Below are 144,179 nucleotides of genomic sequence, written 5' to 3' on the forward strand. Positions count from 1 at the left end.
CATCAGTATGCTCAATAGTACTTTCATAACTCTGACTGAGCCCATTATTGCTTACTGTAAAGTCTAGCTAAGTGAAAGTTTTTAAAAAAAAATTTTTTATTATTATTATTATTTTTATTTTATTTTTTTTAACTCAGTTTTTTATTATTTAATGTCTACAACCATAAAGCTTTTAAAACACGGAGCTACTGTTGTTGGCATTTCTTTTGGCAAAAATAAATATTATGATGCTTATTGAGCACTGATGTGATATTTTTGCCATTTTGGTGTCCCCTAATAACACATTAACACACAAGTAAAAGTGATGTTCAAAAAGCCTTTGCAGTGAGTTATATATCAGTGTACATATTTACCCTGTGTGGTTCATCATTTGTAATGATGCTTCATTAAATATAATTATTAAATTGAATAATTATATCTGCCATAATCTTTCTTTTAAATGGCTAATGATAGCTAATTGCCTGAATGTGCTATTCGGGGTATTTTAGAGGTCAACATTCATTTGCAGTGTCTACAGAGTTGCATTATTAGAATAACAGTTCAGGATTTATTAATACCACCATATTTCAGTTGAGCCATCTCCTATTCTATTTATTACACATTTGTCTCTAACTGCTAATCTCACTAGTATCCCAATCATAGAGTTGTCCTGGGTCACTGCCCAGACTTGTGTCTGTGCTTCTACTAGCCATTTCACTAATGTGTGGTATAATATAGCCCTGTAATAGACTGGCATCCCACACAGGGTGACTTGTGCCCAGTATTCCCAGGAATAGCTCTGGACCCACTGCAACAAAGCAGTTACTGAAGAGGAATGAATGAATGAATATACATTCTAATGCTTGATGAGACAAATGACAAGCAGGATCTTTCCTGTCTTGAAATACAGTAGGTCCTTGAAATACAATAGGGTTTGACATGAGCCCTGATCTCTAGCTATATTTAAAAGAGCAAGACAACAGAACATGTCAGTTTATCTTTAACATGAATCCCATGTCAAAATCTATCTTACATCTACAATCGATTGTACTTTTCTAAATTACTCTCTACAACAGAACTACAGTCATGCACAGTTGCAATCAAAATTATTCAACCCCCAACAAATCAAACATAAGCTATTGAAATAGTTCAACACAACGAATGCTTCAAGTTGTTTCCCCAAATTCAACTGAAAATGCAACTTATAATGATTTCTCCAGTCATATATATTGTCCAGTCGTTACACTGAGAACATTTTCTCATAATGGTGCTTTAAAAATGAAATAGAGACACTACTGAGAGTCACTCCCCTGTGCTCTCTTGCATACCCATGAAAATTTTCTATTGAACAGTGTGAATGGCAGTGATGTGAGAAGGAATTGGCCTTTTCCCCTTTCCCCCCACAGGCTAGAGAAAGCAGTAAAAGAGAGTGACACAAAGCGAAAAGCATTTTATTTCCCAACAGACCTTTCACTGGCCACACACTCTGGCCCAGAAAGCCCCTCTTTCAGCCAATGGTCTTCCAGGCCATTTCCTTCATTCAGAGACCTGATGCAGTTTTGCATTTGTGTCAGGCTTCTGTGAGTTGCTGGCCTGAGGTTAGACTGAAATGCCAGCATGACGTGAGAATGAAAGCTCTACAAAGAGAATAGGGCTTCACAGCAACACAGCAACAGCATTTAATAAAAAAGAGAGAGGGGCTTAAACATGTGTTACACAATGCATCCGTCACACAGTTCACCAAATTGCCTTTAAGCATACCGAGCATCTCTTAATGCACCAATAATAATGCATCAATGGCTAGAACGACATAAGCCTGGTTTATTCTTCATCAAAAGTATTTCTGAAATTAACTTTTGAAAGCCTGGATCATTCCAGTGGGAGGGGTTTTGCTCTTTGCAGGATGTCTATCAAACAAGAAGACCTGGGTAGTATAGAAAGAGTAGGAATAGGTGAACGTACACATTTTGTTATTGTATACTCAAATTTAATGGCAGCCTTTGACCGAGAAGTTGACACTTAGAAAGATGACCTAGAATCACAAAACCACAGCAATTTTGGGAAAGATTATAGTTCTGACCTTACAATATTTGATTTATTAAGTAGTAATCAGAGGATTTATTCGGTATAGACTAAGCTGCTACACTCAATAATATTATTTGATAATCCAAGAAGACCTCCTTTCCAGATTTATACCGTTCTTGTTTCTCTATAAGAACAAAATCCTTTTTTAAATTGCTGACAGGCTGTGCCAGTCTCCTTTTAGAAAGACTTAACAAAGACAAAAGATTAGCCTTATCTCTCAAGGAAGTTTGCAGCCGTGCATAAAGTCTGCTCCATGGACCTACACTTTTTTCCCCATCATATTTTGACAAACAGGCCTATATTCCACATGATGGCAGGCCCCAGGTGTTCCCACATGATGGCGGGGTCACTAAACACTGACTCCTCAAGCAACAGCTACACTACTTTTAGACTGATGGGAAATATTTAACAGGTTGGATTCAAATATATTTTGCATTTGCAGAAAACAAAACGTTGTAGAGACGTTGTGAACAACATCGTGTCTTCCCAACATCGTGTCTCGGACACTCCCTTTAAATTTGTTCTCATCACAGCAGCATTGTCAAAGTTCCTGACAATTCCCTTTCTTCCTTCATACACCACTACAGTCCAGTGGCTCGTGGGTCATTGACATTTCTGCTTCAGAAAGTGACTTTTCCACACTTCCCCAAATCAACGTATTTCTGACCTTTTGAACATTTCAAAAGTCTGTTAAGAAGGAAGCCAAACCCAGCGTTCAGACCTATAAGACTAGTTTATTAAGCATTAATCAGAGGAATAATGCTTCTTAGACTTACAGCGTAGTCTGCTGCACTTTTTTTATTATTTGATATGGCGGTCAAACCAGAAAGACCTCTTTTCCAGCTTTATCCCATTCTTCTTTTGTTGCTGACAGGCAGTGCCAGTCTCGTTTAAGAATGACTTAACAAACACAACAGATATTAGCCCTATCTCTCAATGAATTGTGACTCACTGGTGTAAGTTGATTCAGGTTGGAAAATGATTCATCGTTTTAGCACCATCACTTTGGAGTTAGCTCAATGCCCCAAACATACCTTCTGTCTTCATTTTTCATGCTTCTATGAGGTCATTCAAGCTACATGTCCTGACATGCCTCTCATGCCTGTATATATGTGTGCTGATAGTGTGTGTGTGTGTGTGTGTGTGTGTGTGTGTGTGTGTGTGTGTGTGAAGTTCAGAATTAGACTCCACTTAACCCTAATCTGTCTCCTGCGTTAACAAGTGAGTCCAAGGCCAACTGCTTGGCTCCTCTGCAGTCTAAACAATATCAGCTCTAAGGTGTAACACCCTTGTACATTATGGGTTCGGTTTCTATGCCAGAGTAGGAGGCCTCGGTGAAAGCACCCCTCTTTTCCATTATTCATAGTTTAGACAACCTTAAGAAAACATCCGTGCCCTCACACGAAGCTTCCTCCTCCTTTTAATCTCAGAGACAAAAAAGAGCTTTTAAAAATAACTAAAGAGGTTTGAGGAGGGGGGTCTGTCTCAGGAGAACAAAGATAGGGAGGAAACCACAGAGATAGTGGTAAAGGGCTCTGTAATTTATCACCTGTTGCCCCGGGCAATCCTGCATGACAGGAGCTCTGAAGCTCTGAAGTGTGTGTGTGTGTGTGTGTGTGTGTGTGTGTGTGTGTGTGTGTGTGTGTGTGTGTGTGTGTGTGTGTGTGTGTGTGCAAATGAATGAGGCAAGGATAAGAAATAACAGCATATCAGTTTCTTGTAATCCTCAGCCAACACTATTGACAAGTTGTATAAAGAAAGGAAAAAGTGCAGAATAAAAGGCAACTAATTCTTTGTTTTTAATTTCTCTAATTCAAAGACAAAACATGGCTAAGCAATTTTTAAGCAATCCAACATAAATACATTTTTTGTTCAATTGTCTTGTAGGACTCATTGTAATCATAGGCTGTTTTTCAGAATCATTATTGCATTTGATGAAATAATCATTGTAATATTGCAGAGTTCATTGATCTACAAATGACTCCATGCCTTCTTCTCAAACTCTTCATAGAACCAATCGGGTATATCTGAACTGGAGAACACACTAACTGGATTGCTGGGGGCGTTTCAGGACTCAAAGAGATGGGGATAATAATGCAGATCTTTGGTTGAGTGTGGTAAAGGGAAAGATTCTCAATGCTTCAACTGCCACCATGTGGTGAACTAATGAAAGCATATTGCTCACCTGATATAATTTACAGTAGAATAAGTGTATTCATGCTTGCGTTGTAGTTCAAGAAAACAAAGTTTGATTCCCATCTTCCAGTGTTCTTAGTGCTGGTTCAAGCCAGGTTATCTCTGTGTGATGCAAGCCGCACGCCTTGGAATTTCATATTATACTGCATTTACACTGCAGGACAGAACAGCAAACACCTTGTCCAGGTAACTAAGCAATCTTTCTCTTTGATGACATGCTGATAAGTGTGTGTGTGTGTGTGTGTGTGTGTGTGTGTGTGTGAATGAGACAAGGATAGGAAATAACAGCAGATCAGTTTCTTGTCATCCTCAGCCAGCACTATTGACAAGTAGTATAAAGAAAAGAAAAAGTGTAGAATAAAAAGCGACTAATTCTTTTTAAAAATTTGCTCTAATTCAAAGACAAAACATGGCTAAGCAATTTTTAAGCTTGCATGGACAATATGGACAATGCAAACAAACAATACAAATGGTAATATGTTCAATACTATGCTCAATCTTTGGTCAGTTTTAAGCAACTTGTTTTTTTTTTAATGTCCATTATCCTTATCTGCTTAAATGGTTTACAGTGTGAGTCTTTGTTATAGTCTTCTATTCTAGGTTTAACTTTGGCTTCATGAGGGACAGGGTGGCTTAGTGATTGTACCCCAGTTGTTGTGGGTTTGAATCCTGTTGTGTGCGGAGTTTGCATGTTCTCCCCGTGCCTTGGGGGTTTCCTCTGGGTACTCTGGTTTCCTCTCCCAGTCCAAAGACATGTGTTGTAGGCTGATTAGCATTTCCAAATTGTGTGTGTGAGTGTGTGCTCTGCAATGGGTTGGCACCCCAATCAAGGTGTCCCCCGCCTTGTTCCCGGTGATAGGCTCCATGCTCCCTATGTAGGATAAGCGGTACAGAAAACAGATGGATGGATAACCTATGTGTTGTTTTACTGCTAATAAAATCAGCCTGTATTCAAATGGTTACGATCATAACAATAAAAAACGTGACCTAATCGGTGAGTAAAAGATTCGAATCTTTTCCATGTACTGTACCAAATGATTCGAATCACTAAAATAATCATTTTACTCATCACTATTTTAAACCGTATGTATAAAACTAGGTTGTATACATCAAACCCTGCGACCATGATAACACGCCTAAAGATCTCAGGTGGGGTTTCACAGGACAGAGAGCTACGACATTGACAAGAAGCGCTCTGAGTCAGATTGAGCTGATTCCGAGTCAGCTGGAAGTTAACTTGCGTAATGACGCAACACACTGTGTGGACGCAGCGTGCTGACGCACTCGGCTTGTTGTAAAACAGGAAGCGGTGTGGCGGTAGAGGAAAGTAGCTAGCCTGGTGGCTAACGTGATTGGAGTCTGAGTGCCGTGAAACGAAGTGGCAACAGAGTAGTTTGGGAGGAAAAGCTGTTACAACGCCATTGAGTACACCTCGGTTTAAACGTGTGGTCGCCATGTCCGAGACATACGGTAACGTTGCACAATTTAGGCAGATAGCGAACACGCAGACTAGCAAACAGTTATGTAGCTCTCTATAGCAACATATCCAGCTAGCTTATTGATGCATCAACAGGAACCTCTTGGGGTTTTGACAGCTAGTTAAATCAGATTAGACAACATCCTGTCTTCAGGTGCATCAGCGGGTTTAGAAAGTCTGCATTACTCACTCGTGTTTAATTTGACACTGCAGTATGCAGATTTATTTCCAAACTGAAACCGGTTATAATATAATATAATAGTTATAATATAAATGAGCTGGATTGTAGATTATTGGAGAGGATGTTATTTATCTCATGTTTTTGTTTGTCAGCTGGCTAATTATCTTGGTTACTTTCTAGCTAGCAGGTGTAACAGCTATTAACGCCTAGCTGCACTATTTACCTTAGTTTATACTAATTCGATACCATGAAGGTTACATCAGGAGCCAGGCCAATATTATTCAGAATAAAACCGGATATATAATCATTCTCAACTGGCTTCATCTCCTACAGCTTAACAAACACTTGGCTTGCTTGCATAGCTGATGAAAGTGCTGTTTGTTTTTGTCTGAAACCTATTTCTCTTCAAAATTTGTGTATTGAGCTGCTGAATATATTAGTACAAAGGTATGAGTGTGAGCTTGCCCTTATTTATGATCTAAAAATATGTTTCTTCCAGACTTCAGATTCAACACACATACTCCAAATATTCAGTCTACTTCCTTATCTGGATCAGCTCAGTAAGATTAGGACTGGGGCTGAATTCAGTAGGAAAGTAGATTAACATGAGCAAGATTGGTGGTCACTGGTCCAGAGCAGTTGTGAGTTTATATACAGCGGTCAGTTTTGATATTGTCTGCTTACATTCTCTTCAGGTTATCTTGGGTGCCTGATTTGTTAGAATTGCTAATGACGACAACAACATGAAATATATCCCAGTCACCTTATTTATAAAAAAAAACAACAACTAGTCGGTTAATACATGAACGGGTTGAGGAAAACACAATGGATTAGTGGTTAGCATGTTTGTCTCGTATCTTCAGGGTCGGCGGTCCAAATCCCAGCTCGGTACCGTGTGCGAGTTTGTTTTGGGGCTTTCCTCCGGGTACTCCGGTTTCCTCCCCCAGTCCAACGATGTACATTGTAGGCTGATTCGGTGTTTCCAGATTGTCTGGAGTGTGTAAATGTGTGTATGATTGTACCCTGGATAATGGCTTGGCACTTGTGTGTCTCCCGCCTCGTAACCCGAGTTTCACAATACGGAAGATGGATATTCAGGTTGAATTTGATTTAATAGTGTACTTCGTATTACCTGCCTATTATATATTGTCCTATTAATGCTCTTAAATTTATGCACAGTCACACATGTGGTTGCTTTTTCATCTGTACAGCTCTTGTGTTTTATTGCTTCATGTATTTGCCCTGTATTATAATGAAATATTCATGTAGGTATCCATTTCAGCTTGCATAAAGCCCCATCTCCTCTCCCCTGCTGAACTTGAGCATCTACAGGGAACGATGTACATCTTACCAAGGCACTGTAATTGTGTTATTGATCTGTTTAGCTAGTTCTCCTCTCCAGATGAGGCATGCATCGCTTTCATGGCTTGAGCTTGTCTTGCGATTTATGATGATGATGTTGTTGTTGATGTTTTTGGTGCACTGTGACTGTCCTGAACAAGTTAAATCTGCTGGATGTAAGGGTTGGGATTTCACCCTCACTTGTAGAAAATGCTGTTGCAAGCTGCTTTCAGAAGAAAATGTCATAACGTGGGTTGTGCTGCACTGTTCTTGAGGACTAATTAGGACCTTGAGGATTAATTTCACAGCTGCAAGTGCACACATTTACAGATAATTCACGGCTGCACAATGTGCATTAAGTAGTGTGCCTAAATAGTAATGACACCAATGGTGTTATGGCAAGCTGTTATGCAGTAGTTTGTGGTTTTGGTTTTGAATGCAGCCCAAGGGTTAAGGACTCTGTGGGTATCATTCAATGCTGCAATTTCCTCAGTATTATGGGATAATTATGAGAACAAATACTTTATTGTGGGCATCGGTGTGACTGTGACAACCTTTTGCTTGCGCCACTGTAATCTCATGCACGGTAGTCTATGATGCAGATAGATGTGAACCTACACTACTCACTAGCTCCCTAACTCTAATCAGTTAACCAAAATATAGTATAGAGGACAAAATAATCACATCTGGTCACATTTTTACCAACCAGTGTTCAACATGTATCATGTTGTCTAATCTGGTTTTGTTCTCCAGCCTGTAAAAACACATTCAAGATGAGGACAGTGCTAACATCCAAACTAAGACAAGGAGGCGTAAAGATGTTTCCCATCGAGGGTGATCAGACGCCTCCGATGACTCACTCTCGCCTAATATAAACGAGTTTGAAGTTCAAAAATGCACAAACACCTCCCGTTAGTCAATTGTTGGCGATCGGGAGTTCACTAGCTAAACAACTACGCAACTGGTACGACACACATTCCACTAAGGATAAACTGGCTGTTAAGTGAAGGGTGGAAAAAGCCAAACTCCATCATTCCTTAATCCTTTTTTTTGTGTGCCAAACGTCTTTTCTACTTGGTTAATCGCTGGGACCATAACAACATCTACACTCGTTGCCGAATAGGCCATTCCAGACTCACTCACATGCTTTCTGTTAACGGGTAAAGATCCTCCTTTTATAGCTCTTTTGCAAAAGTCCAACATCTCTGAGGCATATTTTAATGGACTGTGATGGTTTCAACTCCTCTAGGACTAAACCCTGCCCCCAAAGTTGCATACTATCTGTACTAAACAGTATTCAAGAAGAGAATTAGTGTGTCCCAAATCATAGGATGTTGAAATGAGTTTCTCAGAGGTACCCTGATGGTTTTCTATTTCCAGTAGCTTTTCGAAGTGTGGATCCATGGACACTTTTTCAGCTAATGTTGCCCACAACTCCTTGCGCGAGGAGGGAGGAGTTTTGTGACGGTTTGCTTCACCGAATTCAAGCATGCATTTTAGAGAGGTGTAAATGAAATGTGGAAAAAGAAATGATAAATTATATCGTATAAATTGTATAAGAAATAATGAATGAAAAGAAGCTGAAATGAGGAGTTTGTTTATGGTGACAGTTTTGTGTTCCGTGCAACAACGTTCTCTTCCTTTACAGTACTTGCATACTCTTTTACTACACACTCAAAAGTATGTACATGTTCTTCACAAAAAGAATACATACTTTTAGTACATAGTGTAAGTATGCCAATTTGAACATAGGGTAAATTCTTTAGTAAATTCTTCATATTTCGCTACATTTTAACCTGTTTTCCACCATGAAAATAACCATGGTTGCAGGCATGGTGTTAAAAATAAACAAACATCTTTATTGCGCTCTTTCTCCTGATTGGCTGCCTGCTCCAGCCTGTCATTATGTAGTGGGACATTTTTCATGCCTAATGTTGGTGACATATGTAGTGATGTTTGACTTCTCTGAGCTGGTGTAGGATAAATACATACTCTATAATCATGTTTTTTCTAACAAATAATGGTATGTTATTAATTTAGGTTCAGGCTCTGTTATTATTCTCATTCTGTGTTTGCTTACTAAAGTAGCTCTGTTTAGTTCTGGGAAAGAAGATGGATTCATTAAAGGATTAACGGAGAGTTGCTTGTGGTGAACAGTCATAGGCTGGTTACATATGCCTGATGGACTCCCTGTCACCTTGGTGCTTTTATCGAGTTAAAGAACTGAAATCCTTTGTTTGCACAGCAGCTGTGTAAATACTCTCCTTCTTGCTTGAGTTGACATTAAAATCTTTTAAGCAGTCACAGCTTAGATTAGGGAAGAACACTGGCTGAAGATGCATTAGTTTTGTCAAGGTAAAGTGTAGGATCCATGTTTGTAGTACACGGTGGTTCTTCTTCAGGCTTTTGTTAGAAATGTGTAGCCAGTCGTACCACATTAGATCTGATAACACCAGCTGTGTTTATTTAAAGCAAGTAATAAGTAAAGGAAAGTAGCGCACACACGGCTAATTTTCCTGTTTACCGAGTTGTAGGGTTTTTTTTTTTTTTTTAAAGCATTGAGTTTCCACAGTATAAATGCAGATATGCTCTTGACTCTTGTTTTAAAGTGTGTTGTGAGAAGTAGTGTCAAACAACGGAAGCTATGATTGACACCATGCAATTTTCCATGAGCACTTAAGGTTATGTTTTTGGAGTATACATGCATACAGTAAACCTAACACTCGTACAGTAGCTTGCTTATATTACAGAAATGATCACTTGTTTCTGAACTTTAAAGTTAAAGTAAACGTTTTCTCCAAGCTTGTTCTCACAAACAAATTAATAATGGCTTTCTCATACAGTAAAATAAGATATGAAATACTGAAACAAGTTATTTAGAAGCTATTTACTTACTGGGTTTGATTTTCTGCAATGCTGAAGAAAGGAATTTGAGATTAAAAGAATTTGCCTTTAAGCAAAAATTAGATATTAATACTAATATGTATGTTAATACATAATAATACCAAAAACCATGGATGTAAAAATGCCCCCCCCCCCCCCCCCCCCCCAGATTAATTGATTGGTACATTTTAGATGTACAGTTCTGTAGCATCTGTGTAATAATGTAGTAATAAAGCAGTAGAAAGGAACCAGGGAGTACGTACCATAATAAAAAAACAAATTCATCAGTCATTCAGGTTAACAAGCTTAGAAAAGGGTGTAACAAGATACAGTTTGTTAATCATTATCACACTCTTGGCCTTGAATATTGCAGAAGGCTGTAACATTCAGATAAGTGCTCTAACATGCCACAGGCTTTCTTTTGAGTTTTGAGGTTTCAGTTACCTTTTTATTTTATTTTTTTCTAGGTGATTTGGTAGGTCAAGGCATTGCTGTGGTACAAATATCCGTTTAATTTTTGTATACTACTACTACTACTACTACTAATAATAATAATAATAATAATAATTATTATTATTATTATTATTATTATTATTATTATTATTATAATTAAAGCTGCAAGCAACATTTAAAGGGGTCAAGTACCAAAGGCACAAGAAGTGCAATGTGGAGCCTAAAGAACACGAAGAGGAGAAAGAGAATGTAAATGAATGAATAAAAGGTTCAGAAGCATAGTTAAGTATAAGACTGAACAGGAAATGAACAGAACAGAGGCATTTATTTTCATGCCAGGAGTTTGAAAGCTTAGTACAGTTCTGAGCCACAAAAGAAAGGAACACGAAAGACAAAACATTACACAAACTTTTAAGAAATTGCACCACACAAGAATCGAACCCAGAAACTTTATAAAATTGATGCGTGTCGTTTATCACAGCGCGCCACACATGTAACGACACTGAAAAAACTCATTTTGGATAATGTTTTCAAAAGTTATGTTTTTAGAAAACAACTCTAGAACACTAGGTGCCACTGCGTTCAGCTTTCTCAGGTACCTAGAGGGTACCTAGAGGACATGCTATGAATGATCCCAATGAAAATTTGTCCCGATATGTAAAATAGTTTAAGATATTAGAATATGTGTCAAATTTCAAAACGGTGGACAGGCTGTTTGTCGGCTCATGGAAAAATTGGTATCCATGGATTCGGCATTATCCATTGAATTAGCGGACGCCAAGATCAAAATTCTGACAGTGTTAAAAAGTTATAAGCACAAATATTCATTTTTCAGATCTCATGACCTGTGAGTACACTGTTCTCGAATTCGGCATGGACCATCAGATCATGCTGCTGATTAAGTTTCGTTACGATTGATCAAAGCATGGCCGAGATACAGCCTCTGATCCAATTTTAGGTCAACATTGTTAAATTTGTGAGATCATAACTTTTGAACTTAAATGAATATCAAAATCCTGTTCGGGGATTTTTGTACGGCTCTGATCCACTGATCATCTGCACCATTTTAGGTAAGAATTGGACAAAATTTGAACGAGGAGTGGCAAAAAAAACTGAATACTGTACATTTCAAAATGGTGACTACTGTAATGGGTGGCGTCTAGATGTAAGATATGGATTGTAATCAGCATGGGGAACCATATATAATATGATTATTTAAATTTATTTTCTCTATTTTCTCACAAAGTGTTCAATAATTATACCCATTTGAATAGTGAATTTTTGAACTAGTGGTGGTGCTACAGAGTTGGTCATAGAGGGCCCATAATTGGTACAGATACTATTCATGGAGATATCTATGAGTGTACCAAATTTAATAATTTTCCTGCTTACGATTCATAGGGCTGCCATAGACTCTCAGTGGGGGAGAAGAAGAAGAAAACTAATGGATACAATAGGTTTCTACACACCTTTGGTGCTTGGCCCCTAATAATTCAGGCCAATATCTGAATGTGAGCCATTGTATAGGCCTACATAATTGGTATATATATATATATATATATATATATATATATATATATATATATATATATATATATATATATATATATATATATATTATATTACATTACATTACAAAGCAAATCACAATTGCAGTGTGTAACAATATTATCACATTTTTGCTCATATCATGCAGCCCAAAAATACGGCCACACTGAAATACAAATAATCAGCAATGTTTCAGATTCCCATGATAAATTATCTCAAATTTCCCAGGCTTCATAACTTTTTAAAGAGGACAAAAATAACAAAGTTTTGTTACAGAGCCCTATTTGCATGGTTTTAGTTTTCAAAGTCATTTCTGTAATAAAAATGTTTACACGTTCCCTCTTTGATAAAACTCCATCAGATGGATATGAATTAACTCCTGATGAGTACCTTATTATGAACATGGAAATACATCCATCAATTAGGGTCATCTCCCTTCCCCAATGCAAGAAGTGTATCCAAACAGGACTAAAATTATCAGAGCACTGCTCAATTTATCAAAAGGTCACCTTCTGGGAAGCATCCTGTATTGCCCAAGAGAATGGTGAGCTCCCAGAAATGTTAAGTAGAATCATAGGCTGCGTCCGAAATGGAGTACTACCCTACTACACAGTAGGCGAAAAGCAGTACAGCAGAAGGGGTAGATGTCCGAATTCTCAGTAGGCGAGAAATACCTGGATGGTGTACTGCTTCCGGTAAGATTTTGCAATATGCAACACGATGGACACTACTCGAGTCAAAAGTCCTACAATGCAACAAGATTGGTGAGGACATTGCATTGGCTCTTTTTTTATTTAAGTATTAAACCTTGGTTAAACAGGACTTGTTTAACAATACCCAAATAAGTTGTTAACTTCTTGAAGGTTTAAACAAGAAAACAGTTGTCACAGCGGTTGAAACCTTTTTTATTTATTTATTTATTTATTTTTTTTGTGATCTCCTTCATGCCGATAACAGTAACGAATTTACCTCAGCCTGTTAACCCCGCCCACATTACATTACTTATACAGTTAACTTTCCTTTCATCCCTTTAAGATTTTTGTGCTTATGATGACGTCGGAGATCACATGACAATGCCACCATGGCGGATGTAGTATGTCCGGGATTGTATTCATACTACACACACACACTGATTAGTACGTACAGCATCGAATGCAGTACGCACTGTCACAGTACAGGATTTCGGACACCGCCACAGAATAGGCGATATTACCCCCAGTACGGTTATATCAAACTAATGTTGTCCAAATAAAGCTTAGGGCACTCTTTCAAGAACCACTTATTGTCTACTCTTGGGATGTCTCATCACAATAAACACTGTCGTCTGTTTGAACTGGGTCTGGTCACATCCGCTGGCAGACTGAATCCTCCCTGTGTTCAGAACGGATCTGTAGACCCCCTACTCCATCAGCACAAAGAGCTTTTGGGACATTCTGTGCTCACGCAGGTTGACCGCGACCCTGTGCTCATCTGCGTAGGCAGGGTCAAGCTCTGATTCAGTCCAGCTGCACATCTGCAAACCACTGGATCATATTACAAAAATGACATCATCTGCCGCTGTGTATGTGTGTTTTCTTCTGTTGGAAGATGTAGCGGAGTTGGATCTGGGGTTGAAATCTGCTTGATGAAACTTCCACACCCACAACACTGCCAGCATGTTACTTTATTCTGTGCTCTTTTCATTAGTCATCTGTGACTGTTTCAGGATGAATCGCTTAGTTGTTTACTGTGTTTGTTTGGGGTTTTTTTTCCTTTTAACTTGCACGGACATGTTGTCATGTTTTGGAACAGTGCAGGGATTGCATGCTTGTTTTTAGAAACCCAGAATCATGTGAATTAATTGTGTAAAGTAGGAAACCTACCACAGAAGACATGAGTATGAAAGTGAAAAATCGACACACAATGAAGATATAAAGGTGATACTTGGATGGACAGAGAATACAGAGTGACTGCTAGCATTGGGTTTTTTTTTTTTTTTTTTCCCCATATTGAGTTGTTTATTGATTTTTCCCTTCTCTCTCTTATCCTCCCCTGTCTCGTGGTTTCAGATTTCCTGTTTAAGTTCCTTGTGATTGGCAGCGCGGGGACTGGGAAATCCTGCCTCCTTCATCAGTTTATTGAGAATAAGTGTAAGTGAATAATAATGCTTTCTTACATATTCACATTCTCACACTCAGAAGTTTAAATTTCATAATGACCTTTTCAAAAGAGTGACAAGAAATAATGGGCCCCATTTGTTTGTTTGCACAAGAAATTTGGTATTCATGAAAATCCTGTAAATTCGGAAGAACGGTTGTATATAATTTGCATGGATTACTGCGTGTTTTTATTACGTTTACAGCATTTAGAAAATGCCCTTATCCAGAGCGACTTATAGAAGTGCTTTATAGTTTCTATCAAAAACACCTCATCATGCTAGTTCACTAAGTCAGGGACTAAGAAGTCGTTTTATATTATTGACATTATTTAAATAAAAAGAAAGAAAGAAAGCCAACATATACCTATAAATTAAGACAAATAAAGCTCATTATTTAAAAGTCATTGTCTGTGCATAGCTGTAAACCGAACGCCTTAGCCGATGGAAGATTTAGCGCTTGCAAATGCAAAGAAAATTAGTGTCTCCAAAAGTGTAAATCCTGTTTTTAAAAAAAAAAAAAAAAATGTAAAGTTGTTTAGTTCAGTTTGGTTTTTGCCAACATTTACACACAGCTTTCCTAAAAGTTTGCTAAATGAGGCCCATTGTGTGTCAAATGTATTGCTCAAAAATGAATCTCTGCTGGTTTCTGATTAAATAAGAAGGTTTTATTAGCTCAGCATCTACAGCATCAAATGTAATTTATTCAAACTGGATGTATGTTGTTCCAGTCAAGCAAGACTCCAATCACACCATCGGTGTGGAATTCGGTTCGAGAGTTGTCAATGTTGGTGGAAAAACAGTCAAACTGCAGATCTGGGATACGGCAGGACAGGAGCGTTTCAGGTAAAAGGTTATGATTGGTAGCACTGTAATAACTCTGGGTTCTGTTGATGATTGAATGACATCACTTGTTCATGGCGTCTTATAGGTCAGTGACTCGTAGCTATTATCGGGGCGCAGCTGGGGCTCTCCTTGTCTACGACATCACGAGGTAAGATGACCACTTAATATGAAGACCTTGGTTTGTAAGCCAACGTCCAATTTAAGATATTATTATTATTATTATTATTATTATTATTATTATTGTAAGCATTATAAGTGAAAAATATAATTACTGGGTAATGTGGCTTCACTCAGCTGTTTGCTTCCACACTGGTAATTCAGAGAGAGCAGAGAGACTGTAGCGTTCTATTCTGGGGGGCCATAGTGCTGAACAGTGTTATGTAGAGTGACAGGCCTGTAATAAAATGTAGGAGACACCAGCTCGGAAAGATCTAGTTGTTGGCTGGGATTTGGACTGATACCAAATTAAAGGGTGGTGGTGATGAAAGTAGCACTAGAAGGATTGTCTTTTTGGGTTAGTGTAATAAATTTGTAGGGGAGGACTTCTATGTGTATCGATTTATGGCAGCCATCTTTCCCACATTCTCTTATTACCGAATCCACTCTATGAGCATGAGTTTATTCTTAAATAGTAAATAGTGAGTCAAGCAAAAATACCTTTCCTGATGCACTGTGCAAGATGAGTCATACTTAGTTGTTGCTTAAACCATAACAAGTAATAAGAATTATCCCATGATGCTGAAGCAACAACACAGAAGCAGAGGCGCATTGTGCCAGTTGTCCAGTATTGTGGTTTTTGATCATCTAAACAAGTGTCTAGTTGCCTCATTTTCCCACAAGTGTCAGAATGCAGTTCTTGTGATATGACTCATATTTTGTGTGGTCTGTGCACCCCTCCAGTCGAGAGACCTACAATGCTCTGACTAACTGGCTGACGGATGCTCGGACACTGGCCAGCCCCAACATTGTCATCATCCTTTGCGGCAACAAGAAAGATTTGGATGCAGACCGTGAGGTCACCTTTCTGGAAGCATCTCGTTTTGCCCAGGAGAATGGTGTGTCCCCAGAACTGCTACATCAAATATTTTCACTTTTATCTAAGATCTAGGTGCTCTTGACGAATTTGGTTAGTTGGAGTAGATGTGATCAATAAGGCAGCTTTGCCAATTTTAAATTTAAATAAATCTGATTATGACTAATAGGGACTTATTACAGTATTAAAATTATGCTGAGTACATCACCCTGAGAACACCATCTCTATAGTTCATGATGGTTCATGTTGAATGTTACTGTTGACCTTTGATGACAACCTTCTGATATGCCTCTTGTCATGTATCCTGTGTTTGTGCATTTAAAAAAAAAAATTTAAACCTACTTTTCCTGTCTTAGAGTTGATGTTTTTGGAGACGAGCGCATTAACTGGGGAGAATGTCGAAGAGGGTTTTCTCAAATGTGCCCGCACGATTCTTAATAAGATAGAGTCTGGTAAGCAAACGCTCTTCTGGAAAAATATCTGAATAGAAATTCTGTACTGAGGTTATTCCTTGTCTATCCTTTAAGTTTGGTGAATGAATTTGTATCTCTGTTCATGTCTTGTGTTTAGGTGAGCTGGACCCTGAAAGGATGGGCTCTGGTATCCAGTATGGCGATGCGTCCCTGAGGCAGTTGAGGCAGCCACGGGGCTCTGCTGCACAAAACAAGCAGCAGTGTAACTGCTAGGGCTGGGACACACTCCCTGTCCCTGCACACAACCTCTCCTGCTTCAGGTCAGGTGACAGTCCTTGACACCCAGTGTCTCACTCATGTGTTCAGAACATTAGCATGGAGTTAAGAATAATAATAAGGAGGTAAAGAAGAAGATGATACGGTAAACAAAAACTGCAAAATAAGAAACAGCTATTTCACACCTTTTAAAATTAAAAATACAATTTTCAGTTTCCCAACATAGCATAAATAATTCCAGTATCAGTGTATATATTTTTTACTTTTTAATATGCCATAAAAGCTATTATTCTTAACCTAAGAGTGCTGAGTTGGATTTGAATGATTTTTTTTTTTTCCCCAAATTAAAAATAAGACCTACACAAAATCATACAAAGACCATCAGTAAATCCGGTAACTATTGTAAAGCAGAGTGGATATGATGCAAAAATAAGAAGGCCAGAGAATAAGCCAGGTTATTATCTTATTTATGGATCGTAATCTGGACACACACACAACAAATTTAGGCGGTCATCACTTCTTACTCCTGAGACCTGAATGTTTAGGCTCTGCTACATAGCACACGGAGTCCCAAAGGTCTGATTTGCACAGTTATCGCTTATTGATGAAGGTTTTCAGTTACCCATGTCAGGACTTGTCTCTTTCTCTCCAGCTCCAGGTGTGTCTGGGTGTCATCCTTTCCCCCTTAAACCTGCTGAAACACCTAGAAACATCTGGATCACTTTTTATGAAGTCAATCTGCAACCTGCATCTGCAACCACTGAGTTTGTGGAGTGACCCAGTGGTCATGGAAAGGCACCTCTGATCAAGTAAAGGGATGGTAAAAGTGGTGTGGAGGAATCTTGCAGATTTAACCTTATCCTGTGATGTGTGTGTGTGTGTGTGTGTGTGTGTGTGTGTCTGTGTGTGTGTGTACACAAACACACTCGCATTGTTCGTGTAGAGTAAACAGTCATCAGCCTAATCTCTGTGCACTGGGCTGAAGTGTAGATAAAAACATTCTCTATATTTCATACAACGTCACTGACATCAGCACATTAGTTGACTTGCGTATTCCCTGTTTAAATGAAGGCTTATCCAATTCCTAGTAAATATTCTTTAAAATGTCGACAGGGTGGCTGCTTGAAAGCAGTCGAAACTAGTTATTCGAGTTTATACTGCACAGACCAGTTTTGGGGAAAGTTGACCATTTCCATGAATTCCGCAGCATTGCCCTGGCTCTGAGATGATCTTGCTTGTACGGTACAATCTGTGTTTTTAGTGAAGGTGCAGTAAATGTAGGCTAAACCTTCTATTTCCTATAGATCGTTGTGTCTGCTATGCACCTAGATATAAATATTTGCAGCTGAGAACTGTAAGCACAAAGGGGAGATGGTTGATCTTCCTCTCCAGAATTGTTGGTGATCAAGATTTAGTGCATATCAATTGTTCACTGCAGAATGGCTTGTGTAGGTTATCACACTGATCTCTTAACCTGCAGAAACCACTTTGCACTGGCTGTGTTATTATCCAATGTATCTGGCTGTGTTATTTATTGATATGAAACAAGCCACTAACCTTCTGCATATCGAAAATTTTTATTTTTATTTTATTGATTTATCCTTAAACAGAAAGACAACTTGATGTCCTATAGTTTAATGTCGCCAAGCTCCATGGCCCCAAAATATAGCACTCTATTATGTTGAAGTGAAAATGCTAGGAAATAGTTTTTTTGTTTGTTTGTTTCTGTGCACAGAAATCTAGAATAATACTATCCCAAAAGATTTAGGAGGCTTTTTTGCACTGTGTGATAAGTTGAGAACCATTACACACCACAGAGACCAGAAGTCTTCACAAGGCCACTCCACTAGGGGAATAGCAGTATGAATGGTTAGATATGTTTGTTCGCCTGCTCTTGCACACCAAACCTTTTTCAGCTTCGGTGTTTTAAAAATCGTCTCTGTGATTATGTGAAGGTTCTCTTTCTGTTCTTTGTTCTTTTTTTTTTTTTTCTTTTTTTTTTTTAACCCTCTCTGCAAGTGCACTTTTTGACTGTTAATGTACTGTACCTATAGAACTGTAAAATTTGCAGTAATCAAAATACTATATAGTGACAATTATTATAAGGAGTAAGCATTCTTTACTAAAAAAAAATAATAATAAATAAATAATTAGTCCAGTACTATTTCAGTGGTCCAAAATGATGTTACTATGGTTACGCCTAGGTAGTTGGTGAAGACAGTGTATTGCAAAATACTGAGCAATTTAGTTTAATTCTCACACTGCCTGCATGCCCTCGGTTCACTGACTTTGTCTGTGCAACTTGAGGGGTAGAAATCATTTAGGGGTTATATTTAATAAGGATTTAACTTCTATCTTACCTGTTCTGAAATGTTTTAGTACTATAACTGGGCATTTACAGATGATAAATCACTTGACAAACAGCATTTCTTGACAGTAAATTGGCACACATGTTTTGGCAGATTGATTTGTTCCTGTAAATTACAATCATGTATATGATTCAAACAACATGACCTATATGCTTAAGCATATTACTGCTAACCAAAAAATGAAACCTGGTCTTTTTGTGTTGATTTGGACAGCAGTGTCTCTGATTACATCTGTCTTTACTCTGAATGTTTAAAGACTTGCCCATGTACTGCAGAAACTCATTTGTTGCTTAGCAACCAGTGTGGTTTTTGTTCACCCATGAATACTGTATATCTGAATCATCCATGATGTAAATAATATTGAACTTGTCTATTGGATTGTTCGGGGGGAGGGTGCTTGTTACATTTTAAGGTTTAACAACTATAAGTAAAGATTGCTTGTTTTTTTATGTTACACAGTAAGTTTCTTGTCAATTCTTTTTGGTCATGACCTTGTGACAATGTGCTAGGGGTTGCACGACTTATCAGTCGATCAGGAATTCAGAAAATTCAATCTAACTGTCGTTTCTATAATTCATGACATTTTGGCGCTTTTGGCGCTTAGCAGTTCAATGCTGTTTATACCGCAGGACTTTTGAATTCTTAGATCTGATTGGTCAGATGTTATTGATTTTAGTTTTCTAGAACAGCAGCACTGACAGTAGTGCTGTCTGAAAGGCAAATTATAGGGTTGTAAAATTCTAGGTTTATAAAACATTTTCACAAGAACAGCTAAATCATAGGAACTTGTCAGACGGTCCATATAATTTAGGCCTAATAATAAACAGATTATAAAACCTGCTGTTTTTTAACAAAGAAAAACATTTCAGGAGACATTTTTAACAAGTGATTTAAAAAAAAAAAAAAAAAAGTATGTAGCTATAAATTGACTACGAATTGAAACGTCTTTATCTACTTTTTTTTAATGCAGCTGATTGGCATATTATAAATAGGGATTTATTCACCTTTAGCTCCTTTATCTTAGTTGTGGTCACTTTGGGCAAATTATTTATTAATATTTGTATTTTTGGAAAGTTTGTTAGAAAATATTGTGGGCAGTAGGATTAAAATCAAACAGTCTTGTACACAACTATACTTAACCATAAAAGTGATCTGACATCCCACGTATAACTTTCCTTTAAAGTAAAATACTTTTCTCAGTGTAGTCTTACAGTGTGCAGCTGACTGTAAAATTCATATATATAAACTTAAGAAAGTACGTTTAACATGCTTTACTTACCGACTGCCTCACTACTGGTTTTTCCATCGCCTGCGTATTCAACATCTCCACAGTGACTACTCGTGCATTCATTAATCGATTAATCTATACAAAGCCTACCACACACACATACCTTCTCACTACATTTGGAAAAATATTCATTTTCCAAAAGATGTGACCTTTCCCTTACTATTAATAAAAATTTTAAAAAGATAGAAGTTCTCTGAGGATTTAACATGCAGGGGAAAAACAAGCTTTTGCTACTTCAGGAAATGTTTGCTATAAAGTTGACCACCTTTCTGTTTTTGCTATTCTAACATTTTAGCCTTTTTAATATATGTTCAGAAACTGAACTAAAATGTCCCACTTCCCATTAAAGCATCCCATGAGATATTACATTAAGACAAAATATCTTGTTAGGTTTTTAAGCCCCTAACTCTAAATTTACTATGAGCCATAAGTACTTCTGTGTAACATGTTTGTTTAAAGTTTTAAGTAATTATTTGCTTCACATCATGTATTTTAACCTACTTACCCCACTTTAAACTTGACCTTAGATGATGTATCTATTAAAGAGGTTATAGATCTCCTGAATAACCTCCATCCTTCACCAGTAGATGGTGTTACAGCACAACAAAAGTGTAAACCTCCTTTCTCTAGATTCCATACTCTGGGCAAATCACTAGTCATTGGCAACTTAATCAAAATGGATTAAAATTATACTTCAAATTCAACATTAAAAAAAAGCAATTATCAATAACACCTGATTTTGATACTTTTATTTCTCTTTCCTTTTACGAGTACATATTGATCTGGACAAAGGGAATAAAAACACATTACCTTCACTCTGCAATCTCACAAGGACAAGTGCATAATATATTTCAGAGGAAAACCAAAAGAAAATGACATTGAAAAGATAAAAAATAAGACTGATTAAAAACTTTTAACATTTAATGGAGCAGAATGAGAGATTCTGATTAAGCTTAGGCCAGAGCTAGAGCTAAAAGTACTAAGGAATGATCATTTCTTGCAGGTAATGGTCCAGGCCTAAGCTTAATCAGATTCCAGAAAACCGGTCCAAAGAGGCTCGAGGCTCACCAGAGCTGTTGCTATGGAAGCGCTAGTTGGGAGCAGAGCCACAGAAATTGGAGATAAAAAGTAGATGCAGTCTTTTGTTGTGTATTTTTCCCTGTGAGTGCTGTAAGATCTGTTCGGCCTTGCTGGCTAAACAAGCTCCCCGTCACTGACTGCCTTTGTTCATTCACCCAACACGCCACAATTACTGCTAACAGCTCGACTTCTTCAAGGTGTCTTAAATGCTCGTATAGCCAGTGGGCTAACGCTGAACAGTTTGGGTTTGACTGTGTGCATGTTGGTACTGGTAACTAAGCAAAAACCGAGAAGCATTTGCCTACTGGAATGAATCTCATTTCAGACCATATGAGTGAACTAAAACAGATGAATATGTAGATAATGTATATACACACACACTACAAAAATTCCCAGAACTAATGGTATTACTCTGAAATTGTGTTTGCTCCTTTTTATACAAGATTGCATACAGGTCTCAAATAGTTCCTCAGAAATTCCAGTTTTATATATCACGCTGGTTATTCAGCAGTTTAGTGTTAATGGGCAGGGACGAATCAGTCAGACCCTTGCATGGCAAAATTCTAACCTTGCAACATAAAAATACAGCCAGGGGGAAAAAAACCTGAGACAATACGGACTACTGAGGCCTCACAAATATGCATGTCCAATCTTGAAATTCATTGAATTATAAACTGAATGTGCTGAGAAAGAGCAAGGGAACATCATAATCAGGGCCATTTTACAAACGGTAAAGTTATACTATGTAAGGTGTTATGAGGCATTAAAAACATTTATACACCTGTATTCAATTGACCGGGATCACTGAATTAGGTCTTAAATGGGAAAAAAAAAAGCTGCTATTTAAACACCTGGACATCTGAAAAGGCAGTTGAAGAAATCAGGTGCAAGCTTTCATATCGAGCTTTTCATTTTTCAACAGCATTCAGTCATCTTTCTCAGCATTATGAAGCTTTTATACACTCACGCTCTTAAAATTCTTACATAGCACAGCTTTAAGACGCTGAAATGTTGGGTTATATTTATATGTATAATCATTGACAACATCTATACACAGAAACAATATAGACTGGCTTTCAGCAGATTCGAGAGGATCCTGATCCTGATGCTGCTGTGGTGGTGGTGGTGGTGTATGGCTGTGATGCAGTCACATCTCTACTCAAGTGACTGCAGCATGAGCAGCTGCTTCAGGACCTTCGTCTGGCTCGTTTCTCGAATCTCTCCAGCCAGGAACATCTCGTCTACTACCGTGTACACCTGAGAGCGTGAGATTGAGAAGGATATAAACGAGCCACATGTTTGCACAACTGTCTGGAGGATACTTCACTTACATGCTAACATTACGAATAATGAAATCATTATTTGTACACAGAGTGAAATCATCATCAACTGCCTTTATCCATCCAGAGCTGGGCGGTATGATATGATGGATCTCAAAAACGATTCACTTTATGCAGCTAGCACCTTAATAACCTTTACCAAATTCATAATTTAACTATTTATATAAACACAGTTGTGCTCATTAATTTACATACCCCTTGCAGAATGTTAAAACCGATCATCATGTTCAAAAGTTTACATCCGCCGTAAACCCCGCTTAATGTATCGTGATGCCTTCTTGAGCATCAGTGAGTGAATGTACCTTCTGTAATGCAGTAGTTGTGTACAAGTCCCTCAATTGGATATTTAAAAACAGGGTGGCTTAGTGGTTTGCCTCGCACCTTCAGGGTTGGGGGGTTCGAATCCCGCCTCCGCCCTGTGTGCACGAAGTTTGCATGTTCTCGACGTGCTTCGGGGGTTTCCTCCAGGTACTCTGGATTCCTCCCCCAGTCCAAAGACATACACTGTAAACTGACTGGCATTTCCAAAATTGTCCACGAACAGGTGTGTGAATGTGCGTGTGATGGGTTGGCACCCTGCCTGGGGGGTCCCCCACCTTATGCTTCTCTGCGACCTTGTTTAGGATAAGCAGTATTGAAAATGGATGGATATGTTGACGTTAGTACGGAATAAAGTATGACCGGGTGCACTGTCCTAGGAAAGTAATCCACGACTGCGTGGTTTGATGTTGGTCCCACCCTGAAGTTGATTGTTTTCTGCCACAGCAATTTACCAACTGTAACATTTTTTGTTTATTTCTTAATGAATGAATCATCGTCCTTTTCTATGTTTATAGTTATGAATTAATGTTGTGGAACGTTCATGAAGCAAGTTAGTTCCTGTTATCACTCACATTGCTATATAACAGCTATAAACAGCCTCTTTTTTCTTCTCTCGGAGTTAATAAGACTTAAAAGGCACAGCGGGTTATGCGACTGAAAAACAGAAAACTTCATTATATCAAAGACATTTTCCGCTGTTTAATAATACCACTTAAACGCTTAGTGTCATTAGTGTTAGATTCTGAACAGCGTGCCCCATACAAGTCCCTGTGTATGAGCTGTTACTATAGAAACAACAACATATTCGAACAAGTGCATAAAATAAAGCCGTGGACATGAACTACAGCCAGCACCACCGTCAGAGCTGCTGTTACACCCAATTAAAGGTCAGGTGTTGATGATTACCATGATATAATATTTTTTGCTGTATGACCAGCTCAGTCTCAGACGAGTGCTGCCAATCCGACACAACAGACAGAGATATGATGAAGTCCTTCAGTGTCTGATTAAATGCGAGGATTGTAATCATGAGCAGATGGGCTCATTTTCTGCGCTATGTTTTCTTTATTGCTCTTTCCGTTGCTGCTGTTGGCGTGGGCACAGCTTTGTTAAGTCTCGTCCATTAGGCAGTTTTTAAAAATACAATCAGGCAATTAGCGATGGAGAAGCTGAACGCAATTATCACAGGCTCTTCTTAATTACGTACAGTTTTCCCTTTATATGAAGCCTCCTCCATGCTGAAATGGTGTGCATGTGCTTAATTGTGTGATTGTTGTAATTATGCATCGAATATCTGTTGCCATGGTAATCCTATGCTACAGGCGCAATGCATTATTGCAGTGCCTTATTTTCTAGAGTACACAACCTCAGCATCATGCTAAAAATGTGAATAGTGGTCATTGTTTTAGTGCGTGTTAGACCGTGGGGAGTTTTGTACTCACCTTGTAGAAATTGAAGACCAAATCTAATTCACACACATTGTGGAAATATTCGTTTAAGACCTGTCGAAAGGTGAGAATCATAAGAAGAAACCATGTGAAACAATGAACAAATGACACAAATTAAAATGCAACACCAAAAACATTTCACACATACTCAAGAAAAATCGAAATATCTAAACTTTTGATTTGTTCAAGGTTTTAAATCATGGGCTTTGTCCTTGTAGCATGCAGAGCACTGGCAGGGTTTTTTCGTGACGTGTCTACTTTAAAGGTGTAGTCAGTGATTTTGGTAGAAGTCTCTTCAGCGTTCCATCCAAAGCCGCATGTCAAACCTTAAATCATGTCAAGGCTGTAATGCACAAATGTTAGTGATGGTGCGAGATGGCGACCTTTTTGAATCGACACAATATGGCTGACAGGACAAAAGAGAGACGGCATCTTGTCCTGACCGGTTGGATGTTTTTGTTGTTCTTTTTTTTTTTTTTTTGGGGGGGGGGGGGGGGGGGGGTATTCTAGTTTTCGGAGGCTGGGGGCAGAGTTTTTCTTCTGAGTAGATATTTTGCTAACAGCCATTACTGAAATCACTTTACATCCCTATACTGCGCAAATAATAAAGGCACTTTGGCCTGCGTCATTTGTTTATTTAAAAATGCAATCTGAAGGTCGTACAAAGTGACTTTAATCTTTAAAGTGCACCTATTATGGTTTTGAAATGTGATAGATACAATAGATTTACATGCATCCAAGATCAAAAAACACTTTAACGTGCTCATAATTTAAACTGCAGCATCCCCCCCCTCAGTTTCACAAACGACTCATTAAATGAGTCTAAATGATTCATTCTAAACTCCTCCTTTCAGAGAGCATACTCTGCTCTGATTGGTCAGATGACCCAGTCTGTTGTGATCGGTCTACCGCTGTCAGCGTGTGTCGAAAAGGAAACGGCCACTACCATAACGAGTTTCAGCGCGGTCTGTTCGCAAGCAGCTGATGAAGACCAGAGGCGGGGTTTTTGTTACAAACCTACGTAGGTTAGTACAGGAAGTAAGTCTGGAATTACTAACGACTCGTTTAGAACAGCTGTTCAGAATCGCTTCCTTCTTTCAGGAGTCAATAACTACGTTTGTCCTGCGCTTTGATTTTTGAAACTTTACATTCACAAACAGCTACATAACACACTCCATGAAATGTAATATTTGACAAACCATAATAGGTGCACTTTAACAACGCTATCATAGCAGGCAACTACTTCAACGACTACAGTACAACGTCATCCACCATCTTTTTTGTTTTGAGTTGAATGGGTCACATGACGAAAAATATGACGGTTTTTGAATATCTCCGTTTTCTCAATCCACGCTAAAACACGAAAAACAGCGTTCTCAGATTGATCCACTTGGGAGAGCGTTTTCGAAAAGCTCCGTTTTTGCTTGACACAAACGCAGTCTCAGTGTGGACAGAAGGCCAAAACGTAGAGAAAGATTTTCAAACTGACCCGGATTAATGTGGATGACACCTTAAGGAACTTACCACTTTGGACCTCACATTTAAGGACCTTTTCTAAGTCACACACCACACCAACTATAGTGTTTTATAATTAACTGTAATACAGAGAAGTACGTCCAGGCAAATCTTTTTATCCCCTACACATGGACTAAAGCACCATCCTTCCCTCTTCCACATACACAAGCTCACAGACGCCCATGATTGGCTAGCGTCGCTGTGATTGACAGGCGAGAGAGTATTCCATTCATCCCACCCAGAGTGCAGAATCAATTTTGCTCCATTGTTTCTCGGCCGTGGATGGCTGTGGCATCGTCGGGATTCGAACTTGTGATCTCCTGACCGTAGGGTAATGCTTTTGTGTTGTGCAAACATTGCATTTGTTTGTGCAGTGAGTAAGACCAAACAGTACAAAGGAGACTTTGGGCAGTCAGGAACCCTTTTAACTTTAAAATAATTTCCATGGACTGAATTTCCCTCACCTCGATTCATTTTAGGAACGTATTACAGCAATTCCGACATTCAGTTAATTATTTAAATATGCACTACAATATTATAGATATTTATTAGAGCCATAGACCTTTATTTATTTCTGAACTTTCCACCAATAGAACGCATTCGGTCCAAGCTGATTATTTACAGGCTACTTGTTTTTGAGCTTTTGAGATTTAGATTAAATCCATGAAATTAGAAGAATTCAATAGGACATATAACTGATAATAGCTTGTGAATTCTACCTCTGTAGTTTATAAAAAAAAAATAATAATAATAAATAAATAAAAGCATGGACTCTGAAAATGTCTGTGTTACAACAGTGTTTCTCAAACTGGACGTTACATTAAATCTCCAAAACTTTAACAAAGTTGTTTTTTTTATTATTATTCTGTCCATTAATTAAATCTGCTCCAAATCTAGTGATGTGTGTTTTAAAAAAATAGTACACGTTAAACATTTTTTAATTAAAATGTGTGCCACCCAATCACAGTTCAAGGCCAACCTGCATCATTTTAATGAGTTATCTGTAATATTAAATTAGGTCTCTTGTACATGCTGGGAAGTGGAGCTGGTGAAGCAGTAACACTTCATATCTACAAAGAGCAGCCTTCAACTAATAAAATATTGAAGAACGGCTGCTCTGCACAGCGATATTTATCCTCCACTGGGAGTAAAGGTTATTCTAGGCGAGTGTAACGGGGAAGAGATTTGGGAGTCGTGTACAGAGGAAGTCCCAGCATTCCAGGTCACTGTGCTCTGAAACTGCCGGACAGTGGAAGCACTCACAGAGCATTACAAATGTGGCAACACACTGAAAACACATTAGTGCAACACGATGTATTATTTAAGTCATTTTTGTAATATTAGATAAAAATGAACACTCGGAGTGGTTCTAGATGATAATTTGATCAATTGTGGCATTGCTGCAATCCAAATATACAATTCGTTTTAATCTCTTATGACATCGCAGATTCACTTAGAAATGTAAAATGAATCGGAATTTTTTTTTTAAATATAATTTACTGCAAAATTGAGAAGTTTGTACTTCTCAAGTTAGAGCTTGTTTTTATAACTGACTCTGAAGGATAAAATCAACTCACTCATTCATACGTTTAACCGTTTTGTTTGGTTGCATAGTCGTACAGTGGCGGCGTACTGAATGATCTGGTTTGCTTAAAATGTAATTAGATTTTTTTTAATTACTTTGACTAAAGGGCAATCTTATTCTGTTAAAGAATTATAAAGTGGAAGGAATGTAGGCTTATTAAGTGAAATGTGAAAGAAAAGGATGTAAAATGCTGAAATTGGCCAAATGATTGTGAGGATTATGATTTCAATATTTCACCGTTTTATCTATTCTTGTGTAGATTTTGTTAAATACATTTTGAGGCATGCCATGACCGTCTTTTTCTGGCAATATATTCACTTTCTGTCCACACCGTGCAGCTCTATGAGATACTACAGAAGTATCAAATATTTTTCAACATTTAAGCATCAACATTTCTGTAATCAAATACTGTAGTGAGATGCTACCACTAATCCTCTTCACTGAGGTACATATTCTGTATCATATTTGATTTTGTGCACTACTCTTCAGCCTTCTTTTTCTATTGAGGGTGTAATTCATGGAACCCAATCTGTAGCAATAAGTTAAGATGAAGCTTATCTTAGCTGTGATGCTGTAATGTTATTATGTGCTTGTGTTGTACGTTTTGTTTTGTTTTTTAAACCTCGGAGACAAAGCGGACTGTTTCTAAAGACAAGCAAAGAGAAAGAGCTGAGAACTGGTTTAAGACTTACCTCCACAAAGTTATGAATGCCCTCCAGGTAGGCCAGGTTATTGTCAGTAACGTCCACACAGATACAGAAATACAGACCAGCGTAGCGTCTGTAGATAATCTTGAAGTTCCTGAACTGCAGTGCAGAGAAACATGAGCAGGAGATGTTCTTATTCACCACATAGTACAGTACTGCTGTTTGTGGTTGGTTTATGTAGATTGGTGTTTAGGGTCAATTTGTTAACACACCATTAAACTCACATAATAATATATAAGAGACTTTCTCTTATAAAGTGTGTGTGGGGGGGGATAATCCTCTAGGCTCCGTGGGTTTGAGCTCTTCATATCTCGCATACAAATTATTATTACAGGATCATGACATTTTTAGCTACATAACCTGCATGTAAAGCTAACGTGTTCATTATAGAGAAATGTGTAAATGTGGTGTTAAAATATTTTAAATACGTGAGCTACGTTACAAGCTGTTAGGAGGCCGGTGAACTCTCTGGAGTGGCAGGAGGACATGGACATGTATCCCCACAACTTTGAGTAGTTTACGCCTTTAAAAATCTTTTATACACTACTACTTCATAGCACAAACGGGTCTGAAGCCTTTTCTAAAAACATTACTTAAGCCGTTTCGTGGTGATGCATTCACATTATTGTATCAGGAATTTATTTACAGAAAACATCAATCCTCATATTGTTGCATGTAAGAATAAATAGGGAGGCTTTATACAGGCTGTAGCTGTCATTATAAATGGGACAAAACAACGGAAACTACATTTTAATAACCACAAAGCCTCCAACACTTCCTTGGTTGTGTTTAAAAAGATAGTGTGGATTTAAATAGAGTGGAAGTTAAAGTGGAAGTGAGATGTGCTTTCTGTGAGATACAGTACATACAGATGAGTAAAACCACTTCAGAAACACTTTCGGTGCAAACCGTAATCCCCATCGTCGTTCTTTTTTCCAGGCTTTCCAAAGTTACCCCATGGGTGTTTCTAAACTGTTCATTATAGAGATTTCATTATATATTTCTGTAAAGTTGTTTGGGACAATGCCCACTGTTAAAAGCATTATACAAATAAAACTGAATAAAAAGAACAATAGAGCGTGATGTAGAGGGTACGTTAACAAATCCACAATCTCGTTCTTTTCGTTGTCTGTCGAATACATGCTTCAGAGAATCCTCCAAAGTCTTTGGACAATAATATTTTTTCTAGCAAACAGTACAGATCTAAGCTCTATAATAATAGTATATTATTATAATGTTCCTTTTTCTCCTGGCAGCTTCACGATCTTACACTAACTGATTCACGTCAAATCCGCCATCTTCAATCAGTGGCTTCCAGCTCACTGCGTTTACTCACTACATAGGGTGCAGCATAATGACACTGTAGTATGCATTGCACCATACGCCTTGTCGAATGAGATCTGAGATTCAGTCACAGACAAGAATTTAAATATTTGTTTTTCCCCCCCTTATATTTTAATGTCATCTGACAACACCTGCACTAGCATTAAAGTACACAAACATAAGCATTCGCTACGATCAACACATTCGGGTTGATCAGCACGATTCCTGCAGATTTACAAATGTCTCATACTGAGTAGGAACCTTATGAGGTGAACAAGCCATGTTTCCTTCCACATATTTTTGTGCGAGTTTTGGGATGTCGCATTAAAAATAATACTTGATACACCAGGTGCCAATAAAATCAACTGAAGCGGATCATTTGTTTTATTCGATAAGACATGGGCATAAACTACGATGGAAACATTTACTGAATAAATCCCTCAATGTGCTTTTTTTTTTAAATTTAATGTCATGTGACTTTACCTCAACAAATCGTGGGATTGGATAATTGGCTCAGAAAAAATAAAAATGGGGCGAGCGAAAGGTATGTTTGGATAGACGACTTTGCGCCAGTTTCCCCCGGAAGTGACCGTTTTGTTTGCTTGAACAAATGGGATGGAAACGGTGCTTTATTCGCAAATGTTTTATACGATATTCCAATTTTTCGCGCAAATTAAATTTGCATTTGCAATTTACTTGAATGGAAACATGGCTATAGACACTTTAACATAAAATAAGCTATAGATTTGTTTCTTTTTCTTTGCATCAAATTTTTCAAGTGTAAAATACATGTACATCTCTAGTCAACACCATACTTACTCTGGAGAACTCCTACTTTCACAAGTATTCTTAAAACCAAAGAGAAGCACATGGCAAGGGGACGGATAGTTCTGGTTTTGTGAAAAACATGAAAGCGCACCCATTATGGTTTTGAAACGTACCTAATTTTGTTTCAAAGGTCTCATACAATAGATTTACATGCATCCAAGATCAAAAAACACTTTAATGTGCTCATAATTTAAACTGCAGCATTACCTTTTTTTCCCCCAGCATCATAAACGACTCGTTAAATGGTCCGTTCTAAATGATTCATTCTATACTCCTTCTTTCAGAGAGCATACTCTACTGTCCAAGTCTGTTGTGATTGGTCTACCGCTGTCAGTGTCTGTTGAAAAGGAAACGCCCACTACCATAATGAGCAGCCGTTGAAGACCGGAGGCGGGGTTTTTGTTACAAACCTACGTAGCTTAGTACAGGAGGTAAATCTGGCATTACTGATGACTCGTTTCAGCTGTTCACAATCAGTTCCTTCTTCTGGTAGTCAATAACTCCGTTTGTCGTGCGCTTTGATTTTTTACATTCACAAACAGCTTTATAACACACTCCATGAAAGGTAATATCTGAAAAACCATAACGGATGCACTTTAAATGTGGCCAAACTGTTACATTCCCTCATCAGTCAACTACCACAGGTCACAAAATCCCGGAGAACATTTGGATATCCCTCTGCTCTTTAGAGGAGGGATTAAATCTAAGGAGGGAGGCAGAAAACGAGAACATTACCTCTACAAAGTTGGTGTGTTTGGCATCTCGGACAGTCACTACAGCATGAACCTCCTCAATGAGCTTTTGCTTCTCATCATCATCAAACTGCATATACCATTTAGCCAGTCTGGTTTTTCCCGCTCGATTTTGGATCAGAATGAAGCGAATCTACAAAAGTAAAAGAAAGACAAACACACAATGTGGATGAATAAAAAAAGGTCAGGGTGTGTTATTCAGTAACTCAGTGGCTCACCACAGAAGACCTGATCATGGATGTATACTAATGTACACTGAGCTGGGAGAGTTCCTCCTGCACAGATCTGGATCTGTTAGTCTTCAAATGTCCATCAGGATCCTTCATCTTTTCAATAAATAACTACTACAGAACAGTATAAGATAAGAGGGGTACATCAGGCAGGAAGTTGGTTATCGACTGGAGAGCTAATTTATGTAGCTTCGTCTATTCTCAAGTGAGCTGGTCGTTGGCTCTCATCATTTTAGACACCAATTTTACCATTAAAAACGAAACTGTTTAAAATCAATACTTCCTTCATTACTCTGTTCATATTCATTATTAATCCATATTCCATTTATCTTTACATTAGTTAGCAAGGATGCTAACGTCACCTAGCCTAGACTAGCTCCTCTGGACGCTAGTTACTAATGACATAGAATCAAACTTACCATTTTTCAGATTTCCGGTATTCAAATCTAGCTAAATAAAGCTAATTAATCGACCTTTCTGTAGCTCTGCATATAAAACATATATTTTGAAGAAAGAGACCTCCAATGGGCTGGCCTTTCGTGCCGCTAACCTGTTATTACCCCGACATAGGACGCTAGAGGCCTGAAGAACGTGTGGAATTATGGGAAATGGAGTTTTATAACGTCAGTCTTTTAACGGCAGCTAAAGAAAACTATGCAGATAGAAAACTACAAGTACCATCTCCTATTACACTCTATGAAGTGACGTTGGCGGTTGTAGGATCATGTGAGAGCTTTCGACGTTCTGTATGGGAAATGTTTTGACGTTTATTTCTGTTTAAAGTTGGTGTGGTAACTATTTCAGAGTGGACATCTTTGTTGCTTTATTATTATTATTATTATTATTATTATTATTATTATTTGCTGCTATTATTTCGAAGAGATAAATATCGATATAAAATCTAAGCGTTTTAAAAGAACTTTAGATACGTATGGGCGTGTATTGGTCACTGTGAACATGTGGGAGTCTAGAGAGAAAGGGGAAAAAATGTAGCCTATATTTATTTTACATTTTAAAATAAAACTCTTTTGTCTTTTTACACGTTGCGTGATGAGTGTAACATTAAACTATTGTATAGTTAATGCTGATCTTGGGTGGCATTCTGTCAGGAATAGAAAAAAAAGATAAAATAATGAAAGGACAGCTTCAGAGAAAAATAATGGTGTTAAGCTTTTGTTTTCATCCGCAGCTTGTTTGGCTACAGGCTGAGAGATTGTCCTGTTCACCATGACACAATAATGTCCAGGCTGGAGTTTCTGATTGCAAAACTGAGAGAGAGAAGAATGCAGCAGCCCTCAGGACTGAAATATGTTAAGTGGAGGAGCAGGAGCAATGAACTCTCTTAATTTGTTGTTTTTACTGCTGAAGAAGGTTTTTTTTTCCGTTTTGTTTTCTGTAGAATTTGGCTGCCGTTGAAGACAATTACAGCTGTGATCTTTTTGGTGCACAACTCACATTATTCACATCTGAGTGTCTAGTGGCACAGTGTTTTAATGGACTTTAATCATGTTGCAGTTGTATCTGTGTGCTACCTATTTAATAACATTTTTGATGAAGGTCATTTTGTGGTCAGATTACTTTGCATAATCGTGGCACCATTGTTTCGTGGATTTTATTTATCTCTAACCCAATGTTTAACACAAAGCAATCTGTTACAGATCTTACTGGGAGTGGAAGTATTGTAAAATGCATTTAGGAATTAGTAGTCCGATGTTTTGTCAGACATTAAAATGTAGATTTTTCCCCCTAACAAATGTAGTGTGAACAAATAAATCTATCAAACCGATCGCCTCTACACTTCTGCACACACACAAGCAAGTTGAAGGAGGTTTTTAAAAATGGGCAGCACAATAACTGATTTTGTGATTAGAAATTTAGCTGTGGCTAAACTAGAATAACATTTTTGTTAGGGGCTTTGAAGTCATTGTTATTTATTTATTCGTCTATTATTATTATTATTATTATTATTATTATTATTATTATTATTATTATATTATATAATGTGGGTTTATGTTGTGAAATATATATATATATATATATATATATATATATATATATATATATATATATATATATATATATATATATATATATATATATATACACACACACACACACACACACACACACACACACACATATATATATAGTTGCAATCAAAATTATTTGACCCCCCATTGAAATCAGGTTTATTGTCAAAATTTACAGACTTTCTGCTGTTTGCCATGATCAAATCAAACAAAAGCAATTGGAATACTTCAACACAACGAATGCTTCAAGTCATTTCCCCAAATTCAACTGAAAATCAACTTGTAATGACTTCTCCAGTTTCAAAATTATTCAACCCCTTCATGGCAAGCATCTTTAGTACTTAGTAGAGCACCCCTTTTGCTGTTATGACCTGCTGCAAATGAGATGCATAGCTTCTGGCAGCGTTCCTGAGGAATCTTAGCCCATTCCTCATGAGCAATGGCCTCCAGTTCAGTAATATTTTTGGCTTTGCATGCTGCAACCGCCTTCTTCAAATCCCACCAGAGATTTCCTATGGGGTTCAATTCAGGTGACTGTGATCTTAAAGGACTTCTTCTGCAACCAGGCCTTGGTGGAATTTGAGGTATGCTTGGGATCATTGTCCTATTGGAAGGCCTAATGATGCCAAAGCTTCAGCTTCCTCACAGACGGCATGATGTTTTCTCGTAGGATTTCCTGATACCAGAGATTTTCCAGTGCCAGAGGATGCTAAGCAGCCCCAGAGCATCACCAAACCACAACCATGCTTGACTGTGGACAGAGTGTTCTTTCTTCATTCTTCTTCCTCCAGACATACCGCTGATCCATCGTGCCAAAAAGTTCCAACTTCTCTTGCTTATTTATATGATTTCGAGCTGACTTTTCTTGTGCTTTTGGGTCAGTAGTGGTGTACGTCTTGGAGTTCTTGCACGGAAATCTTCTGCATTTAGTACACAACATACTGTGCTCACTGAAACCTCAGTGCCTGTTGCCACCAAGCCTTGCTGCAGGTCTTTTGCAGTCACTCGAGGATTTTTCACAACCTGCCTTCTCAGAAATCTGGTAGCAGCCATTAATGGCTTCCTTTTTCTGCTCTGTCCAGGTATTTCATGAATTTTCTACCCCAAGCCAGTTCAGGTATCTCATGTGTTCCAGCTCACGCACAGCTGGTGCAACTAATGAAGCCCTTGATTAGTTTCATCAGGTGTACTTGAAACAATACCTGTTTTGCATATTTGTGCTGTTGTGAGAGATTTTATTCAGGAGGGTTGAATAACTTTTGAAACTGGAGAAATCATTATAAATTGCATTTTCAGTTGAATTTGGGGAAACCACTTGAAGCATTCGTTGTGTTGAACTATTTCAGTCACTTTTGCTTGATTTGTTCATTGCAACCAACTGAAAGTCTGTAAATTTTGACAATAAACCCAATTCGCGATGGGGGTCGAATAATTTTGACTGCAACTGTATATATGATCACTTGTATGATTGAAATGAATTACTACTCAGCAAGAATCATATGGCAGCTCGATGACTCACTGCACCGCTCTCTCCAGTGCTCTCCAGAATGATTAATGTCCTTGGCTGTAAAACACATTTGAATCCTGAAACTTCATTTTCATAACCAGCAGAGCCTTTGGGGACAATAATCTGGACCCTTGTTTTGTGCCATTGATTAAAGCAGGATTTAAGTGCTGTAATAAAGGGAGATCGGGGCTAAAGAGGTCTCCTGAGGTATAGCTCAAATATGTAAAACAAAAGAATAAAGTAAAATCCATAGTACAATTGCAGTCATGTCATAATGTATTAAAATGCAAATGTACGTAAATAAAAATAGCAAATAATACAAAATTTAAAAAGTAGACATATCAATACTATAAATGATGTCTTTATTATTATTATTATTATTATTATTATTATTATTATTATGATTATTATTATTATTATTACTAATAATGATATCCTAATCACTTTAGTAATAGACTCATTTGACTCATTTTACCAGGAAAAGTGCATATAACGTACATTTAAAGCTTTATTCTGTAATGTATTTACAGCCCATAAAGATACAATATATCCACAGTTCTAAGTGCAAAATATTCAAAAACTATACACTCATTAATGTTACATAAGATAAAGGCACCACGCCAGCAAAAATGACATTTAACACTAGGCCTACTGCAAATAATTAAAAAGAAAATGTATTTAGAAGCGTATTATTATTATTATTATTATTATTATTATTATTATTATTATTATTATTGTTATTATTATTATTATTGCTGCTGCTGTTGTTGTTAAAATATATTCTGTAGGTGGTCCATTTCTTAAGCTTTTTGAAAATATGCAGTGTTTAATTGGCTTTGTGTATTTGTGTGTTTGTGCCACACATCGAGGCTGCGCCGTCGTTGCCTATTCTCTGTGTGTGTGTGTGTGTCGGAGTGGTTGAAGGGAGGAGAGGCTGGGAACGGGAGAGGATCCGCCATTATTGGGAAGCTGAAAAACCCCGCACTTACGCACGCACACACACACACACACACACACACACTCCGCCACAAATGAGTGTATTTTGCGTCGCGTCAGCTCGGATCTGTTTTCTGCGGATAAAAATCTGCGCTTTTGTCGCTGTAGAGTTTTAGCGCAGTGTCCGACTGAAACGTTTAACAACAACAACAAAAAAGAGGAGACTGAGAAGTCGGGATGTTTTTGGGGCACAACAAAGGAAATAAGAAGAAGTGGTGAAAAGAGCGTGCTGGACGCAGGGAACTCTCTCTCTCTCTCTCTCTCTCTCTCTCTCTCTCTCTTTCTCTACGCCCCCCTCCTTTCCCAGCAGTAACACAGGGAGAGATCCGGACATTCCGGCTTGTTTTTCTTCACTGTTTGATTCGTCTGTTTCACTAACAATAACAGCAACACAGGCACTAAAACGCTCTGAAAACTTTGTTTCATGGATTCATCATTGTGAGAAGAGTATTGTTAGACGGACAGCTACAGGAAAAAAGGGAGATAATGAAATTAATGTGACTAGGGGAGAAGAGTTATTTCTGCTGTTACTGAATCTAAAGGGAGAGAAAAACGAGTGAAAGAGTCGAGGAGTGGAGAAGACAGACAGGAATGCTGTGGTATGTACCAGTCTTTTTCCTTTTCTTCATTTTCTTTCTTAAAAAAAAAATATATATACATATATATTTCAACAAACAAAAGTATAAACTCCCATTGAGCAGTTCACCACTACAATGAATTTGTACACCAGGTCCTATAAAAAGAAGTGGACTAGTAAAGTGAATGTGTGTGTAGTGCACATGAGAGAAGTGTGTTATGGGATTGGGATCAGTAATTCCTTTTTCCTGCAGGCTTTGCAAGGCCCTTTAACGCATTTTATGGCTGTTTTACTTCCTTTCTGTGTGCCTATTAAAGTGTAGGGCGATTCTTTGTTAGATCTGGTTCGTTTGAGTGTTTTAAAGAACAGCACTAGTGTTACTTTCAGTCATGGCTGTCATGTGTACTAATGGGAGAAGGCAAGAGCCCATTGCACTGCCATTGTTATTTCTAATACAGTCCACTCACTTAGTACCATGCTGATATACTGTAGTTATAAGATTATTCAGGATTTGTCAACTCAGTATAGACATGTATACACATACATAGATAAACCAGTATGTATGTATGTATGTATGTATGTATATATATATATATATATATATATATATATATATATATATATATATATATATATATATATCTCTTTCTTTCTTTCTTTCTTTCTTTCTTTCTTTTTTGGCCATGTACGATTATCAGTGTGTCAAAGTCGGAAAGACAGAATTACATTGGATTGTCTGTCAGCGATCTGAACTGTCTTGTCAATTGCAAAGACAAACTCTTTTTCTCTGTCAGAGTACCACATCCTTCTGTATACGTATTGAAAAGGTTTCACACAGTTTCTGTGTGAAAGAAATCAATCTTAAGGGAGTAGAAAGGTCGAGGAATTTTCTTTTCTGGATGAAGTGTTAAGGGTGCCTTCCTTTCGCCAAGGTACTCACGAGCGAGTCTCATTTCTACAGAGGCCACAAAATTATAATATCCCACTTTCACTTAGCAAGGTCACAGTCTGATCAGTCTAATCATGTTTTACGCAATGTTACATACAGGTGTTTGTTCAAGTTAGTGTTAAATAGCATGGCCTTAGACTTTGGATGTTGGTTAATAACTTGTATTTGGTTCAAAAGTTGGCACAGGATGAATGAGTGTCATGTTGTTGTAAGCATTCGTGTCATTTTAAAGACTCTTTGGCCTGCACAGTATCTAAATATGGTTTACTGGCAGCCCTGCAACTCTGAGGGAACACGGAGAGGAGTTTTGCACGTCAAAGTCTGAGGAATTTGTTGACCAGAATTAATGGAGCAGAAACGAGTCCATGTTCCTCGGCTAAGGTCATGCTGTCAAAAGTTTATCAAATCGGGAATGACGGATAAGGGAGAGTGGAATGTCTGCCCAGTCAAACTTTTTCACAAGTAGTATGCTCAGTGCATATATACCAGAAGGAGAGCGCGATCTTTGCTTCAATGGTGCAATTGTAAATTATGTTAAATGTTCATTGGTGGGAAATATCCTCAAAGAGCAGTTACTATTTAGTTCCTTTTTATGCAGATACTGTTAATTAGTTTTGTTCCTCTGTTGTTTTTCATAAGATAAATGTGTGCGAGTGTGCAGTGAGACTGCTTAACCATATTCTTCCATCTGGCGAAGCATTCATTAAACAAAAAACTGTTGTGGCACTTATGTAATTTTATGAAGATACAACATAAGGTGTTGGAATAGGTGTAATATCAGTGTGGAAAGAGAGAAAATATTCGCTTGTACATTCTACATACACCAAATTCATAATTGGGTAATATTCAGCATGTTTTACTTGAGTATTGATATGAAGATGGATACAGCAAGTTTGTCATCTTTTTTTTTTTTTCCTTCATTCTATCAGTTTTCCCACATGCACATACAAAACCCAAAGATTTGCTCCCTACAATACAGGGGGTATCCCCCCCCCCATCATGATTAATATGATGAACAACCTTAAATTAGATCGGCCATTTGCAAATATGCTATTATTTGACCCTGGAATATTACTGAAGTTCTTTGCCTCTTCAATATTCTGTGCTTAGTTGGTTTTACAAGGTGTAGATCTGTGTTACTTGACCACACCCATGCTTTTGGCATGTTCTGTAGAGTAGGAACCAAACAACATATGGCTGAAATGGTTCATCTAAATTTCAAAGCAAAATTTAAGCTTGTTTACCACTGGAATATTTCTGCCATATCTTTTATTTGTCTGGTTGGATCTCCGTGATACAGCAAACAACTTTGAGCCATGAAAGTGGAATATTAACAGCATGTTCCTGTTTTATTGTGAATGACCTTCCAGGTCTGCACATAGTTTGTACGCCGTGTTCATTTAAAAAAAAAAAGAAGAAGAGATTTTCCAAGCAGCTGTAGTTGTAAAAAGATTTCAGCAGGGAATGTAAGTGGTTTTTTTTTGTTGTGTTTTTTTTTTAAAGCATTACTTGATCCACAATTACAATCAGTGTTCTAAGAACAGTTTTTCTCTTTGAGTGGCCTGATGAAAATGCGTGATAAAAGGAATCAGGGGCTTATGTGAGGTTTAATCTCTCATTCCTCAGCTTTATCTGTACCTTGCTTACAGTTATTCCTGCTTGTGTGCACTTCAGTTACCCAGGCAACTCAGATTTGAGTGTTTACAACCAAGTTGCTCAGTTTGTGGAGTAGTGTTAGTGCTGTAAAAGACTTTGTCATAATGAGTCAAATATTAAGGATTTAGGGATTGACTTAAGCATTCATTAAATCATTTGTTGGCTTGCATATGGATCTTTTCCATATTCGTCAAAAAAAAAAAGAAGCCATTTGCAGAGGCAAAAGCTGCCTTGGTGCATCCAACAACCTAATGATCTGTGAATAATCCTGAAAAGCATTATTACTATGATATTTACCTCATCTAATGTCTGCCTGTTTATCTGAGTTATCTTATTACCACTTAACTCATTACTTGGTCACTTTAGAATTATATTGTTCTTTTGGCTATCCATAACCTCTTAATGTCTTATAATTACTGGAGCGGTTCAAACATATTTAATACTGTTTTAGGTGTTGTCATTCCGCCTCCACGTGAGCCAAAGCCGCCTCATTCAGGTCAGGGAGTCATTCGGTTTTCATTCTGAGAAAGCAGGTGGTGGCCTGTGAATCTAGTTCATACAAGTCTTGACCGCACCCTCACACAGTCTTTGCCTAGTCTCAATTTCATCCAGAGTTTAACACTTCTGCTAATAGACTTCCATCAACATCAGACGTTCTTAAGTGTGTATATATATAATATATATTTATACTATTATGCACAGGAATGTTTATGGGTTTACATAATGTAAAATTTAACAGATATGATTTTAATTGGGCACTTGTGTTTTGATAAAGCGAGGACCTAATTTTAGCCGCTTTAGAATATCTACCCCAGATTACACTGGTCATGTTCTGAATGGCTGCCTTGTTCATGAGTGGATTACACTAGAAAGAAGCTTGCATTTTGTAATGAGGAGCTGAATTTCCATTAAGAAATCTACTGGAGTTGAATGGATTCTCCTGACACCTCCCCATGCCTCAAATCTTTTGAGAACACATTACTACCAGGGAGTGCCGTGCAACAAGGGGATTCAGTATGAACTAACATTAACAGCTGATATAGCTCTGAAAAGGCTACTAGAAAGCTCCGAGGACTCTAGAATCGATATGACGATGGTCATACGGTTTTAATGGGTATCACAGTCCCAGAAGACCAGATTAGAGCTGGTGTACAAATTCACCACAAATGATCACATCTGCACTGCACTGGTCTTTTGGGGGAGGGGTAGAGGGCACTCTGTGTTCTAAAGAAAAGTGGCTATCCATTGTCGGAGTGTTTCAAATCACCCGCCATCGGTCTTCGCAACAATGGAGGGCCACGTTGTTTTAAAGAATGGTGTCCATGGTGATGTGCTTGCAGGACATGTGGACGTTGTGTAGTTATGGCCTTCTTTGCAGTGCTGCTTTCCTTGTAACTGGTGTTAGCCAAGACGTAGAGACATGTACATGCCAAAAACTAAACGCAGTGATTGTGCTTTTGAGGGCAGTAAAGACGGACACTTTCTGTGTTCCCATTTCCTGAAGCTGTGCTGGTACACTGGATTGGATGATGAGTTTTGTCAATAATCTCTCCCGTCTGCATTCACTTGATGGCACTGTGTGTGTGTCATAGTGACTCAGCATTTTACCTGTGGACAAGAGGGGCTTTAATGGGTAGAAAGTGCGAGAGTGGAAGAAACGTAGAGCAGAGATAGAGTGAAGGAGAAAAGGATATGTTCAGGCACAGGCCGAGCCCTGGTTCCACCCCGTGCAATAGATCTCTGTTGCAGGTGTGTTGGGAATTTGGCTCACGCCAAAAATGTGATGAGGTATGAATGCGCTGTTGTCATGGCCACCTCCCATTTCCACCCTGTTCTTAGGGTATAACAGCTGTGATTTGCTTAGGCTTTGTATTATTCTGTTTAACATTTAAGTTCTTTAGAAAGCTGTTCAATGGTGTTCTTGCAATGGTTTCTTTCTCTTCCTGCAATATTTCTTTCTTCTCCCCTTGACCTCCTTTTCCTCTTGAGTTGCTCCTGTAATTTTGCTCCTGGTGGGATTCCCCCCTTCAGCGCCACCATTTCCTGCAGGATGTCCACCAATGATGCCCCTGGTAAGGGGAGGTGGGAGAGAGAGACAGTGTGTGAGCCAGTGTTCAGACTGTAGTATGAGAGAGACTTAGCTGGATCTAGCACTCTCTGTGGGAGATGTAACTAACATTATTGTTCATCTCTGTGCTTTATACTTCAACATGATACCAGTCAGTGTAGACTCTGAAAATAAATTGTTCAGTTTTCCTCAAAATGGTGATCTTTATTTAAAAAGAAATGTTGTGAAGCCGAGGGTTGTTTGGATTCTCCATCTTGCCTGGTAAACAATTCATTTCTAATCAGTGATGAATTTTTGATTTGATGGAGATGAACAGTGGCTGTGCAGAATTGACATATTTACCTCTAGAGTTTGATGACTTAATTGTGACTGTCACTCCCACCTGCCTGTGTGAGTGAACATGGTGGGACTGAAGTAGTGGAGTGTAATTAAAGATGGCAAGTTTCATTACTGGTAGATAGAAGGTAGTTGCATGATGATGAGTTCGGGGGGGATATAGACAAGAAAATATTCTATACATGAGACTAAAGGCTTTGGAAATGTTTGTGAAGCTTCTCACATCTCTCAACCTATGTTCACCATAGCACGTGATAGTTGGAGATGAATTGGTTTCTGTACATGCACGATCCAGAGCCATGATCTCAGTGACAGTGGCGAGCAACATTTGAACTGAGATTTTCTTAATTCTATGCAAACTAGATACAGTGTGGTACAGCAGCAAATCCAAATGATTGGACTGAACGATCGAATGAACTCGGACCAGTTATTTTGTTTGTAGTCCGACGTTTCTTCAGCTTACTCAAAACCTTAGTTTCTAACTGCAGTTAATTCCCATTTACTGTTTGATGTGCAAAAATGAAGAAAAAAAAAGTCATGTATGTCATGTAAATGTGTAGAGTGATTATGAAGAAAAATAAAGCTTGTTAGGAAGTTGCAGAGATTGTTAGTGTATTTGGTGGGTGTACTTAACTTGTTTTGCTAATCTTCCAATGAAGCTAGTATGAAGCCCAGCACTGATTAGTGCATTGTTTCATTTGTGTTTAGGTATATTTAATAAGTATACCAGGTATATTTAATAAGTATACCAAGTATATTTAATTTGTGTTTAAGAAACTAGTCATCTTAAGAAAGTATAGAGAGCGTTGGGAGCCATTTTCAATGAAACAAACAAACAAAAAAAGTTGGACATTGCACAAATGACAACCGTAGTAGTCGCTACACGCCCACAAAAGAAAAATGACAAGAGGCGTGAGCTACTCACTTCCCTTTATAAATGATGCAGGGTCAGCCTATGCATCCCATTCCAAACCCTAAAAGTAAAATCTCCACTTTTCTGATTTTTAGCGTGTACCCAGACTGAGGAGTGATAACTTGTCAGAAGCAATTGGGCTGGTCTCAGAATTTCAGGCGTCCTTTGACCACTGTGGTGTCCTTTAACACTGCCAGTGCCTTCTGCGCAAATTTAGTGACCACATGGGTGGAGTAGTTGAATCAGCATGGTATAAAAACAACCTCTCAAGAGACCACAATTTAATCCAATAAGTAGGACTAGGAAGGATCTATATATGCAATTTTGTGTGTGTGTGTGTGTGTGTAATATATATATATATATATATATATATATATATATATATATATATATATATATATATATATATATATATATATATATATATATATATATATATATATATATACACACACACACACACACACACACACACACACACACACACACACACACACACACGTTTCTGTCACCTTTGAATGAAAGTTTCCAGAAGACACTGCTATCTGCGTACATTTGTCACTTCTCTCTTATCACATATGAGAGACATTTTTCACACATCTCTTATCTCATGCCCGTCTAGGACACTGGTCAATGACTAAGCATGGCCGTGTGTAAGGGTGCCGGGCACGGCAGCATCGATCGACTCAGCAATGGCTTGTCAGCCTGGCACCATATAGCTAATGATGTACTCGCTGGCGTGGGCAATCTGGGAAAGCAGCCATAAAACGGAGAGGCACAGTGGCAAGCGAAGATGCATTGGCTTCATATAGGGCAAGGAGTCAAGTACTGTCCGGACTGGCAAAATGCTTCTCTCTTGCTCGCTCTCTCTTTATATTTATATGTATGTATGTGTGTGTATATATATATATATATATATATATATATATATATATATATATATATATATATATATATATATATATATATATATATATATATGTATATATATATATAAAAAATGTTTCAGTTTCTTCCAACAGGGCAAGAGGAAATAGATTCCTGTTTATTTAGTTCCACCTCCATTAGCTGCTAAAATGTTATCTCTGCAATCGGCTTGAAGTTGCCACTCTTGCATGGCTGTATCCTGCCCCCAGTGACTTGGTCCAGATACAGTATGTCCTTTTTGTTTTTTGTTATTTTTATTATTATTTTTTAAACGGCTGTTTGGGTGACCTGTCTGGCTTTGTAGAAAAGCACAGCAAAAAGCTATTACAAAAGTGAAAACAATCAGGAAACACCTAGTATGTTATATTGAAGTTGTATCGATACTGGCGCCTGTGGGCAACTGACTGATTTTGAAAAGAAATATCAATCTGTTACTTTGCATGATTTTAGAATTGAACATAAAACCTAATTACTGTCACTTAAAGGTTTACCAATTAAACATTTACTCATTAATTTAATCGAAAAGGTTCAAAAGTGTATCTTATTTCAATTAGAGGAAAACATTTACTGTAAAAACGAAGAGATGGGCTATTCTTTGTGCAAGAAACAATCACTACCCAATCTTCACCATGCATGTTGGAGACGAAATAAGTGAAGGAAAAGTTCAGCATATAGATTATTTTGCTAGACACAACAATTATGTTGAACAATTAGAAAAAAACATGACTATGTACTGATATGGTGTACTGTGCTGCTTCTTTTAAAGTACTGTAGCTTTCACATATGCCTTACTGCAGTCATAACAATCACAAGAGGGACACTTCCACAAAAGAAATCGACTTTAAAACAAATAAATTGCAGTTTCTTTTCAGAATCGTTTGTTTTTCATCTAGAAATTGAATTGAATAATTTATTGCTTATAACTACAGCGAGGAACGTCATGTTTATTAAAAAAAAACAACTAAAAGACCAGTTTTCTTTCTTTCTTTTTAAGGCTGTTGCACACCAGAACCTTTTCTTTTCATTTTTGTGTGCAAGACTGTCAGGGGGAAAACATCATTTATGTCGCATACCTTTAGTTTTGAAGTTAATTTTATAGTTTGTTAATGTTAAAGTCGGTGGAAGAGAGCTTGTATCTGCTCTATCAAGAGTTTAAAATCTAAAACAAGCAGTTGCAGACATGGATCTGAAAAAAAAGGCATGAATTATGTGCGATGCATGAAAAATCATTTAAGTTTTCGGTTTAACAAATCGGTTGTTAATATTTAGCACCTGGTGACCTGATATTTCCTGTATATATATATTTTTTTAATTGTTGTTGTTTGTTTACTTGTCTTACTTAGCTTACTGTTGGGTCTCTTACTATAATCTACTTTTACTTAGATATTAAAAAGATTTTAAAAAGTGAGTCAAAGATCAAACTTATGACTAAACCCAGTCTCAAGATGTATGTATGTCTCATGAGTCAAGATTAAGTCAAGTAGAGGAATTAAAGTAAAGTTTGCCACATAGCACACTTACTAAATTATAGTTGTGTGTCTTGGGGAGGAACAGAGGCGTTTTATCAAGTAGGAAAAAAAAATCCCACAAGAAACATGTCAGCGCTGGAATGCTGATGGTCCAGAGTGTTCATGCTTCTGACTGGTTTTGTCTTCCTTGCTGTCAGTTTGATGCTGCAACTTGCCTGCTGTGTGTGTTGACGAAACAGGGCTAGGTCAGAGGAGTTGCAGTACACGAGTTTGGGAGCCATGTTGTCTTCATGTAGTTTTCTTCTCACAGTGATTGTGACTAGCCTTTCTGTGACCCAAAGATTTGCTGACGTTTAGTAATATGAACGCTCTCTCTCTCTCTCTCTCTCTTTCTCTCTCTCTCACACACACTCTCTAATCTCTCACACTTCCTGTAGTCTCCCATAGTGTAGACCTTGTTGCACAGCAGATCCTGGATCGGGGCTTCAGAGGTCAAAGGTGATAGTTGTGTCCGCAGTGGGCCTGTAGTTATTCCGAAGGCGGCTAGCTGTCCTGGGATTAGGGCTGAACAGGAGGAAATAAACATGGTGTTCTGAATTTGTTGCGGCTTTTTCCACATCAATGTAAAAATCCAGGCATAAATCTCTGGTTTTGGGTTTGGATCTTGATGGGACTTTTGTTTACCGGAAAGCTCGTTTCCCAATGGTACTTGCTCGGATTTAAAAAAAAATGGTTCCCCCGTTTGTGTCCTCTCCTGGCTCCTTTTGACTGTGCAGCTGTAGCTATTTTCACCACGATTTGCCACTTCTGCTCTGCTTTTTTTGTTCATATTTGTTTAACATTTCTGTCAGATTCTGGGACCTTTTATTAGGTGTATTTGAATGTTTATATTTATATATACACACACCCCCACACACACCCTCACTAGTAAATAAAGCAGAGTAATACCTGGCAGATTGGCATGACGGGTCTTTTTAACTGTGTCGTGGAGGAATGTAGAGACAGAGGAGGGGAATGATACTGTGACAGACTACAAGGTTCTCTGCTGGTGCCAGTAGTCTGCTGCCTAAAGCAATGAAAGCACGTATCTTTCCACCACTGGACTTCACAACACTATGAAAAACATCACGCTTGCCTCAAAACAGAAGGTCTACAACTTCCCTACTAGAATCAAATTGTTAAATTTATGACACATGCCGTGTGTATGGTGTTATTGTTCCCCATGTACAGAAGTTCCCTTTCATCTGTGGGTCAATACTGTTCCGAGCATAGCAATATTGCACAGATTGATATTGTGCCGTGTGAGAACGAAGACGAAGCTTTAACCCTGTTTGCTCGATGATTTCTATGACCTACACTGATGATGTAAGCTGGACATTTTGGCAGAGAGAAGTTCAACACAAGTCTTGCGAATGCTCACAGGCAACTGTGACTGTGATATATTTGCAGTCTAGTCATTGAGCTGACAAATTGAAAAAGCCCTGATTCATAAAAGTGCCAATTATTAGAGTCTCTATTCTTTTAGATGAATTTGCTTTTAACCATGTTTGTTTTCTTGCACTTTAAGGCTTTTCTGACAGCAGGATTGAAAGCACTAATCAGAAAGAAAAACCTCCTAGATGTCTACATTTTCATGTTGGATTGTGTGTTTCTGGCAGTTACTGTCAGCCAACAAGACTAACCGGTTTCAAAACAGCCAACCTGCTCTCTGTTCACCATGATGTCAGCAGGCACTGTGCTGTTGTGCTAAAGGCGGTGGTTAAAGCTGTTCTGCTGTTAACACCCGCCTTAGCAAACTCTATAGGAATCTCGGCTGCTTTTGCAAACAGGCTAAGCCGAAACTGCCTGCAAAACCTGTGAAGAAAGAGCATTGTCACTTACCGGGACAAAAAGAATTAAGCTGCCTGTGTTTTCACAGAGAAGAAATGGCATGAGACGGAAGCTCTAGGAAGCAAAGTGCGTTGTTCATCACCGCCCATTAAAATTGGTCTAATTACAGTTGAGCACACAGTGAGCGTCCATTCACTTGGCTGTGTTTACACATTGAAATATCACTTTTTCTTAATAGTATGCTTATCATTAGCATCCTGGCTGTCACCTGTACACTTCTAAGTAATAGGTGTATTGTGTGTATGTGTGTGTTGTTTGTGTGTGTGTGTGTGTATGTATATGTGTGTGTATGTATGTGTGTGTGTATGTATAAAATATATAATTACAGACTACTCCACATTCCAATGTATGAAATCATGTTTCCTCATAGTGAAACAATTCTCAGTTGCTAATGCTAAAATTGTGCTAAAATGTCATACCATGTTGTCTTTCAGCATATCAAAATACTGTTTTCTCAGCGACATTAAGGCAAGCCATAACAATACATGACATGCTAAGCATGAGCATCCTTAGTGTCATTATAACATTTGTACAATGCTAAAGATTAGTATTGCTACAAATCATAATTTTGTACTGAACCACCTAAACATTCCAGCAGAGAACCAATTCTTCAATGGGCCTCTTGTTGTGTCACTAATGCTAATATGTTATGCTAATACTGTATGTCTTAGCATCTTTTGGCACTCCCCTTGGTCTCCACTGGTTTCAGAGACACAAGCCTTTTAGCATGTCTGTAATAGTTGTCTAGTATGTGCATTATGCTAATCTTTAGGATTCAACTGATGTGAAAAGAGAGAACTTGTACAAACGTGTATAAATAAATACAAGGCAGTCGGATCTAAATCTTTAGCAGGATGATGGATAATTTTTCTGTGTGGGTTTAAAGCCATCTTAAGCTGCTTAATTAGCCATAATCTATAGGCCTCCAACTGACGCATAGCTAATGAAGTTAAACATGCAGATTTTGTCCTGCTGTATGGGATCAGACATGTTTGAAATGATCGCCAACTGCATATACATGTGCATGTTGTGTGATTTTGACAGCTGCAACAGGGTGGGGGTGGGGATATTTTTTTTTTGTCTTTTTATACACATGATCAATCTCCTCTCACTAATTCAGAATCCGTTTTTGGCAGCACTGACTGTGTGGCAGAGAAACAAATGTTTTTAAACCAAATGTTTCTTAAACCATGATTGTTGTATATTGTCACATGCTTTTCCCTCCCTTCAGTCCTAATCATGTTATTTGCATTAGATTCATATTTGCATCCCAAAATGCAGATTCAATCTGCCAACCTTAAAAGCTCAGGCACAAACCTGTGACTACAGAATAAATAGCGGTAATTGCACTTATTAGGCATTAAATGGTGCCTGATTTATTCTTCATTCTGAACAGGCTTCAGAGAATGAGGGAGGCTTGGAAAGCTCACTCACTGAAACAAACCGTGAAGCAGGCCACATGTCTTCATGTTGGATCAGTTTAATATGATGCTCTTGGTAAGATGGAAGTGTCTCTTCCTTTTAAATTGGATAGCTTGTAAAGAGTTAATTTTTTAAAATTATTATTATTATTGACTACATTGTTTCCCCTTTTAATAGTCTGAATTGATGTATTAAAACAATATAGACTGTTTCTTCAGTACTACTAGATATTGTTAAACTATTTTCAATGAAATAATTGAACAGGTCTTCATATTTCTTGTCGGTTGGTTTGCACTAAATGAAACATCCATTTCTTGTATAAAACTCGTATAAACCTGTCAATTTATTGGGAATGTGCTGTAAAGTGTTTTCTATTAAAGCACCCCTATTTTGCTTGTTCACATATTACCTTTCATGTAATGTTATGTAGCTGTTTGTGAATGTAAAAAATCTGCAAAGTTAAAAAAAAAAATCAAAGTGCACGACAAACGAGTTATTGACTCCCAAAAGAAGGAACCGATTCGTCAGGAATTCCAGACTTCCTGTACAAAGCCCACCTCTGGTCTTCATTGGCTGCTCGTGAACGTGTACTTTTACCCGCCCTCAAACACTACAGTAGTTGCGTCTTGAAAGTTAGGTTCATGTCTAGAAGACGTTGTTGTCTGCGCTGCAAAAGCAAAACCACTTTGCATTGACTCTCAGAGGATGAGGATCAGGATAAAGCATCAGTGGCTAGAACTCATTTTTTAAAATGTTACCACAGCAGTTCAACTCCGACCTTCGTTTACGTTCCCGTCATTTCACTAACAACTGCTTCTCAAATCTAGCCGAAGTCAACACGGGATTTGCGAAATGATTATTCATTAAAGACTGGGCCGTACCCACTTTATTTTGACCATATTGTGCCTCTGGATCACAACCTTTAAGTATGATTGATTACTTATTTATGTATTTTGATAAGGTTATTGATAATGTTAAACTGACGACATCATTACTAAGCTGGAATTCAGATATGGTGATGGGCGATTCCTTTCTGACACGCGCTAACAGTGGTAAACCAATCACAACAGACTGGGAGATCTGACCAATCAGAGCAGAGTAGGCTCCCTAAAAGGAGGAGTTTAGAGTGAACGGATCATTGAGCGAGCCGTTTGTGACCCTGAGAAAAAGAGATAATACTGCAATGCAGATTATGAGAAAATTAAAGGGTTTTGTTTTTTTTTTTTTTTTTTTTTTTTTTTTTTATACCTTGGGTGCATGTAAATCTATTGTATGAGACCTCTAAAACAAAATTAGGCACTTTTTATATAGCACTTTAAGCAGTGCCACTGTCCCCCTGTACTGTTACCCCTTCCATCTTTTTCTGCATATGTGTATGTTCTGCTGCCAATCTCTTGCTCCAGTGAGCTTCAGCCGACCCATACCCCTTGACTTTTACCCACATTCCTCAGTTCGTGTTGACCACAGACATCCCAGTGCCCTTGTACGTACATAACCTAGATCGTGTTCACTCGGTGAACATCGACTTGCGGGAGGACTCTGCGTTTGTATGTGGGTGGCTGGGGGATGTTCCACCTCTAGGACCCCTGGATGATTTTGTATGGCTTCTGGAATGTTCACTCAAATGGTAATACCATTCTCCAGACTGTGCTATTTTATATAATCTGCCTGCATATTATACCTTTTTCTTACCTTCTATACCTTGTTCAGCGACACAGTGTTGTTAGAGATTTATCAACTATTCCACGATTCATTGTTATGTCCTTGTAAAAGTCAAACTCTTCAATGTTTCATCTAATTGGCATATAGTACATGTCAGTCTGTAATAATACCCATCTTTGACATATTTAACTGAGAGCTTTATAATGCAAGTGCATAACATAGTGTGCAGGCTGTAAGTAATTGTACACTGATTATACCATTTCTCCTAGGCTGAGTGAATCTTATGTAAAAATGTAATTATCCTTCAATTTAAAGGTGACCTTTTTTTATTTTTTATTTTTTATTTTTTTTTTAACCTTTAATTTACGGGTGATTTACTTAGGGTTCCTGAAATAAAGGATTTCAAAGTAATTGAATGCGTTTATGCTCGGCTGTTTCTCAACCAGCTAGACTGATCCAAAGTCGAAAGGAATTGCCAATGATCCGAAGAACATCACTTCATCTGTGAAACACTGGTAGCATGATCATGTCTGGTGGCTGGTGGATCAGGATTTCTTGGCGTGATTGATGTGACTGCCAACTGCAACAGCGGGATGAATTCTGAAATGAGAATTTTATTGAAGCATTTTAACTCGAAACACAAATCCAAACAAATGGCCCACATCTTCATGGATGATACTTCATCTTCAGCAGGCCAGGGTCTGAAAGATACTGCAAAAGCAGCTATAGTTTTTGTATCGTCAAAACCTGACCAAAATGGCAATTCATTTCACTCGCTAAAGATAACAACGAAAACAGATTGCAAGACCATGAACTGTGGAGATACCCAACATTTGATCTGTAAGGAAATACTAAAGATAGCAATTTTCCTTAAGGTGGATAATATATCCAGTTATTTATAGTCATTGTGTTAAATAGAAAAAGAAAAAAAAACACAGTGGTGACCCATATATAATTCATCCGGTGGCCAATATTGTGATGCCAAAAATACCATCACAATATTTGAAGACATTTCTACAATAAATGATATGCACACAATATATAGGACTGCTAGCACAGTGTTGCATTAAAAAAAAAAATCCATCTATTAAAAATAAAAAGATTAGGTTTTAGAAGTTTAATGATACTTGTATTTAATGTTTACAAAAATAAATTTCCTAAAACTGAAATGGAGAAAAAAATTAATTTGAGTGAAAAATAAAGATAAAATCAGCTGCCTCCAATCAGAGTTTGTAAAGTTCTTTTAATGTTATGTAATGAAACAGATATATGACAATACATGTTAGTGTATTTTTCCATTATTTCTCACAATATTTATATTTTATTGTCTTGCCCAGCTCTACAAAACAGATGTAAATGCTCTCCAATCAAAACTGAGAGTCTGTCATTTATCCTTATTGCATTGTGTTCTTCAAATCCAGTATTGGGCAGTGACAACAAAAGTCAATGTCCAGTTACTAATGGACATTACTACATTATCATGTGCGCACATTAAATGTTACCTTGGCATCTGTTCTGCTGTAAAAGTAGCAGTAAAGTCACAGACACTAATTTTCATTACAGGCCACGTTATTTTAGTACCTGTGGCAGGCTCAATGGACCAGGCATTGTAATGCTTTCTCGAGTCGATAAGCCACTGTAGATTAGACGATGCGTTAATTCAGAATATAAGTGGTTCGGCCTAATTGCAGATTGTTTGCTCATGATCTCTCTTGGACAAAATGTTTACTTAAGGTAAACGGAGCTTTTAATGTTGATGGCTCCCTGTCTCCCTCCCCGTCTCTCTCTTAAACTTTCAGATTGCTTCTTGCTTGCTCTTTCTCTGTCTCTCCTCTTTCGTATAAAAGCATACAGGGTTTCATACCCACATGACTAAAGGCTGTAGGGATCAGAGAGGAAGAGAGAGATGGCTGGAAGTGGTTGATTAGACTGCAGAGCGCTTAGGGCTGTTTTCTTTGGCTCGTGAATGGACCACAGTCTTGGGATGAGTGCCGTTTGAAGAAAGACTTGGGGAAAGTGACCTCTCCGATCACAGAGCTGGAGGACTAAGCAACCTTTCCAGGAGTGGACAGAAGCCATATCTGCATTCAGCAAAACACCTGGTTGCCTGCTCTTTAAACTGAGGAAGTGAATGGGTTCACTTTTTTATATATCCAAGTGTGCTTTTTAGCCTTGCGAAAAAGCTGATAATTCTCTCCATTTCCATTTGCTTTGACTTCAATACAGAGTGAAAAGCTAGAATCTGACATTTATTTGTGTAAAGTAATAAAAGCAAAAAGCATGCAGGTACATGTCTGTTTATATATTCCCTGAATGCTGTCTAGGATTGCCCAGGTTTTTTCACACATTTGGTATTAGACTCTCACTTTCCCCCCCCCCCTATGTATATATGCTATTTTGCTTTATATTAGGTACTCTGTGCCAAAGCAATAAATCAGCACATTGATCCAGTGGTGGACAAATCTCTAGCCTGAGCACATGTGACAAAGCAGAGTTTGTGTCTGGGCTATTTGTTTCTATTCATAATTGGCAGAGCGAACAGTAGGTTTAACCAGAAAAAAAACTTTTCCTTATTGATTTTCACAAAAAGTGCACATGATGGCTTAGTGGTTAGCACGCTCGCCTCACACCTCCATTCTTGGGGGGTTGATTCCTGTCACGGCCCTGTGTGTGTGGAGCTTGGATGTTCTTCCCCCATGCTGCGGGGTTTCCTCTGGGTACTCCGGTTTCCTCCCCCAGTCCAGAGTCATGCATGGTAGGCTGATTGGCATTTCCAAATTGTCTGAATGGGCGGATGAATGTGTATGTGATTGTGCCCTGTGTTGGATTGGCACCCTGTCCAGGGTGTACCCTGCCTTGTGCCCCGTGTCTGCTGGGATAGGCTCCAGGTTCCCCAAGACCCTGTAGGATAAGCGGTATAGAAAATGGATGTGTGGGTGGATGGATGGATTTTCACAAAAAATTCCAACAAGTTTTCATTCGGTATGTATGTTTAATAATTAACATGCTTTACGGCGATGTGAGTCACATCAGTGCTATAACTATAGTGCACGCATATAAATCCCACGACCTGCTGCGCTACATACAACGGCTGATGTGAGATCACGTTGATGATGGAATGTTTGTTTATTTGTTTAGTTATTTATTTAATTAAGTGTTTAATTAGCATGCACAAATGATGACGACGATGATCCTTTCAGAATCAGAACCATGCAGATGTGTGGAAACTGACAGAACCGAGTAAAATAAAGTTCGGAACAAAGCAGTCACAGCACGTCACAGTCGCAGTCACATCGTGGTTAAACATGCTGACAGAAAATAAAGACACTGGTCAGACTCGGATAATAAATTTAAATGAGATTAATGGATCCCAGTGTACTAGCTAACAAATTTTTGCTCACCCCTGTGATTTAAAATGGGTGACTTGTATCTCTGATGTCGCCAAATTCTGGTTTGTAACCTTATATCTGGTTTGTAACCTTATACGTTACATGTTATATAACTGTATGGATACAGTTATTATAAAGCTTATCTCCATGACTTGTTATATTCAAGAGACAAATGGCAGTTAGAAAATACAGTTTTACAGTAATACTTGTGAATATGTTGGCCATAGAGTTCATTTAATACAAAATATCTTATTAGTGTTTAAAACTAACCTACACCCAAAATCTTATTCCAAGACATTCCTACATTTTGGAAGCCCTGGATATGACTTTGAATCTCCAGAATGTACAAGATGGTTTTTGAATAGCAGATTATTCCCCTTTCCTTTAACCCTAACCTTCAACTTTACACACCATTACAACATAATTAGTTTGCTTACTGCTACATTTTCTGCCCACCGTTCAGGTTAATATGTATTAAGCGAATTACACACCTGCATGTACTGAGGTGTGTGTGTGTGTGTGTGTGTAGTGTTGAACTTGAACTTTAAGAAGACATTTTGTGCAACAACCAACCCTCATCTCTTCCTCTCATTCCAGAGCTGACACGTTTCAGACAGGCCTTGTTAGTGTGACTGAATTCAATTGAAACCTTTGAGACTAAAGCTAGATGCATGCGTATCGGATCTTTCTCTCGAGGTCCCACCTGTTTTAGGGCGCTCACACCTTTTGCTGCCTCTCATAAGCTTGTCTTCATGTATCTCATTATCCCTGAGATTATTATCCACCCACTAAGGGCTGATTTACGGTTTCTACAAGCCGTCCTCTCGACCCTGCCAAAGCATAATCCCTGCTAACTTTTCAGCTTCTCTTATTCATCTCTGCTTTTCATTCAGGAGCATAAGCAATGGGCCACAATTAAAATTGGAATCCCTGCCATGTTTTCAGACTACATTTGGATTGGGAGAGGAAAAATCCATAGATGCATTGCTTTCTCTCTTGAGTGCTGCTTCCTCCATGCACAGAATGTCATAATTAGACTTTTACATGGTCTTATGCATAAATTTCTAAGGAAAAATGCATGCTATTAAAAAATTTCGGTTACTTCATTCCATTAAGTGTATTTATTTAGATTAAGTGTATTCAAAATGTGCAAAAAAATTGACCAGATTTAGTGTATTTATATCATTAATTTGATTATGCAACGATAGATAGATAGATTTTTTGTATATCTCAGCTTGTTGGGTAGCTGGGGTCAGAGTGCAAAGTTAGACATGATACTGTGCCACTGGAGCAGAGAGGGTTAAGGGCTCAACAGTGGCAGCTTGGCAGTGCGCATGAACCCCTGACCTTCTGATCAGTATCCCAGAGCCTTCACCATTGATCCGCCATAGTGAAAGCAGTGTCATGTAGTCACAAATGATTGAGAAATGCATGGTTTGATTGACTCGGCCTGTGTTCTGCAAGGAAAAGTAGAATATGGGTATCTTAAGTGTTTGAACATTGATTTAAAAAATATGAATATTAAAAACATTTGAACAGTGAAACATATCCTGAAAGCCCTAATGCAAATATAAAGCTTGGTACTTTTTTCTTTTTTTTTTAAAGCAGCAAGTTATGTAGGAACAAAAAATCATAATGCAGACTATAAAAAGAAATAAATGTGCATAAAGAATCGTTTTATATTCACATAGTGGCATCCTGAATTGAAATAAAATTAAATTGAGAAGTCCCGAGTTATTTCCACCCCTACTGATGGAGAGCTCTGCTTATGGATGACGATGAGCGAAGTGAGTTTTTTGCTTTTTTAATACTCCTAGTTATTAAAGTGCTGGAGAGAGGGGGGGGTTCCCTGAAAGTTTCTTCTAAATGCTTAATTAGTGGAGCTGGTAATATTGATTAGCTAGCCTTATGGTGCACACATGGTGCTATGATGTCCTAGTTTGTATCATCTGCAGTGTTATTTTCATCATCCCCCTCTACAATTTGTAGTCCCATGTGGAATATTAGAACATCAGAAGGCGTTATTATCCACTCTCCTATTTTGTGTGTTTGTCACTCATGTATACAAGTCTGCAAAGAAAGAAAACCTTATCATCCAAGCCAGATTCACACATCGTTTAATGCCGTTGCATGCAAATGAATAAATATTCAGTGCTCCTTCGCTCACTGATGCGCGCGCACACACACACACAGACACAGTGGGAGGTGCTGTCAGGCAGGCATGCTGTGGTTGATGAATGGTAGCGTTGTCACCACAGTCAGGTTCAGCTCTTTTGTGGTGTATGTTTTATGCCCGTGTCTCCGCACAATACAGCCAGACGTCGTCGCTCAATGTGGGGGTGTGTGTTTGTGTTTTCATCTGAGCAACTCTTTGTTTGTTTGTACTTGGGCAGAACTATTTAGATCTGAGCACTCATTTCTCCCCATTCTAGCGCCTGTGGCTATAACCATTTGATCAGATAAGTTGCAATGTTTATATGAATGGGAACTATCTCAATTACAGCCCCTGCCCACCGCACATTTACTTTCCGGGGTTGGTTATGCGGCATTGAAATTAGTCCGTGTTCTTTTTTGGCGTCCGCAGCCTTATGAATGATGGACTGCTAGAAACCACCCTGATCACCCGAAGGCGAACAGAAGCCCATGCACAGGTTCACTCAGTGTGATTAATGAGCAGGATCATGGCAAGAAATCCGAGAGCCTCCTCCTATTCTGCCTGCCTTCTCCCTAAGGACCCGTGTGTTGCATATGCTATGGTCTCAGGATAAAAAAAAAAAAAAAAAAAAGAGGTGGGAGAAGGGAGAGATAGAGAAAACGCATTGCTTTCCTAGTAGGAATTTATACTGAATTCTTCTCGTAATTATTTTTTTTATCGAGTCCAGGTGTGTGCTGTGTGCATTGATAAATGGTATGTGAACTCGACTGAATTCCTTGTAAAAAAAATTTCTTCAAACACTTTCAAAAATTCTTCTCTTCTACATGTCTATAGTTCTTCCTTTTCTGTATTACAAGAATCTCCATGAGAGATGATATCAAAAAAAAAAAGAGGAGCTTGTTTGTGTTAATAAATCAGAACTTTTCTATAACACTGTCTGCTAGGCAAATCCATTTTCAAGCAGTTTTAGTGTCTTATTGCTTATTATGCTGCAGTCAGGGCTTATTTATAGCTCTGGGGAGTTATGAAGTTTCCCTCGGCGACTTGAATATGAAGGGCCATATGAATCCGAATAGCAAAAGTGAGACATAAAAATATATAACAAAATTGGATTGTGTCTTCTGTCTTTTTGACAGCTTGACCGATAAAATAAGCAAGTAATACAGTACTGGAGTTCACAGGGGAAGGGGTGGTGTTGATCTCTGTGACTCCGTACAGTCTTATTATGTTTGCCAGCAAGGGTTTGGCTAATATTTCTGCTGTTACCTGTGTTCGAAAAAACTCTGAAAGGATCTCCTTTAGGCTCGTCAGTGATTTTGAGACATTAGTTATTTTTATAACCTTTAGACCTCTCAGAACTTGATAACTCTCAGTGCAAGATATTTGAATACCAGACTAGCCGTTCGAGGCACCAGTATGCAAATACTGCAGTCGGTATTCAGATATGTTATACCCTGCATACGCATTAAGTCAGTAGAAATCGTATGAAAATTTCAACAAAACGATGAGCCAAACATACTTCCAAATCAACACCGGAATGCTTAAAGACACACTAACTCAAAGTTTCGCAATCCCTAGCTCAGTCTCTGATTTTGAACCTTACTGTGGTTCCAAAATGAGTGCGATTGTTCCTGGTGCCTCATGCAGCGTTGGTCTGGTTTCAGACTTAATTGATTCTATCGAACTCTGGTGGATTTTTGTTCATTGTGCATCATCCTAAACGCACATGGAGAAAACAACGCTACTCACAGTTTTTTTTTTTTTTTTTTTTTTAATTTTTTTTAAAGAAATTATTTTGGTACTATTATGCGCTGCAGATATTATGTGCAGCAGAGGACCTCTTTTGTATCCCACAACATCCCCCTGCCACTCATGGTACACGTGTGCTATGGAAACGAATGATGGTCGTCATCATGGACTAAAACACGCGCATGTAACTTTACTTCCTGACCAAGTGCGGACCCGAGTACAAGTTGAGCTCACAGTCATAGGAATCGCAGCACAGTTCCAGTGCAGCCGAACTCAAACCATCTCCCACAGCAAGTCTAAGTTCGGTACCGTGGTGCGCTTCCAGGTCCGTGTTGCCGCTTTCACGTCATGCAAACCGTGCTCTGTTTCGGAATAAACGTGCCAGCGTGAACGCCCCCTAAAATGTTCTGCATGGAGAAATGGAACAAGATTCCTATAAATGTGTGTCCAACCTTATTAGACTTTAGAAGACACTCAGTGCTTTTATTCGGTCCCTGGCAGGCATCACAAAATATTAATTATACAAAGTTCCTGTATGATGAAGCTGAAAATATCCCTTATTTTGTGTGTGTGGTGGTTTTTTTTTTTGGTTTTTTTTATACAGTTGCAATCAAAATTATTCCACCTCCATTGCAAATCAAGTTTATTGTCAAAATTAACAGACTTTCAGCTGTTTGCAATGAACAAATCAAACAAAAGCAACTGAAATAGTTCAACACAACGGATGCTTCAAGTGGTTTCCCCAAATTCCCATGTGCTACAACAGTCTTCTTCAAATCCCACCAGAGATTTTCTATGGGGTTCAAGTCATAGTCACCTGATGGCCCTGAATCTTTCAGGACTTCTCCTGCAACCAAGCCTTGGTGGAGTTTGAGGTATGCTTAGGATCATTGTCCGGTTGGAAGGCCCAATGACACCAAAGCTTCAGTAAGCCTGATTGGCAATGGGAGTTGAATAATTTTGATTGTAACTGTATATTAGTTCTTGCTCATTTTCATGTAGGTGCTAATAAGTCTGCAGGGCACTGTAGCTGTTTGAACAGCCAGCATCAATATAACTGCCTCAGAACTGAAGAGGAAATGACAAGTAAAGACAATTGGAGTAAGTGCGATTACAAAGGCATGCTACTAATATTAGTCATAAAGCAATCAGCTGAACTACACATGATGTTAATAATGCTTAATAATAATAATAATAATAATAATAATAATAATAACAGTAAATATAGTAATGTATGTACAGTTATAGTAACTGTAATTTGTGCTGGTTTACATTAAATGGTAATTGCATCTCAATACATAAGGCATAAGGATAGACTAATATATACATAGACACTCAAAGGGAAGGGGTTGTGGGTGTTTTTACAATCATATTCAAGTGCTCTCAGAGAAAATGTCATGTGTCTGTCGAAGACGATCATCGATTGTTACCTAAGGTTGCCTTCATTAGGAGTATTGATTAAGAGTCTTTTGAAAGTGATCTGACTTCAACTGTCACAATTTTGTGTCAGATTTGTTTGATGGACAAGGCTGGCAAGAACGTAGGGGGGGGGGATATATTTAAAAAAAGAATACTTAAAAAAGGACTTAATGATGCAATTCCATCTCTGCCAGAGGGTTTATTGCTGCCTTCTATCTGCTTGCACTGACTTTTTGCTATGGCAAGAATGTAAAACAGATCATACTTTTCAGCTCTCCTGCTGCAGTGACCTTTAGCACAATGCATATTTGTGAATATGAATATGAACTTCTTTCTCAAAAAGATAAAAATCGGTTATACAGTACATGCCATGGTTTAACTTGCCAATCAAATCATCTTGAGCACTAACCCATACTGCTGATTTGTAAAATGTCTCTTTCTGGAGTCTTTCAAAATGGCAAGTTTCAGTTCACCCTGACCAAATAAAAACCTCATCTGTCAGACACTCTGGAGCCAATGACTGATTTAATAGAAATGACCAGTGCATAAAGATACATAGTTGGGGATGCAGTACTGGCTTGGAAAGCTTTTTCAGAAAGTTACCAGTACTGGTCTGGAATGCTTTATCAGAAGCGGATTGATTTTGGTTTGTTTGTTTGATCTGGAGATCCTTCATTTTGGCTGTAAGGCAAACATAAATGTGTGCTGAGACCATGGCATTCTCCTGACGATGGACACTGGACAAAGTCCCCATGAAATCAAAATGGAAGAACAATGATAAAATTTGCATTTGGAAGACATCCGCGTTCTAAATTGACAGTCTCTCTACCGCCAATACGGATGAACCATTTTGATGACCTCATTCTCCACTTTGGCTTCTCATCAGATTTTCTGTCCCATCAAATGCTCTTTAGACTCTGAAGTGTCCCAGCCCCAGCTGTTGTAAGTTTTCTAGCTGTGAGGTAAGCTAAACGCTGTTGGCTATTTAAAAAGGGGGAGGAGCCACTCGATATGTCCCACCCTGACTTCCTGTTTCCATGGACATTGAATAAGGCTACGTGTGTCAGGGCACTTTACAGGGAGTTTAAAGCAAAATATTATCAGAATACTGTGATCAGCGTGGATGGAAAACTGATACAAATTGGTGTTCAAAAGAAAAGGAGCGGGCCAAACACAGAACCTGAAGGTATAGCAGTGGTTTCCTGACTTACCGCGACTTAAATCATCTCGGTGCAGTTTTTATGAAACCAAGGTGGAGAGGGTGGCCAGGAGAATATCATGGTTAACTTTATTAAAAGCTGTATCTAATAGATTCAGCGAGAGCAGCCCATTTTTGCTAAAGTGACCACTTCTGAAGTTGGATTTAACTATGCATATAAAATATCAGTCACATTCAATTCCAAAATACCATAAAGAGCAGTTTTTGCTGGGTTTGGTTCCTGCTTGATTACATTTTCTGCACCACTGCTGTCCCACCTTAAGGCATATGTTTAATCACGTTTGCAGCTATAATATCGTTAAGTTTAAGGTTTGGGGTTTTTTTCTGTTTGGTGCTCTGCGGGGGTTAAATTATACTGCACCGGATTCTGACAAGCATTTGAAAGCGAGCAGAGAATATAACAACCAAAAGCCAATCAAGCACCCACCAGGTGGGCTAAATCTTCACTTTATATCTATTAAACCTGACATCTCTTAGGCTTTTGTAGGTTTTTATAGCTTTTGCTAAAACTCAAGATTTCTGTCCTAAATTTCTTCTCCTTATCCTCCAAAGCACACCTCCATTTTCTCTAACCTTCACATTTTCATTCTTTTCCTGTAATTGCTCTGGAACAGTAATAGCAAAATGAGAACTTGGACCAGTCTTTCTGCTGCTGTCACTCTCCACTTCCCTTTGATGTTTATACTCCAAAAGACAGTATGTGTAAAGGTTTTTCAAAGGCTTGGCTTCTTTTTCTCCTCCCTTATATGAATGACACTATAAAAATAGCCTTCCAAGGTCACTGTGCTCAATAGGGCTTTAGGAGAATTTCTCTGTATCTCCAGAAAAATCTAGAAATCAACTCCTTTCTTATCCCTCCTCTTTCTATGGTACTTCGTATCAGATTCTGGACATAAACTGTTCACCACTGCCGGAACCCACCCAACTTTGTGACAGCCATCAGCGTAATCCTTTTAGATCCCCCGTGATGATTACTGCCTATGAGAGAGGTTAGTTATGGAAAGGATAGCAGCTTCGGGGGTGACAATGGAAGCCAATGATTGCAGGTCAATTGAAGAGAGATGTGAAAAGGTAGCTTGCGCACTGCGCGCTGTCACTTTACAGCACTTTTAAGGAGGAGACTCATGCCGAAAGGGTCTCTCGGTGGTCAGTAGAAACAGATGAAGGTTACTGTACAGCTTTACATTTCTCGCTTCTTAAGAGCACAAAAGATATAATGCGATTAGCTTCTGGGAAGCACTGGGTCTTTGAGGGACACTGAGTTTGTATGGGTGTCTTTATCAGTGTATGAAATGTTTTTGACCACCTCCTTCATGATGGTCATTACAAATCTGAACATTTTAGTTAAGGTGTCAGAAACCCTGCCTCATAAACATACTTACTGGCTGAAGAGGCGAAGAAGGTGTGGACAGCCTGGCTAAAAAAAGGCCTGGGAAAATTGGTGGTAGTGGGAAGCAGTGCCAGTCATACGTTAGATAGAATTAAGGTAGACCTACTAAAGCTATGCAAAGGAATTTAGTAGGATAAACCTTGGATTAACACTAAAATTACACGTCATTTTTTTCATGTACTCACTCGCATCCTACAAATGTGGCAAAATCTTTCACCCACCCTCCCAGTAGTGGCACATTTGACCTACTTTAACTAGTGCAAAGCTTGCACTTTCTGTAGTAAGTCTCTTTACAAAGTGTAAATTGCAAGTCCTTCTGTTTGGAAGTTCAGAGACTCAAAAGCAGCACTTTCTCGAGAAACCTCCAGTGTGTTGGTTACCAACTGCTTTCCTATTTCTCTGGGTCAGAATGAAGTGGGGGTTTGTGGCAGAATCCTGCTGCTTGAACAGAGTTGAAGAGCAGTCTCGTTTGCCTGGGTTTCATTCCAGTGAGTTTTAATGCTGTTGACACTGGGGATCTAGCCGTGTGAGATTGATACCAGTGTCATTGTTATTAAACTTGCGATGTTCATGGAAAGTTGAGATTCTCTAATTGGCTTCCATCTTGTTAATATTGTCCTCTGCTAGGGTGGTAAAGATTTGATTTGGAGTGGTGGTAATGGTTTCAGTAAGTCTGTGGGCAGCTGCTCTCCTGTGGTAAGGAGACAGCAGATGGGCCTAATGGTATTCCACATCTGACTGCCCATTTAAAATGGACAACCAAGCACAAAAAAACCCCTCCAGCCTCTGGTTGCCACAGGGCAGTTTTTACAACAGCTGAAGCCAGAGCCTAATGTAGCAGAGCAAGAAACTCTCACACTCCTACACACACACTATTTTTGCCCTTTCGCTTTTAGTTTCTCTTTCTGACAGCAAAATGTATAAATGCGGTGCATGTAATAAAGCAAAAAATCTGTTTCTCCTGCATGATTCATTCTCTAAACCAAATTAATAGGAAACATTTTCTGCAGCTATCTCCAGTAAGAGATGGTTACAGTGGCAACAAGTAAAGTCACTATCTTTAATTGACACTGTGGTAAGCTAAGGTGTTTTCAGTTGTGTTGCTTGCACTCTCTCTCTCATGAGAATGACTCATTCATCTTTTAGCTTGCTTTTAAACGTTTTCATCCCTTTCTTAACCCCTCGCACTGATCTTAACTCTTGTTATTGTGTTAGCATTAAATGGTCTCTTGAACTATGGCCCTCTTTAGACTTGGTACTCGATCACACCCAGTTGCAAGTGAACAGCCAAGACGGATAACCGCTCACGCCTGATATTTTCATGCGTCTCCATTGATGACTCGTGATTGCGTTTTGTCAGTACAAGGGTTTGCAAATCTGACGAGTCATCAGGTTAAAACCAAACCCAAAATTACAAACCAACACCAAATGAAAACTGTTTATATTTAGCCATTGGATGGCATTTCCTAATTTAATCATCAGGCACTTAGATCAGTCGATAAAAGCTTTACTCATACACTCATTTCTCATTGCTTTTTGTGCAGGATTTGTTCATCTAATGACCTTTTTGTATGCTTTCAACAATCTCACAAATGAAAAGAGTGATTTATTTGCGTGCATTCTGACCATTTGTGTACTTGATGGCTTTTATATTGCCAGCATGTCCGGACATGTTCTCACAATCCTCAACACTCTTTAAGGAGCCAAGGCCCATTAGTGAGCTGCTGCTGCTCAGCTGTTCCTAAAGCCACGTTAACCCCCATTCAGATCATTACATGCTCACTATTCCTACCCGAATCAGTTTCTACACTGTTTTTCAGCGACTCCTGTTCTCTCCACGGCAGGGGTGTCACGCACTAGCCCTGGGGGCCATAGCACTACAGAGTGTGATGTTTTCCCTGCTTCAGCACATCTGAATGAACTCATGAAGTGCCTGATAATTAGCTGATGAGTTCAGGCAGGTGTGTTAAAGTGCTGTTTCTGGTTCACTGTAATTAAGCACTGATCCTGCTTTACCTGGACTGAGCAAAAGTGCGGTTATACTGAATATCAGTACGGCTGTGATCTGGCCGTAGGTAATCGCATGATTGCGAGTGCGATATTGCTTTTCAGTTCTATCAACAATAAATTAATATTGAGTGACATTTTGGACAGACTATGGCCAGATGTTCTGTTATATTTTGCTCCGCTAGAGGAAATAGATCCCGAAGAAGCCACGCTCACGTTATAGCACGTTGGCTAGCTTGCTAGCTAGCTCACATTGATTTGTACATTCCTAAAATCCTTTCATCCTTTTAATCTTCAACTGACGAGCTTTCCTATTTTAAATCAAAAGTTGTATTCCTGGAAAGTATCGTTTGCCATGTCCGCTGATGATGTCGCAAAGAGTACTGTAGTGATGGTTTCGAACTAGGAAGTGGAATTTTATGTGGCGAGCAAATACAAGCAGCTTAGTGGACCAGAACTAACTTGTATAATGCAAAGTATCAGACAGACAGGGTTTTCTCTTTTCAAAACAAGATATTCAAGACTCGTATTAAACCCGCTCTGTGGGGGTGGATTTAAACTTAAACGCAATATAACGAACACACCATGATGGTGGTCTTGGGTTTGGTCCATTGAGTTAAGATTGGGTTTATGTTTACCTCTCTGGAGTAATACAGTCCACCTTTCTGTGTAACACCAGGCACCCTTCTTCATGCTGAACTAGTTGATCACGGACGAGTTTATTTGGTGCTGGTTTAATAGGAGATGGAAGAGAATTAAACTTTGGTTTGACCAAGTAAGTGCAGTATTGAATCATAAGCGTTTCTGGTCTACAACAGTTTTACTTTTACACTTAAGTCTCTCAGTGTTTTGTATGCAGGTTATGAGATTAAGGCCCATAACCACTGCAGAGAATTTGATAGCTACATCAATGGAGACATCTGAAAGCCATAATTTCCTCTAAACCAGCCTTGTTTTTTTGCAGTAGCTGCAGTTATTCACATGGCACATTAATATTGATTTTTTTTTTTTTTTTTTTTAATAATACCCATGTGCCTTCTCTTAGATACAGAATACTGAGTTGTAATGGAATTGTTTTAGAGCATCTTAGTGTGTATAGAGCGCATCTGTCACTCTGTGATTGCACATGTTTTGGGGGAATAATCTTTCAGCGTACATTAACAGCATTTAGTGTGAAACGATGAATACAGATGGTTGACAAATCAATGGGAAAAACCAACATATAATGTCTTTTTAGTAAGTTGTTAGGCTTCCACGAATATCTACAGTGGTGTGATTATACTAACAGTCTGTTTCTAGGAGTAGTATGTTTTTTGGAATGTAGTCAAACAAACTATTATATCAAAATATTACTAGCTCATCTCATAGCTAATTTTACATATTACTTATTCATTTTAGCAATATTAGTAATATCAGATGAGCACAGGCAGGTGAGTAAAACTAGGTGTGTATGTGGTTTGCTTACTTTGCTTGTTTGGATTACTCTAAGATGCACTGATTCCCTTAGCTGAAGTCTACCCTCTGTTTCAGCCAGCCTCTGACACCAAATCAAGATATTCTGTGATTGAGTGCTATCGAGGGCCAACTGGTGCGGAATGTAAAATAAAAGCTACAGGTAGAGGTTGGCCATCGAAGCTCAGTGATGTCTTACAATCATCTTGGTTTGTCACTCTAAGATTTACTACAATGGATGTCTCAAACGTTCAATTTCTATGAGAAATCTTACTCTGTCAATAAAAACGCATGACAATGCACTCCTCACCAGTAGTTACATGTCCACATGCATTCACATATTTAGAATTTCTTTTCTTGTAACTTTCACCGTTCTACTCGGAAAACATAAGCATATTTCCCCCCAAATGATTTTACGTACTCTTTATGCTTACCTAGGCTTTCTGCCGAGGTCATGTTAGGGAGAGCACTCACCGGCTACTTTAATAGTAGAATAATACTATTATTATTGAATAATACTTCAATTGTGCATCTTCTAATTCATGCAGTTATTCAATCAACCAATCATCTGGTAGCAAAAATATAACGGTCCTGATTCAGTGAGTCTATGACCAGTTTTGCCGCAGATTCTTGTTCTTGGCTGAGAGGACTGGAACCTGATGTGGTCCGCTGCTGTTGAAGGTCCAGCTCCAAGGTTTGACATGTTATTGCATTCTGAGATGCTTTTCTGCTCACCCTGTTTGTAAAGAATGGTTATTTGTTCAAACTAGTCTAATGTCTATCGTTAACACACCGTTTCTGCCCGCAGAACTGACGTTCACTGAAGGTTTTTTTTCTTCACACCATGCTGTGTGAATTCTAGAGGTGTGTGTGTGTGTGTGTGTGTGTGTGTGTGTGTGTGTGTGTGTGTGTGTGTGTGAGAAAATCCCAGGAGATCAGCAGTTTTTGAAAAACTCAAACCAGCCCATCTGTTACCAACAATCATGCCACACTCAAAGTCAAAGAGATCACATTTTTCCCTAGTCCGATGTTTGATAACTGAAGCTCTGCAAATTTTTATGCACTGCACTCCTGCCACATGATTGACTGATTGGATAACTGCATAAATGATCCTATTAAAGTGGCCAGTGAGTGTACATGTTTTGTAATTTAATCTCTGGTTAAGTGTTGATGAGACTTGTTTCTGTGTGGATGTCTTGTGCCTGTGTAGGTTTGCTGTCACTACTTGACCATATGTTATGGCATAAGTGTAGTGTGTGTGTGTGTGTGTGTGTGTGTGTTGTGTGTAGGCCATCTGTCGGAGAGTGGTGTGTGCCTTTGAGCAGGCATTTTTATTACATAGAATACTTGGCTTTGTATATTTGTCTGTTTTGTGTCTGCAGCTTTTATTCCCATTTCCATTTTTGTGACTAACATCGTGACAGTTTTTGTGGGTTAATATTTTGGACCGATGTGATGTAGCCATGTAGTAACCAGTGACCCCTGTGTGCTTGTGCTTGGCAATCCATAGTGTAAATGTAGATCATAAACACCTGCACCATCAGCCCAATTAACAGCCCAATTAGCCTTAATCTCTGCCACAAGCATGAGAAATGGCAGCTGGGAATTGAGTGTTTGTTTCTGAAGGACGAAGATGTCATGAATGCATCTTATTGTGTATATTTTTGGTGAGTGTGTGTGAGAAAGAGACTTCAAGTAGTGAATGTGTTCTTGTGCTTGCACCTGCATTATTGAGGCAGTGTTTTTGTGTGTGTTTGGGGAGAGGAGTGTGTTTGTTATTTGGACACCAGACTACCTGCAAAGTGTTTCTCCACTGTAGGATAAGGAGTCTTACACTGTTTGTTTGATAAACTAACAGACCCTTCAGACGGAGGAAGCACATGATCCAGAAAGAAAACTCCCAAGATTCTTCACTGCTGCCCCTACTATTCCCATAACCATGTATTGCACGCTAGCTAATAGGGACCTTAAGCAAGGACAGCTGTAGGGATGGCTATGGTAACCGGAATGAAATTTTTGTTCATGACATAGCTGTGGAAACCAAAGTCACTAAGAAACAACTCTAACACTATGGCAGAGTGGTCGGCCTTTGGTGGCTTAAGAAAATTAGTTTAAAAAAAAAAAATCAAGAGAATTCTTTTATGCGTTAATAGATAAATCAATCTCAGAGGAAGGGTTTGAACTGCTACATTGTACTGTATCTTCAGAAACATGGATACATTTTATGTGTCTTGGATCAAATTGCTCATTGAGTTCATTGAACGATTAACACATTATCACATGTGCGCCACAGCTCGGTTTTTCTTCCGGCCTCCATCGCGTCCTTGTCGCTGTTGTTGCTTGAACGCTCTGATGTCTTGTCGCAGCCTATGGTTAGTGAACTGAAACTTATGGAAGACTTGCGTTGATATAAAGAGCATACAGTATGCAACAGGGTGAAGGTCGTGACAAGTGTGAGGTGTGATGCTGTGAAGTGGTGGAGGTTGCCACTAATAGCTGAAAGACGGAGCCTCGGTTGCTATCAGTTATGAGGCGCAACGCACTGGTGCGACGGATTAATAGCTGTCGTCGCGCTTCTCTCCCCATGGAGTTATATTTAGTGTCCTTATCACAAAAGTGCCACTGTGGTGCAACTGAGTTAAACCAGGTAGTAGCTGCCTGCTCTGGCCTTTGGACTATCTTTCTCCATCAAGTTGAGAAAGACTTGTTGCTTTAACGTGACACTATTATCACAGAGTAGTTAAAATATACTGTTTTGAGAATTGGGGTATTCAAGACTAATAGAACTTAAAGTAGAGGTGTGTAAAAAGTAACCTTAACACAAAAATAAAGATGAACACGACAACCGCAGACACAGTAAAAGTACCAACTAACACACCATTAAGATCTTAACTTCTCATTAAACAGGGTAAATATGGCATTCTGGAGGGGAGTTAGGATAAAAAGGGTAGGAGCCTGCTTTCTGTGGTTTCCTCTTTCATTCTTGATCAGTGTCATTATCTGTCTTTCTTCTTTTCTCCTTCTCTGCTTGTCGGAGCAGGCCAGGCTGGTGTGTACCTCTCTGCCTCTCCCAGGCCTTGGGCTGAATTGAGTTTAAACCAGACTTTTTGTTTGCCATGGTATACATGACCTGGCATAAAGCTCCCCTCCAGTGTAAAAGGAAGACTGCGACAATTGGAAGAGATTAGTGAGTGATCATGCTAACACATTTGCTAAAAACAATAGAAAGGAGGAGGGGGAGGTGTCAGAAGGATGTTGGAAAGAAGCCAGCCTTAGCTGAGGCAACAATCTCAAATCTATGCATAAAACACCATCCGCTCCAATCACTGCACTAACTTTTCAACATGAGGAAATGAACCCGTGCTGCTGCCTGTGCGCCGAACTGCCCACTCGACTGAACGTTTCTGTCGTTACACGAGCAGCAGGAGGGCACTGATATGTGCTGAGGTTTGAAAAAGGGCAAAGTGTCTCTTGTTGGTGAAGGGATTGGCAGAGAAGTCAGGCTGAATTAAAATCTCTGGCCCCGTTCTCATGAGTGCCGCATTTCTCTGTGGAACTTCATATCATTCAGATAATCTTTCACAGGGCCGGAGATAGACACAAGCATTTTTGAATCCAGACATGGTGATAATCCAGGCAACAACTGTCCCCAGTCTAGCTAGCCATCTGACACAGGAGTGTAACGCTTATGATGGTGCATGAGTGATGCATGTGATGTGGATTATGAAACTCTTAGGCTTGAGAAATGATTATATCCTGAGGTCTCATCAATGGCATAGTAAGACAGTCCTTCTGGGATTTTGCTATCGTAGAAATGAATGAAAATCAAGCAAACTTCGGTGGAGCAATATTCGGTGGAGCTTGCAATTTTTCAAAATTACCACAGATTTTGGACAAGACACGTCATGTGATGTCATCACAACACTGATTCGGCCAAAGCCCTCTTCAATTCACGTGCGTTGAACACGAAAACAGCTAAAACGTGTTTACTGACAAACATCACTGCGAAAGACAATTTCATGCAATTGCAGTTTTGCTAATTCAAGTAGTTTTCCACAAAAAAAAGCTCTGCAAATTGCATCACAAATTTTGAAAGAAACGTTTTTGGCCGCAAGAATCACAAAAAACTGGTAAGAATGATGTGGAGCAGACTATTGCACACACTTAAAGACATATAGTGCTGTACTGGCTTCATGTCATGTTTCCTATAAATACCAAGCAGGAAAGTGTGACACTTTAGTTCAAACCCCCCCAAAAAGCATGCACTTAGTTATTTTGATTGGACAATGTGTGCTTAGTCTGTCAAGTTTAAGTTTTGTTCTGCAAAGACATTTTTTTTGGGGGGGATGATGTTAAAGTAAATAATCCACCTCATTCTCATTCATTACACTCACTAGTGGACCTGCTATGTAGAGGCTTTTTCACTGTGTGTAGTGACCTAGCACGACCGTCACTGACAGGCTGCGTGAATCTACAGTCTAGACTTGAAAGATATCAGCCCTAGCCTCAGTTATGACCTTGTTTCAAGTCCAAAATAATCCACTTAAAAAAATTCCTAACAGTAAATAATCTGAAGTGAATGCCAAAACTGAAACATTATATTAATGTCTTTTCATAAACACTAGTCCATGTATGTTTAGCCACCTCTGCTCACACTTTCACTAGCCTGTACACGCCAGTAATCACAAAGTTGTTTTCTAATGTTTAGGGTCACGTTGTTGGTTGTAACCTTGTAGTTTATAGTTTGTCTCATGTGTAATAGTACCAGTGCTTAATGAATTGCTGTGTTCATGGATAAAGGGTCATTTTGTTGTAGGCCTCAATAGCACAATAAGGTGTTGGTCTCCTTGACATGAATATAAATAACACTGTGTCTCTCTCTCCACTTACACACTCTACAGCTGCACTGAATATTTCATGCCTTCTTTTAAAAATCCATTCCTCACTCTTATTCTCTTCCCCTCCCCCATTCACGTCTCTCCGTCTTTCTCGCTAAGCGGAGACCTCTTCTCGTGCAGCAAGTGTTGTCTGTGCGAGGGCTCCATTCCTTCACTGCCCCTGGCAACACTCTAATGGAGTCCAGGTCTCTCGAGAGTGAACACGCGAGAGAGTGAGAAAGGGAGAGTGAGCGAGAAATGGAATAAGAGAATATCCTCCCTTACCACCACATTAGTGCTGATTTACTGAGAGGAATGGGCTGGAGAGAAGCATCCATCAAGCTAAAGTGTGTTTGTGCTTCTGTTGCCTTAGTTTGTCATCATCACGATCATCTTTGGTTAGATTCTTTTATGAAATATAGCATTGCCAAGGACAGGCCGGAAATGGAAGGAGCCACTCGAGTGTTTTGAATGGCATCTCATTTTCTACACTGTATATATTCCAGAAGATAACACCGAGCAGGTGCTGGCACTATTTCACCACAAACTGATGACTTGCAATACCGTCATCGTTTTATTACAGTGATATGTTATTGGGGATAATGGCCCAAGCAGCACATTATTATTATATGTTAATATCCTCTTATTCGCACTGACTTCCTCAGTACCTTTACAATACACTCCATTGGTTTTATTGATGCTTCACCACTTGTTCAGGTGGACAAAGACTAAACTGACATCCTAGTATTTTTCTGTGATTATGTTGGCAGGTGTTTGTTTGGACAGACCTTTAACAGGAAATGAATGGTAGTTTTCAGCCATATCGGGACTTTTTATCAGATTGATATTGGTATAATTATAGTCCTTGAAACAGGTTTTGTCTTCAGAAGTTATTAGGAAGTAGTCCACCCAAAGATGCCTTTATCTATGTCTCTCTCCTTTTTTCATCCATTCAGCTCATAATAGCTCATAAAATTTGTGATTTTTAATCATTGTGAATATCAATGTGAAGCATAAGTACTTACTTGCAAGGCAAATGGTAATAAATTTGTGTTATGGAATTGAGCAGTTTAGAGATCCTGACGGTGGACACAGCTGTCTAATTTAACAGCAAAGCAGATGCTTAAATTGTAATAAATCTTAAGTATTGCTGAATTGGGAATTGTCGAGCATATTGAGAAATAAACTGAGTTCCTTTTTATTATCCATCCTGTGATTTGCTCGTATTCTTCTTAAGTCTTCTAGCGCTTTCTTTCTACTTCACTTATTCAGTCATTCATGGTATCTGAATGCACTGTTTACTCTTGCAGTACATTTAATTCCTCTCTTTCATGTCAGTAAAAGCAGGAGGGTCAAGCTCTCACACAAGGTACTCATCTCAAGCTGTCAGAATTTGAGTCCAGCTCCATGAGTGGAGTCCAGCTCCGTGTGTGGAGTCCAGCTCAGTCATCGAACAGCATGACCTCGATGACTTGGAGTGTAGCGTGTGCAAATTCCAGCCTCTGTTCCACTAGCCTCGGCCATTTTCACAGCTCTCATACACATGTGCAGGCCAGGCTGAGGCGTATGGAATGTGACCCGTGTTTAAGAGCAGCCAAAGGCTCCAAAGGCCGTCCGGAGTTGTCTCTATGATCAAGTCTTTATTGTGTCCTAAACAGCAGTGGTTCCTTTGATGAACCTGATGGAATGCACTGATCCTGCGTGAATTTTTCCTCTCAAAATTTTAGCACCTATTAATCCTGATGACCAGTGCTAAGCACAAACTCACCTCATTATTGCTCGTCATTTCTGGTTTTCAGTTTGCTTGTGGCCACACGTGGCTAGTTTGTCCAAAGGCTCTTTCTCCAGGGACACAGTCCAGCCAGAAATGTGAAACACTCCAGTCCCTTTCCCTTTGCTGCTCTGCAGGTGAGCTGCAGGTGTTTGCTAGCCCAAAGCTACTGTCATCCGCTAGCAGACGTGTCTGAGGTTGTTGGACACTCAAAAAGCCTCAGGCCAGCCAGCTGCCTGTCATCCTATCTATGGCTGGCCAGATACAGTTCAACTATATCCAAATAGTAATCCACAAAATATGCATTTAACAGAACTAAGGCATATGCAAGTCTTCAAACAATAGATCATTCAGAATTACTCGAAGTATTACTGGTTATTAAGTTCCTACTGTGGAATTTTCCCGATAGAATTGTGTCTTTAACTTTCTTACTGTCTTTGTGTGGAAACAAAACAGAATAAAGGATCCTAGATGTTTGTTTGGCACTCGTTTAATACAATTTCCTGAGTAATGCTTTGGATGCCAAGTATGAACGTTGCAGAAAACCGTGTAAACACTCGACTGGGAGTGATCAACCAGATGTGACCGTGCTTGCATACACCGAACAAGCATTCCCGAACCTCACTTGTGGATGACAGATGATTAAGAGGGGGTTCCTTAATTAGACAAATGACTTGCTCGATTAATTGTGAACCTGTGAGCATCGCATGGATTGCTGCTTTGGCTGCCCTGATTGACTGCTCTCATATTTAGGCTGGGCTGACAAGCTGGGGTGTGTGTGTGTGTGTGTGTGTGTGTGTGTGTGTGTTGCTCACATGACCATGCCAATCTGCAGTCAAGTAGCTGTAGCCATTTCCTAGTGTGTCATTCTTGCTAGAGCTCACTATAATAATGGAGGCGTTTTCATATGATTCATTATTCGTGTATTATTATTATTATTATTATTATTCACATCTCTTAAATCAGTGGCGACGCTGCCACCTGTTTCCTGCTAAATGACACAGAATAGGGCGTTTCTGTGCCCTCAATCTGTCTAGATGATATAATCAAATCCTTAATGCCTAGTAATGGATAAACATGGAATTCTTATGAAATATATTTGCTAGTGCTGCATGTTGATGGTTAAAACGATAATCATAAATATTCATCCCTATTATTCAGCCAAATTAGGAAACTAAATAGTTTTACTGCACTTTCTCTTATCATTTAAGTTAATGAAAACATATTTATAAAACTCCTTCAAATGTATAACCTATTGATTCAAAATAAGATGGATCCTTAGTCTTATTAATCATTTTGTAAAAATTTTTTTTCTTTTTCAAATATCAACGCAGTAGGAAATCAGTGCTGTTGCAGGTCATGCGTACTTGTCTGGTGAGCTTGAGTTTTGCCGTAACTGTAAAACTGTCATACTGTGTTGGTTAGACAGCATAAACACAAGTATGATGGGGTTGTGATTTAACATGTCGGAATCAATAAACACTGATATTTAGTTAACCAATTAGATAACTTCGACTGCTCGCACCCGCGACACAGCGGGCTGTGCTTAATTAATTAAGGAAGCTGAAATTTGTGATCACAATTAAATGATTTATGAAATGCAGTCTCTGTGTGGATCAGAAGTGGGTCATGTTGTGTAGGGGAGAGAAGAAAATGGGCACTGATATGATTTGTGGTCTCAGTGGCAGGAGGTTATTGAGCTGAACAGATTTAAATGTTAGCCTGCTGTGTTCTCTTTCTGTTACCAGAGCTCAAATAGGTTAGGATTTAGAAAAAAAAACAAACCTACAAGTGGCAGTTAAAGGATTATAAAAGGACCAGCAATTATTATAACAGGGCTAACAATGACTGTTTTGATTATTTCTAGTATTTTCATGAATCTCTCACCAGACAAGCTAGAGTGCTGAATTGTCAGCAGTCGCGTTCATACAGGGTTTTTTTTTCCCCACCTGCATTCTTAAGATAACACTGGATTGACCCGCCCTTGATACTGCACCACATGGAAGTGCCTCTCCTTTATTCTCCAGGGAGTGGGTGGAGGCAGTAGAACTGCATTTACAGGCCTTCAGTCGTACTTCTGCAGGTGAGGCCGCGAAAGCTTTACTTTGTGTTTGCTCAGTGCTCATTGATTGCTGGGTAATCACACAGCAGCACAAGACTGCTAAAAAGCTTTGTTGGGAGGCTTGTGTGAATAAACCATGAATCCCTTCGCCTTAGACAAATCTGGAATTGACCTGCAGATTGCCATGGTTTGTTACAGGGCTTGTCAATATTGTGCAGGATGTTTGATTCAATTTTTTTGGTTCATGTTCATATAAATGCCAAAACTCTTGAGTGGCTGCTTTTGCTATAGATTTTCCTTTGTTGCACTGAAGTACTCGCTATAAATAGCAATGTCTACACTGCATACTAAATTTATTATGGTGTAAGAAATTCTCTTCCGGTTTCCAGCAGGGTTCCAAAATTTCAATCCCAGCTAAGTTTTTTGCTTGTTTTAATATGGATTTTAGATTTTAAATTGTTTTCACTGTCGAGCCAACCTACATTTTTTTTTTATTCCGAGATGAATGCTTATGACGCACAGTTCTGCTTTGTGTATTATTATTATTATTATTATTTTTTTTTTAAAGTTCTGAACCATCAGTTCCTATTGTAAAGCTGTATTCATGATGGACACAGGGATGCACCGAAATTTCGAAAGATAAGGAAGGCTGAAAACAAAATGTATAGAAAATGTATGGCACCGCGACCGCCACTCAGTGCTCAGCGCTTGGATTTCACTCTCGATGTAGCCGACGGTTATCGATGCATCGCAACGTTACTAGAGCTGCAATTTAAAGAACGTTACTTTGACGTAGAGAAAAAGCGGCGTCCACGGGAAGTGATGCAGGCAGAGTTGGAGGTGATGAATACATCTGCTGAAGGATCGACACGCAGCACAGAGCAAAGTGTGCCAGAGAAATGGGTGCATACAAGTGGCGATGAATTGATTTTAAAAAAAAAAAAAAGAGAGAGAGAGTCTAATATTAATACAATTCTACAAAAACCTTTTTGAATTATGTCCTGAATTTTCGATTTCGGCCCAGAATTTTCCTTTCGGTGCATCACGAATCCACAGCGGTTTTAATGAAATATTCACTAAACAAGTAATCAACAGGGTATAGATTCTTGATTCTGTGTGACTCAGTGATTCAGTGATTATACCCCTTGTCTGTGTTCAGCTTTTTGTTGAGCTCGGAGGCTGTTGTGACTTCAGCCATTGTATAAAGGCCTATTCAGGCTGAACATGAATGATTTGCACAGAAAAAAAAACTAAACACACACACATTGCGAGATTTTAAAACAAATACAGGGATCTATGCTAGAGCTGGGCGATATGGTCAAAAATATTATCACAGTATTTTTCTTCATATAATTTGATATTGATCTTTATCATGGTGTACATTTACATTTGTACATTGCACTTTTTTTTTGGAATTTCCAAGTTGCCAGCCATAGTTCTTTAAAAAGAAAGCAAGATCAATCTTAAACAGTCAGGATAGTCTCTTCAGAACTGCACTGTGGGCCCAGAGACTGTCAAAGCAATGGGGTTTGAAGTGTACCAAAAAGTTCTATCTATCTATCTATCTATCTATCTATCTATCTATCTATCTATCTATCTATCTATCTATTTATTTATTTATTTATTTATTTATTTATTTAAAAAAAAAAAAAGGTAATCGAGTGCAGTTGGATCTGACTATTAAAAGTTAAGATCAGTGTTTTAAAGCTTAATAAGAGCAGTCTAGTATGTGAATGTTTTCAGATATATTTACATTCAGATATCTAAGGAGCTAACAGGAATGATACCGTATTGAAGTTCAGGGGAGAGAAAATTTAGAAAAGCTTGAGTGGTCCATTTTTATCTTTGATTTAAAGTGAGAAAGACATGACTGACTATTACTGTAGTAAATTGTAGTAAAAATTTTTTGTCTTTCCTTGTCATCTATGATATCTCCTGAATAATTTTCATGTAATTTGAACAAATAATCTCTCTTTGTTTATTATGAAAGGCTCGTAACAAGCTAACTATTAGTAAAGCTAAAGTTAGAAGGGAGGAAGGTTATGGTATAAAGGCGCTGTGGAACCACGTTAACTTATGCAGCATATCATGTCCACTCGTGGGGGGGGTAGGCAACACGGGTTTATATGCAACCTGGGGGGGGGGGCTCCGACCGATTGCCTGCTCGTGGGAGAACCGTGGAATCTGTTTACTTTGATAAGATGCAATAAACGAGAAGGCGGTGCAACCGCAAAAGCGGTCTGTCTGGCGCATGATGACGCTGAAGAAAGGTTCCACTGATGTTTGTCTACAGGTAGAGTATAGGTTAAATTTCGATAACTACTCAAAAGCTTATCATCGATATCGTGTTTTTTTTTGTTTGTTTGTTTTTTTTTGTTTTGTTTTTTAAAATCACAATAAATATCAATATCGTTTTATCGCCCAGCCCTAATCTATACGAACACCTGCACATCTGTAAAGCTGTGCTGCAACAATGGGGTTTTTCATTTTTCATAACCCTCTTGATTTTGATATTTAGACTTATGTCATGCAAAGCTCATGTGATAACTGTCAGCAGTAAGTAACTCTTGTATCTATGCACAAAGAAGCGTATGATAAACAACATAAGAACTACAAAAATATTAACTCCAAGCAAACTGTATTAGTGCCGAGCTGGACCAAAACTGGCAAACGGTGTTTTAGTGGAAATTCCAGTGAAATTATGGTGCCACATAATTTAAATTAAACTCAGTAGACAATAAGAAAAGTTTATACATAGGCTAAACATGCAGCCAGTTGCTGCTCAGAGTTGGTTGGTTCCTGGTAATTTGTCTGTTGTATTTTTAGAGATGGTGCTGCAAGCTCAGTAGCACTTTCAACTTGCCCACAGTCATTCTGATGTTCGCAGCACAGATTTTGTTATTCTATTTTTATTCTGTAACTCTATAACTTATCTGAGCAGGTACTGCCTCCTTTTGTTAAGAATTGGTTGTGTACCGTATTGTACCATATTTTCTTTTATTTGTTGTTTACTTAGAAGAGAAATGATCAACTTGTCCCCATTGCTGATGTCTGTGGTGAACCTTTTCCATTTATTCCATCAGATGGTAGAAATACACATTAGGATTGTTGTAAAGGACTGTGTTTAAGAAAAGAATTGGGTTGGAATATTTTAATGACATTTACCTACATTTATGTATTTTTTCCTATCTACCCTTCTAATTTTTGTAGAGAGCTCAAATTCAACTGCATTATCTTAAACACATACTGTTGCTAGTGATTTCAGAAAATACAGTGTCCTCCACTAATATTGGTGCCCTTGACAAATATGAGCAAAGAAGTGTGTGAAAAATTGGCTTAAAATGGGCTGTGGTTGGAACTTCCAGCCGGACAATGATCCACAACATGCATCAAAATCAATGCAAAAATTGTTTACTGACCTCAAAATCAAGGTCCTGCCATGGCCATCCTGGCACAGTCCCCTGACTTGAAACCCATAGAAAACCTGTTGGGTGAACTGAAGAGGAGAGTCTGCCAGCTTGGACCTTGAAATTTGAAGGATTTGGAAGATTCTGTATAGGGGAATCGTCTCGGATCCCTTGCAATGTATTCTCCAACCTCAGGCATTATACGACACTCGGAGCTCAGCAAAGGGAGGTAGCACAAAGTATTGACTAAATGGGTGCTAATAATTGTTGCACACTTATTTATTTATTTATTTATTTATTTATTTATTTATTTATATTTTATATATATATATATATATCTCTCTTTCTTTTAACAAAAGATGAAAAGGTTAAACAATAAAGACTATTTTTCACAGCCTTCTTTGCTCATATTTACCAAGGGTGCCAATATTACTGGAGGGCACTGTATGTTTCCTTAAATTTAAACATAGTTTTATTTTCATAGCACTACATTCTTAGTTTGGTGCACATATGATGTATGCTGTTACTTTTTAATTTGTTAGAATTTACTGAAAATGAATTCTTGAGTTCAGATGCTGTAAAGCATCCAGTGTTCAGTGCTGCCTTTTGAAAAGCCATTTGGCTTCCCTCGTTGCTTAATTAACAACTAAAAGTTAGAATTAGTTCTAAAGTGCTTATGAAAGCTTTCATCAGTGTATGTGTGTATGCACTCTATACACAGACCATTCAAAGCCTATAACAAATTTCCTCACAACCATGACTGTGTCTTTTAATTATCTTTTACACACTTGCATCAATTCAATGATTTTGGTATTCTTCATTTCATTTTTGTTTTTATGATTATGGCAAGAACCTTCTGGGTTAATAGCAGCACTATCATACAAAACAAGACCGCATGATGAAAATTTACTCATACTTTTTCTTCTTTCTTCCAGGAATATATTCCAGGTGGACAAACCCAAGACTTTGTTTGTGTTACGGAACTTTTGAGAAGAGATGGGCTGGGATGGTTCTGCCTCCATCACACCTTTCTAATTTCACATCAGACCTCCTCCCCTTCCTCCCAAATTGCCAACCACCTACAGGCCCTTTGCATTGTTGCCCTACAAAGATTCTGCATTTTGAGGTGTTTCTGCTAAGTGCACAAATGACTCTGTATTTAAGATTTGGCCACGAAGAGTATTGAATACATGCTCCCCATCCTTAAAGAATTAGCAAGTTGGGGACCTTTTTAAGTCCTGGATGTGCTTTGATGGAATAGTAACCCAGTAGCTTTCCAACTAGAGCTTCTGGGAATGGCAAGATGAGTGGCTTCAAACGATAATGATGGCAAAAAAACATGATGCTCGGGCACCAACCTACAACTTGGTTGTAGTAGGTTTGTCCGGGACTGAGAAAGAGAAAGGGCAATGTGGGGTAGGAAAATCCTGCCTTTGTAATCGCTTTGTACGCCCCAGCGCTGATGATTTTTATTTGGACCACACCTCAGTTCTGAGCACTAGTGACTTTGGTGGTCGAGTGGTAAACAATGACCACTTTTTGTTCTGGGGTGAGGCATCACGGCCATTGGAGGAGGGACCTGAATGCCGAATGCATGTGGTGGAGCAGACGGAGTTCATTGATGACCAAACGTTTCAGCCACATCGAAGCACTGCACTTCAGCCTTATATTAAGAGGGCAGCTTCGACCAAACTGGCCTCTGCTGAAAAGCTGATGTATTTCTGTACTGATCAGCTGGGTCTTGAACAGGACTTTGAGCAAAAACAAATGCCTGAAGGAAAGCTTCTTGTAGATGGGTTCCTTCTCTGTGTTGATGTAAGCAGGGGAATGAACCGTAATTTTGATGACCAGATGAAGTTTATTTCCAACTTGTACAACCAGTTAGCAAAGACTAAGAAACCAGTTGTACTTGTCTTGACCAAGTGTGATGAGGGAGTTGAGCGATATATTAAGGACTCTCACACCTTTGCTCTAGCCAAGAAAAATTTGCAGGTAGTTGAGACTTCAGCACGCTCTAATGTGAATGTTGACCTTGCCTTCCTCACCCTAGTGCAGCTGATAGATAAGAGTCGAGGAAAACCGAAGATCATCCCCTACTTTGAGGCTCTGAAGCAGCAGAGTCAGCAGATAGCATCTGCTAAGGACCGCTATGAGTGGCTTGTCAGTTGCATTGTGAAGAACCACAATGAAACATGGCCCAACATCAACCGTAGAATGCAAACTTCCCCTGAATACAAAGACTATGTCTTCCTTGAGGGTACTTCCAAAGCCAAGAAATTATTTCAGCAACATGTGCACAGGCTCAAACAGGACCACATAGAAAAACGGCGCAGGATTTATCTAAGTACACTTCCACAGGCTCTGTGTACTTTGGTACCAGATTTAGATGAGATTGACCACTTGAGCTGGTCAGGGGTACAGAAGGTTCTGGAGACAAAGCGTGGGTTCTCACAGTGGTTTGTTATATTAGATGACACACCATGGGAAACTACTCCACATATAGATAACATGGAAGATGAGCGAATACCCCAGGATCTTTTGGAAACCCCAGCTGCAGAAGTCATTTATGAAAGTCATTTAGAGCACCTGAGGAATGAGAGAAAACGAGCAGAAATGCGTCGAGAGTTCAAAGAGAAACTGGTTGCATCACCATTTGTCACTCCTGGCAAGCCTTGGGAGGAGGCCCGCAGCTTTATAATGAATGAGGAGTTTTACCAGTGGCTGGAGGAACCAGAGTATCTGGATATGTACAACAAGCATCAGAAGGAGATTATTGACCAAGCCAAGGAGGACTTCCAGGAGCTGTTGCTGGAGTACTCTGAGCTGTTCTATGAGCTTGAGGTGGATGCTAAACCCAGTAAAGAAAAAATGGGTGCCATTCAAGAGGTTCTTGGAGAGGAACAGAGATTTAAGGCCCTTCAAAAACTTCAAGCAGAGAGGGATGCACTAGTTCTCAAGCATATACATTTTGTCTACCACCCAACAAAAGAGACCTGTCCTAATAGTCCTTACTGTGTGGACAGCAAGATTGAGCAAATCTTGGCCACAAGATTTCCTACTCGGTATGCATTTGATGGCACCTTGAAGTCCCAGTATGGTGAGGGAAAAGTAGATAGGATTAATCTTGTAATCCTTGGAAAAGATGGACTTGCGAGGGAGTTAGCCAATGAGATCAGAGCAATGTGTACCAGTGATGACCGATATACACTGGATGGAAAGACATATGAGCTGGCTCTGCGGCCTATAGAAGGCAATGTACGTTTACCAGTTAACTCTTTTCACACACCTACTTTTACTCCACACGGATGCCTGTGTCTCTACAACTCTAAAGAATCGCTGTCCTATGTTGTTGAAAGCATTGAGAAACTTCGAGAATCAACCATTGGACGAAGGGATAACAGCTTAGCACTGCTCCCCATGTCACTCCTATTGGTCACCAAGAGAGGAGTTGGATCAATTGGGGATATTGGGGGAGAAACTGCCCAAAGTTTAATAATACAAGGGCAGCAGGTTGCTGGGAAACTGCAGTGTGCTTACTTGGATCCTGCTTCCCCAGGTGCAGGCTATGCACGCAATCTAAATGAAAAGCAGATCAACCAAGTCCTAAAAAGCCTCTTGGATGTACAGAGACCTCTTGGCAGTCTTGGAAGTAGCTCCCCTCCTTTACCGGCTCCACGTGCCCGTTTTAGAGACTCTCATGCTCAACAAACTTCAGAGGCTGACTTGCATGTTGTTATGTGCATCATGTGTGGAGATACTTATGATGTAGACCAACTTTTATCACCATTTTTACATTCTCAGCACTGTAGACCTTCTGCCAACCTATCTAGTGGCACATCAGTGTTGTTAGACCTTACTATTGGTAGCCAAAGGCAAACCATTGACCTAGCTGTGCTATCATATCATTCTACTTTTTCTTTACGCAAGAGCCGTTTAGTGCACGGATACATTGCAGTATACTCGGCAAAACGCAAGGCGTCCCTAGAAACACTTTGCGCCTTCCTTTGTGAAGTGCAAGACATTATTCCTGTGCAGCTGCTGGCAGTTGGGGAGACTCAAGCAGAGCTAACAGAATCGGAGGTAGCCCGTGATCAACTGGTCGAAGGGGAGGAGTTGGCTCATGAAATTGAGGGCCGTTTCAGTTCTGTTGTCTGTGGACCTGGTGGGGTAGTGGGTGGTTTGCATCGAATAGATCTCTTCCAGCCCTTTTTAAAGGAGGTAGTTGAAAAAAGGACCATTGTAGAGGCCACACATATGTATGACAATGTAGCAGAGGCCTGCAGTACCAATGAGAGTGTCCATTCGCCTCGTTGCGGGTCACCAAGTGTCCCCATGCTGGACTCTGAAGATGATGTCGAGCCCTCACCACCTTGCCCCATCTATAGAGATGATAGCACTTTGACTCATGGCTTTAAGTTTTCTGACCTGGAAAGTAGCGACACCTTCAGTGTCATTTCTGAAATTAGCACATTTGAAAGCAAGCTTAACAACAAAGTTCCACCACAGGTGCGACCCAAGCCTACAGTTACATTTGGGAAAGTTAGTCTTGGCTCCTACATGGACCATGGAGGTAACAGACGTTCATTACCTTCAGTCACATGGCCACCAAGCAGTGATGGTGGATATGATCCTTCTGATTATTCTGAGCCAGTGGACGCTGTGCCTAAGCCCCGCCCCACAGAAGAGGAAAACATTTACTCAGTCCCACACGATAGCACCCAGGGTAAAATCATTACCATTCGCAATGCAAATAAGAGTCATTCTAATGGTGGGGGAAATGGCTCAGACAGTGAGGCAGACAACAGTTCACTAGAGCGCAGGCGCAATTTGTCTACTGTTGGAATTAAGCCACGATTATACCGTGATCGCTCTAAGCGACTGGGCAAGTTCAGTAATTTCCGCACAAGTTTCATTGGCAGTGACGATGAGCTTGGAGGTCCACCCAAAACCAAAGAGGACGAGATGGGGATACAGAAAGGGGACAATTCTCTGAATGAAGAATGTGAGGACCCTAAGAGAAACAAAATTTTGAGGAGTCTGCGCAGAACTGGCAAAGTAAGTTTCAACCTACATGTGTGGAGTTTTTTTATGATTGAATAAATGAGTTCTGCTCTTTAATGTTTGCCATTATGAGAAGAACATTCCATGTTTGCTTTTGTTTTGATGAAGCTGTACACTGCAGCAGCTTGTATTAAGCCAGGTATTTTTCTGAACATTGGTGAAATCAATTTGTAGCTTTGAAATGGAAATTGTATCATATAATACCCAACATAATCAGTTACTTTGTTCCATATCTTCTCATTAGCCTATGCTTGCGTCGAGACACATTTCTACTATGAGTTTACATGAAAGTAAAGACGAGGTTAAATGCTTTCCCCTTCCCCTCAGGAATCTGGATATTGGCTTTGAGTGCACTAATGCTAGCCTTATATTTGAATTAAAAGGCATTATCCTTACTCATTACCTTATACAGAAAGTTACAGTTTGCAGTATCAGGTTCCATAGCCTCATAGCGAAATTAACAAAAATCTAAATAGATTTAGTGTCTCAGATTTTAATATTAAACATTTGTTAATAACAGTCTAGTGATAAAAATTAATTTCCCTTTGTTAATTTCCTAGTCTATGACATGAACACTTATTCATATTATAGTGGCTTATATTTACTTTATGCATTCAAGTACTCTGCCTGAATAATCATGAGTCATATTTATAAAATAGGGATCTGCCCTGAAAAATGCTGGGCAAAGCTGCATATCTTTAACATGTATCATTATTCCTAAAACTTTGTTGTCTAAAAATTGTTTAAAAAAATTATATTGATGAGATCTAGCTGTTTGGGTCACACTACTGAACTCTGCTTTTCAAATGCAGCTCTGCCAGCATGACCAACAATGCCAAACTCCTTTAATGAATACGTTTTTAAAATTATTATTATTTTTCAAATTTATTTTACTAAAAGCAGTATGGGTGTAGTAAGGCATTGCAGTGCAAAAACATAGGCAATGTGCAATATTAGCATTTTATTAATTATGCATTTAATAAAATTGCACTGTTTGAACATGAATGGTCCCAATCTGGACATCTCAGAGTTCTAATATATAGAGTGCATGCTGGTCACATGATTGCCTTCTTTCATCAAGAGCCTGCACCATTTCCAGTAATCATCTTCACTTGTGAAGTGACAGATAGCCCAATGGTTATAACAGTTAAAGCAATGGTACACTTTAAACAGACATAAATGTATGTAGTTTTGTGTTGTTTATGATTTCAGTCATAATTTTCTTCATTCAAATGTTGTTCCAAATCGAATTGAATCAAATTGTGAAGCCTGTATTGTTACACCCCTAAAAGGCAAGCCGCTCTCTCTCTCTCGCACTCTCTTGTGCGCACACACACAAAACTGTGTTGCTTTATCCTGGATTAAGGCGAAGCTTTGACCCATGTTCTAATCACAAATTACAAACCTGGAGCGGTAGCCTGATGGTTTTCCCTCCAAATTTACCTTAGCAAACCAACTGCCATTTTAAATGCCCCTAAGGTGGAACACATTTGAATGCTAGAACTGGTTTGACAGACTTTGTGCCTGTGTCCAGCCCAGTCAATCCTCTCTCTAGGCTTGGCTTGAAGTTTTGTTAGTGTGGTGAGCATTGTATGACTAGCCCTGGTTTTGTGTTGTAGTTGTTACTCTGACAATGCTTCAGGTTGCCTGAGGAAGAGTGAAGTGGTTTGAATAAGAATCAATTGAATTTGCATACAAAACTCAAAAATGGTTATCGATGCTCGAAGCAGATTTTATTTTTCGAGATCATTGAAACAGCTGTGACACGACGTGCCCTCCATTCATCTGGGATATAATCGAATTCAGTTATAAGTATAATGTGTATGTTGTTGCAGTCATATCTTTTGTGTTTTCCAAAAGAAATGGCAACGATTCTTATAGCTATGAGCCTTGGTGATAACAAGAGGGCCAAGAACAGTGTAATGTCCAGTTCCTCCTCGATTCTGCTTCAGTGGGGTTATAATTGAGCCACTGTTTAAGTCGTGTTTGTTGCATCAATACCCTATGGAAAAAGGCCAGTAGCCTTAAGGAGAGCTGTACTGGGTTAAACTATTCAGCCATCCCCTTAAGCCCTTTCCTGTATTGGGTTGTCATTATATATATACACACACACACACACACACACACACACACTCGCTCTTGCTCGCTTGCTCACCCACCCACCCCTCCCCCCACCCCCTTTTAATCTCCCTCCTGATAGGCCGGAAATGTTTGCTTTTCTCTCTCTCCTTTTAAAATCTCCTCACCCAGCCAGGGGAATGTTTTAAATTCCTGCATCTCCTTGTTCCACACTAATTCCCCATTAGTATGGCTGCAGCTGAGAGACCTTAAAAAGTGAACTTCCTCACCCCTGCAGAAATGTATTCAAATTTTTGGAATGTGCCAGATTTGAATATCTGCGTGATTTTCATGATCTTGTAACATTGAGTTCGATATTTTGTTTTCTGTAAACACACTTTTTACTAGGGCTACACAATATGGACAAAAAACCATATGCTTAGTTGTTGGATATCACAATGAGGATGTGATATGCGAGAAATTAAGCCTAAACTATTTTAATGTGTCTTACACATGTGGATGTGATGCAAATCCTGAAAATGAATGCTAACATTTATCTTTTTAAAGCAGAAAGCAAAATTACAGTGCAAAGTGTATAATAAAAACGTCATCAAGGCACCAACAGGTTAGTCTTTTTATTATTTAAATAACAACGTAGTTAGGCAAATCCCAAACGTTTTGCATTTTAACATTTACATGCTAGGGTATAAAATAATGGTATTGAACATCCTACGTAGCTACACTACATTTGAGATTCAGCCACAGAAAAACAGTTGTGGAAAAAGAGCTGAATGTTAACATGGCTGAAGTACATTTTATATAGGCTATGTACATATTGACTCAAGTAAGAGCAAAATGTACTCTCCATACTCGTACTACTACTCATACAATTTATTTGACTTATTTGCTTAAGTTAATTATTTAATTGTAACAGAGATTTTCACCTTTAAAAGCAAATTACAGACGTGCCCCTGAGATTCAGTATTCTTCTTCATATACATTATGGTTGCTCATAATCTTTTCAGCATTTGACCTCATCTTTTTATAGTCTAATAGCAAATAATTGTGTGTGTGTATTTAACTCTGCGATTTTACCATAATGAACTCGTCTACATGCGTGCACACACAAACATGTCTACAGTGCGAGTCACCACAGTGCACTGCTATTTGTATAAATATAAATAAATAATCGCCCTCCACACATCACGATAACCATAAAAACGCAATTAATTTTGCAGCCCTTATTTTTTACATTATATCATGATGCCAGCAATAGTGAGTCAGAATTACAACAGTGAGGCAGGTTTATTCAACTTAAATCTGTGATGGTCTAGGTACATAAAAATGTATTGCTTAAAATGGTTCAGATTCACAGTTAAGCAGTCCATATAGGATTTGACTGAGGTTTTGCGTGATTGGTGCAGCCAAAAATGCTGCAATTTAAAAAAATAAATAAAATTGTGATGCAGTTGCGTGAAATTGTTTTTGCATGTTCTTTTGCGGTGATGTTTGTTGGTAATTGAGACTTTTTTTGCTGTACTCATGTTTGACACACATGAAACCAGGGGGTTGGGGGGGTGCTGAGTGCTGAGTTGTGATGACATCATATGACGTGTCTCGGCCCAAACCTGTGGGAAAATCTGTGGTAATTTTGAAAAATTGCAAGCTCCTGCGAATATTGCAGAGTTTCCTTGATTTTGCATTCATTTCAAAATCCTGGAGGGACTGACTAAGCTGACTGAATGGTGACAACATTTTGCTTTTTCGTGCGTAACCGTTAGTGCTTATTTTATGGCTGTAAAAAAGATTTATAGTGGTTGTTTTGACCAGCGCCACAGACACAGATGAGACGCATTCCATTTTGACATTTACACAGTAGAGAATAAACACGTTGCTGTGTCCATTAATTTTTAATTCTGTTTTTGTCAGCTTGATAATCAGACCTGAGAGGGTAAATAACATGAAAAAACTGTGAAAACTCTCCCCTTTCTGAACTAATATCTCTTGCCCTGCAGCTATTCTCTAGTTAGATGAGCTGCCTTCAGCTTAATAATGTACAACAATGCATGTGATTGGATAAGCTGCAACAACGAAAAATTTGGATGTCTAGAGTTGCTGAACTGGGGCTGGGTTTTTTTTCCTTTCTTTTCCTCCCCCACACCCCCCCAAAAAATGATTATCAACTGCTAGAGTATTTTCTGTATTTCAGAACTGAGAGTTCAGTGCTGAAATATTTTCCTGGGTCCTCAAGTAGATGACCCCTCTTATAATGGCTTGGAGTTGCACTAGTTATTTTACTGTTCTCTTAAAATGAGACAGTGAGATGGACTGACTTCATAGACCACTAGAGGAAACAGAGTGCATAGAGTGCTCTTTAATGGTGCATATGAAAATGGATTAACAGTCCTAATCACTGATGTATGGGTCGGCTGTTCTCAGTTCATGGCACAGTTGTTGAGCAGAAGATATGCAACAAAGACTGTTAATGCAGGTTCTGGCCTGATAAGCATCAGGCTCTCGTGTTCTCTGTCCTCCTCTGTCCCTTTGACTGACAGTGCTGCAGACACACCGTGACACTCCACTGCAGAGTTTTCAGAGGACCGAGGGAGAACTGGACATTCAGTGCATTTCTCTGCAGAACCTCAAGTGTTGAATTTACACAATGCTAACTGACTATAGTTATGGATGTTAACATGTCTTGAACAGGTACTGTATCAGTATCACTGTTTCCAAAATGATGCCCGATTTACTGTAAAGTGCACTGTTCTCGTGGTATTTAGTAGTGTCCAACATGGTGGAGAATTTCCGGTGCACTCGTTCATTCCTACAACATATTGTCATAGGCAGGGTACAAATTATATACGTTAGAGATTAGATTGTTGAGAAATCGTTTTGTAAAGGCATTTTTATCGTAACATGTTTGGTTTAGAGGTAACATGGTTAGTTTATTGTTCTGTGAGATAACGGGGGTGTGTGTGTCTGTCTGTCTGTGATGGAATTTGATTGCTGTCGCAAAGTGATGAGCATTATACAAAATTATTTATCTCATTAATTCACTTTTCTATAATAGTGCTTTTATGTAGTGTTCCCAATTTTCTAGGTCTTTCTCTAATGATTCCGTCTATACATTATTACCCTTAGTTGGCTAAAATATTTATAATTCTATCTATTTGCTAGTCTGGTAATGAGTCTTGGTATTGGAGACAATATTGACCTGAAACACTTGATCAGATGTGATGTATATTGTTAATTGATCACAATTTTTTTTTGTGTGTGTGTGTATATAAATATATAATATTTCAACACGCATTTATAGTGAGCTTGTATCCTAAGAAAATGTCAATATTAAATCAGTATCAGGTATCAACCAATTCTCAGAGCTCTGAAAGTGATATTATATAGAAAATTGAAAAACTACATTGGTGGATCAATACTATATTGATGTACATCCCTCCTAGCTGTAATTTTCTGCTAAATTGGTAGAAGTCCATGTTGAGTTAACAGTGAGTACGTTTACATGGACAGCAGTAATCTAATTATTGACCTTACTCTGATTAAGATAATAATGTGATTTAAGGTGTTTAAATGAGTCGCTTTTAGAATACTCCTGTCATGTACCCGTTTTACATGTTTTAGAACATAATTAGATTAACAGCCCACCTCATTACGTCCCCGCGCCACGCCGTCCGACGTCCCTTCAGAATTTCACGTATCAACATACAGTTCGTCTTCGTTATGGTACCGTATTCAGATTTGGGTGTTTTTATTTATTTTTTTACGAATGCTTTAAGTGCAGTTAATTATTTGTCATGCTATTCGTGCTAATAGACAACTGCTTTAAGCCGTGGGCTGCGTCTCAAACCGCGTAATTACCCTCTATATAGTAGCCGAGATGCATGTATTTTTCCCCACTACAGGCCTATAGTAGGCAAGTATGCGGTTTGGGACGCGGCTGAACTCTCTTGCTCGCCGTAAAACATAAAACTGCCGTGTGTGATCGTGTCCTGTCGTAAAATGCGGTGAAAACTCACACGATGTTCATAATGTGATTAAGGTGTTTACATGTCTGTAATACATGTCCATAGTGCGACTAAAACAGGAGTACTCCACCTGTCTTAATTCGATTAGAGCTTAATTCGATTTTGACCTTAATTAGATTAAGGTAAGTAAAAATTGCTGTTTACATGGTAGTTTCCTAATCAAAGTATGGTCTTAATCGAATTAAGAGTGGATTATTGTTGTCCATGTAAATGCAGCTAGTGTTAAGTTTCTACTATGCACTTGTATATAGTGGTAGTTGATCTCCTCTAATGCATGACAAGTTGGGTGCAACTAAGGAGGTGAATTTTGGTCATATCGCAGATGTACTTTTTGTATCCATTAACATATATCTTTTGGCTAGTGTTGTGTCATGAATATCTTTCTGCTCATAGGCTGGACACTATTTCAGTCAAAGACATTTTTCCCTCTTTTATTTTTTGCAGAAAACAAGGCCAAAGCCTCGCCAGTCCATTTCTAAACAACTGGAGAGTAACTACTTTGGTGTGCCATTGGTCAACGTGGTCACAGCTGAGCGTCCCATCCCGCTGTTCATTGAGAAGTGCATCCGTTACATTGAAGCTACTGGTGAGCCCCCTTTATCCCTAACTGCAACCACAAACAGCAGGCTCGATCACATTACTCATACTGACAGCACGAAGATTACACAGCAAAAATGGAGCTTGTAAGAAAGAGGAGGCCTTCCCCGTCTTTGCTCAGCTGAACATGTTATCCAGAGTTTATTTATCATCATACATTAAAATGTTCCAAACTTCTAAGAAATGTCTCAAGGTGTTGATTTATGAACAGCTGCATCTTCTCCAAGTAGGCATGAAAGGGTATATCAGAGATTAGCACTTTGCTGATTAGGTAAAGGCTGCCAAGGTTAGTGAGGCAGTGTGACACAGTAGATGGTGTTGAAACTCCATTCAGATACGATGATGGAGATCAGGATACAGTACTTGCTGGACCATTACTCTATGGATAACAATGTTTGCATATAATTTCATTTCCTCCTCCCCTTTCTCTCAGAGTCAGGTTTCTCATTGGAGTGATTTTGACTTTCCATTCACCTGTTTATAGCTATATTTCTTCCTGTCTATTATGTCATGTTAGCCTTTCATGTCTTAAGCTATATATTTCTTTTTCCATGTCTTTTTCATTTTTTCTTTCTTTCATGGTTTATTGACACATTAATTTGTGAGTCTGTTTCTCACATTGCCAGTGTCTTCAGTTAGGTCAGTCAGCCTCAGACGCTCTCTTTTTGTATTGTGATGTACGGTGCCCTCCACTAATATTGTCACCCTTTGGTGAATATGAGCAATGAAGGGTGTGAAAAATGGTCTTTATTGTTTAACCTTTTGATCTTTTCTTAAAAAATAATCACAAAAATACTCTGCTCCCTTGGATATGAAACAATTGCAAACAAAACACAGGTTTATCTCCTATAATGCCCAATGAAGCTGGAGAATACATGGCAAGAGATCTCAGACCATTCCTCCATATAGAATTTCTCCAAATCCTTTAAATTTCGAGGTCCATGCTGGTGGACTCTCCTCTTCAATTCACCCCAAAGGGTTTTCTATGGGTTTCAAGTCAGGGGACTGGGATGGCCATGGCTTTTTTGTGTTGATTTTGATGTATATTTTGGATTATTGTCCTGCTGGAAGATCTAACCATGGCCCATTTTAAGCTTTCTGGCAGAGGCAGTCAGGTTTTCATTTCATATCTGTTGATATTTGATAGTCCATGATCCCATGTATCCTAACAAAATGTCCAGGTCCTCTGGCAGAAAAACAGCTCTAAAACATTAAAGAGTCACCTCCATATTTAACCGTGGGCATGAGGTACTTTTCCATATGGCTACCTCTCTGTGTGCGCCAAAACCTCTTCTTGTGTTTATTGCCACAAAAAACTCTATTTTGCTTTCATCTGGCCATAGAACCTGATCCCATTTGAAGTTCCAGTAGTGTCTGGCAAACTGAAGATGCTTGAGTTTGTTTTTGGATGAGAGTAGAGGATTTTTTCTTGAAACCCTTCCAAACAACTTGTGGTGATGTAAGTGACTTCAGATTGTAGTTTTGGGGACTTTCTGACCATAAGATTCAACTAAACTCTGCAATTCTCCAGCTGTGATCCTTGGAGATTTTTTAGCCACTCGAACCATCCTCTTCACAGTGCGTTGAGACAGTATAGGCAAACATCCAATTCCATGTAGATTCATAACATTTCCAGTTGACTGGAACTTCTTAATTATTAACCTGATGGTGGAAATGGACATTTCTAATGCTTGTGCTGTTTTCTTATATCCACTTCCCATTTTGTGAAGCTCAACAACCTTTTGCCGCACATCACAGCTATATTCTTTGGTCTTACTTATTGCTATGAATGATGAAGGGAATTTTGCCTATGTGTTATGTCATATTTATACCCCTGTGAAACAGGAAGTCATGATTGAACAATTTCCTGTTCCTAGTCATCCAGGTGTACTAAAAATTTGTTAAATGTCAATGGGGAATATACTTCAAATATGTTTTTCCTCATATGAATTCATAGGGGTGCCAATAATTGTTGTACACTTATATTTAACAATTTTTCTTATTTTTTGATAAACCTGTGTTGTGTTTGCAATTGACTGATTATCCATGAGAGCAGAGTTTTTGTGACTCAAAAGGTTAAACAATAAAAAAAAAATTCAGAGCTGCCTTTGCTCATATTTACAAAGGGTGCCAATATTAGTCAAGGGCACTTTATATTCAGAGCTGTGCCAGTTACAGTCTCATTGGCTATCCGTACCTCCATGTGTACGCACTTCTGTGCCCTGGTTTTATCAGTCCCTTAGGAAATTTTTTAACATTCTGACAACAATAAGCTTTTTCAGAGCAAAATAAAGGGACTGGAAGTCTGGCTTGAGAGACTGAAGGCTAGTTCACACAGTGCTTTTTTTGTCATGTGCCATATCACAGAACAAATACCTTTCCATTTTAACATTCAATTGAGACCATTTCCATTGGATATGATATTCATCATGCAGCTGATTACCACTTTTATTTTTTTTTTCCTCCTTTCATTTCAGTCTCTTTGCACCTGGGTGACAATAGCATTGACCACACAGTATAGCTATTTTTCAATATATAGAAGTGTACATGACTAACATTTGCAAATACTTTAATGTTTAACAGCATTAACTAAGTTAGCCAACTACCAAAGCAGAGCACTGTGCTAATGCTGCTAGCAGTAGCTATTTGACTTTAGTAGCTATCAGTATTTGCTAACAAACTAGCTAGTCTTAGTTTAAGCATTATACAGTGTAATTAAAACCAAGCACTAGTGAGACAGCTAACATTATATTTTGTAAACCTGTTGCAAAGGCCATTAGCATGCTATCTAACCTTAGGCTAGCTATTCTATTGTGTAAACCAGTAGCTAAGTTGCCAACAGCCTAATTAACATTTGGCTGACTATTTTATTGTATAAACCAGTAGTGAAAATCATTAGCATGCTGAGTAATATTAGGCTGACCATTACGTTGTGTAAACTAGTAACCAGGTTTGATAAGATTTGATAAGCATAAGACCATGCTTCCAGATTGATGACTTAATCAAACTACAGGATAGGTGGAAATAGTCATTATTATTATTATTATTATTATTATTATTATTATTATACCTCTGTGCAAATCACCTTTCTTTTTCTTTTTTTTCTTTTTTTTTTTAACTTGTGCACTTGTGCCAAGTGAAAGCTTCATTTAAATCTCAAATACTCAATAAACAAATATGCTGTTTGTTCAGTCCCACTATCTCATGTACTGTTAAACTGTATTGTAATTACAGCTGGCCCAACGTGCAGTACAGAATGCTGGTGTAAAATGGATGAACAGTCACTTGCACTATGCAGATGTTTTGCATACGTGTCACATCCAGTGTGAATTCAAGATAATAGCAAGCCATCATGTATCCAGATGTTTGTGATTTGTTTTTTGTTGTGAGCCTCTTTCACAGTCACCTTCCATTTCGTCACTCGAACTGCAGCCTGCGGTTGGTCTCTTTCTTTTAAATAGCCTCTTTCTGTGAAAACCTGTTTCATGGACATGCTAAGGATCGAAACTACCAGCAATTCAGCGATCAGTCACAGTGAGATCTGATTATTATGGTGTAGGATGTTCTGAGATTTTGAGTGATATATATCCTCTCGGATTGAGCTCTGTAGTAATGCTGCGTTTCTGTAGTGTTCGGTTTGGGATGGACATGTGTTAATCACATCTTTGTGTGCAGACAGCAGAGATATGATTTGGGTCAGTAGCTTTAGTGTGGTTAGCTTGCAGGGATTAGGGTTGTCCATGGGTAATGAGTTCACTGGCACACACATGGGCCTTTAGTTTAATTCTCTGTGTTGGGGGAACAGATCGCAGTTCCTTTGGGAAGGCAGATGTCCAACACTATCTAAAATAAAGTAGTAAATAGTGAGCCATGCGCAAATGTTGCTCCACAGAGTTTTTGTGGTTGGTGCATAGACTATTATGATATGCCACACTCTTTGGTTAAATGTCAGCTGCATGCATAGTTTATAGTCTATCACCTTATGTATCTCTGACTGGAAATGGAGAATCTCAATTTTGAGTGGTTTTGCCTGGGAATCACATGTAAACCCCACCCACTGGAACAAGCCATTTTTACCACTAGGGGGCATAAAGAAATATGGAGGGGTTTTGTTTAACTCAATTGTAGTCGTTTGTGTGTGTATGTATGTGTATTTCTGTGTGTGTTTCTGTAATAGTAGTGGGATGCTGAGCCTTGTGCTGTAATTTTCTGCTCAATAGCTTCCCCATTGAGATCAATATCTGAGAGCCAGAAATGAGCCCAATCTTGGTCTCAGTTCATTGCTTTAGTCATTGGGTGGAGCCCACTGTTACAACTGGCCACACTCTGATGCACTGATAGCAATGATAGCGACGCACTCACTTAAATACACTTCCTTGCTTTCTTAATTACCACATCTTCCTCATATCACTACAAGCTATTTAGATGGGATTTTAAATTGGTTCATGGCACTTCCATGACTGTGACAGAAGCAGACATCCTTCTGGCTGTCGTGATTGTAAATGAATACATTTTAGAATGAATGCGTGTAGGGAAAAAAAGCATTGTTGTGTGGGGAATTTGCAGCACGCTTAGCAAAAGTTCAGTGATGTTCAGTGAAGCTGGTTTTTTTTTTTTTTTTTTTTTTTTAAAGCTTTCTTTCTACTTTATTTATTTATTTATTTATTTATTTAATCATCCATATGGTAGGAAATAATTCAGATGTTTCACAATTAACTAATTACAGAGGACACAAATTAGATCATGATTAATGTGCATTTAATTCTATGGCCCGTGTTTTGCTCCGTATCATTCAGGCAAACCACATTACCCCCTCTGATTGTTTTTAACACACACCAGCACTGTTTCTCTTTTAGTTCATTATGAAAGTAAGCACAGACCCTGGTATTGAGACATTACTTCACCCTAAGATTGGACTATACTATTTTATTTTTTATCTGACATATGATTTCTAATATGACGTACATGTTAAGGAGAAGCTGTGTTGCGGTTTTACTTTTATTTTGGTTATCAGTGTCCCTCTCTTTCATACTACTAAGGCTTTGTCTACCAATTGTTCCTAAAGCTTCCTGTTTTATTATTTTTTTTATACCCCTTTCTTGTTCTCTCTTTTCCTCCCTTTTCCCTTCAGTTCATATTATTTACTGTCTTTCTATCAACATGTTCTATCATGTGTGGGCGTGCTTTATACAGGCTGGCGTAAAGGCCAGCAGGCTTTGCCATTCCTTCAGCATGGTGACCTTGTTACTAATGGGGGTGCTACCCTGAGAGAGTATAACATTTGGATGCCGCTTAGACTTTGTATTAATGTGCATGTCAGGTGATATGATCAGAAGTGGCAAGTGGTAAGTACAGGTGTATTTATTAATATGTTTTGGATGGGGTCAGGAAGTCGTATAACCAAGCACATAAGGATAGAGTCCAAAAAACCTTTCTCAAGTAAATGTACGGTTACCTTAAAAATGCAATATCCAAGTAACAACTTGAGGAAGAGTATGAAAGTGTCCACTGGGGACTACTTAAAATAGGACATTACTCATTTATACAGAGTTTTTAATTATATTAATATTTGAGTTAGTCTGTGTTTACATGAATCTTTTTATATAATGATGATTATGATAATGAGTCTTTATCGGTCACGTATACATTACAGCACAGTGAAATTGTTTTCTTTGCATATCCCAGCATGCCAGAATGTTGGGGTCAGAGCGCGGCTCCCCTGGAGCTTAAAGGGTTAAGGGCCTTGCTTGAGGGCCAAACAGTGGCAGCTTGGCAGAACTGGGGCTTGAACCCCCGACTTTCCGATCAGTAACCCAGAGCCTTTACCCCCAAGCCAACACTCCCCCCCCCAGCCACCACCGCCCCATAACAGTTTATTTGTAACTAAAGAAAATAATGAGAATTCTAATCGTATTATACATTTTTGTTTTAATTTAATTTCCATCTTTGGCTTGTCTAGATGAATATAATTAGATTAGTCTATCTTGTTTAATTGTCGCTCCTCATATACATTTATACTATGCTCCAAATTTCTTTACACACTACATATGTTCACTGCATAGGGTATAACAATTTAGTGGTGTTATAGAATCTGTATACAGTGCACTATATATTGAATAGATAATTTGGGATTCAACTACAGAAAGAAATGCCCTTCTGTAATGAAGGAAAGAGGAAAATGTCGGAGGATTGACTGGTCAGCAACATTATTTGTGAAATCCGATCCCAGAGGACACAGTTGCTGCACATGAAAATACCAGGTATAAACAGCTCTCAGCTACCTACTTGTGATTTAATACCAGGACTGCGCAGGACCATAGACGTAGGCTGAATTACAGTACAGGATGTCATTGTGGCAAAAGGAAGCGGCAAAGTAGTCCACTCTTGCATATGAAGAATTGGCGTACACTTGAGTGTGCTTCTGAAGAGGTTGTGGATTTTGTGTGGTCCTGATATGGGCCAACACATTGCTTATTTATCAGCATTTGCTCACTGATACTGCTGAAATGCCATGTATAGTGCGTAGTTCAAGGAGGATATGCATAACATGGCCACAGGAAATGACCTCGATTTGAGGGTTATATGTGTTGCTCAGGAAGCTGTGCATCAGTGATGCTAAGGGCGCAGTGAGCTTTTGACCCCTATGTGAGCACAGAGACTTCTCCTTCTGTCTCTGTGTGACCTTACATTCGCTGATATTTCAAGAATAATGGTGCTTGATTATGACAATCACTCGCAGAGAGAAAGAGAGAGAGATATGAAGGAGGACTTCCTTCTATTGTCCACAGGCCGACAGTTTCAAGCAGGATGCAGTGTCTCTTCCCTTCCATTCTCTCTCCCTCACTTTTTAGAATAGTTAAGCATCTGAGAACTACTCCTGAAACGTCAGGAAATACCAATTGTTATGGATAGTGATGAAAATACAGAGGAATATGAGTAGTTATAACATCTGAATTGGGCTTTTTTATTTTTAAAAGCTATGTGAGGCTTTGTCTTAGTTGACTGCAGAAGGGGGAAACAGAGTTTATGGTTAATTTTTGTCACTCAGCCAAGTACTTTTTTGTGCATGTTAATTTTCCTTGCAACACCATTCACTCTTATAAAACGTTAAGAAACTCTTCTTGCCTGGCACACACTAGATGAGATTCCTCTCTGTAGGATGAGGTGTCCCAGTTTTAGGCTGATCTTAAACAATTACTGTTCCTATATTATCCTGTGGTGTGAGATGTATAAAATCCAGTCTTACGGTCTCACAGTCCATGCTCAATAATAAAGATTCAACATCTGGAAGTGGGGGAAACACAGACCTTTATATGGGGAGAAAAAACGGCTTGAAGCAGGCGTGAAAGATGGATAACAAATGACAACCGAGCTGTAGGGGTTGCATAGACTGGTCAACTAACACATTTACTTGTTGCTGGAGGGTCTAGATGTCATCATGTCAGATGGTAAAGAAATGCAGGCAGACAGTTAATCTTCCATATAAGAAAGGCTGGTCATTGAGCTTTAGGGAGAACTCTCTCAGGTCCACAGGAGTTTCGATCTGAAGGGGGAATTCTACAAAAAAACAAACAACAATTTATGAAACCCCTGCCTTTTGAGTGTCAGGATAACTGAACTGGACTCTGGTGAGCATAATCTGAAAGTGTGTGGTGTTTTTAATCGCAACAATACTCGTAATGTGGAGGGTTGATGTTTAAAAGACAATTCAGCAGAGAAAAAATTAAATGCGTCATTCTTTGTGTGGGATTTTCTCATTTTCTTTGGTTTGTGTCCCAGACATCGCATAACTGTTATACCACATTTCCTGCTAAAACTTGTTTAAAGGATGGTTAAAGTTTGGACCATCAGTTGGTGTGTGGGCAGAGTTTGTTGTCATTTTCTCCACCTCACCTCAGGTTTATAATAGTTTTGGCTAACGTTAAGAGTTAAAATGCTAATTCAGCTCGACAGGACAATCTGGAGTATGTGAATCAGTAGAGGAAATGTTCATTAATGAAAATACGGGATAATGAACTGTGAATTAGTCATTGTGGCAAATTATGTCCTGGCATATTATTTCTTCCTTTCACTGATGTATTGCTTTGTGTGACTTCATGTTGCATGGTAAGCTGCACTGGCTTCCAGTCTAGTAATCACATCACATGAACATAAAAAGCAGTCAGATCTTAATGTCATGGTTGGTTCACCCTGCTGGGCGTTATTTTGCCACAGTGACTCACACTGATATTTTCCATTGCATTTCGCCTCAGACTGCTTTTTCTGTCACTGTCTTGCTCTCTCTTACACCCCCCCCCCCCCCCCACACTCATTTTTACCCGTTGTGTTCTGTTATGATATATAGAGGTGTGGAAAGGACCCCATCAGGTCGCTCATACACAAACTCATAGGCTTCCTGCCCCAAGGCTCCATAGAAATTGAAACTCAATTGGGAGCAGGTGGCAAATCAATGTACTTCACTACTACACCGAGCTGCCTTGTTTCTGAATTTGTCTTGAGCTGTCCGTCACTCCGGAAGTGTTGTCGGCACCTGAGGGTCCAGGCTGTGAATGCCTGGGAGAATAAACACTGAATGATATCATGTTTGTGTACTGTTTTGGTTGACATGTTTTTTATTGATGCGTTTTGATTGGCTAAACACTGCAGGTGTTTTGTGATTAGAGGAATGGAGCATTCTAGAGTATCACCTTCCTGTAATAGGAAGCTTGAGCATCTGTAGTGCTTGACAGAAACAAGGAGGAAGTTGAATGCATACTGTGTGCTATTTAAACTCCTGAATTAATGCTGTCTAAGTGTTTGCCTTGTCATCTAGTTTAAATAGATTTGATGCCATTGCTATCTGTGACCGAGAGTCCAGGAGAGCATGATTAGCTGTAGCAAGTGGTAGGACATTCTTTACTCTCCTTGTCATCAGAACAATAGAAGCCAATCGTGGTTATCTGTTAACTCGTGTATACAAAATATGGAAGCTGGCGCACTTGTCCAAGCATGGTGAGTTCTAAAAAAGATTTAGCTTCATACATTTGGGCTTTGCCCTTCCAAGTGGCTTCTTTTGTGCAATGTGGAGAACTTGGTAGCTCTAGGGTCTTAGGTCTGTTACTGAGCTCCGGTTTCTGTCTGTATGGAGTTTTGCTTGTTCTCCACATGTCAGTGTGGGTTTCTGCCAGATCCTCAGGTTTCTTCACCTGTTCAAAAAACATGCTAATATGGGGATTGGCTTCTCTAAATTGCCCCGAGGTGTGAGTGAGTGTGATTGCCTGCGATGGACTGGCATCCAGTCCAGTGTGTATCCCTGCCTTGCAACAAGATCCACATCAACCACAGCAAAATTAATGCTTTCTCTCTGTTTTTGTACTCTCTTTCAGGTCTGAGCACAGAGGGAATCTACAGGGTGAGTGGCAACAAGGCTGAGATGGAGAGCATTCAGCGGCAATTTGACCAAGGTGAGGCATTCTACTATTCACCATTTCACATGTTCATTCTCAGTCAACTTTTTAAGAGAACAGATTTAAAGTGCCCTGCAAATATCCCTTAAAAACATGATATAAGAGAGAGCAAGTAGACTCTCGTAAGTAGTTTACTCTAGCTGTCATACAAACTGCTTTTAGCATGCATCCCGTTATAGCCATTTGTGGTAGGTTTCGGCTAATAGAATACACATCAACTGAAACCTACAATTGTTTTGGCTTTTACAAATAAAAATAATAAGTATACTCATATAACATTTTGTGATCTGAATTGTTTTCGCTTATTATAATGTACGCTTAATATATTTTGTATTAAAATGTCAAAGGCTGGTATCCATGATGAGACTTTCTCCTCTAGTTGCATCAAATAATCTATTTGGTTATAGTTTTCGTCAATCTTGCCATCTTGGTACTTTACATCATTGTGCTAATTAAGCACAGAAATGTCCATAGGTTCACCTTTGTGCACAGCATCACTTAAGCAACAAAAGTAAACACGGTTGGGTATTGAAACGTTTTCATTTTGCTGTTTTGTTCTTTTAGTAGATGTGTCACACTTTGGGTTTAAATCTAAATATAGATATGGATATTTGGAGATCTATCTTCCTGAAAACTTTAGCTCCAACCATAATCGTGCCCACCTGACCATCTAATCATTGTCTTAAGAAGGTCTTGATCAACTAAAACAGGCGTGTTAGATTTTGTTTAGGGATGAAACCTGCAGGGAGATAGATTTCAAGGAATATGTACCCTTTATGCAATATATGACCCCTACACCTATGCCCCTGGAAACACTGGAAAAAGAAGTTGAAATGCCAGCACTGTCATGATTGTGTGTGAATTCTGACTCTGACAGTTCCTCAAACTCACCTAGGCATGCATGGGACTTATTTGTTTAATCCTGCTCACACAGTTATTATTTTTGTTTGAACCCACCAGAAATGGTCCTGTTTCCCAAAACATACACAAACTAGTAGCATAGTTTGATCGACTACAACCCTGACCAGGCAGTTACTAAGGATGAATGAATGAATGAATGATGCAACTCTATTCTCAACCAGCTGCACTGTGAACCATTCTGGCAACCTTTCTAGTGTGCCTCTTATTCATATTTGTATTTGTATCCATTTAGTATACATTATCTGTTCATTCCCAATAATGAATTCATATTTAGTTAGATCCCTAGTGGTGTTAAATTCTATCATCCCAGCCCAAAAACTATTCTCCTGTCATAAACGGTAATTGCCAGAAAGACATCTTTTTTTGCTGTGATTATACTTATACATGTGCTCCGTACAACAAAATATTTATCACAGCTTGGAAGGAAGCCGTGGGCGCTGCTGGAGCAGTGAGGGATAAGGAGCTTGTTCAACAGCTCAACAATGGCAGATTTGAAGTGCTTGAGTTTGATCTGTTAGAATAAATGACTCGTGCACGCACTGCATATGGTTGCTTTTTGACTTCGGTATAATCTGACCAAAGCACTTTTGAAATCTCCTGTATCTGCAGTTGAAGGCTTCTGAACAAATCACATTTATATCAATAAGACCACTGTGCAGCTGTTCTGCTTAATAAACCTGTAGTTATGTACAGCTATCGATTCAGCTCAGAGTCTAGATGGCTTATTATGTGGATTCTATCCACTAGTTAATCTGAGTGTGTGAATGCAATACAGTACCGATATTTAATTGTCAGTTTGAGACCTTTCTGCTTCTGCATCAGTTTATATTTGTTGTGTGCATTGACTGTGCATTGGCACCTCTGTGTCTAGAGAATAGGGAATGAAGGTCAGTTAATTACTTGCGTATTGGTTTAGGTAATGAAGCTTGTGCACAAACACGCACTGCTGCACTGCTGGGTTCTGTCAGGGTTGGTTCCGTCTGGCGTGAGCTAAGAGGAGATGTGGATCGGAGTAATAATAGGAGATTAATCGATTAGGTCCTAGCATACAGGAATGAAACTGCAGCATACAGGTAGCCACTAACATGCAGACATCCATGAACAGATATAGATGCACAATCAATTTTGACCATGTGACATATTCTGACCTTATACAATGCTGTATATTTAATGTTCACTGAATAATTTATCCACTGGAAAAAGAAAAAAAAACCCAGAAAATCATTACCTCTCTATCTCTCTCAGTAGCATTGCTTCTGTTCTCCCTCTCTATAAGAGAGGCAACAAACTGTAATCAAAAGGCAACTTTTTAATTAAGTTTTGCTTTTTTTTTTTTTTCCTTCTGCAATCAGTAAGCAGCTTCACACCATTGATTCTTTCTTCCTTCTGCAGAATTTAAAGTATATTCTTGCAGTGCATGCCAATGCTTTGATAACGCTCGCTGTATAGTTTTAATAAGATCGCTTTTCTTTGTCCTTGCGTCTGTAATTTTTTTTCCCTCCCTGTTTCTATTGTTCCTCGTACACAGCAGACTCATCTTGCTTGGTATGAGATTCCTCCAATTAAACATGTATTTCATGGGTATATGGGTAATTTAGCGATTTACAGAGACCGCACTGGACACGATGGTTGTGAATGGAACAGGTTTGAAATAGAAGTGGTGTTTATAATGGCTTTTCAGCCAGTGGGTGGTTTCTTCAAAATAGCACACCTGCTTTCCATGTAGGTTGTGTGTGAGAGATTGTGAAATGGTGAAATCAGTGTATATTATCTGACTGTTGTTGATTCTTGACTCTTAGATTCCAACCTGGACCTGGTGGAAAAGGACTTCTCTGTGAACACTGTAGCCGGAGCCATGAAGAGCTTCTTTTCTGAGCTGCCAGACCCTCTGGTGCCCTACAACATGCAGGTGGAGCTGGTGGAGGCCTTTAGTAAGTACTGCTAAAGAGTAAAAATTTCTGTATGGTTTCAGAAAAGCTCATTTGTGTACTAGAGGTGGGTAATAGTTGAATTTCATTTGTTTCATCATTTATTTGTAAAGGAAATAATTATTGTGCATAGTTTCATTGCAGCAATTTTGCTTCTCAATTGTCATACTTCTCATACTTTGGTGGAATCTTGGTGTCACACTGGAGAAATCAGTGAGACATAGAGTACTGATAATGCCCAGAGGACCGTTGAAAAGTTAAGTGTGGAGCGCTGGACACTTTTTCCATTTGGTGGTCTTGGCCTGCACTATGTAGCAGAAGAGGCGATGCTATTAAAGGACAATGTTGTCTACATTTAACTAAATAGCTGATCCACTAAGGCAGAGAATGTAATTCTTTTTGCAGTAAAATAAATGTCACAACATTGGAAGGACCCCCTCCCCAACCCCCTCAAGTGCAATAATATCTTGATTTATTGTTCTATTTTTCTATGGCTATTTATTGAAGCCATAGAGCATTTTTAATTTCTGAACTATGCACCAACGGAACACATTCGACTCCAGTAGACATTATTTGACATTATTTTAATTCAAATGGTCAGTAATAAATGTAGTAATTTTGATAATGTGGGTAGTCAGAGACCCCAATCATTGTACTACACAAAATGTAATTTTGAAGCCTGTAGTATACAGTGCTCTCCACTAATATTTGCACCCTTGGTAAATACGAGCAAGGAAGGCTGTGAAAAGTTGTCTTTGTTGTTTTACCTTTTGATCATTTGTTCAAAAAATTCACAAAAATACTCTGCTTTCATGGAAATCAAACAATTGCAAACGCAATTATTAAAAAGAAATCTTTGTTAAATAGAGATCTGCAGCAATTATTGGCACCTGAATCAACCTGGAATTGGACGTGTGTCTATATTGTCTGAACGCACTGTGAAGAGGATGGTTTGAGTGGTCAAAAAAATCTCCAAGGATCACAGCTGGAGAATTGTTATAAAATATACAGTAGAACTAAATTTCGAACAAAATTTTTTACCTTTTCATAGCTCCTTTTCTCTTTGCCCAAGATCTATATATTAATTTCCAGTTAATGCAGTATATAAAACAACGCAATGGTGCCTCTTGTAGTCACTTTCCATTTCCATTTATTGCATTTGACAGATGCCCTTATCCAGAGCGACTTATGTAACTCATTACTTACTACTTAACTGAGCAGTTGAGGGTTAAGGGCCTTGCTCAGGGGCCCAGCAGTGGCAGTTCGGTAATGCTGGAATTTGAGCTCATGACCTTTTTGATCAGTAGGCCAACATTGTCACCACTGGGCTACCACTGCCACCACCAATTTCCTACATTAGTAGGATGAGAACTACAGTATACTCTTCGCTTTCATAACCTGATTAGTTTAATGGCCTAATATACCATCTGTGTTTGTGCTGCTGCTACTAATTATAAGCCTTCCCAACTTCCTTGTTGTACAGAATCAGAGAAAGTGGTCAAAAAAGGTATTCTAGTGCAGGTGAGGTTTGTGAGCTCTACCCTCCCTGCATAATGGACATAGATTTTGAATCCCCCAGCTGTACAAAAATAGCAATGCAGTACAATGCTTCTTGCGTAGCTGCTGCATCCACATGCGTAGTCATGGTCTAAAGATGCTCTGTACTGGCTTGTTCAAAGAGCTGTATATGAAAAATGAAAGGGCAAGGTTTTGTGTGAAGAAGACTATCTGCAGTGGGGAGTTGTTTTGCTCACGCAGCACTGAGCTTCATCCTCATGCAGTGTGAAATTCTGTGCTCGGCTCTGGGCTTTCCTCCAACCTCAGGATGCACCAACAATTAGACTGAAACTGCAGCCCATGTCTGTAGTTAGCCTGCTACTTGGGAGCATTTAAGCATGTTTCTGAAACTCTTCAGTCCTTTTGGAGAGACACTCCAGCATTATATCACTCTGCCAATAGAAGACTGAAAGCAAGCCCAAGCAATGTGACAGGATTTAAGTGCGTTTTTACTTCCAGTGCTTTTATGCTGTCATGGATGTCTTACTATATGTTAAGGTAATAGAAGCTAGTCGAGCTGAGACAGTAAATGCAGCACTTCTGCCTTCATAGACTTTTATTACTCTAACACTCAGGAGGGGACAGTGAGGGAAATATGCACTTTTCAAGCATTGAAACACTCGAGAGAAAACCACACATGAAGTGATTGTAGTGTTCTTGAATTTATTTATTTATTTATTTTATTTTTTGGGTGGGGGGATGATGATGAAAGGGGAATGGACAGACGGCAGGTTACATGATTGCAGAGTCACTCCCTGCAGGTGGTGGGCGGAGCTCCAGGCCTGCCCGTCTGTCACCGAGCGTCATGGCAACAATGCAGCAGACTTGTTCTCTGTCAGTGGCTGTGAAGCTAGCTCTCTAAAGTGACTGCATTGTTCTGGCATTTACTCAATACCTTTGGCCTCGAATAACGGATATGTTATCCGAGGGACTTCCAGATTGGGAGTTTGACATATTGCATTAAACATGGACGAATTGCCTTAGCAGACGAGCGTACAGTGAGGGTTGTCTGTTGTGATCTGATTTTGATTGACTACAGGCTGTTAGTATCTTTTGAAGATTAAATCATCGCGTTGCCTCAGCATGAGGTGCTAGGAAGGTTTGCTCTGGTGTTACTCCATTAAATGATGCATCAGTGGATGTGTGAGGGTGTGTGACTGTGTGAGGAATACTGGAGTGTTAAACTGACAGTGTTTGCATGTGAGATGCTGACATCAGTCTGTGTGTCTGTGTGTGATACTCAGGAGCAGCACATCTGCCATAGTGGTCACGTGTCCTGACAGAGAGCTCTCTGAGGGCTGATGTAAGTCGATCTGACTCAGTGCATCCATCGTTCTTGCAGCACCCAGGGGACGCACATGTGTGCGTGTGTGTGTGTGCGCGCGCTGTTTGGTTTTTGCCTCATCCTGAAAGCATCTCTCAGTCTCCCCTGATGACAGTGATAGGAAGTCAGGCACCATATGCAGTTGTAGAAGGATCCACCCTTTCTCATTGCTGGAGCAGAATATTGGCGCCTGACCTTTCATTTGGGTGTGTACCAGGGCTGTCGGAACAAATTTGACTCTTTGAATACTGCTCAAGTTTTTTTTATTATTTTGTATTCAAAGGCAAAAGAAATCTGTGTTAATGATTTAACACAGTTAAACCACACTGCAAAAAAAAGTCATCTTGGTAAGTGAAGAAAACTTGAATATTGTCCAACTTATCTAGTATTTCTTATTATAAGATCATTACACCTATTTCTAAACGACATTACACATTTCAAGCTTGTAGTTTTCTTATTCTATTGGCAAATTTTGCTTCACTCCAGAAATAAATGCTTGACATGAGCAAACTTCTCTCTCTTTCTCTCTCTCTAGCTGAATTTCATTGGACATATCATGCATTAGGTAGGGTGTACAACATCATTATGTGATAGCCTATGCAGTAAGCATATATACTCGCTGGCCCCTTAAATTGCAATGCCTCTATCCTTATTGATTCATGCAATTATCCAATCAACCACTCACGTGGCAGCAGCACAATGCATAATATCATGCAGATACAGGTCAAGAGCTTCATCATCAAACGCCTTAATTGAGAGAAAATGTGATCCCATCAAGTCTGACCGTGGCATGGTGGTTGGTGCCAGATGGACTGGTTTGAGTGTTTCAGAAACTGCTGATCTCCTGGGATTTTCACACACATCGGTCTCTAGAGTTTACACAGAATAGTGCAAAAAACAAACAACATTGAATGAGTGGCATTTTCAAGTCTCAAGTCAGTAAAGCTGTGAAGCTTCAGTGAACCTCATGTGGTCTTCTCGTAGTTGTAGTCCATCCTCCTTAAGTTTCAATGTGTTTTGCATTCTGTGATGATTTTCTGTTTTTACAGTTGTAAGGAGTGGTTGTTTGAGTTACCGTAGACTTCCTGTCCGATCAAACCAGTCTGGCCATTCTCCTCTGACCTAATCAACAAGGCTTATCTGCTTGCAGAACTGCTGCTGGATATCTTTCGCTATTTTGCGCCATTCTCATTCTTTTAGCTGCTGTAACATTGTTGATTGTTTGGGTAATTGCATGAATGAGCAGGCCTACAGGTGTTCCTATTAAATTGTCTGGTGAGTTTATAGTTAATAGAAAGCAATTTGGGATTCGGGTTAACTGTGTCAGAGGTTTATATATATATATATATATATATATATATATATATATATATATATATATATATATATATATATATATATATTTTAAATGCTTCGAGACACTGGTGAAACATGGCAGACGTTTCAAATGGATTCTACATGTCAAGTAAAATTTCCTGACACATTAATTTTGCGTGCATAAATAAATAAATAAATAAATAAATAAATCAAGGACAGTACCTTATATGCACAGTTGTTACCTTATTGCCTGGTTGTGCATTTCTTTGCAATTTACTGTGAGTAATGCAATCAACATTAAAAGTTCTTATTAATTAAAATACAAGTGCAATTTTAGTTCATTTGCATTATTTGTGTATGTGAATTAAGAAAAATCAACATGACATCCTAAAACACCTTTTTTTTTTTTTTTTTTTTTTTTTTTTTTTCTTTTTTAAACAACTGATCTAAATTGTGTTGATTGCCACATAGGTCACTTCTGTAAAATCAGATCTAAATAGACGCTTTTATCTGTAACTGTATTGTCATTTAATAGCTCATAGAATTTCCGACAAATATGTTAGGAGGTATTTTTCTTTGCGTGTGTATGAAAGAAGGCTAAACATGAAGTCTTAACGGGGTGAACTGTGCATGCACGCAGTGTGTCATGCTGTTTTCTGTTTGTCTGCCTTATCTCTTCTTCTCCTTCACCTCCGGCTGCTTGCTCGAGTCATTACTCGTGTTGATGTCCCAAGAGGCTGTGTCTGGAGGTGTCTCTATTTTTGTGTCCCTTTTTCTGTGTGTCTCATTCTCATTCTCATCTCTGTCTTACCTCCCACAGAGATCAATGATCGAGAGCAGCGGTTCCTCACCATGAAGGACGTGCTGCGCAGGTTCCCCCGAGAAAACTACGATGTCTTCAAATACGTCATCAGCCACCTGAACAAGTGCGTTATTACTTCACAACTTCTAAACTTCATGCTCTTAGATATGCACAACACGTACACACCGGCATGTTCTCCTCACTATATAAACGATTCAGAGTTGTAGTAGTGTTCAAAATAGCTTTCACAGTTCTGTTTATTATCCTAATAAGTACTATTAGGATTTTCTTTCATATTTGTAGGCACAAAAATATTTAAGATTCCATGTTCTTATTTTAGTTAGTTAGTTCGTTCATTCCTTCATCTTCAGTAGCAACTTTATCCTGGTCAGGGAAATGTCATATGTTTATTTTTTTATTTAACATCATTTTAATAAAAAATTTACCAATTTTATAATTCAAAACAATATGTCTTAAAAGTGATAACATTTATATTTAAGTAAATTCCAACAATATTGGAGTCACTCTTTTCCTGTGGATGAATATCGACTGGCTTTCTATCAAGAATGTAGTGTACTATTAGGTTGTGCTTATATAGTGTGTGTGTGTGTTATAGCATGTATAGTGAGCATATAAATTGGAACAGATTACTACTGTCAGAGGGGGCTGACAAGAAAGACAAGTTTTAAAGTACTGTGGGCACAATTTAAGATTTTTTCTTTCTTAAGAAAGGCACACAATTTTCACCTTTTATATAATTTCGCATTATGAAATATTATAGCATTTAGCAGATACTCTTTTCAAGAGAACTTGTGACAGAAAAGCATTGAGGTCTCTGTTGAAAATATTCTTAGACTAGTCCAAGAATACCATAATGCTAAAACATGAGTAAGGAAGACGGTACAATTTTTTTGTTGTTGTTTTGTTTTTTTTGTTTTTTTAAATAAACTATGCAGATTTATCACTCGTTTAAGTGTTTAGTGAAGAGGGACTAATATGCAAATATGTTCTAATAATGGATCCCTGCCAGTTTTAAAAGAATCTGTCAGCCTAGAAAATGTCTACAGTCTATAATATGATTGTGTTATTTTCTGTTAAATTCCATCTGAATCTCTCTCTGCTTTTCTCTGTCTCAGGGTGAGCCAGAACAGTCGTGTGAATCTGATGACCAGTGATAACCTATCCATCTGTTTCTGGCCTACACTGATGCGCCCTGACTTCACCACAATGGATGCGCTGACAGCAACGCGCACTTACCAGACAATCATTGAGACCTTCATCTACCAGTGTGCTTTCTTTTTCTACAATCAGCCTCTGGTCGACACCACGAGCGGCCTGCCTGGGCTCCCAGGATCCCCCACTGCCACCCTGTCTTCCACAACATCCATGTCCGGCTCCGCCTACTCATCCTGTTACACCCCGGTCCAGCACGTAGCCACACCCTTCAGCCAATCTCAGCAGTCCCCACCCCATTCTCCTCCCCCAACGCCACAGTCACCTATCCAGAGTCTGCTGCCTCCAATGCACCCGCACCACACATCAACTGAACAACACACGCTGTGAAGCAGAGAAGGATGTATAGAGAGAGAGTGCGAACGTGAAAGAGAAGTTCTGAAGCCAGGAAAGAGAGATTACATGAATGGAGAGTGATTCTTAGAGAAAATGATTGAGGAAGTATGTCTGCAGGTGATCGAGCATGCAGTGAGGGAAGAATTAGAGTGTTCGACATAGCGAGAAGGTCAAGCCACTTCAGCAGTGAGACACTCCAGTAACATCTTTTGCTCCTCGTTATAGATCACTGCACTCATATAATTGAAAAGCATACACACATTCTTGCATATATATATATATATATATATATATATATATATATATATATATATATATATATATATATATATATATATATATATATAGCACATGCGCACAAATAGATCTGAGAGCGTGCTCTCTTTGGGTCAGCACAGGACAGATGTGATAATAGGAGTGTGTGCTGAAGCCTGTTACCTGGCCAATCCCGATTTACGTGAGAGGTGACTGAGTAGAAATGGACTTGATGTGTGAGGTCTGGACTAAAAGATCTGAACTGAACTCTGCACACCGTCGATTATCTGCTCTACTTAACCTCCCAGGCCCTTGTCCTGTCTCCACCAATAGGAATGAAGCTAAATGTGGCAAGAAGCCATCCTTAGCATTCTCAGCATTTTTTTTTTATTTTTTATCTTTCAACCACTATTGTTATCACTTTTTTTTTTTTTTTTTAAAGACTTGCTCCAGCAATTGAAGACACGACAACTCTGTCAGCCACATTCCGCTTCCTCCCTGCCTGAATGAGTCCTGTTTACAGAGGAACATGTTTAAAGAAAACAGCCCAAACAAGAACTTGACGAACTGTATCTGGTTTCATTGGCAGTGGACTACAGTGAACTTTGGTACTTTTTTTTTTTATGCACAGCATTATGGGATTTGAAGTCTTCTCAGCATCTCTGTTCATCTCTCTGCCTTCACAATGAGCCAGAATCTCAAGACCATGCTAGGAGACTTGTTTCCATTTCTGTTCTGGAAGAAAAAGAAAAAAAAGATAGTGTGTGTTTTCTTGATGCGTCAGTCAGGGTTCAGTTGTGCTCCACTCTGATAACGGATCTCGGTGAGATTCTTCTTTAGAACAGAGATGTGAAGATAATGCACTAGTGAGCTGAAACATTAAATGTGTATGTGCGATTATGCGTTTGTGTGTGCGCCTGCCTGAATGTAACACTTTATGCTTTTGAAATGTCACCGTGAGATTTTGGCAGCTTCCAAAAGTGTGTCCAATGGATGGGTTTTTGATGGAGGACAAAAAGAGATGTGAAGGTTGTGTTTAGAAATATATGGCTGGTGATTTTGGTTGTCTGTGTGTTAACACTGAAAGGAAAGCTGCTTCGTCTAAAAACACACTTGCGTCACTCAGTCCAAACTCTGCTGCACTATTCCATTTAGACTTCCAAAAGATTTTGAATCGACTGTTGCTCAGTCAGAAATGCTTTTTGTCTGAAGGAGAGTAGAAAGAAAGAGAGAACCTTAAAGGGAAGACCGTGCCTGTTTTTTTTTTGTTTGTTTGTTTGTTTGTTTGTTTGTTTGTTTTTTTGCTATGTAGTTTCCATCTTTGTGCTTATATTTGAGTGTGCTACTGCCATCTGCTGTGCCAACAAGGTACTACACCTCAGACTGACTCAGCCTTCGGTTTTATGATCTACCTTGGACACGAAGTCCATTCGGATCCCCCTCCCTTCCCGTCATAGAAGTGCTGGATGCACTTTAAATCATGGTTCCTGTTCACACAGCGTCACCATAGAGAAATCCTGAAGAACCTTACTCGGCAACACTTCTCAGCACTTCATCTTCTACTTTTTTTTGTTTGTTGTTTTTTTTTTTAATTCTCAGGTCACCGCTGTGATAATGGCTCATTAACTATCAATTCTTCCTAATTGTCAACTTCATTAATGTTATTGTCATGTCTGAGAGAATTCTGCAAAAAAAAAAATCATGATGCTGATGTTACTCAACAGGCTGAGTTTTGGAATTAAACAGGGATTTTTAGGACTTCAGAAGTAGACATTTTTAATTGACATTTCTCATAGTGTAGGTCTGTAATGAATCTTTCTGACCTGAACTGCCCACTACTTCTGCCCTGCCAGTCAAAGTCACATTAAGCATCTGATTGGTTGTTTGAAATCCCAACACGTTTTCTGCCCAGACTTGTGCACTTTAAGTGTGGGCAGAAAACGTGTCGAGATTTTAAACGGCCAGTCCGACTCGCACCTCAGCTATTTTTCTTCTCTTTTCAGTTCACATGGTATTTTTTGGGAAAATAGGGAGAAGGATCCATGCTCTCCTGGTACTTTGCAGTTGATTGCTGTCTTGCCACGTTCTCAGTGTAAATCATATGTCAGTGTCTCAATACAGAGTTGATCCTTAGCGGCCAAAGACTGTGCAAAAAGGGCAAGTGAAAGTCAAGGAAGGGCATCAAATGGGAATTAAAAATGTGATGTTTCAGCAATCTTATGTGGCTGCGTTATTATTATTATTATTTTATTTTTTTTGCAACAGTGGTGACCAATTGTTAAGTTAAATGAGAAACAAGCAAAACTATATTCAAAATGGTTGTTTATTTGTATGTTAGGGGGTCTAACAATTTGCCCTGTAGTCAATGGTGATAGAAAAAAAAAAGGTTTCTTTTTATGTATTATTTTAATAATTAAAAAAAAAAAAAGACAATTTTTAACAATTTTGTGAATGGTGTAAAGGCCACATGATGTAGTGCATGATTCAGCTCCAAGTCTGGGAGTTGGAACCTTCAACTCTTCGTATTTAAGAGAGAAAAAAAACCCTGCATTAATGAAAGATAAAAAAAAAAAAAAAAAAAAATCATGAAGTAAACTGAGAAGAAACAAAAATCATGACGTTATTTGCTCTGGTCATTTGTCTCAGTGGGAATGGTGTATAAACAGTAAGGCCTTATGTGAGCTGTATTATAGTTAATAAATCAATCTTGTAATATGTTTCTTGCCTCATGTTTTTCCAAAGTTTCCACCACTTACCACAGAAACATAAAATCTGGTCTTACACGTTTCAAAATATTTGTGTGTATATATATATATATAATGTGTGTGTGTGTGTGTATATATGTATATACATACATACACACACACACACACACACATATATATATATATATATGTGTGTGTGTATGTATGTATGTATATATATATATATATATATATATATATATATATATATATAAATGTGTATATATGTGTGTATATATGTACATATATATATATTATATATTTATATTTTTTATATATTTATATTTTATATATATATTTTTTATTTTTATATATATATATAAAAAATATGTGTGTATATATGTATAGATATACATACATACATACATACATACATACACACACACACACACACACACACACACACACACACACACACACACACACACCCCTTCAGCCTCTGCAGCAATGATGGCAGCACTCGTACGTCTGTTTCCCATACACAACCTCTGGATATGACGCTGAGCACGTGCACTCAACCTCTTTGGTTAACCATGGCGAGGCCTGTTCTGAGTGGAACCTGTCCTTTTAAAATGCTGTATGGTCTTGGTCACCGTGCTGCAGCTCAGTGTCAGGGTCTTGGCTATCTTCTTATAGCCTAGGCCATCTTTATGTAGAGCAACAATTCTTTTTTTCAGATCCTCAGAGAGTTCTTTGCCATGAGGTGCTATGTTGAACTTCCAGTGACCAGTATGAGGGAGTGTGAGAGCGATGACACCAAATTTAACACACCTGCTCTCCATTTACACCTGAGACCTTGTAACACTAACAAGTCACATGACACCGGGGAGGGAAAATGGCTAATTGGGCCCAATTTGGACATTTTCACTTAGGGGTGTACTCACTTTTGTTGCCAATGGTTTAGACATTAATGGCTGTGTGTTGAGTTATTTTGAGGGGACTGCAAATTTACACTGTTACACAATCTGTACACTCACTACTTTACATTGTAGCAAAGTGTCATTTCTTCAGTGTTGTCACATGAAAAGATACCAAATATTTATGAAAATGTGAGGTGTGTACTCACTTTTGTGAGAAACTCTGTGTGTGTGTTTTTATTTATATATATATATATATATATATATATATATATATATATATATATATATATATATATATATATATATATATATATATATATATATATATATATATATATATATATATATACATACATACATACATATACTCACACACACACACACACACACACACACACACACACACACACACACACACACACACACACAGAGAGAGAGCATCCGGAAAGTATTCACAGCGCTTCACTTTTTCCACATTTTGTTATGTTACAGTTTTATTCCACGATGGATTAAATTCATTATTTTCCTCAAAATTCTACAAACAATACCCCATAATGACAACATGAAAGAAGTTTGTTTGAAATCTTTGCAAATTTGTTAAAAATAAAAAACAAAAAAAGCACATGTACATAAGTATTCACAGCCTTTGCTCAATACTTTGTTGAAGCACCTTTGCCACCAATTACAGCCTCAAGTCTTTTTGAGTATGATGCTACAAGCTTGGCACACCTATTTTGGGACAGTTTCTCCCATTCTTCTTTGCAGGACCTCTCAAGCTCCATCAGGTTGGATGGGCAGCGTCGGTGCACAGCCATTTTCAGACCTCTCTCGAGATGTTCAATCGGGTTCAAGTCTGGGCTCTGGCTGGGCCACTCAAGGACATTCACAGAGTTGTCCTGTAGCCACTCCTTTGTTATCTTGGCTGTGTGCTTAGTGTCGTTGTCCTGTTGGAAGATAAACCTTCACCCTAGTCTGAGGTCCAGAGCACTCTGGAGCAGGTTTTCATCAAGGATGTCTCTGTACATTGCTGCATTCATCTGACCGATCCTGACTAGTCTCCCAGTTCCTGCTGCTGAAAAACATCCCCACAGCATGATGCTGCCACCACCATGCTTCACTGTCGGGATGGTATTGGCCATCCCTTATTCCATTTTGGAATAAGGCTGTAACATAACAAAATGTGGAAAAGGTGAAGTGTTGTGAATACTTTCCGGATGCACTGTGTGTGTGTGTGTATATATATATATATATATATATATATATATATATATATATATATATATATATATATATATATATATATATATATAATTTGAAAAAAAATTATAATGCACTATTTTATGGCTTCAGAATATGCTGTTTAAAATCCAACACTAATGCCACATGGGGAAAATGTTTTAATAACAATTCAGTGATTTGTGAAGTTGTTTTGGTCATGCAGATTATGTTGAAGATCTCATAGTAGTACTTTGAAACATAAAGCTCTTTCAGGGGGAAAAATAAACATCATACTATCTCTGCATATATGACACTAAACAAATGGCAAAAAGTGGGAATATTAAATGAATAATCCGGCATATTCAAGCTAATCACTATTGACTGAATGTCAATATTTATTTTGTGCTTCCCCTGTGTTCATTCATTTACGATTAGCTGAATTATGCAAGGAATAAAACAAACCTAACAAATGTAAATGGGCTTACTTAGTTCTTGTTCACTTCAGATTAAGGAGATTCATGTTGTGCTTACTTGATCCAGATAAATACAGCATGTGTATTTATGTTTTTTTAAGTAGCACTTAATAATTTTATTTAATTTATGTGCAATTGCCGTAGGTGAGAATTTCAGTTCACGTCCTTGAACTGAGAAAAGAATAGGAAAACATCCTAAGGTTTTGTGGTGTCTGCATGCAACTGGGGAATACCTGAGCTACTCTTTTAAATGTATAATCACAATTCTTTGCTCTAAGCAAGAAGTCAGATCTCTGAAAAGATTAACTAACTAACTTGATTTTTGAATGCAAAATACCTTTACCGGAATAATTGAAATACATTATTAACAAATACTTATTGACTCTCAACAATTGCCCATAGACTTCCATTTTAAAGGAGTTTTGAGTAAACCGGTTTCCCACTGTTTTCTTTGTACAGGAAATGGTGTCAGGATTTTTGTCTGTGGTAATCCTGTGCCTGCTACAGATGCAGTAGATAGCGCTAGAGTAGATAGGTTGAAACATACTGGCATTCCTTTAAGATTCCTGCAGTCTTTTGTTTGGTTGAACAGTGAAATATGATTTATACATTTGAAAAAAATGAATAATTAAAAATTCAAAATGCTCCTCTAACATTTTATATAGTTATAATTATCTCCAGTTATATGCCAAAAATATTAGCTGTTTGTAAAAGATAGTTAGCAGGATAACATTTGCTATACACTATGCTAATGCTGCAGTAAGGACTATTAGCTATTAGAACTATGTTAATCGGTTATATCATATTAGTAGTATTGTGTTTATCAGCATTTTGTAGCTACTATGCAAGGGCAGGGGTTCTCAAACCAGTCCTCAAAGACCTTCAACCTGTCTATATGCAGTAGATATTCTGTTCTAGTCCAAAAAAACATCTTACAAATATATTCTGGTCTTGCTAGAGGCCTCTGAAAAGTGGATTGTGATTGCATGATCTAGCCCATATATTCTGAGAGACAACTATAATTATCTTGTGTACTTGTACAGAAAGTGTTTTTTAAAAATCACCATACAACACAGTATGTAATTGGTGTTATGGAAACAAGGAAGATGATTCCTTTAAAAAGTTATCCTTCTATAAAAGGTGTAAGTACCTCTGACAAAGTTGCTGTCATTGGCAGAGAGTGTCATCATCTGATGCTATGACCTAGTGCATCTCTTAATGGGGGTCAGGAGACAATGACCAGGTCTTGGATGACCATCTGTCCTCCTGTTCTGTTTGTTTACAGTCAGGACACAGGCGAGCAGCTTTACTTTAGTGTCTGGCAACACTGGCACATGACATGCCTGCCTGTAGCCTGCCAATCCTCCCCTCCTTTATTCATGGAATGCAAATCTAACGTATAGTGTGGTTATTTTTATTCAGAAACCTAATACTAAGCTTTTGAACGGTGATCAGATATAAGCATAACCTAAAAACCCTTTCTGTTGCAATGGCTTATCAAAGATAACTGTATTGCTGGTCATATGAGTAAAACATTTTGAAAAACACATCCTGTACAAATATACATGCTATAACTTCAGTCTTTGCACTGCAGAACATGATGAGCTTCCTTTTTCCAGAACAGGTCTTCTCCAGCTCCCAGTTTATTTTGTAAGGTTTTTTTTTTTTTTTTTTTTGGTCTGTATCAGAATACGTAATATAAAATACAACATATGCATAAGTATTTTATAGTATATATCTGGTTGGGTTTGGGCTAGAACATAATTTATATGTGGCCCCCTCCTTAGCATGATAATTTTTTTTTTTGTTTTTTTTATTGGCTAATACTACTGCTTCATAATTCCTTACATCTTACATTCCCTACATCTTTTTATATATATATATATATATATATATATATATATATATATATATATATATATATATATATATATATATATATATAAATGGTACCAGAAGGTTGATGGAATTAAGATAAATATGTGCCAATTGAAGATTATGATGTAGCACATATCCATCTGGGGCTGAGAAACAAAAACAGAGAAAGCAAAAGGCACCATAAAAGAAGTGGTCCCGCAACACCAGTAAAAGAAAGACACTAATTAGATTTGGTCTTTTTTTGTTTCGCTCATTGCCAAGTGTGTACCTCAAATAAAAATGCTAGTGACTCGCTAAAATAGGCTACGGGAGCCCTAAGCGGCCATTCATTATTAATTTTTTCTTTGTTGTTTTTTCGTGATCTCGACTTAATTTTTCTGGGTACTTGACATCCATCATCCCAAAGTCAATGGGTTTTTGGTTAAATGCCTGAAATAAGGTCTGTGGTTAACACAAGCTCAAGATAATTTTACGTTTTATTATACGACCTCACTCGTGATTTGTAATTTTTTTTTTTTTTTTTTTTTTTTTTATAAAGCTTTTGCGTGTCTTGAAAAAGTTGCTAATATGTGGCTAAATGGGACTACGGAGGTTGTTGGGTACATTATACGTCATTACGCCGAACAGGAAATCTCATCTAGTGCAGCCTCGTTGTGTTTATACTCGCGCTCTTGCAAACTATTCCAACTCAAACTTTCCAACTTTAGATATATCAATTTATAATATTTTCCAATTGTAGTGTTTTTTAAATAAAGATTGAAAGAGTTGTCAGAAGCCTAGGTGTGTGGTGACGTTGAAGTCATGCGACCATGGTGTAGTTCGTTTATAGTCTAACATTAGCTTTTACTTCTGGCGATTGTATTTAGGCGTCAAAATTCATAAAAGTTGTGTTCATTTGTGAAGATTACCTTAATGAACGAAACATGTAAGAATCATAAACTTTTTTTGGACACAGATTATTTTCTGCAATAATCCAAAAGCCAATTTAAAATCCTGTTGGCTTTTTGTGGAGGGAATCAGGGTGATGCTAACTTCCGGGGTGGCCTACAAAAATACCTCAAACCTGCAGGATTGACGACTTCCACATTACCGTCAGACACTCGATCCATTTCTCTTAATGCGGAGTTAAAGGCCATCTCTACTGCGGGCAATTATTACATTTATGATGGTGAAGATGCCACTGTGCATGTAACTCCAGTCCCATTCACAAAGCGCAAGATTTTCTCAGGATAAAATTACATAGTAAGAAAACAATTTGTTATCGAAATCACGAGAAAACAACAGGAAAAAAAAATGAATACTGCATGGTTGCTTAGGGTTTCTGTACTGAAAGTCTCTATAACAGGTTTTAAATTAGTTTGCTACCTAGGTTACTTGGAGCAGTATGTTCGGTCATGTCAGTACAGTGTCAGTACATTGTCAGTAATTGAACAGTGCATATGTTTTTACTATTTGACTATGACAAATTAATCATAATCATCTTACTTTCCAATGGTTCTTTATATGTTTAGCATTTTTATTGATATTTAGTGATATTAGCATGCTAGTGTAAACCAAATGGTAGTGTTAGCTAGCTGCAGTGCTTGGAATAATTTCACTCTGGAATTCTGGTACTCTGTATTATTTTTCAGGTGTTATACGGAAATATTTTGTGGTTAACTATAATGGAAGACAGATTTCTCTCCAGTTATGTCTAAGTCATAGTAGCTATGGTTAAAAGCTAGTTTGAGAGAAAAACATGACCTTGGGGCACAGCTGATTTAGCTTTAGTGACACCCACAAAACTATATAAAAAGCAAATCTCACAATTTTGAATGCAAAGTGGAGACACACATTTACTTCAGGCATTCACAAAACACATAGACAAAATAATAATAATAATAATGATAATAATAATAATAATAATAATAATAATAAAGTTATCACACAAAAGTTGTTTGCTGCTATTGTTATTTATTTATTTATTTATTTATTATTTTTTTACAGAAATGTAATGCCCTGGTCAGAAATCCAGCTTCGACTACCAGCTGCTCTACTAAGTGGTAAAACCATGCTTGTTCCATTCTAAGGGCAGATGATACATTTTCCATTAATGCAGCTCAGTCATTGCAATGCATGAGTAGACACACACACACACACACACACACACACACACACACACACGCATACCCTTTTATAGGGTGCCTTTTCTTTTGTCCTAATTGAGTGGCTTGTACTAATTATCGTAATTTATGGGTTTCTTTATGGATTACTTTATTTTTAAGCCATTAATATGAAATGACTGAGTTTCACAAAATTTTCATAAAATTTGTTTAAATATGGAAATAAATAAGTGATTTGAACCTGACAAATTTGAGAACTTGACAACATGAATACATGAATAAATTTCTTGTGTAAAAGCTCCTGTGAAAAAAATATTGTTAGTATCCAGCTTGATGTATGACAATGAAATTTGATTCTTCTAAAAATCCATTTTTCTTTCTTTTGTTCTTTCTTTCTTTCATTCTTGCTTTCTTGCTTGCTAATTTGTTTACTTTCTATATTTTCTGGGAAGAGAGCACAACTGTACTGAAAACTGCTGTCTCAAATGCGAAGCTGATTATTCAGTAACAGATCATACTTGATGTGAACGTGGCTTGCAGTGGAAAATCCTCCAAAAAGAGTGCATTAATAATCAAGGTAGACATCTTACTCTGAGTAGACTTCATAGACAGTACTGCAGAAAGAAGACAAAATGACTGCTTTATAAATTGGAAGTAATTTTTACAGTAATGTAATATCCTGAGGATTAAAAGAAAAAGTAAAAAATTTGCACTGTTTTCCAAAAAAGAATAACAATAATAATAAGAAGAATACAGGAGCCTGTAACTACCTGTGAGTAGAAGCAGGTGATTTCCACTGCTTTCCTGGGGGATCTAGTTGTCTTCCAAACTAATGATTTTTATATTATTAGGGCTTGATACAGCTCTAAGGATTGTGTTGACAATCTCTTACCACTAGGCGGCACGCTTGTATCATATTAATTCCTATGGTAGGGGTTGAATTGTCTCACTTTGCATTTTTCATAGGGCTAGATAACCCTCACACTAAACCAAGTAGTTATGGTTGTATATGTTTATTATTAAAGTATTGCAAAGGTGTAGATAATCTGAATAATCTTAATATTAGCAACACAATTAAAATAGTTTCATAAATAATGTTGAAGTGAAACAGTGATGAAATGAAATGAAAGTAAATAGCCCCCATCTCTTATTTTGAAAATCTGATACTACTAGCTTCCTATATGTTGCTTACCACCAGAGACTAGTTGGTCAGCTAGTCTTTTATACAGTAATGTTTAATATCTAAAATAATTTACAGGGTGTCCTAAAAATCTCCATACATATGGGAAATGAATACTTTTCTTCAAAATGTCTTTCATACTTAATTTATATTGTTATCTAGATTTTTTTTCTTCAGATTTTAAGAATGCCTTTAATTAAACAAGAACAAACTGAAATCATTTTCATGGCTTGATCAGGGAACTGTCACAAGGTTGCGATGGACTTCAACAGGAAACACACCACACAACAAACTTATAAACAAATTCAAAAAGACTGGAAGTGTTGCAGAACTAACGAGAAGTGGACATCCGTGGACATCCATTGACGAAGGCACAACCAACGTGGTGCTGCCAAAAACATAGTTCCCTATGTATGGAGACTTTTGGGACACCCTGTATTTTAGATCACATTGTCCAGCCAGTGCATGTTCCAGACATTTCAGTCTCACATGAAATGTTTCTTTGTCTTTGTCTAGTCTCACACTTTGTGTGTCAGTTGAATTCAGACACAGGAGAGCAGCCAAGTTCAGGAATGCTATGATCACACTCAGCCTGTTGTGCCTTGAAGCCACCATTGATTGTCTGGGTGATTGTGGTCTTTTGATATTGATACCTACACTGATGGCAGAGCTGTTAAAAGATGCAATATTGATCATTCGAAAGTAAGATTGTCAAATTGATGAATGTCTTTATAAACGGGTTTAACACAGAGCTGCTGAAGCCATAAGTGGGCATAGCCTAAACCATGATTTTAAATGAGGATCTGAAGACAGACTGTGTGTGTGTGTGTCCCAAACTTTGAACATCTTGTGGCGCATGATTATATCCATTTCTTTAAATTGAAAACATGACTTCCACCAAAAGTCAGTTTCCGGATAAAGATGGCATTAGTCAGAGAAGCAAGAAAGCGCTCATGAGTAACTCTGAAGGAGATGGAGAGATCCACAGCTCAGATCGGAGAAGCTGTTCACAGGACAATCATAAACATGATGCTGCAGAAACCCAGGATTTATGGAAGAGTGGGGAGCATATGTTTACCAAAAGCCATGATGGAGACTCAGAAAACATGAGGAAAGATGGTTCTCTAGTATGATGAGACCAATATTGAAAGTTTTGGCCAAGGCACAAAACAGTGGAAACCCAACCCTGGAAACCCAACACTGTTCATCACCCTGAGAACATAATTCCAACAGTGAAGCATGGTGGTGGCAGCATCATGTTGAGGATTACTCTTGCTCTCTTGGTTGCTTCTATGACTAATCCTCACTTTACCTGGTCAGTGATGGTGGACGGCCTCCTTTTGGCAGGTGCAGTTGCGCTTATGTACATTTACATACATCGTTACATCCCCATGCAAAGTTTAGGATTATAAAAAACCCTGATTGATACTTTTTCAAGTTTGACTTTTACTCTGTTGCCTTCACAGGACAGATCATGTGACGTGAGATCGTGTGACACTTTAATTGCACACAGGTATGCTCCACTCAACTAATTATGTGACTTTTTGTGACAACTTGCACAAGAACTAATTTAGGGGTTTCAACAATAATAAGGATGAATACTTATGTCATCACAACTTTTACATATTTTAACTGTAAATCATTTTTCACACTGTATTAGTTTCCCCTCTTTTTAATGTTATGGGTTGTTTTGCGTAGATTCAAAAATGGATTTAATTGAGATATATAATCTTAATTAAATCCATTTTTGTTCCAAGTTGTAATACTACAAAATATTGAAAAGTTCAAGGGGGTGAATACTTATACAAGCACTTATTTAAAAAATAATAATAATAATAATAATTAAATAAATATTTCAAAGTTTTTTCAGTCTACTATAGTGTATAATTGTACTGCATTTTTTTTAAATGGAGGAAAGACAAAAACATTTTTTTTTTAATCTTGAATCACACTAGGTCCAGTTCATTTATGTCAGGGGTATCCAATCTTACCCAGAAAGGGCCGGTGTGGATGCAGGTTTTCATTCCAACCAAGTGGAAGCCACACCTGAGTCTATTGAAAGCCAAGATCAACTGATTAAAACAGGTGGAATCAGGTGTGGCTTCTGCTTGGTTGGAATGAAAACCTGCACACACACCGGCCCTTTCGGATAAGATTGGACACCCCTGATTTATGTCAAGCATATTTTCTTCTGAGTGTTTTCATGAATTCAGTTTAGTCAGAGGTGTTTGTAAATGAATTTAGTTTGTTTTGTTACATAGCTGCATGTTTTAAATATGTATTAGTAGAATTTACCAACCTCCTCAGGCTTCAATTTTCAGTGAGTTTCAGTACAGAGAAACGTGTCAAAATTATTGAGCATGTTAATCACACATAAGCTACAAAGGCAGTAGATAAAGATTAAGTTGGAAAACCGCTGGAGTATTCCTTCAATGGCTTCCTCTTGCAGTGTCAGTTGACATATAGTCTGTTAAAGTGATCTGAATTACACAGTTTTTAGATTATTGACACTTTTAAGAAAAACAGAGAAACAACTTTTAATTAAATGAGCTTATACCGAAACACTCTCACTTTGATATGCATCGTTTAATAGAATATGTCTTCAGGTCAGTAGTTTTTGCCACCTGATTGGCCTACCAGCTGGGTGGCACAGATTACTCAGTCTGCTAATATGTTAACTGATTGCATTTCCTGATGTGGAAAAGAAATGCAATTATTAGTAAGTGTATGAGCAATGTGCTTGTTTCTTAGCATGATTAATTATGCTGTTTAATTCTGAGATCCACCGTAGCTCTGCTGTAATTTCCCAGTGGTCTTCTCATGCTTATTTATTTATTTATTTATTTCACTCTCATTTTGTAATGAGCCATGAATCTGAGCGCCAAGTTCACTCTTGGGACTTGGGAGTAGAAATGATTGCAATGACCAGATATTCAAAACACCAATATAGATGCCTGGCACATACTGTAGAATGCTATACTAAGAAGCATGGAGCAAAGAGAGCACACCTAGTCTTCTCTGAGACAGCTTCTTCTCCGAGTTCTGATTCTCGCACTTCTGTGCCTTCCATAGAATATTGAATAAGGTTGCCATGCTGTTTTGAGCTTATGCAAGCAGCACTGCGCATTGAAGCGGTCCCTGCAAATGTCCTGCCTGGATTTCCAAAGCCCTTTGCACGCATGCACTTGACAGTTCCAGGTTAGCTTTTCTTTCCCCTCCTCTGGTCCCAGGGCTCCTAAGGAGGATAGAGGAAAGATCTAGGCCTTTGAGCCCCAAAGCCTGGCCTTAATCCCCACCATCGATCGCCCTGAGAATTTCCTCCAGGGCACAGCGCACTGCCCATAGCTCCAAGCTGCAGTGTACCTATGCACTTCTTCTCTGACTGACTTCTGATATAGTCTACAGATTTTTGCTCATTGAGCAGATTTTTTTTTCTACACTGAGAGTGATCAGAATTTTACGTTTTGTTACATTCAGAGTTACACTGTCTAGAAGGTATATAAGAGTGTACCAGCTGGCAGTGCACTTTCTACATAGAACGTTTGCAATTATCATATGTATTTAAGATTAGTACTCACGTGTTTCATTAAGATATCATTTCCACTTTAAGCAACAGTCTACCAGAACGCACTGTATGGACAAGATTTCATGCACCTTGTATGGAGAGATTGCCTAACACCAGTCTAATGCCTTCTCAAAGAAAGATGATTAAATCTTTTTTCTATACTGCATCCATTCTCAAATGCAACAAATGAGAAAAGGTGATGTATAAAGGTGTCAAGGGAAGTAACACTACTTATATTATCACTACAGTTTAGGGTGTTTTTCCACCCTGTGTTTCTTTCAAATCTTCACAAGAAAGAACTGGCCCAAATGGGACATCATGTGATTAATATGTAGTCACGTGAAAAATGAACCCCACATGGCCATCAATCATCCATCCATCCATCCATTTTCTTTACCACTTATCCTACATGGAGTCGTGGGGATCCTATCCCAGGGCACTCGGGGCACAAGGAGGGGTACACCCTGGACTAGGTTCCAACCCATTGCAGATTCCCACATTCTGGGCAATTTAGAGATGCCAGTCAGCCTACAACACGTGTCTTTGGACTGGGGGAGGAAACCATCAAAAGCATGGGGAGACCACGCAAGCTTCGCGCACACAAGGCGGAGACGGGAATCGAACCCCCAACCCCAGACGTGTGAGGCAGATGTACTAACCTCTAAGCCACTGTGCGCCTCCATGCCCAACATGTGGAAAAAATTAACATGTCAGAATATTGTAGATGTAGTCATGTGAAACATAATCAAAACATAACATAATGTGAAATGTCTAACAAATGTGTAAAATTCATGTGTGGATCATGACTTAAGTGATTATTCATATGTGAAGTTTGTGTGACTTTTCTGTAAGGATTTCCACCAACATGAGAGATAATTGTTATGGCCATACAGATCAGTAAATGCTACTGCATCATCATTCTGGAACACATCATCAGGCACGCAATGTTAAGTCCAACAGGGAAGACATGCTTGGATTATTCTGATCTGATAAGTGCTGATCAGCTACTGTTTACTAACTCATGGTGGGCTGTTAGAAGATTGGTCAAATGGCTTCCTGCTGTGAAAGTAGGTGGTTGTTGGCCATATTTAGGCCAAAAGGCACCAGACTCTTACCAGAGTAATCAAATTACTGCCCGAATCTCCTCATTGATACACAGGCACAAAAGATACACAGTCTGAAATATTCTTTTCACTGTAGGTCTGGGTTATATGATATGTACATGGTGTGATGCAGTGTGTGTAACAGTCGGCACAGAAAGTTGCAAATTTTTAAAAGCATGTATGAAAAATACTTTTCATACGGTATCATTACTGGTCAGCAGAATGCAGAAAAATAAACTGGGCAGAATGATGATGCATAAGACTGCAGTGCTCTAAAAAAACATACACTTTCTCCCCTAACATGTTAATAATTCATTAACACACCAGAATGCAAGGTTATGCTGGAAGACTTTGAACTTGGAGAAACATACACATTCACCTCCAGATGTGTTACATGCAAGAACTGATAGTGAAAAATAATGCAGGATCTAATTATGAAACTTCTTAACTTAACTTTTAACACATTTTAGTCCAAACTAGCCTGAACTAATCTACTGTGTATGACATACCTGATTGCGAGTTTTGAAAATATACCTGGTCCAATTAGATGTTGTATCCCCCTCTCTCCTGCATCTACTTTATTCATTTATGCTGCTGTTATGCAGGCAGTGTGGCTGCACTAATGAAGGCTTGTATGCAAATAAGGGGCTGAGGTCGTCTCCCGGGCAACGCTGCACTGTCTGACCTGATGACCTCCACCGCTGCTCTCTGACTGGTGCAGGTCAGTGGCAGCTGTCAATCACACACACACACACAAACACACACACACACACAGTCCAGGCAAGATGCATTTTCTTACATACAGACATACAGTATATACTTAAACACACACTAATGGATGGTATATTAAAAATATTGCAGTTTGCATGTTGCTAAAGGATCAATATGCACATATGATTAACATGGATAAAATAAGCACATTAAGAATATAAAGCAAACACTGCTTACACACATGCATTTTAATTACTTAAGAGGTTTAGTATTTGAATGCCTTTGAATATTAATCAACATGCATTTTTATACTGCCAAAGACAAACATTAGCAACACTACACTATGCATTCATATTGAATAAACCATGGAAGGTGAAGATTATGTTACATCTGTAAGGAAAGAAATAACAAATTCACACGAGATCCACATACAAATTGACCATCTTTAATTTGAGATTATATTGGAATCATTTTTTAACCCCACTGCAGCACAAAATTAGCAAAATTAGCTTGTGCAAATGGTTTCTTATTCACTTTATGTACCCCACTACATAGGGTATACCATAAAGGTGGTACAGACCCTACATACTGCCCAATGGGCACTTGATAACCAGCCACCGAAAAAGTGACTCCGGTTAGTACCTGTTGGAAATTGTTACCCACTTACACGTAATATCACTTTTGCAACACATTCTTATTATTTATTTTTTTATTTTAAAATTGTATACTTAGATAAATATGTGAAAAAACAGCATGTCATGAACAAGTGATGTTTAGCCATTTTGGTAAAAAAAAAAAAAAAAAAAAAAGCTTCAAATAATTGTTAAGAAAATAAAAGTGGAACATGAGATCAGAACTATAGATTTGATGACCTTTGAAAAAGTTAATATTGTGAATATCTGAACAGTATTTGAACAGTAAACGTAATTCTGCCAGACCTAACACACATATGCACTAGTAATTGAGAGCATGCTGACAGAGACAGATTTCGCAAACATTCTTCATCCTCTGCCTCTGCCCTAGACCTGCTCTCTTTAATGTCCCTAACAGGCCACCATAGAGTTCTTAGAGTCTCACCCTGCCATTGTAAATGTGGCCACTCTCAACCTCTAGCTGCCTTTAAGGTCATGGACCTACATTTCACTCTCTGAGCATATATTCGAATGCATTTGCGTGCTTTAAAGAGCTATAACCTGCTCTTTGTGAGTTTGTACTGTGTGTATGAGTGCACGTATCACCTCCTGTATCTCTATTAGCAGTACAGTGGGCACCCTACTCTTCATTTGCCGCTCATATCTATGCAAAGCCGGGGTCCTGCCAATCAGTGGCCCTGTGACACGGGGCTCCACCTCTCCAATTAGACCTGACAGGGCAGGATTAGGAGTGGGGCGACCTGCCCGCGTGTCAATCACGCACAAGGCATCCGCCTGGCTGTTTACTGTCAGATCCCATCTCCGTCTGTCAGCCCAAGAGAGCTGCCTTGGGAGGGGGTTGTAGGGGGAAGGAAGAGATCTGATCGGAATTAACTATGCTTCTCCCTGCAGACCTTTTAATTCATGAAAGAGGGTGAGAAGAGAGAGTGGGAGAAAGGAAATAAGAGGGGAGGAGAGCGAGTAAAATCTTAAGCAGGCTCAAGCCCTCGTTTAAAAATTTGGGCTCTGCTGTTTGAAGGATTTGGGTTCTTCGTGGGAAGAGTGAGAGGAAGAGTTAGCACTGTATGAAACTAATTGAAGGTCACATATATCAACGGTTGACTGCTGCAAAATGAAACTTCTGACAGTGTACAATGGTCCTGCTCTTGAATCTTGAAATCTTACATGTAAGCACTCTTAGATGTACAATATTTATTCCATTCAATGCATATGAAGAGACAGTGCCAATTAATAGTGCTCAAGCATCATCCTATATACTGTATATTTATTTTAAAGGATATATACGGTGTAACGTATATATATACTGTATATCTGTACTTTTAGTGTCTGTGCTCAAGTGTTCACAGTGTTTAGGTGTCTGTGCCCCTTTAGTGTCCCACATATCTGTACCTGTTTTCAGATTTAGACCCAAAGTGGGCATGGCCTCAACCTCAGCTACAGTGGTGCTTGACAATTTGTGAACCCTTTAGAAATTTCTGTATCTCTGCATAAATATGACCTAAAACCACATCAAATTGGTCAAGTCCCATCAAGTCCTAAAAGTAGATAAAGAGAACCCAATGAAACAAATGAGACAAAAATATTTTACTTGGTCATTTATTTATTGAGGAAAATGATCCAATATTACATATCTCTGAGTAGCAAAAGTATGTGAACCTTTGTTTTCAGTAATTGCTGTGACCCGCTTGTGCAACAATAACTGAGGCTAAACATTTCTGGTAACTGTTGATCAGTCCTGCACATCAGCTTGGAGGAAGTTTAGCCCGTTCCTCAGTTCAGAACAGCTTCAACTCTGGGATGTTGGATGGTTTCCTCACATGAACTGCTTGCTTCGGGTCCTTCCACAATATTTCTATTGGATTAAGGTCAGGACTTTGACTTGGCCGTTCCCAAACATTAACATTATTCTTCTTTAACCATTCTTTGTTAGAATAACTTGTGTGCTTAGGGTTATTGTCTTGCTACATACCCCATTTTCTCTTGAGACTCAGTTCACAGATAGATGTCCTGACATTTTCCTATAGAAATTCACTGGTATAATTTAGAATTCATTGTTCCAGCAATGAGGACAAGCTGTCTTGGCCCACATGCAGCAAAACAGGCTCAAACCATGATACTGGAGACCTTTCTCCAAACATACTACTTCTCATTTAAACCAAAATGTTATATTTTGGTCTCCAAATCCACAAAACATATTTCAATTATCCTTCTGGCTTTTCCATGTGATCTTTTGCAAACTGCAGACATGCAGTTCTTTTTGGAGAGCAGTGGCTTTCTCCTTGCAACCCTGCCATGCACACCATTGTTGTTCAGTGTTCTGCTGATGGTCAACTCATGAACATTAACATTAGCCAATGTCAGAGAGGCCTTTAGTTGCTCAGAAGTTACTCTGGGTTCTCAAACTCTTTAAAGATGGTTTTGTAACCTTTTTCAGTCTAATGAGCATCAACAACTCTTTTTCTGAGGTCCTCAGAAATGTGATTTGTTCATGCCACGATACACTTCCACAAACCTGTTGTGAAGAAAAGACTTTCATAGATCCCTGTTCTTTAAACAAAACAGGGTGCTCCCTCACACCTGATTGTTATCCCATTGATTGAAAACATGACTTTAATTTCACCATCAAATTAACTGCTAATCCTAGAGATTCACATACTTTTGCCACTCACAGATATGTTTTATATATATTTGTGTGTGTGTGTGTGTGTGTATATATATATATATATATATATATATATATATATATATATATATATATATATATATATATATATATATATATATATAGAGAGAGAGAGAGAGAGAGAGAGAGAGAGAGAGAGATACACGTATACACACACACACACACACACACACACACACACACACAGCTTTGGAAAAAGATTAAGAGACCACTGCTAATTTTCCTTAAATCAGCATCTCTACATTTTTGGCAGCCATTCCATTACAGTGTCTGTTGAATTCCAACACAGGAACACCTCATTCTACTGAAGGAGGTATTGATTAGGTGATCACCTGAACCAAATCTTATTTAACGAGGAAAAGTATACAAAAAAACCCTGCTGTGGTCACCACTGTCCTCTTGCAATTGGACCAGCTGGATGGCAAAGACAGTGCTAGTATTGCCACAAAAGTAATTGGAATCAAAAATAACTGTTGACCATGCCAAAAGAGTTGAAAAGGAAGTTTTGATTGAGGAAAAGAAGGGTTCAATTCTGGCTTTATCTGCTTCCATCCTTAAACTTTCAAAGACGGCAGTTCATAAGAACAAAGTTAAGCAAGCAGACACTGGGGAAAACAAAGCTACAGACCAGCAGAGGGCAAAAACGTCTCTCCACTGACTGGGCTGACCACCAACTCATTCGAATGTCACTGAACAACCGTAGGATGACATCAAGTGACCTACAAAAAGAATGGCAAACGGCAGCTGGGGTGAAGTGCATGGCGAGGGCGGTTCGAAAGAGGCTCCTAGGGGCAGGGCTGAAGTCGTGCAAAGCTAGAAAAAAGCCCTCCATCAATGAGAAGCAAAGAAGAGCCAGGCTGAGGTTTGCAAAAGACCATAAGGATTCGATTGTAGAGGACTGGAGTAAGGTCATCATCTTTGATGAGTCCAATTTTCAGCTTTGCCCAACACCTGGTCATCTAATGGTTAGACGGAGACCTGGAGAGGCCTACAAGCCACAATGTCTCACACCCACTGTGACATTTGGTGGTGATGATCTGGGGGTGCTTCAGCAAGGCTGGAATTGGGCAGATTTGTCTTTGTGAAGGACACACGAATCAAGCCACATACAAGGTTGTCCTGGAAGAAAACTTGCTTCCTTCTGCTCTGACAATGTTCACTAACTCAAAGGTTTGTTTTTTTCCTAGCAGGACAATGCTCCATGCCACACAGCCAGGTCAATCAAGGTGTGGATGAAGGACCACCAGATCAAGGCCCTGTCATGGCCAGCCCAATCTCCAGACCTGAACCCCATTGAAAATCTCTGGAATGTGATCAAGAGGAAGATGGAGGAAGATTTGAAGACTGTCATCAAAGCCATCAAACAAAGCCGAGCTGCTTGAATTTCTGCGACAGGAGAGGCATTAAGTCACCCAACATCAATGTGAAAGACTGGTGGAGAGCATGCCAAGACGTATGAAAGCTGTGATTGAAAATCAGGGTTATTCCACCAAATATTGATTTCTGAACTCTTCCTAAGTTAAAACATTGGTATTGTATTATTTAAAAATGAATATGAACTTATTTTCTTTGCATTATTCAAAGTGTGACAAAGTCCGCATTTTTATTTGTCAGTTTCTGCAAATAAATGCTTTAAATGACAATATTTTTATTTGGAATTTGGGAGAAGTGTTGTCTGTAATTTATAGAATGAAACAAAAATTTTCATTTAATCACACTCATACTTATAAATAGAAAAACTAGAGAAACTGATCAACTGATCACACACACAAGGGCCACTAGAGGCAATATTTAACTACCTACTATGGATGTCTTGTTTACTGCTTTAATCTGTTTCTTGCATATTTTTACTCAAATTGTGTGTGAATCTGTGCATCACAAAAACGTCCTTTGTACATTGGACTAGTCTATTTAATAAATCTGACAAAAATAATGTTGCTATTTTGGGCTTTATTTATTTATGAAGAATTCTTACATTTTGTGTGAATCTGTGCTGTGAGCAAATAAGAAGAAGCACATGTTGTTAATACAGCAAGGAACAGTAAGAGTATAAAATCCACTTTCAGGCCACTAGAGTTATATTGATAAACCAGACCCAGCTGTGTGTTAAATTCATGCATCTGTCAATATGAAGGAGGACCAGGATGATTGTGTGGCCTTGCCTCAGGTTAGCTGTAGAGCAGCAGATTATTTGGGACCATTTTATGAAAGTTAACTTAAAAGAAGATAAGAGCACCACTAGTGGAAATGGTTAAACAAAAATGTCCTAAAACCGCTGGTAATAAGGACTTGATGAAAAATTCCAGAGGCGTATAGGTCCAGAATCCTGAAGGTCAGAAATGTTGTTAGTTTTTGCTGAAGTGTGCCTAATGATATTCTGTTAGTCCAGCTGAAGGGGAGCAACATCGGTAGCCTAACAAAACTCACTCTTACCTTAAGTCTACTACAGAGTCTCTGTTAGCACAGGTTCTGATTGCATACTGTCAGTCCCCTTGTAACAACCTATAAGGAAATGGAGTGATTCAGCATAACCTCAACATACTGACTGATTGATTTTTGTGCTTTGAATGCTAAAATGGAAACTCATTCCCAAGTAGTTGCTAGCTTTCCCCATGGTCCAGTAAAATCAGCTGAGTACCTCACCATATGTTGTCTTCAACATGCCTTTTGGAGCATTGCTCTCACACTGTACAATAATTGTGTCTAATTACCATTTTTTACCCATTCCTCTTTCAGTATCAATTTTGATATATAATAATATCATAATTAAATATCCATTACATGTTCATTACAAATTTGAGGTTAAATATGCCCAGCTAGTGGGTGTTTTACAAACTGGCTGATGTTGTACAACTAGTTTAGGAGCTACTGTTGTAATGCTGTGTTCTAATTCATTCTAAATGAGAAATTAACCTAATCAGTTTATCTTTGTCTGGAGTAGCTTTAGCCTACTGACTAGTCTACTGAAATCAGGAAGTTGATCATATCAAACTTTTAACACTTTTTACACAGTTTAGCAATAATCCCGAATATTTCAGAGATACAGAGAAAAAAACGTTCTACTATCTCTGAATCAATTGTCTTTTATTTTGATGTCAATATTCAAAAGTCTTCTAAAACTCATTTGTAGTGTTAAAATAGTTTGGTGTGCAGTTAGGGTTAGGGCTATTGACCAGAAATACCTGAATATATGATATTACCACAGTAAAAGAGGCACGATGCCACCACCTTAGATGAATCAAACCTTGATTCAGCCCACATAACATACACTAATATGGATTGTTATAAGACAGCAATGATTGATCAAATGGCATGATAAAGGTAGTGCAAATGAAATCGGTAAAATAAACTAAAAAGATGTGTTCTTAAATTTTTGAAGTTACGTCGTCACATGATCGGACCTGTACTAAGTTTTCCTTTTCTCTTAAGAATATTAAATATTCTACTTTGAAAGTTGGAGCTAGATTTTGAAATCATTTTGAAATCAGCCTATGTTGATTACTATATGTTACATACTAAGATCAGACAGAAGCATTTGAACCATCTGGATAAACTGCTTTTTTATTTTTTAACATAAAATGACATTTGTGGGTAATAGCACCTCTGAGGGCGGGAGAGGGATCCCAACCCACACAAATAGTGGATTTCTTTGGACATCTGACAAAATGACCAACAGTAGTGATGGTCCTGTTATCATAAGCTGATTTTTTTTATTTTAGTGACTGTACAAAGCTTCTGTATGGAGTATTGAAAGCACATCCATCAAGTAAAGACAATCAGCTCTCTTGGCAGTACTGATCCAACAATGTAAGATGTGCTTCGAACCTCTGGCCTAAGTTTCTAGTGTCATGTCAATACTGGAGCAAGTGTACAATGCCTGCACATGATGATCTGTAATACAGTGCACAATCCAACAATTTGTCCATGTAACTGTATCTGACAAGACCATTGTGCTCTTACTACACACACTAACTACACACAGCAATACAACTTGCTGGCATTGAAGCTGAGCTTGTTTCTGCCTCACAATGGGTTATAAAAAGGAACTGTCCGTCTGAGCATGTGTCCTTCCCCGGTGCCTCATGTCAATCGTACTGTTCCTGAGGCAGTAAATGTCTTTGTGGATAGATCCTGATATTTGGTTAATGAAAGGAATATATATCTAAAAGGTTTTGAAATCGGGGAAGGAAAGCAAGTTCCAATGTGGTAACGTCGTTCACATAACAACTTTCAGTGTAGGAGAGAAGAGAATTTCTGTTGCAGGCCAAGCTGTTGGTCTGAGATTTGTCTTTGATATGTCAGATGATAGTCAGAGTTTCTGTTTAAAAGTGAGAGCACATCATAAACCTGCATCTCCTCTAAAGATGTAACACAATGCCACTATGTGGATTTGGATTTAAACCTGAAGTGGGCATGGCCTAGATGCCCTGTGAACCTTTCTGGCAAGCTTTCTAAAAACAAAAAAATCCACCTCCTATTCGTATCTGTAGTTGAATCTGTTTAGAACACATTCAGCTATAGAGCTCAGCTTGTTCAGTGTGTTGAGTGCAGGATGTTAGTCATTCTTCCTCCATCATTAGAAATAACTTTATTTGTGCTAAGATTGCAGAATTACAGGTGTGCATCCAGACTCTCGAGGGGGTTAGTGAGAGTGAGAGCAGCATAGTTTCTGTAGGGGATAGTCTGAATGCCTTAGACGGAGATACCAATCCCCTAACTCCGGCATTAGAGCTCTTACAGCAGGGTGAATGGGTGATGACTTGGTGGCATAATTGCAAAGCCAATGCTAACACTAAGGCTCAACCACGAGAGCACCACTGCTCCATGCTTGACGTGTCCAACAGGTTTGCTCTCCTCAGTGAAGCACCCGCTGAGAAACCTGAAAGAGCTCTAGTTATAGGAGCCTCTATCCTAAGGTATGTGAAATTAGCTAGGCCTTTAGGGGCTCCAGCAGCTTTAGTTAGATGTATACCAAGAGCCAGTGTGCCAGACATAGCAGGTAATCTTAGGGTCTTATGCAAGCATAGGTTTTCAAAGATAGTTTTTCATGTAGGAGCTAATGATATACGCCTTCACCAGTCAGAGGTTACTAAGAGTAAAATTGTAGAGGTGTGTTAACTAGTAAAGGCAATGTAACAATGCAGTAGTATGCTCTTGCCTCATCCTAATGTGACATGGCGATGTAGCTTACAGCAGGTTATGGTTACTGATGGATTTCCAGGTGGTGCTCAGAAAAAAATGTGGACTTTATAGATAATTGGAGTAGTTTTGAGGGCAAGGTTGACCCACTCGGGAAGGTACTGCTCTCATTTCTTGCAGCATAGCACATAGTCTCAGAACAGGCCTACTTAATCAGTGACAATCCAGAGCCAAGGCCAGGGACAAGTAGGCAAAACTGACTGTCTGCTAGCTGCACTGACTTGTCACTCAAGTTCCAACATATTGAGACTGTGTCTGTTCCCTAAGTGAAACAAAAATGTAGAAATATTCAGAAAGTTTATTTTAGTAACCTAATGAACATAAAATTAGATCATACTAAATGCACAGCCAGCACCTTTAATCTGAAGTTAGGACTGTTAAATATTAGATCTCTTACATCTAAACTTACTGCTAATGAAACTGTTAATGATCATGAGTTTAATGTACTGTGTTTAACAGAAATGTGGATTAAACCAAATGAGTACATAGCATTAAATAAAGCTAGTCCTCCTGGATGCAGGTATATACATCAGCCCCGTCTCACTGGCAGGGGAAGAGGTGTCACACTCATTTGTAATGACAATCTAGGCGGCACACAAAAACCTAGTCATAAATTCATCACTTTTGAAGTTCTTTATACTAGTATAACATATATACAAAAAATATGTCTATCAAATCGATTCCATTAATTATTATTTACAGACCCCCAGGGCCATATTCTGAATTCCTTGGTGAATTTGCAGATTTCATCTCGAACCTGGTTGTTTCTTTAGACAAAGCATTAGTTGGTGGAGACTTTAATATTCATTTTGATAACCCAGAAGACCCTCTGAGAACAGCGGTTGTGTCCATTCTAGATTCTGTAGGGGTCAGTCAGCATGTAATAGGACCCACTCATAGTGGTGGTCACACCCTTGACCTTATACTAACATACAGATTAAATATAGAAAATATAGTCACATTTCTGCAGGCTGAAGCTATCTCAGATCATTATCTCATCTCGTTTAAAATGTGTTGTAATCATAATATATGCACATTGCCACGCTACTGCATCAAACGTACATTCGCGTTAGCTTCTGCAGAGTTTTATCAATAATCTCCAATATCAATAATCAGAGTTATCAACTATGACTGGATCACTGTCTGATCCCAAAGAACTTGATCAGGTGACTGAATGCTTAGAGTCAACATTCTGCTACACGCTAGATAAGGTAACTCCACTAAAAAGAAAAATAATTATAGAGAACAAGCTAGCACCCTGGTATAACGATCACACAAGCACCTTAAAACACACCATTCGGCAATTAGAACGTAAATGGCGTCAAACCTAATTGATAATATTTCAAACAGCATGGAGGAGAGCCTCCTGATCTGTAGAAACTCTCTTAGTGCTGGTAGATCAGTCTCTCTCTCCACCCTAATTGAAGATAACAAAAACAATCCTAGATTCTTATTTAATACTGTAGCAAAATTAACTAGGAATAAGACCACAACAGAAAAATGCACACAATCATTATATAGCAGCGATGATTTAAATTTTTTCATTGTCAAAATTTAAAATATCAGACAGAAAATTTGGACTATTAATTTAAAACCAGACAGTTTTATAACTAACCCTGTAGATAATAATATATCTACAGGGTTATATATCAACAATTAGAATGTTTTACTCCCCTTCAAGAAACTGAACTAATTTAACTAATTTCCTCATCAAAATCATCAACTTGTATATTAGATCACTTACCTACATGTTTCTTCAAACAGATAATTCCAGAAGTAATCAAACCCCTTCTAAAAATTCAATCAATTCTTCCCTTAGCACTGGCTATGTACCTAAATCATTTAAACTAGCAGTTGTCAAACCCCTGATTTAAAAACTGGACCTCAGCCGCTGTTAATTGTCCAACTATAAGCCAATATTAAATCTCCCCTTTATCTCAAAGATCTTAGAAAAGTTTGTAGCACAGAAGCTATGCTCATACCTACATAGGAATAACATTCATGAAATGTATCAGTCAGAATTTAGGCCTCATTATAGTGCAGAGACAGCACTGGTTACATTGGTAAATGACTGTGACAAGGAGGAGGGAGGGGCCAGGATGCACACTTAGCATTGAGTTGTCAAATTTGTGGGAGAGAACGATAATGGAGGTTCTGGAAGCTCCAGAGGGAGAGTGAGAGAGATGCACACGTGCTTTGTGTTTCTTTTGTGTGTTTTCTGTTTCGTTTGAGTTTGGTTCATGATTAAACTTTACATTGATCTTCAGCCGGTTCCCGTCTCCTCTTTGTCCGTCTTTGAAGCTTGTTACAATGGTGCCGAAACCTGGGAAGAAGGAGGGACCTGCTGTCAGAGAGCCCTTGCTGCTGTGGGAGGATCGCAACACTGAGGGAGAGTGATGCTGTGGTGCTGGAGCAGGAGGACGGAAGAGTCACTACCGTCCACCGAGAGGTGGAGGAACCTCTGCTGTCTGCCTGTAAGGGGAGGAGCGGTTGCTGTCCTCCAGGAAGTCCAGTGCCATCACCCGATGTCAAGGGGGATTGCTTCCCAGCTTGCTGAGGACCAGAGCTTCCAGCCCCTCATTTTTTGTTCTCTCTTACTGTTTGACAACTCAGTGTCAGGCATGCGTCCTCACAGCCTGGCCCCTCCCTCTTTCTCATCCCAATTACCTACTGCTGGCCTCTGATCAGGGTTGGGTCTCCTTGCTTGTGTTGCTTGAACTTAGTGCAGCTTTTGATATTATTAATCATAGTATTCTCCTTGATAGAATGGAAAATGTTGTTGGCATTAAGGCAGAGGTTCTCAACCTTTTGTAACTAAAGCCCCCCCAAGTCTCCCCTATCATGTGGCACCCCCCCCCCCCCCCCATATTGGAGGAGACCAGGTATAATGATTATCTATTCTATATAGACCTAATCTATAATCTGTTTTGATAGATAGATAGATAGATAGATAGATAGATAGATAGATAGATAGATTTTTTTTCCTTTGTGTTTTTGTACTTTTTAAATTACTTTTCATAACTTTTATGATTTTTTAAAAATAACTTTTATGACTTTTATAACACTATATAATGGACATGTATGGAACATTAATAATCAAAAATGTTTCTGAACACTACCTACTTTGAACAAGAGGACTAGGCTGTAATAACGTGTACTATTTTACATGTAAAACATGTTGCATGCATCCATCTTGCATTCTAAAAACATTCGCATATGAATGATTTAAATGGGGATGAAGGGCGCGTCTCGTTATCCATGACATTGTTAAATCTCTGGCTCTCGGCCCCTCACTGAACAGAGTAGACGCAGAGAGAGGTGTGAGTGCAGAGGGAAAGCAAGAGCTTGTGCTTACAGGACAGAACTGGCCACATTAGCAGACAAGACTTTGAGAGATTGTGAGAAGTGCTGGTAAACGCTCCTTCATTAAAATAATAAATAATTTTTTAAAAACCCCTTTGTTCTGTTTATACATCTCATTTGTTTAGCTCCTGCTTATGTTATCAAATTGCTGTGTAAATTGTTTTCTAGGTATGCTATCTCAAGGCAAGTGGGAGACAACATGACACGTCAGTAATTTGTCCTCTTAATTAGCCTGCTTCATTTTGCAGCAGTTAAATGCTTAAGACAAAAACAAGAGTGAACGAATCACCAGTCATCTATTTTTATGTTATTTTTTATCCCGTATTATCTTTTCTTTTCATTTCTACTTGTAATTATATTGTTTGCAAGTCTCTTCATTAGTCCTTAGGGACACGGATGAATAAACTTTGCCAAATATAATCCCCCCCCTCCCTTGTTGCATTCATATGTTTGATCATTTTTATTATTTCCTCACTTGCCATTTATCTGAATCTGACTCTGTTTGCATCTGTCACACCAAACAGTGTTGGATATAGTGTATTTCTCCCAGACATTGAGACTGGTTTCAATAGATGATACCTCTTCCTGCTGAACCACCCAGGAAGAATAAAAAGTGAATTATGTTCACAGATACCTTGCAGTTGCATTTCAGTATTTCTTTAGCCTCAAATACTGAACAAGTTAAAGGTAAAATGACAGAAACTCAGCTCATCAGGCACTTTTATGACAAGGCACAGTATGGGCTTGTATATATCTCAGAAGGATTTTGAAACACAAAAAGCAATTTAAATTTTTGCCTGCTTGGAGCCACAATCTAGTAGGTTAAATATTGGAAGAAAAATTAGATTTTTCTTCTTATTATTTATTTATTTATTTATTTATTTATAATTCTAACTTCACTCGAAGTGACTAAGCAATGACCTTCTTTCCTTCTTGTTTGGTTCATAAACCTATATAAATGTATGTAATTAGATAGTATCTAAATAATTTAGATCATTATAAGCTACTGTTCTCTGATGGCTAAACATAATCTGTATTTTAGAAGAATTTAAAAATGAATGTTTCTGTATACATTTATAAATCTTACTCCCCATAAAAAGTTAATTAGCCATTAATTGTCTAGGTGCACAGGCATAGATAATGTGGTAGGAACTTTGGAGGTAAACCATTAGCATTATTAGCCATTAATATATCAGTAGATAGATTAATATCAGTGATTGGAGGGCCAGTCAGGATCACATGTTAGAAAAAGGTATAAACAGACCATCTTTAAGAAGACCTATTTATGAGAAAGGTCAGTGGGGAGAGAGATTTGTGTGATTACATTGCACCAAGTTCACATTATGGAAACATTCATTCTTGGGACAACTTCAGAATTCTTAGTTTCCATTTAATGTTGAAGTATTGTGACCATTTTGTGTTGTTAGGTTGTGGGTTAATTTTGCTTGCTTGCTTGCTTCACTACACAAATCTCCTTCAGCCAACAACTCATAGACCCCCTGCCCCATGCCCTCTATGCTCCTGGTCCTATGCCCCCCTTAATCCAGGAGCAAACCTGCATCAGTGGGGCTTAGAGAGTGATCAGCCTCTAGCAGACCCAAAACACCCCCAGGGACCAGTAACACCATAACCTCTGATCTGACACACAGAAAGTGCCAGGAGTGAGGGGGGGTGCAGACATGGGGTAGTAGAGGAAGTAAAAGTCTGTATGTGTGGTTTTATTTTACAGTGAAAGATAGACTATATTATTCTATCTGTGGTGATACATGAATATTGTGAAAATTAAGGCAGATATATATTAATGCTTATAGTCATTTTGTGAGGTAAATGTTTTTTGTGTATGGCTCTGATATCACAGTACTATATTCTAAAATGCTATGTTTAATACACTGTGTATTAAATGAGGCTTTATTTATTATTGAGACTTAGATAAATGGGTCATTCCTTGTATGCAGTGCCTTTTGGACCTCAAGATATTTAAAAAACATGTTAATGCATTTTATGCCATTATTATATTTCTGATGTAAGAAGATGTTATGTCTTTATTCCATTCTATTAGTGTCACTATTTGGAGGTTAGGACGGATGCAAATGCAGATAAGAGCTTTATTAAAGAGAGCCAGGCAAATCCAAATCGTGAAACAAAAGCGTGGTCAGAAATAAGATCAAAGACTATGAAACAAAATGAGGAACAAGGTACAGAGGCTTGGTATGTGGAAATCTCATGCAAAATTTCGCAAAGTACAAAGAGACACGAAGGGTTCAAATGACAAACGTAATCAAGGGTGAACACAAAACACTTGAGACTAATGATGACACATACGGGAGACAACCAATGGCAATACAGGGGTGGAGACAGGACAAACCATAACAAAACACACACGTCAAAAGAAAATAAAGTCAGTGTCACTGAAACCCGGAAGTGCGTGCTGCGAGGAGAAATCGTGACAGTTAGGAAGCACAGACTAATAGGGTGGAATATAATAAGGAGAAATACAAAAGCATAATTATCCCTGGTATCAGCAAAATTTGTCATTGTGGTAGAATAATGTTTGACCTTGATCATTGTTTTAAATATCCATATCTCACATATTTAATATTATGAAATACAACTGATTGTGCATTTAAAATGAATGGTGAATTTGCCTATCAGGGGGGCACGGTGGCTTAGTGGTTAGGACATGTGCCTCGCACCTCCGGGGTTGGAGGCTTGAATCCTGTGTCCGCCCCGCGTATGCGGAGTTTTTATGTTCTCCTCATGCTTCAGGGGTTTCCTCTGGGTACTTCGGCTTCCTCTCCCAGTCCTTGCCATTTCCAACTTGTCTGCAGTGGGTGAATGAGTGTGTAATGTGTGATTGTGCCCTGTGATGGGTTGGCACCACATTCAGGGTGTTCCCCACCTTGTGCCCCAAGTTCCCTGGGATAGGCTCCAGGCTGCCCATGACCCTGTTTAGTATAAGCAGTACAGAAAATGGATGGATGGGTGGATTTTCCCTATATGCGATCAGGATGGAATGCATATAAAAGAAACATTCATTCATCCTTAGTAACTGCCTGGTCATGGTAGCTTAAATTACTTTACTAGTTTGTTTACATTTTGGGAAATAGAACTAGCAGTTTTCAAAAAAATGAATTAAATTGGTGGCAAGTACAAACAGAAATAATAATTGAGTGAGCATGATTTAAAATCTCTAATATCTAATTATGGACTTGAGCTGAGGTTGTGGGACTGTCAAAGCCAGAATTCACACACCATGCTGACAGTCCTGGTGGTTATACACTTGGGTATTTAGTCATATTAATATAATTGTTTTATATATAAACATACAACTAAACATTGAAAAATTATTCTTTTTAAAACATAAGTAGAAATTATGCCTTACGGTTAATATGAGATGGTTTTCATCAGGGACTCAAAATGAATGACCAGGAATGACCTGAATATCACTTTCAGATTTGATCCTATTTTAGATGTTCATGAAGAAATACATCAAATCTGAAGAGGTAGCAATTTTTTTTCTCACTGTTGTGAATAATAAATGGTAAAAAAAACAAAAAAAAACAAAACAACCTCTTAACACAAACACTCGGCTAAAAACAGCTGCAATAAACCGTTGGGAAAACTTCTTAAAGGGTAGAAAAAGATGGCGTTGGTGGGTTTCAGTGTAGTTACATCATGTAAGATATGCACAACCCCAATGCTTAGTATTTTAGGATAAATTCTATATTTTACCTCTTATTCATCTTTTCATATTAATTACGATTTTAAAAAAGGGCAACCGTGTTTACTCCTGTTTTTACCCCATTAATCCGTGTTAATGCAGTAAGTTGTATTACTGTTTACTGCAGTAATATTTCTGTATGTAGTCCATGCAATCAAAATAACAAGTAATGTTTTTTTTTTATTTTTAATGAAAAGATTCATATTGGTTTTTTTTTGTATTGCCACAAAATCAATGGTGAACTATGGGCTGTGTAATGGAGCCAGAAACCCATTCTCACGGGCACGCTAAGAGAATGAATATCAGCTATGAGTATCTGTGGTTTCTTCTACGAAAGATGTTAACAAGTCACCACTTTAGAGTAGAGGGCAGAAAGCAGGTCACATCTCTCAGGAACATTACTCTCCTTCTGTTTGTTTATCATTTGTTTGTCAGCTTTTTTTTAAATCTAGCTGTGTTTTGCATGTAATTGGTCTCCCTTTGCCACAATTTGCTTACTTTATTATTGAACAAGACAGCCTTGGCCTAAAGGGCTTGGCTGAGTTCTTGTACAAATTAAAGTGTGCTTAGCTGTGTGATGTTGACATTTGATTGTACCATAGAATGGCCGACTTAAATCAAATTTCACTCCCTCTGCTGGAATCAACCTTGAGATCATTTTCTGCAAATGAATGGTATTTTTTGCTACAGCTTTCCTCTCTTTCGTGATGGCCTAATAATAGCCCCTACATGTGCTCTGTCTGAATGTGTATTCTGTGTATGAGTCACCGCTCCAGTCAGGCTGGTAGCATTAGCCTGAGATAGGGACATCAAGTTAATTGCCTTGTATATTGCTAAGCAGTCAGCCATGTCAATTCACATTTGCTGCATATAACATACAATCAAAGCAGCATCCCAGCCAGACACAATATAGCACGCAATGCTAATAATGACTCATGCAATGTCCTGTCCCCCATTCTGTTCGGTATTATGTCTGTACATGCTTATTGTGGCATTTTGTGTCTGATTCATCAGTGTGTGAGTAAATATGCACGTTAAAGCGATACGTTTAAAACATCGGTATAAAAGGGACGGCTGCTATAAATAGGCAAGCAGGGCTAAGCCCCCCTGTTTCAACAATAAAAAGACAGCAGCGTTTCATTTTTGGCATACACATAAAATTGTTTATTGTTATGGCGCAAAATTTTGGATTTTTGTGGAAACGAGTGCAACAGCACCACCAAATATAAGAAACATATGCAGAATTGTATGAAGACACAAGTTTGGAGCAGATTTCTTTAAAGCCCAGACTGTAGAGTCATGCAGCCTATCAGTGACAGGTCAGGTCTCAGGTACATGGAGTGAATTGCCCCCTAGATTAGTTATTTATATAGATATTATATGGATTAGATAGATTATGTAATATTTTTCTGCCCATTTTGCCGACACATCTGCAACACTTTTTCAGCAGTGACTGAGAATCCCTTTTCCCTCCAAGAAAATGCCTTTGGAGGAAACACTAAAAGTACATAGACTAAGCATACATTGACCAAACAAAGTACACAAAAGGACAAACAACATCATTTTGAAATAATATTTTTTTTAAAAAAGTTGACCATTTCTGGTATTCAGAAGAAACATGGCATGGTCTTCATGTGCACTTAAAAATATATGTAAATAACAAATGCAGCTTCATATCTGTGTGTGTGTGTGTGTGTGTGTGTGTGTGTGTGTGTGTGTGTGTGTGTGTGTGTGTGTGTGTGTGTGTGTGTGTGTCATAACATTCTTGCTATGCCACTGATGAGACCTCTTGATATAACACATTGCTCAAACCTAATAGATTCATTGTTGAGCTATTGATAGGTCTAATTATCACAAGCAGCCATTACTGTCTATATGTATAACAACAAAACTCATAAACACTGCAACACTTCTCAGCTTTGTCCACCCTATTGCTATAGCAAAATATATAGTATTTTGTGGAATCACACAGTCAAAATGTTTGCTTGTCATCTTGGTAGAATAGGACAGATTATAGACCGAGGAATGATATCCAGAGGAGCAGTTAAATGCCTTTAGTTTAATGGTTCTGGCAGAAGAGAGGAAAGCAAAAGGAAGTTGTCATCCATCATGGTTTCAGATGTACTCTTTCTGATGGCACTCAGACTGATGATCAACCATGATTGATGTGTGGAGAAAAGGGAAAAGAGTAGTGGTTGGAGGGGGGACTGAGAAAGACAGAGTGCTTTTTTCCAACAGGCTAAGTGTAAGCCCCTGATTAGCATTTCTGTGATCAATTCTAATCTCGAAACTTGAAGTTACGGTGGACTTTCTTGTTGAAAAAAACCCCCATTTTTTATAATGTTTTATTACAATAAAAGTACAATCATTATTGAATCGGCAACAAAATAATTACTATAAAACATGATGTTCCTGGGTTGCTCTTTGTCTCTCTAGATATTCTGTAATAATAATACACATTCAGAGCTGTTCATACATTCAGCTGATATACAATATAATATTACTGTAATATTACATATAATATTACAATATATTGTAAAATATACAATGTAATATACTATTACTAAAATTTACAGTGTGAATACAGGTTATTTGCATAGATACACTGTGTGCATTTGGAAGCTTTCAACTTCATACAATTATTATATACTAGCTTAGATGCAGCCTACATCATCACACCTGAAGGAAGTAAAGCCAAAGACATGCTCCCAAATTTCTGGTACAACCTTGCACAGAGCCTAAGGAATCATAAACAGAGAAGCATTTCTCCTTCAACAAGGCTGTCTTTTAGCTAGCTAGCAAATGTTAAGCAGATAGCTCATGATAATCAGCCTCAAAGATACACAGAGACCGACTTAGAGCTTGTAAATTCACTCCACCGGCTTGCATGAGCAGCCCACTGACAGATCTTTCCCTTCAACAAGGCCTTGTTTCTTAGATAACTAGCTAGCGTTAGCAGGCTAGGTTCTCTGTGTTGTGTTCTGATTGCACATAACAATACAGCTAGATCAACATTGGCAATCAGGTCAGTGATTCACAAACACAGCGCTCAGGGATCTATTATGCACAAAACTGCAGATGGTAGTGAGTTAACCGGATAATGTTAGGACAAGCGGGCACACAGTGGCTTAGCGGTTAGCATGTTTGCCTCACACAGCAAGGGTTGGGTTGGGGGTTCGATTCCTGCCACTGCTCTTTGTGTGGGGAGTTTGCGTGTTCTCCCCGTGCTGCAGGGGTTTCCTCCCCAGTCCAAAGACATGCATGGTAGGCTGATTGGTATGTCAAAAGTGTCCGTAGTGTATGAATGGGTGTGTGAATGCGTATGTGATTGTACCCTGTGATGGATTGGCACCCTGTCCAGGGTGTACTCCGCCTTGTGCCCGCTGCTCCCTGAGATTCCTCGCGACCCTGAAGGATAAGTGGTACAGAAAATGGATGGATGGATGTTAGGACAAGCTTTTATTAAAGGGAAGGTTTTGCTCATTTGTCTCTAGTACTAAGTAACTGTGATAGTCACATTGTACTACCATATTAAACAGTAAATCATTATTCACTTGTGTCTATACTATTTAGGCATCCTATTTAGTGCATAGAACACAGTTTTAGACACACAACTGCATTCTTATTGAATATGTATTACCTGCCTCTGGCAGCCATTAGCTTAATTGCAGTTAACTCATGTTACAAAATGTTCTTTCCTGAGTCCTTTCTTGCAGTAGTTTCTATTAGAGAGGACAAAATTCCCAAATCTTAATTTAATCAATATTTAGTGTTGGGTGTGAAATATTTGACATGCTTTGTTGATCTTATCAGACAGAAGGGATGTGTTCAGTGTGTTTAGTGCTGGTTGCTTCATAGTTGCGTGTTTCTAATTGTATTTCTTTGAACTGAAGCATTTGTCTGTGTTGTTGTCTTTCCCTTCAGGGTAACCATGCACCCAAGTAAATTCTTCAATTAACATGAGCTAGATATTCAAAAGAGATTGGAGGGTCTTGACAATCGATGTCTAATTAGCTGGGGCCTTTTAGTGAGTGTGCATGGGGGATGGGTGTAAGGCTATGCCTCTAGTGGAATCTTCTCCAGCAGATGTTATAGATGTTGTGTTCTTCCAACAGACCTGGCTTGGAGGGAGCCATTAATTCAAAGCAAATACCAGATTGTAGATAGGCTCAGTCTCAGATGCTCCGCCCATGGGATAAGAAGCGCCTGATAGCTTTTGTACATGTTTCTTGGCCAACCTTCAGAATGTTCAACCTTCACTAAGTCTCTGCATTTTATGTGTGAAGCATAAACTTATGTTTGCTGACAGGCTATGGAAAAATGTCTGTGATTGTTCATGTGCCATTGGTCATGTGCGAATTCTAGAGATTTGACTTGTGAAAGTAGATTTAGCTGACTTTAGCAACACAAATATGTATGTAGATAGAGAGCATGCTGAAAGCTCCCATTCTCAGTTATCTGATACATCATTCATGTCTTGTATTTTTACTGTAAATGTATTTTTATTTTTATTTATTTATTTATTTATTTATTTATTTATTTATTTATTATTATTTTTTACACATTTAGTTGAATATGCATTTGCACTTGTTCTCGACTGAGCTTGTTCTCAGGAGGTTGGTTGGTCATTTTTCTCAATTTCTAATGATATTATATATATACAGCAGATATTCTTTTTTAACATGTAAAGTAAGTAAATTTAAAACGGTTTACAATTGTTGAAAACAGAGACTTTCTCAGTACTTCTGGTGGTTGGTTTATGTGGGTGATAATACGATGTAGTATGCTGTAGTACCTCGTAACTATTAGACCCCAGTTAGCTAAAATTAGAAATGTGTTGTTGTGATATATTTTGATAGGCTAAATAAATAACTGTAATAATAACAATGCACATTTGTGCTGCTTTCAACTAGAGGTTGTA

At 38.5% G+C, this 144,179-nt stretch overlaps 3 protein-coding genes and 1 long non-coding RNA gene across 7 annotated transcripts; 3 read left to right on the plus strand and 1 right to left on the minus strand.

Moving 5' to 3' along the window:
- The first annotated feature begins 5,548 nt into the window (after positions 1–5,548).
- rab4b (RAB4B, member RAS oncogene family) lies at positions 5,549–19,668 on the plus strand. Of its 3 annotated transcripts, none has more exons than XR_001815116.3 (8): positions 5,549–5,730; positions 14,192–14,272; positions 15,009–15,123; positions 15,209–15,271; positions 16,024–16,178; positions 16,513–16,608; positions 16,727–16,894; positions 17,498–19,668. XR_001815116.3 is itself a non-coding variant. In XM_017490137.3 (8 exons), the coding sequence occupies exons 1-7, from the start codon at positions 5,715–5,717 to the stop codon at positions 16,840–16,842; spliced, it is 642 nt and encodes a 213-aa protein (XP_017345626.1). In that variant the 5' UTR covers positions 5,549–5,714; the 3' UTR covers positions 16,843–16,889; positions 17,498–19,668.
- A 1,568-nt stretch (positions 19,669–21,236) lies between these two features.
- ap2s1 (adaptor related protein complex 2 subunit sigma 1) lies at positions 21,237–32,217 on the minus strand. 2 transcript variants are annotated; one of them, XM_053687455.1, is made up of 6 exons: positions 32,051–32,205; positions 31,620–31,745; positions 31,385–31,534; positions 28,484–28,597; positions 24,686–24,745; positions 21,237–22,839 (listed from the first exon to the last, which is right to left on the minus strand). In XM_053687455.1, the coding sequence occupies exons 2-6, from the start codon at positions 31,635–31,637 to the stop codon at positions 22,738–22,740; spliced, it is 444 nt and encodes a 147-aa protein (XP_053543430.1). In that variant the 5' UTR covers positions 31,638–31,745; positions 32,051–32,205; the 3' UTR covers positions 21,237–22,737. The 2 variants fall into 2 exon arrangements, with proteins under 2 accessions (XP_053543430.1, XP_017346359.1); XM_017490870.3 differs by lacking the exon at positions 31,620–31,745 and having other exon boundaries at positions 32,051–32,217.
- Positions 32,218–32,322: 105 nt separating this feature from the next.
- LOC108277871 (uncharacterized) lies at positions 32,323–33,417 on the plus strand. The gene is made up of 2 exons (XR_001815183.3): positions 32,323–32,422; positions 32,821–33,417. It is a non-coding gene; the product is annotated as an uncharacterized LOC108277871 (long non-coding RNA).
- Positions 33,418–36,080: 2,663 nt separating this feature from the next.
- arhgap35a (Rho GTPase activating protein 35a) lies at positions 36,081–110,522 on the plus strand. The gene is made up of 7 exons (XM_017490871.3): positions 36,081–36,763; positions 77,866–81,985; positions 88,534–88,675; positions 98,052–98,129; positions 100,853–100,984; positions 106,000–106,105; positions 107,118–110,522. Exons 2-7 carry the CDS (start codon positions 78,254–78,256, stop codon positions 107,542–107,544), a joined length of 4,617 nt encoding a protein of 1,538 aa, XP_017346360.1. The 5' UTR covers positions 36,081–36,763; positions 77,866–78,253; the 3' UTR covers positions 107,545–110,522.
- The last annotated feature ends 33,657 nt before the right edge of the window (positions 110,523–144,179 follow it).

This window comes from Ictalurus punctatus, chromosome 17 (genome assembly GCF_001660625.3).
Source record: "Ictalurus punctatus breed USDA103 chromosome 17, Coco_2.0, whole genome shotgun sequence".
Lineage (NCBI taxonomy): Eukaryota > Metazoa > Chordata > Actinopteri > Siluriformes > Ictaluridae > Ictalurus > Ictalurus punctatus.

What these genes read in the sequence shown, in the direction of transcription:
- rab4b (XM_017490137.3), top strand. An exon ending in GCAGGACAGGAGCGTTTCAG is followed by an intron (nt 15,124 to 15,208) that starts GTAAAAGGTTAT and finishes GGCGTCTTATAG; the next exon opens with GTCAGTGACTCGTAGCTATT. An exon ending in TCTTAATAAGATAGAGTCTG is followed by an intron (nt 16,609 to 16,726) that starts GTAAGCAAACGC and finishes TCTTGTGTTTAG; the next exon opens with GTGAGCTGGACCCTGAAAGG.
- ap2s1 (XM_053687455.1), bottom strand. An exon ending in GCATTCATAACTTTGTGGAG is followed by an intron (nt 24,746 to 28,483) that starts GTAAGTCTTAAA and finishes ACCTTTCGACAG; the next exon opens with GTCTTAAACGAATATTTCCA. An exon ending in TGGTCTTCAATTTCTACAAG is followed by an intron (nt 22,840 to 24,685) that starts GTGAGTACAAAA and finishes TCACGCTCTCAG; the next exon opens with GTGTACACGGTAGTAGACGA.
- arhgap35a (XM_017490871.3), top strand. Translation starts at nt 78,254, where the DNA reads ATGATGGCAAAAAAACATGATGCTCGGGCACCAACCTACAACTTGGTT. An exon ending in GGAGCTGGTGGAGGCCTTTA is followed by an intron (nt 100,985 to 105,999) that starts GTAAGTACTGCT and finishes TACCTCCCACAG; the next exon opens with AGATCAATGATCGAGAGCAG. An exon ending in GTCATCAGCCACCTGAACAA is followed by an intron (nt 106,106 to 107,117) that starts GTGCGTTATTAC and finishes TCTCTGTCTCAG; the next exon opens with GGTGAGCCAGAACAGTCGTG.